Genomic DNA, 144,179 nt, shown 5'->3' on the forward strand with positions numbered 1-144,179 from the left:
ACCAGACATTTAAAGAAGAACTAACTCCAATTCTTCTCAAACTATTCAGAACAATCGAAGAAGAGGGAATCCTCCCAAATTCTTTCTATGAAGCCAGCATCACCTTAATTGCTAAGCCGGAAAAAGATGCAGCACTGAAAGAGAATTACAGACCAATATCCCTGATGAACATAGATGCAAAAATCCTCAATAAAATTCTCGCCAATAGAATGCAACAACACATCAGAAAGATCATCCACCCAGACCAAGTGGGATTTATCCCTGGTATGCAGGGATGGTTTAATGTGCGCAAGACAATCAATGTGATACACCACATTAACAGACTGCAGAAGAAAAACCATATGATTATCTCAATAGACGCCGAGAAAGCATTTGATAAAATACAACACCCGTTCATGATGAAAACTCTAAGCAAACTGGGTTTGGAAGGCACATTCCTCAATACAATCAAAGCAATCTATGAAAAACCCACAGCCAACATCCTATTGAATGGGAAAATTTGGAAGCATTTCCACTGAGATCTGGTACCAGACAGGGATGTCCACTCTCACCACTGCTATTCAATATAGTTCTGGAAGTTCTAGCCAGAGCTATTAGGCAAGAAAAAGAAATTAAAGGGATACAAATTGGGAAGGAAGAACTCAAACTATCCCTCTTTGCAGATGACATGATTCTTTATTTAGGGGACCCAAAGAACTCTACTAAGAGACTATTGGAACTCATAGAAGAGTTTGGCAAAGTAGCAGGGTATAAAATCAATGCACAAAAATCAACAGCCTTTGTATACACAGTAAATGCCACAGCTGAGAAAGAACTTCTAAGATCAATCCCATTCACAATAGCTACAAAAAACAATCAAATACCTTGGAAAAAACTTAACCAAGGACGTTAAAGTTCTCTACGATGAGAATTACAAAATCTTAAAGAAAGAAATAGAAGAGGATACCAAGAAATGGAAAAATCTTCCATGCTCATGGATTGGAAGAATCAACATAATCAAAATGTCCATTCTCCCAAAAGCAATTTATAGATTCAATGCGATACCAATCAAGATACCAAAGACATTCTTCTCAGATCTAGAAAAAATGATGCTGAAATTCATATGGAGACGCAGGAGACCTCGAATAGCTAAAGCAATCTTGTACAGCAAAAACAAAGCCGGAGGTATCACAATACCAGATTTCAGGACATACTACAGGGCAGTGGTAATCAAAGCAGCATGGTACTGGTCCAGAAACAGATGGATAGACCAATGAAACAGAATTGAAACACCAGAAATCAACCCAAACATCTACAGCCAACTTATATTTGATCAAGGATCTAAAACCAATTCCTGGAGCAAGGACAGTCTATTCAATAAATGGTGCTGGGAAAACTGGATTTCCACGTGCAGAAGCATGAAGCAAGACCCCTACCTTACACCTTACACAAAAATCCACTCAATATGGATTGAAGACCTAAATCTACGACCTGACACCATCAAGTTATTAGAGAACATTGGAGAAACCCTGCAAGATATTGGGACCGGCAAAGACTTCCTGGAAAAGACCCTGGAGGCGCAGGCAGTCAAAGCCAAAATTAATTATTGGGATTGCATCAAATTGAGCAGATTCTGTACTGCAAAAGAAACAGTCAGGAGAGTGAAGACGCAACTGACAGAATGGGAAAATATATTTGCAAACTATGCAACTGATAAAGCGTTGATAACAAGAATCTACAAAGAAATCAAGAAACTCCACAAAAACAAAACAAACAACCCACTTAAGAGATGGGCCAAGGACCTCAATAGACATTTTTCAAAAGAGGAAATCCAAATGGCCACCAGGCACATGAAAAAATGTTCAAGATCACTAGCAATCAGAGAAATGCAAATCAAAACAACAATGAGGTTTCACCTCACCCTAGTTAGAATGGCTCACATGCAGAAATCTACCAACAATAGATGCTGGAGAGGATGTGGGGACAAAGGGCACTAACCCACTGTTGGTGGGAATGCAAAGTGGTAAAGCCACTATGAAAGTCAGTCTGGAGATTCCTCAGAAACCTGGATATAACCCCACCATTCAACCCAGCCATCCCACTCCTTGGAATTTACCCAAAGGAAATTAAATTGGCAAACAAAAAAGCGGTCTGCACCTTAATGTTTATTGCTGCTCAATTCACAATACCTAAGACCTGGAACCAACCTGAATGCCCATCAACAGTAGACTGGATAAAGAAATTATGGGATATGTACTCTATAGAATACTATACAGCAGTAAAAAAAAAAACAATGAAATCTGGTCATTTGCAACAAAATGGAGGAATCTGGAAAACATTATGCTGAGTGAAATAAGCCAGTCCCAAAGGGACAAATATCTTATGTTCTCCCTGATCAGTGACAACTAACTGAGCACAGAAAAGGAAACCTGTTAAAGTGAAATAGACACTATGAGAAATGGTGACTTGATAAGCCCTTGCCCTGACTGTTGATGAATAACTTAATACGTTATCCCTCTTAGTATTTTTTTGTCTGTTCTACTTAATACTATTGGTTTAATTCTGTAATTAATACAGTTATTCTTAAGTGTTGAAATTTAACTGAAAAGTGATCCCTGTTAAATATAAGAGTGGGAATAAGAGAGGGAAGAGATGTACAATTTGGGACATACTCAAACTGACTTGTCCTAAACGTTAGTTAGAAACATACCAGGGGATTCCTATTCAATCCCATCAAGGTGGCATATACCAATGCCATCCCACTAGTCCATTTGATCAATTTCTGTTCACAATTGATCATAATGATAGGACTAAGAGTCAAAGGGATCACATAAACAAGACTAGTGTCTGAAAATACTAACCGATAGAACAAAAAAGGGAGAGAATGATCTAACGTGGGAAGGGGGATACACAGCAGACTCATAGAATGGCGGATGTCCTAAACAGCACTCTGGCCCCAGAATCAGCCCTTACAGCATTTGGATCCAGCTGAAAAGCCCATAAGAGTATTTCAGGCATGGAAAGCCAAGACACTCTGGCAAAAAAAAAAAATGACCTAAATGAAAGATCTCTGCGAGTGAGATCCCAGTGTAAAGAACAGATTATCAAAGAAGGAGGTACCTTTCTCTGAAGGGAGGAGAGAACTTTCACTTTGACTATGACCTTGTCTAAATATGATCAGAGTCAGTGAACTCAAAAGGCTTCTATGGCTATGGCAACTCATGACAAGAGCCTAGGGTGATTACTGATGCCATAAACAAGAGTGTCAATTTGTTAAGTCAACAACAGGAGTCACTGTGCACTTACTTCTCATGTAGGATCTTTGTCCTTAATGTGCTGTACATTGTGATTTAATGCTATAACTAGTACTCAAACACTGTTTTTCATTTTGTGTTTCTGTGTGGGTGCAAACTGTTGAAATCTTTACTTAATATATGCTAAACTGATCTTCTGTATATAAAGAGAATTGACAATGAATCTTGATGTGAATGGAAGGGGAGAGGGATCGGGAAAGGGGAGGGTTGCAGGTGGGAGGGAAGTTATGGGTGGGGAAAGCCATTGTAATCCGTAAGCTGTACTTTGGAAATTTATATTCATTAAATAAAAGTTTTTAAAAAAAAGAAAAAAATCAAAAACTGGAGTCACTGTGCACTTACTCCCCATGTAGGATCTCTGTCCTTAATGTGTTGTACTATGTGAATCAACGGTATAAGTAGTACTCAAACAGTACTGTATACTTTGTGTTTCTGTGTGGGTGCAAACTGGTGAAATCTTCACTTAGTAAATACTAAATTGATCTTCTGTGTATAAAGATAATTGAAAATGGATCATGATGAAGAATGGGATGGGAGTGGGAGATAGGATGGTCGTGGGTGGGAGGGTGGTTATGGGTGGGGGGGGGAAGCAGCTATAATCCAAAAGTTGTACTTTGGAAATTTATATTTATTAAATAAAAGTTAAAAAATAAGAAATATGTACCTCCCTTGCACTGAGTCCAGAGATGAGCAAACACTGATGGAAAGGCCAGAGTGTTCACTAACCCAAACTCAGTGATTCCTTTACGAGTTGCACAAAAGCATTCTCAGCCACTCTCGGCTCCCTCTCTATTCTGAGTTCTTTTGGTAATGGCCTCTGATATAACTTTATTAAGCTTTCTTTTCTGTTATTCATGAAGCAAATTAAACAATTATTGCCAATTTAGCAGCTCCCAATTCCCTCTGTTTTCTCAGAGATCTGTAGCTCAGAAGGCCAGTCCCAGCATCCAACACTGCTCTGAGCCTCCTGAGACAGGAGTCAAGGCTATAGGGATGAACCGGCTTCCATGCTCATTCAGGATTTTGGCATGATTCAGTGCTGTGTGGTGTGGAACTGAGGGATCCAATCCTCCGATGGCTGGGGGTGGGGGTTGCTTTAGTTTTTCAAGATCACCTACATCCCCTTATTCGTGGCCCCCTTCTTCCATCTTCAAAGGCAGCAGCGGTGGATGGAGGCCTTCTCGTCCTTTGTCTCTGACCTTCCCTTCTCTGTGTTCCTCTGCCTGCTTCTTCTGCTTCACCTTCCAGGGTGAATCTTCTGCCTCCACATCTGCTTTAATTGTTTTACATTTGTATTAATACAGAGAGAGCAGACTTCATGTATTTCATAGATAAAATTCTAGGAAGATAACCATACTTCGCGCCCTGAGTTCTCCTTTCCTTCCTCCCCCCCGCCTTTAAGATTTAATATGATTGCATTGGGCTTGCCCAGATAATCTAAAATAATCTCTTTATTTTAAGTTCATATATTAGTAACCTTAATTCCATTCATTAAAAATCTCTTTGTAGCAGTCTCTAGATTAATATTAGAGTGAATAGGCAGCAGGTGGGAATCTGGGGACATCCTTTTGTTTTTTTAAAAAATATTGATTCATTTATTTAGGAGAGTTACAGAGAGAGAAGGAGACACACACACACACACACACAGAGAGAGAGAGAGACAGAGACACAGACACAGACACAGACACAGACACAGACACAGACACAGACAGGGACGGAGAGAGATCTTCCATTCACTGGTTCATGCCCCAAACGGCTGCAATGGCCAGGGCAAGGCCAGGCTGAAGTCAGAAGCCAGCAGCTTCATCTTGGTCTCCCACTTGGGTGCAGAGGCCCAAGGACTTGAGCCATCTTTTGCTGATTTTCCAGGTGCATTAGCAGAGAGCTAGATTGGAAGTGGAGCAGCAGGGACAGGAACTGGTGCCCATATGGGATGCTGGCTTCACCGTTTTTTGCTGCTACTGTTCCTGTTCTGGCTATGGTTGTTAATGAACAGCACAAGCCCTGTTTCCTTAAGCTCTAAGTACCTTCTGAAGGCCTGTAGAAGAATGTGAATCATCAGTTTCACTTAGTTCCTAGGAATGGCCATCGGAAGATGCCTTGAAACATTTCCCACCTGTCACATTCAGCCTGGATGTGGCATTAGCTTTGCTGGGCAACAAGCTGGAGATGTCCACAGGTTGCTGGTAGAAAACTTGAAAGTGTGATGATTTCTGAAATTCGCAACAGAGAATTTAGGTGGATTCTAGAGGAAAGACTCTTCCTTTCCCCACCCCTCATTCCTCTGTGACCAGTATGAAAAGGAAGTCCCACCTGCCCATCCATCCCCTCTGGGAAGTACCTGAAAGGGAATTCCTGTGTTTCTTCCACCTTTTAAGGACACATGCTTCTCTAAGGGAGGAGGAGTTAACCTGATGACTAAGAGTCTGTTGTTCTCTGCACTGGGTCCAGCTTCTAGAGGGTAGGGTTTACTGTAAAAGCAGCAACCGACCTCACCCTTTTCCTTCCTGCACTACCCTGACTCCCCTCCTCTTCCTTTCTATAAGAGTTAGCTGGATCAGAACTGTAGCCTGCTTTCTGGAGGCAGGCATGGGGGTGCCTCAGTCTCCTGAGCTTCCTTGGCCTCTCTGTCCTGCTGTTGGCCTGTGGAGCTGTAGTTGGGTAAGCATTCATATCATCTTCTTGGTAGGCCTGACACTCCTAAGCTGTGGACTTAGGAGAGCCTGCATAGGACTCAGGTCCAAGTTGAGTGATTTAACAGGGAGCTCTGAGATTTACTCAATGGTTACAGTCCAGAAGAATAAGAGACGGCATTTAGGCCAATCCTGGTTTCCATTATTATGGATATTCCCATAATCTTACAGTAACAAACAGGCCTTCTTAAAGGCCTAGCACTAAGTTAAAGAGAAGATGGCTGAGTATGACTACATGTCAGCTAGATAGCTAATATTCTTCACATTAAAACTCTCACCCAAATGATTAAAAAACTCAAACAGAAAAATAGGCTAAGGTTGTGTATTGACATTCATTAAAGAAGAAATAAGAGAAGAAAAGTGGCCCCTTTTCACTGTCTCCATGCTCTCCCCACACGATCTCATCAAATTGTGTGGCTGTCAGTGCTGTCTGGAGGCTGGTGATTCCCAAACTTCAATCTCCAGGTCTGACCTTTCTCAGAGCTTCAGGTTCATATTCCCATCTGCTCCTTGACGTGGGTTCAGCAGTGCCAAACAATCACTTTCAACTTACCATGTCAGGCTGGCGCCGCGGCTCACTAGGCTAATCCTCCACCTTGCGGCACTGGCACACCGGGTTCTAGTCCCGGTCGGGGCACCAGATGCTGTCCCGGTTGCCCCTCTTCCAGGCCAGCTCTCTGCTGTGCCCCGGGAGTGCAGTGGAGGATGGCCCAAGTGCTTGGGCCCTGCACCCCATGGGAGACCAGGAGAAGCACCTGGTTCCTGGCTTCGGATCAGCGTGGTGCGCCAACCCCAGCGCAGCGGCCATTGGAGAGTGAACCAACGGCAAAAGGAAGACCTTTCTCTCTGTCTCTCTCTCACTGTCCACTCTGCCTGTCCAAAAAACAACAACAACAAAAAAAAAACTTATCACGTCAAAAATAGAACTGTTGGTTCTCCACCCTCCCCGAAGCCTTCTCTCATTTTGAGAAATGACGTGAGCATTCATCTAGCTACTTAAGCACTGACTGAAGGGTACTCAGAATTCCTCCTTTTTTCTTGACCCCACATATAATCTATCAGTAAGTTTTTAATTGATCCTATATTTCATATTTCTTGACTCTGTCTTCTTTTTCTTTTCCACAACTAGCTTGGTCTCAAACTAAGATTTCTCTGCAACTTCACTTATTTCCTTCAATCCATTTTTCTCAGAATAGTATTCAGGAGACATAAATCCAGTAATTTTTGCTCTTGCTTAGAACCTTTTGGTGGCTTTCTTCTTCATGTAAGAGCAGTGGTTCCATGCCAGGGATAGTTTTACTTCTGGGTGACACTTGTCAATGTCTGGAGACATTTGGTTGTTACGGTGTGAAAAAGCAGGGGGTATGGCATACTACTGGCTTCTATTTGGTGGAGATCACAAACGCCAAACATCCAACAAAGTGCAGGATGTATAATCCCCCGTATTAGAGAATTAGCTAATCCAGATGTCAGTAGTGCTGAGGTTGAGGAACTCTGACATAAAGCCCAAGCTTCCTGTCTTGGAAGCCTTTTGGGATCCAACCCTGCTCACTTCTCAACTTCATTTTCTGTCACCTTTTCCTTTTATTCATATTCCTTCTTTGCAAAGACACCTTTTTTCCCTTAGATATGCTAGGCTGATCCCTGTCTCTGGACATTTTTCGTTATTTCCCTTATATACAGTACTTTTCCTCATTCAGAAATTTCTTTTTCATGTGTTTACACATTATATTAGTTTATTCAGGATGCCATACCCAAGTGCCTTAAATGAGAGGCTTAAACAATACAAATTTATTTGCTACAGGGGCCAGAGTCTAAGACCAAGTTGCTAGCGTGGTTGGCTTCTTCTAAGGCCTTTTTCCTTGGCCTGTAGATGGCTGCTTCCTTTTCTTGGTGCTTTCATGTAATCTCCCCTCTGTACCTGAGTCCCCATGTCCCCTCAGAGAGGTATTAATAACACTGAATTAGGGCTCATCCTAATGACCTCATTTTAATTTATTATTCCTGTAAAGATTCTGTCTCTAAATGTAGCTATATTCTGGAGAAGAGAACTTAAAATATGAATTTGAAGGGAGGCACAATTCAGCCCATAACACATTATATTAAATTGATGTTCCGTTTGTCAATATGTGAGTCCGGTGGCAGAAGAGACCTTATCTATTTTGTTTGGTGCCGCAATCAAAGCACGTAGATTAGTATCTGATACATAGTTAGTACTCAAAAAAATGTTTTCTCAATAAATGAGTGCTTTTTGATAATATCTACAGGATTTAATTTGGATGGTTACAATAGTTACTGATTAGCCATGAAGACAAGGAAGGAAAAGGTGTTAGATGATTCCTAGATTTCTACCTCAGATTATTGAAGGGATTGGTGGTATTGCTCAACACAAGACAAGATATAAGGTTTTGGGTAAAAGCTCTGGGCTTTTTCAGATAGAGGTACTTGAAATATGTTCAAGTGACGAACATTAAAATTTTAGGTACATGAACTGGAATGCAGTGGAGAGATCTTGGTAAGACACATGCGTTTGGGGATTAGCAGAGGACAATGTGGTATTATAGAATCAAATTAGAAGAAAAGAAAACACTGAAAGGAATAGTCACTTGTGTCGAAAGATAAAGAGAAATGTTTCCTGAGGAATAATTTTCCCATGAAACAGTCTTTGGGAAAAAATTAAGTACATGTGAGAAATGCTGAAATCTGCATGTTTTTCCTGCAGAACCACAAAAAAATTTAACATACTAATGTCTCTGAGAAGTCTTGCTTTAAAGAAACTCCTACATTTTAATTTCTAAATTTTCCAAAGGAAATTTGGGCATTAGTCTCTCTTCTTTCCTCCTATATGACTGCTACTAATAATAGTACACATCTGGATTCCAAATAAACAGCCTGTGGGAAAGAATGCTATAGTCTAGTAAGTGAGATAAACATTTAAACAACACCTTGCGTTTGACAATAGGAGTTGCATTGGCTGTGTGCAACTGGTTTCCATACAGAAATAGGGCCTGAAGAGTAAATATGGAGGAAAAAAAAATCAAAATAGGTATAATCTTGACCTCAAAGATGAGGGGAAAGTAGGAAAGTATATTGAGTATATGGTTATTTAAGGTCAAATAATTTTATTTTTGATGGAAAGGGCATGACTAAGTTTACAAACAATAGGAGGCTGAGAAATTGTCTGAAGAGTAGTTGAGGCCGGCGCCACAGCTCAATAGGCTAATCCTCCGCCTGTGGCACCAGCACCCTGGGTTCTAGTCCCGGTCGGAGCGCCGGATTCTGTCCCGGTTACTCCTCTTCCAGTCCAGCTCTCTGCTGTGGCCCGGGAGTGCAGTGGAGGATGGCCCAGGTCCTTGGGCCCTGCACCCCATGGGAGACCAGGAGAAGCACCTGGCTTCAGATCAGCGCGGTGCACCGGCCGCAGTGGCCATTGGAGGGTGAACCAACAGCAAAGGAAGACCTTTCTCTCTGTCTCTCTCTCTCTCTCACTGTCCACTCTGCCTGTCAAAAAAAAAAAAAAAAAAGAGTAGTTGAATGACCAATATTTGATAGAACAAGAACTACAAAGGGATGAGTAAAACAGATCAAAAGGAAGGTTATCTATTTCCAGGGACTAGAAGAAAGGAGAGGAAAGGATACAGCTGCAGCTGCAGAATAAGAGAACTCATTCTCAGACAAGAGTATGTGCTGTAGGTTTGTCTCTGGTGCTGCAACAAGAGGAGGGCCCTTCTAACCTTCCCTTCTCCAAAAAGGCTCATATATGATATTGTTCATATAAAAAACTATGCCAAATGCTATCATTATTTCTGCTACTGTCAGGACATCACCTCTTTGGTCTCCTCTACAAGCATCATTATCCTGCACCTATAGTTACCTAGTTTCCTTCTGGTATTTTATGCATTCCTGTCTCCCCATTCCCTTTCCAAGAGTGGAGCACTATAAACATTGTGGAATGACTAATGAGTCCCAGGCAGCATGGCAGTGCACTCACTCTTGAGAAATCAGTGACCTGAATTGCTGTGGTTTGAAGAATCCTAGGACCAGGGTGTAAAACAATTTAGTTATGTATACTTTCAGTGATAAGTCTTACATCAAGAGTTCTTCTGATCTGGTTTCTCTCCATTTATATTGCATTAAATGTTCCCAACTGAGTTAATTTAATACCAGATTGTTCTCCCTGGTTCTCCTGAAGTATGTTATTTTATAGGTCTGTATCTAACAAATATATCAGAGTGGAAGACACATAACGGACAGTAAACTGTAGTTATTATTATTAACATTACAATAGATGCAACTCTGAATCAAGGAGAGACATACAAATCTTGCTGAGTTTTATATTTCCCAGATAAATACTGTTTGGTTTTGTTGTCCTTTTTCTCCATATTTTCTTTAATAATTTTTTTCCTTATGATCTACAAGAGTGCATCATAGGGCTCATAGAAACATGGAAATGGAAGTAAAAGATGTTTATATTGGTAGAAAATATTTTTTAAATAAATACAGATTTTTTTCTCATAACATGCCTTTTGAAGGTCCCTCCCTTGTGGGTATAATTTCAAAATGTTTTTGCATCAAAATAAACTTATCTTTTAATTCTAATTGCCACAAGCTTTTTTGAAGTACTCTCTTCTTTAGTTCATTTTGTCTAATATACCTTCATGATTTTTTACCACCTTATTTTTATTTATTTAATATACTTATTTAATATGCATACTAATACTTTGAGTTTCCTCCTCCTAATATTTCTTTTATCTTTCATTTTTCTTAATCGTTAAGTACTTCAAAATGTCATTCTCTGGTTCATTTCTTCCCCATTCATTATTACTCATCATTGTTTCTGGGTGCTGTGTGATGTAAATACATATAAGGAGCTATTTTGAGGCATCATGTGTTAAGCTGAAGGACTGAGCAGAGAGTGAAGTGAATGAATACAATGGACATAGTCAGAGCTAAGTTTGAAGCCAGAAGTCACTGCCAAAATCATTAAACCAAGGAGGTATAATGAGAGGATTAGCAGGTCACAGGTATCTCAAGATGTAAGAGGGGAATGGTCAGATATGGGATGAGTAAAAATTGAGGTTCAATTCTTATGGTGAAAGTAAAGACAGTCTGGTTATATGATGCATAAATAATATGGTATTATTAACTGTTATATTAACTGTATGCCTCCTTCGTTGCAACAACTATACAATGAAAAACCCAACATGCCCAACATGGCTATATTGGCCAATTTACAGCTTCTAACCATTAAGATAATTTGAACAATCTGTGAAAGTATATTCATTCTGTCGTCTTATTTCTAAAAACATCAGTGATTGGTCAAGTGATCGCTGGAGTTTCTGAAAACTCTGCGATTCATTTTTTTCCCTCTTTGTTCAGCTCCCAATTATTGCTCCCCACCCCCCGCCCCAAACCCAGGAACCCTACAGGTAAAGTAAATTGTGTTTGTTTTCTAATATCCAATATTGAGGTAGCCACGAACATCTGGGGAATGATCACTCATATCCTTCTGGAAGTCGGTGAATGACCCAAGTTCTCAGGAATAGAGTGTGACTGCATTGTTTGTATTTTGTTTTGTTTTGTTTTTGTTACCAGGCAATAAACATGGAACCTATTGGAATATTCTGTCTCAGCTGGGTTTTGTGCCTCATTCGTTTGGTAGAGAGAAGTATGCGATGGGCACTTTGGGGAGTAAGAGAAGATGAAAAGAAGGCAGATAAACAAAATGATGGTGATGGAGAGAAACAGGGAGACAGAAAGTCAAGGTAGTGCTGAGGACGAACAGAGAGCCTTTTCAGAGTGCTGAGGGCAGAAGACGGCAGAGTGCTGCTCCTGACGTGTGTGGACGTTGAGCTGCAGACACGCCAGATCGTATACAGCAGCCCAGTCCTTCAGAACGGTAGGCTTCCCGGACATTCTCTTCTGATGTGGGTATTGCACGTCTGGCAAATGTGTTCCGTAAACCTTTCTTGGTGGGAAATAGGCAAAAAGTGAGGAAATAGATTTTGAGAGAAATGCATTGCCTTCAAAACAGCTGTATACATTGGGAAGCTAAGATAGGAGAATTTGCTTGAGACATTGAAAATTGCATTGTTTGTTTGCCTTTTAAAATATGTAAGTTATCTTGGATTTTAAATTGTTAAATTGTTTTCTCCTCACTTCTTTACTATCACAATTTAACATGTTAACAAACTGCTCTTTTCATAAGCTGGCTCAAGTACAGAAATCAAAGGTCATCTTAGAATAGGTCTTTTTCCACACACACTGACACCCACACACCAGTACTTTATAGTGACATGTGAGGAGATGATGGTTTTGCTACATTGTATTCCCTTTGTCTCATCCACAGCCCTCTAATAAACTGAATTTTGGGGTGAGGAGGCAGGTTTGACCCTAATTTGCCTTCTTGAAGAACACCTATTTTTAAAAGACGATTCAATTACTAGGGGCCGGCACTGTGGCTTACTTGGTTAATCCTCCGCCTGCGGTCCAGCATCCCATAGGGGCGCCGGATTCTGTCCCAGTTGCTCCTCTTCCAGGCCAGCTCTCTGCTGTGGCCCGGGAGTGCAGTGGAGGATGGCCCAAGTGCTTGGGCTCCTGCACCACATGGGAGACCAGGAGAAGCACCTGGCTCCTGGCTTTGAATCGGCACAGCGCTGGCCATAGTGGCCATTTGGGGAGTGACCCAACAGAAGAAAGACCTTTCTCTCTGTCTCTCTCTCTCTCTCTCACTGCCTATAACTCTACCTGTCAAAGAAAAAAGAAAATTCAATTACTAGCTTTTACATGTAGCAATAAGTAGTTTTCACTGCCACTTTTGTGGATGTCAGGGAGGCTACAGGATTGCTTTAGAGTTCCTTCTCACACTCAGATCCCTATGCCTGAGATTGTTCTGTGATTTCAAAAGGCAGCTTATTTTGGACGTGAAGTGGCTTCATCATCAGGGACAGAGAAATCAGAAAAGATGCAGGTTAGCATAGCAGCCTTCAGAAGATGAGATAATGCAGCAAAGAGAATACAGTGTTACAGCTTAGCTCACGTTGGATCTTTCTGGTGTAGCTTTCCAGTTTTACAATTTTCTATGTGTTCACCATTACATCCAGTAAATTGTTAATATTCAGTGATTGTATCTGTCATTAAAAATAGCCAGCAGGAAACTTTTTTTAAAATGTGGAAATAATTAAAGAAGTGGAAGAGTTTAGAGATCATTAAATGAGAAATCATTCTTATTCATGGTTGGCCACTTGACAGTTATCACAGCAAGTGTCAGACAGTCCCACTGCCACATGTGCCCTTCAGAGTGGAAATGGTTTATTAATTCCAGATAAATTTGGTACAGTTCTATAAACACAATTTAAATTTCATGTTTTATAAATATACTTCATTTAAGAATTGCTGCCATTTACCTTATGATTGGTTTACTAGGTTAGGAATTAAAAGATCTGAAATTTGGATGAATAATCAGATTGATGAATGAATTATCATGAAGATTTTTTCTGTGTGTTTTATTCTTTCAAATTTTTATTCATGTGCAACTTGTACACATTAGTGGGGGTACAGTGCAGTACTGCAATGCATCTTCACATCATAACCCAATCGAGTCAACCAGCCTTTCAGTTTCCTTAGCCTTTCCTTCTGTTTGGAATACACAGGCCCTCTCGTGCAGGTCTTCATATAGCACATGGCATTTGGTTGTGAACTGTCAATGCCCCACTGAAGACCTTGTGACTTTTGTTCTGCTGCATTTTGGTACTTGTTATCCAGCCTCCGTCTCTCCCTCCCCTACCCACCCTTTCTAGTCTGTAATACTCACCAAAGTTCATGTCAACTATTTTTAATGTCCACATATGAGGGAGAACACAAGATATTTGTGTTTCTGTGTCTGGCTTCTTTGACTTAAAACAGTAACCTATGGTTCCCATTCGTTTACTTGTGAATGTCAGTATTTAATTTGTTTTTATGGCTCAACAGTACCCCATTGTGTATATATGCCACATTTTCTTTATTCATTTATCTGATGATAGACATGTTGACCCCATATTTTGACTACTGTTTAATATCTTTAATTCAGTGTAGTAACAATTACTGTTCTCATACTTTAAAAAATCACTTCTATTTTGTCCCCATTTCTACCATTTTCTTCCTTTTCTTGTGCTTGTATTCAAAATCCTTCAGTGAAAACCCAAGAACACCCTGCTTAAATACATTTAGGTACAAAGGGATCATGTCCCATGTATGGGAACCAGACCTTGTACAATTAGCATGGAATTAACTTAAAGTCTTCACTCCCCAGTGGAGTCCAGCTCCGGGTACATGTATTCTTAAATTTATGGAAGGCACTGGACCTTCTGGTAAATGGTTTCCTAAGTTGTTATCTAATGGTTGAAATTGCTTGCTAAGTTTTTATTTGCTATTGCTATTGTCAGTAAGTGATCTGGGATTTGCTCCCTTATTTCCCTATTCTAAGCCTGACTTTTTCTCTCATTTCTCTATTCTCTTCAAGGGAGGAAACTAATTCTATTCTGAAGGACTCTCCAAGATGCAAAATTTAATCTTTAGACCCTATAAAAGAGATGGCTAACATTCTTCTGTAATAGCATAGCCAAAATGAGAGCTTACATTATAATTTCACAGCTAGGTTTACTTTGCCATCAGCACAGTGAACAGGGAAGACCTCCCTTTCAGACCAAACAGGGAGAGAAAGTCTCCAAGCGAGGACATAGCTTTCCTCATGGGCATTGTCCACCTCAGAAAAACCACTACCAGAACATGCCTGTGACTACAGACTTCTAGTTTAGGCCACCAAGATTAGAGATGGGACTTGAGCACCCCCTTGACTTGCATCCTCTAGTCTTTTTTTAAACAAAAACCAGGAGTACAAGAAAGCTAGGCATCAGAAGAAATGTAAAGATAGGTGGCAGGTCATTAAAGGCTGCTCTGTACAGTGATCTACCTTCAAGGAGACCCAACAGGCCAGTTCACTGCAGTGGCTTTCGATCTGGTGAGCCTGGGCTTCAGCAGAAGTCAGCTTGTGAAGAGCCCTGGCAGCTCTGCCAGCCAAGAGTTGGATCACTGGAAATGGACCTGCCCTGGAGTCGGAGGACGCCCAGGTCAGAGCCACAGGTCTTGCTGGCTCTAAGCCAAAAAGCTCTTCACTCAGCCCAGCTTCCAAGCTGACCACTGCTGCTGAGGGAATGGCCAAATAGGATCAGTAACATTGCGGCAGAACTGTAAATTTCCTGTTAGAGATGACACCTGCCTTTACTTGGCCAGACAAACCCTTCTACCTGCAAAAGATGAGTGTCTTTTCTCCCAGTCTTGGCTGGGATCAGCTTTTTTTTTTTTTACTTATTTATTTGACAGGTAGAGTTATAGACAGTGTGAGAGAGAGAGAGACAGAGAGAAAAGTCTTCCTTCCATTGGTTCACTCCCCAAATGGCCGCTACGGCCAGTGCTGCACCAATCCGAAGCCAGGAGCCAGGTGTTTCATCCTCGTCTCCCATGTGGGTGCAGGGGCCCAAGCACTTGGGCCATCCTCCACTGCCCTCCCAGGCCACTATCCTCACAAGGGTTCAGAGATCCCCCTCATTTCTTCCCCTCTGTGAAACCCTCTCATTAGCTGGTTAATGCGACTCTTAGGATCATTGGTTGCTATTCTCACCCTTTTATACAACAGTGTCTGTTTAAGTGTTTACAGCAGGTGATAATGGAATGAACCAAGGCCTTTAGCAACCAGGTGGTCAACCAAATGCTGCTGCAGGAATATACTCAGCTCCCCACCCACGAGACAGCGGCTTGAGACATCGCCCCATGCCAGCAAAGAGTACCTCATCGCCCCATGTCAGCAGGAAGTAGCTCTAAAGACAGATCCTTGTCCCTCTGCCCTTCCTGGACTTCAGGGGCTAATGTAACCCCATACAACTCCTACTTTATAAAAAACAAAAGGAGGGAATGTTAGGAAAATGGTGCAGTCCTATCTAGGGCACAACCTACACCCTGACACCATTCTAGGCTCTAGCCCCCACCACCATTGCTGGAAGCTAGGTGGCCACATGGCCCAACCACCAGTGTCAGCCCCAGCCCCATCCTAATGGGATTTGCTGCTCCTACTTCCCTGCCTGCCCCAGAGCAAAGTTTTCAAAGGACCTGCTCCTGAACACATGGCTCTCCTTGCTCTCTCGTCTCCCCTCACTCTCTCTCGCTCTCTTGCTCTCTCTCCATCTCTCTCTCCATCTCTCTTAGGCTCTCCTCCCTCTTTTCCTTCTTCGCCCCTTCCCTCTGGTCTGCTGGGTTTTCCCCCAAAAAACTCTTTCCCTTAAAAAAAAAAAAAAAAAACTCTGTGAGGGGCCGGCGCTGTGGCACAGTAGGTGAATCCTCCACCTGCAGCATATCATATGGGTGCCAGTTCTAGTCCTGGCTGCTCCTCTTCCAATCCAACTCTCTGCTGTGGCCTGGGAAAGCAGTAGAAGATGACCCAAGTCCTTGGGCCCCTGCACCCTCATGGGAGACTAGGAAGAAGCACCTGGCTCCTGGCTTCGGATCGGCACAGCTGTGGCTGTTGTGGCCATTTGGGGAGTGAAACAACGAATGGAAGACCTTCCTCTCTATCTCTCCCTCTGTCTGTAACTCTACCTCTCAAATGAATAAATAAAATTTACAAAAAATCTATGTGAGATTTTCCAGGTCTGACCGTGGGCATCTACACAGACTTTACCTGGAAGATCTCATGGGAAGGCTGCCCTCCCCACACCACACTTTGTCTCTGAAGGGCTTTGTAGCCAAGGCTTCATGCCCCCTCCCACTCCCTGCATTCATGGTCTTCACGTTCTGGGACATCTGGCACAGGCACTGTAGTTCCTAGGTCTTTTTATCTGAGACTTTGGACGCTGGTCTGTAGGTTCCTCTGCTGAGAGCTCCTCATGGAGGAGAAAGGGAAAATCTTGAAGATGCTTGCCACACTCTGACTTCATACCCTGGAAGCCACTACTTTTAGTCCTCCCCCCCACCCGCCCACCTTTTTCCCTTGGCTCCTTTTGTTCATAAGTGAGGCGACCTCCATGTCTGTGATGACCCCTCTGACCCTCAGCTGATATGCCCCTCCTTGGGAGAAAATGTAGTTAGAGCTCTCTTCAGTTGTAGCTTCCTGTTTATACCATCCCAGTGAGTAGATTAAAGGTTCCCTCTGCATTTTTTGGCTTGTTTTATAGACTAAACTCTGATTTTGACAGTTTAGCTCTTTCTTCCAGTTTAGCTGAGCTGCTGACAGTTCTGGCTTTGCCTCTTGCTCACTGTGTACCCTTAGGTGAGTCAGTTACCTTTTCTGAGATTATTATATAAGCTGTAAAATTAGGACGATAGTACTCCATGAAGTTCTTTTGAGGATTATACAAGGTGCCAGTGAAAAATATCTCACTCAGTACATTGCTACCCAGTTCTTAATTATTAAGATACAGAAACTGAAACAGACACCTGGTCACTTATCTGGGGTGTTCTAGGAAGGACTCACACTCCCATGTTTTATGTAAATGTTTTGGGTTGTATCAGATGGCATAGTTCTCTTATGTGTAGCTCCTATCTGTAGGTGTAATCACTTAAGAGAATCTTGTAACTTCCCTTGTTACCATTTCTGGTTGATGCTGAGAGGGCAATGCTTTCTGTCTTCCTGTCAGTATTTCCTTTTTAAATTTGATCCTCTTTGTCAGGTAACTGTCCCTCTAAGAGCTGGCATTTGTGTTGTGTGGTCATTAATTAGGCTATTAGCATTAATTAGGCTATGAGATATTGCTTTAAGATTAGAACATCGGTCAGCGCCGCAGCTTACTAGGCTAATCCTCTGCCTGCGGCGCCAGCACCCTGGGTTCTAGTCCCGGTCGGGTTCTATCCCGGTTGCTCCTCTTCCAGTCCAGCTCTCTGCTGTGGCCCAGGAGTGCAGTGGAGGATGGCCCAGGTCCTTGGGCCCTGCACCTGCATGGGAGACCAGGAGAAGCACCTGACTCCTGGCTTCGGATCGGTGCAGCGCGCTGGCCACAACACACCAGCCGTAGTGGCCACTTGGGAGGTGAACCAATGGAAAAAGGAAGACCTTTCTCTCTGTCTCTCTCACTGTCTAACTCTGCCTGTCGAAAAAAAAAAAAAATAGAGCACCACAAGCAATTAAATAAATGTCAATCTCCAAATGGGAATTAATTGTAGTGTCCAGGAAAGAAGGATTTGGCATTCTCGGCTTCATTCTAGTTATGCTGTTAGGATATTTAGGTTCTCTAATAGAAGAAGGAGCTTCAGATAATGATCTGTTGGTTGATAAGGGATAGAACTTTACTTGAGAAACATTACCTTGAAAGGTTTTTAAGATTCTGAATTAGCAGCATACTAGACAGGACTAAATTAATTACCCCACATCATCTTTTAAGACTTCAAATGTTAGGGGAAAGTTAATATCAGAAACCCAGATCATGCCCATATTTATCAGGCAGGAGTTCTAGAATGATCTAATCGATATCTAGGAAATTTTGGCTTATTTGGCACAAGTCAAGCTACACTTAAAGTCCAAACATCTTAAAGATGCTTTCTATACATTTCATTGTTAGGTCTATTCTACCATGAATTTATCTTTTAATAGCATTGCACTTGAGTTGGATTTATATAGTTCTTAATAATTCTCTAATCCTGTTTTGGATAGTCTCACCGTTTGAAGACAAACTCTGAGAATTGGAAGATCTCTTCTTGAGAGTTATAAAACAACATTGACTATCTCTATTATTGTAAAAGTCATTTAGGCTTTGAGGAAAGAAGTGGACTTGTTCCAGTTGAGCAAAGTGTTTTTTTTTTATGTCAATCAGCTTATTGTAGAGTTTCTTCCAAGATGAATATGAGCACCACCTGATCTTAGCCTTTTTACTCATCTCTGAGATCAACCATCAAAGCAAATAGATGCTATCCAGAAGACTGTGTGTGCATGTACACATGAATACATGGGGAGAGGAGGGAGTATGATTCTTGAAGCTTGTTTTGTGGGGTTTCTCAGAAGGTCCTAAGGAGGGCTCATCCACAGTTGTTCACACTGACAATCTGCTTAACATATCCTGTCTGAGTGTTTCTCCTTTCCATGGCTCCTTTTCTTCACTTTCTCAGTTGTATTTTTGAGATAATCTCCCCCAAAAAAGTACTGCTATCCAAATGCTGGTTTTAGTGTTTGCTTTTGGATAACTCAAACCAAGACAGAACCATTAAAACAAAAATCCTTGAGAGATTAAAACCCAACACAAAAATGTTTTGATGGCATTTGAAAGCAAAAAGCTACCCACATTTTTCTAAGAAGAAAAATAAATAAGCCAAAATGAACAAACTTGAGATGCTTGTCTAACCTCTCTCTCTCTTGTCTGTCTGTCTGTCTCTGTCTCTGTCTCTTTCTCCACCCACCCCATGCCACTCAGATTGGTCTCAACAAGTAGAAATAACTGGCAAGAATTTATTGAATAAAATAAAATAAAAGCAAGAATTTATTGAAACCTAGTTAGAAATAGAAAACTTTCTCCAAACTATAAGAAAGATAGATAGAGATGATCAGTTAGCAGTTATTGTGAACTACAGTCAGGATAAGATGGAAGAACAAAGATAAGATACATTGAGATCTGCAGAGGTTTAATATAACCAGTATTTAATACAACCAACATGAGCTAGCACCAACTGAGTTTGTTGAACAGTGACACAATGTATATGCTTTGTAAATTGCAAATTAAAATTCATACTTAAAGTATTATTGTCAATAGATTGCCTGTAAAGTTAACCAAGTGGACGACCACAGAGGATAATACTGCATTAGAATTAGCAACCCTCTAGGTTTTTCATCCTAGCTCCCCTGAAATTCTTTGCATTTGGCAGGTCAATTCATTTCTCTAGTTGTATGTTTTGCTGCCCTAGCTATCAAATCAACACAAACTCAAATGAGTGCACCCTAAGGGAGTACAACTCTGAGTGATTTTTCCCTTTTAAAGGATATACACGTTTAGTTTATGCATTTGCTTATACTTCTCATGCAATAAAATGTCTTATTTGAAGAGCCTGATGTCAGATGTCCTTTTCCTGAGGTAAGCCCTAAGCACAAGCATAGATCAACTCATGATGGTTTAGCAAACCAATAGCTTGTACACTTGAAAATCTGAAACAGTTCTGGGTTGTCCAAAGCAAAGGGCTCCAAGAAAACTGTACTCTCATTGGGATCGATTTCTCCTAGATTCTTATAGGAAATGCTTGATTGTGATTCCTGTAAGGTGCCCAGAATTGAGAAATATAAAATGAATGATGCAACAGAATTATGAAGGCATTTTTTCACCCCTGGAGCTCAGGGAGCAAAAGTCCATCTATGAAATTTATAGAAACCAATACAAGTCAGTACTGATTCAGACACCTATGGAGAAACTCCTATAGGCATATTTTATGCATTTTGGAGGAACAGTGCTTTGACCTTGTCTTTGATTACCACATTGTAGTAATTCTATCAATGTCAGAGGCCAGAATTGTTAATATTACTGAGTGGTATCCTTTGAAATTGCTTTAGCAATCTTTGGGTAGAATGGAAAGGTGAATGTCACAATAAGTCCCCTTCTTTTTTTCTTTTTTTCTCTACACCCCAATGAGGAAAAACCCCTTCTCTTTAGAATTCTCTTGAAAACCAGTGAAATAAGCCAGTGATACTGCTAAGATTAGTGAGCCAGCCCCTACTTGACTGGTGTATTTTGAAACCACATGTGTCAAGGTCAGTTATACATATAGGTCAGTGTGTGGTTTCCTATGCTGTGGCTACTCCGGGGGAAGAAAATAGGACTGTTCTATAATAAAGCAAGGAGCTCACTGAAGAAAATATGAGGTAGAGAGAGTGGGCTGAGAAGACACAGGAAGCCTGAAGGTCAGCTCAGTTACCTGGAAATTCTCTTGCTGCCACTGTCCCTCCCAGGCCATGAGTCTTGTTCAGAGTGAGATGTTTCTGTTCTAGATGTTTCTGTTGTAGAACCCAGGCCACAAGGAAGGACAGTGCAGTATGGTGGGATACAAGGGGAGATAGCGGCTGGCCTGTATGGGCTGCAGGCCTGTTTCTTAGCATTTTATACATTAATAGGGTCAAAGGTTGCTGCTAGGAGACCCTTGAGGACAGAGGGAGATGGAAAGAGATCTTCGTGGGATATCTTCATGGCATCGTAGAGGGAGTCTGGAAGGGAGGTTGGGAGATGAGAAGGTGGCGACAGCCATGGGGAGGTTTATTGATTATCAGTTCCTGAGTGATGGGCACTGGGAAATGGCATTGGGGCATTCTCAAATCAGATATTACATGAGTATTCTTTAATCAATTTTAGAAAAGAGCTTCTTTTATTTTTTTCATTTATTTATTTTTTAAAATTTTTTAAACTTTTATTTAATAAAATATAATTTTCGAAAGTACAACTTTTGGATTATAATGGTTTTTCCCCACATAACCACCCTCCCACCTACAACCATCCCATCTCCCACTCCCTCTCCCATCCCATTCTTCATCATGATTCATTTTTAATTAGCTTTATATACAGAAGATCAACTTAGTATATACAAGTAAACTTAGTATATATACGTAAAGATTTCAAAAGACTGCACCCACACAGACACAAAGTATAAAGTACTGTTTGAATACTAGTTTTACCATTAATTCGCACAGTACAACACATTAAGGACAGAGATCCTACATGGGGAGTAGGTACACAATGATTCCCATTGTTGATTTAACAATTGACACTCTTATTTATGACGTCAGTAATCATCCAAGGCTCTTATCATGAGCTGCCAAGGCTATGGAAGCCTCGAGTTTGCCAACTCCGATCTTATTTGGACAAAGCCATAGTCAAAGTGGAAGTTCTCTCCTCCCTTCAGAGAAAGGTACCTCCTTCTTTGATGGCCCATAATTTCCACTGGGATCTCACTCACAGAGATCTTTCATTTAGGTCATTTTTCACCACAGTGTCTTGGCCTTCTAGGCCTGAGAAACTCTCCTGGGCCTTTTAGCCAGATCTGAATGCCTTAAGGGCTGATTGTGAGGCCAGAGTGCTGTTTAGGGCATCTGTCATTCTATGAGTCTGCTGTGTATCCTGCTTCCCATGTTGGATCGTTCTCTCTGAAAAGGGCTTACTTTAAAGAAAGACCCTGATCATTTTCTGTACTTTGTGTTCAGAAGAAATCTCAGGTTACTCTCTCTTTTAAAAAAATTCTCTGACACTGAGGCAGTATAAGAAATGGTTAAAAGTTTGAAATCAAAGTGTCACTTAAAATCCATTTCCAGTGCTTACCAGCTTTGTGATCTTGGAAATGTACTCAGCCTCCCTGGGCTCATCTGGATAATGGAGATAATACAGGTATCTATTTCACAGAATACTGCAAAGATTAAGTGAGTCCAAAGAGAAAAGTGCTGGGCATGTGTCAAGTCAACACTAGATAATTGTTTCCTCTGGTGCCTACTTGTGCACTGAACCCCAGCCTGGGCTGCACTGTCTGGTGATGGACTACATAGATTGTGCACTTAAACACTTAAACTGGATCTGGATCTGCTTGGATGAGCCTCTTGCTTGCTATGCAATCTGAGCAAGTTAGGCAATTTTTCCAACAATCATTTTCTCCATCTGTAAGTTGAGATAATGGTGGCAGTTTGCTTTGAATAGAGATAAGGTGATTAAAGTTGTGGGTGCAGTGCATGGCGCAGAGTTAATGGTACTGCGCGCGCTCTCTTTCTCTCTCTCTCTCTCACACACACACACGGAGGGCAAAGGAAAGTATGAGAAAGAGAGGCAGAGACAGACAGAAAAAGATGGAAAGGAGAGACTCAAGGAATGCCAGGAACTAGGGATGGGGAGTCTTAGGAAGAAGTCAGTGTGGTCATTTTGCTGTCACAAATTTCCTAATCTGCTTTTCAACAATAGTTTTGCAATTACTTATTTATTTATTTCGTTGTATTTGAAAGGCAGAGAAAAGGAGACAGACAGGTAGACAGACAGATGGAGATCTTCCATCTACTGATTTACTCCCCAATGCTTGTAGTAGCCGGGGCTGAGCAACACCAAAACCAGGACCCTAGAATTCAATCTGGGTCTTCCACATTGGTGGCAGGGACCTATATATTAGCAGGAAGATTGAATTATATATAATCCTATATATATTATATATATTGAGTTCTATATATATTATACATATTGAATTATATATATAATTCAATCTTCCTGCTAATATATATAATTATATATATATATGTAGGCAGAGCTTGAATTTGAACCCAGACACTCTGATATGGGATTTGGGTGTCCCAAGTGGGGCCTTAACCACCACACTGAATGCCTGCCCCAGTTTTTCAATAAGTTTTAAAGACATATTTACAATACGATAAAATCAACTGTCTAACACGTACTAGTCAGTGGGTTTTAGTATTTTTACGGAGTTGTCCATCCATCACCGTTGTCTAATTTCAGAACACTTTCATCACTTCCAGAGGAGACCCTGTACCCGTCAGTGGCCATTCCCTATTCCCCCTCCTCCCAGTCTCTGGAAACCACACATATGCTTTCTGTCCCTATGGATTCACTTATTCTGATTATTTCATGTAAACAGAATCATAACAATATTTATACTTCTGTGACTGGCTTCTTAAAGGGGTTGGGAATGTCCAGCCCACAGGCAGTGTAAGGCTGGTTAAATCATTTGGTCTGGCCCTACCAAGGCAACTGCAGGCAGTACTCAAAAATCAATATATCTAATTTTTAACTTGATGATTTTGTATGGTCCATGAATTCTGCTGTAGACATCTAAATGGCCATTGGCAGAAAAAATATTCCGTGCCCATGTGGCATTATGTTTTCAAGGTTCACCTGTATTATAGTATGTGTCAGTACTTCATTCCTTTTTAAGTGTTGAATAATGTTCCATTGTGTGTGTGTGTGTGTGTATAAGTGTATGTGTGCAGATATATCACATTTTGTTTTTTCATTCATCAGGTATTTGGGTTGTTTCCACTTTTTGTTGTAATGAATGATAGTGCTATGAAATTATTATATAATTTTTTATGAGTCATGTGTTTTCATTTCTCTTGAGAACAGATTTGCTGGGGCATATTGTAATTTTATTTTTAATATTTTGAAGTACTGTAAAAAATTTCCAAAATCACTGAACCATTTTACAATCCGTCCAACAATGCATAAAGTTCCAGTTTCTCTTATCTTTGCCAACACGTGTTATTTTCTTTTTGCTTTTAGTTATATTGGTGGGACTAAACTGATATCTAATTATGGTTTTGATTTGAATTTCACTAATGACTAATGTTGCACATAATTTCATGTGCTTTTTTGTCCACTTGTGCCTGATTTTGGAGAAATATTTATCCACATAATTTTAATTGTTTTTCTTTTTATCATTGAATTGTAAGACTTCTGAGTATATTCTGGATACTAATTCCTTATCAGATAATGACTTACAAATATTTCCTGGTGTTTTGTGTTGTCATTTCATTTCTTTGTTGTCTTTTTTAGCATATATGCTTTAAATTTTTCATGAAGCCCAATTTATCTGTTTTTTTTCTTTTTCTTCTCATTCTTTCATTTTTAAAAGATTTATTTATTTATGTGAAAGAGCTATAATGAGTGAGAGATGAAGGGGGCAGGGGATCTTCCATTTGCTGATTCATTCCCCAGATGGCGTTCCTCAGCCAGAGCTGAGGCAGACTGAAGCCAGGACCCAGGAGCTTCATCCTGGTCTCCCACATGGGTGCAGGGACTCAAACACTTGGGCCATCTTCCACTGCTTTTCCCAGACCATTATCAGGAGACCTGATCAGAAGAGGAGCAGCTGGGATGTGAACTGGCACCCATATGGGATGCTGGTGTCGCAGGAGGCAGCTTTACCCACTACGCCAATGAGCTGCATGTTCTTTTAGAGTCAAATCTGGGAATACATGCCAAATCTGAGATCATGAAGGTTTGCTCTTTTTTTTTCTTCTAATAGTTTGTTTTAGCCATTATATTGAGGGCTATGATCCATTTTAAATAAATTTTGTGAGGCAATCATCCAGTGTAATTTTTTTTTTTTTGCTTTTTTTTCTTTTACTTGTGGATAGCTAGTTGCCTCTGTGCCATTTTTTTTTTAATTTTTCTTGAATTGTCATGACACCCTTGTCAAAAATCAGTTGATCGTAATAAAGGTTCATTTTTGAACTCTCAGATCTGTTCCATTAATCTGTATGTCCATCCTATATCATTACCATATTTGTCTTGATTCCCTTAACTTTGTAGTAGGTTTTGAAGCATGAGTCCTCACCTTTGTTCTTCTTTTGGTGATTATTTTGTTTAATTCTCTTTCATCTCCACATTATTTTTGGATCAATTTGTCAATTTCTACCAAAAAATCTGCTTTTTTTTGTTAGGAGTTGTGTTGAATCTATAAATTAATCTGGGGAGCATTCCAATCTTAATTTCCAGTCATCTAATCCATGAACATGGGATATCTTTACACTTATTTGTATTTTTAAATGTCTTTCAAAAATGATTTATAACTTCAATGTACAGTCTTGCACTTCTTAACTTGAATACATTTCCAATATTTTATGATTATTTAATGCTATTATGAATGGAATTTGTTTTCTTGCTTGCTTTTTCAGGTTGTTTTGCTAGTGTACAAAAATGCAATTTGTACATTTGTTTTATATCCTATAAAATTTCTGAACTTATTTATAAATTCTAATAATCTAAGGAATCCCTTGGGATTTTCTACATAAAAGATTATGATATTTAGGGGCTGGTATTCTGATTCAGCAGGTTAAGCTATCACTTGATTTACCAGCATTCTACATCAGAGCCCTGGTTCAAATCTTATCTGTTCTGCTTCTGATCTAGTTCCCTGCTGATGTGTCAGGGAAAGCCACAGATGATGGCCCATGTACTTGAACTCCTGTCACCCTTGAGGGAGACCAGGATGAAGTTCTTGGCTCCTCTATTTGGTCTGGTCCAGCCCTGTATATTGTGGGCATTTGGGGAGTGAACCAGTAGGTGGAAGATCGATCTCTCTCTCTCTCTCTCTCTCTCTCTCTCTCTTCTTTGCCAATCTAGAGTCTTGTTCTTTATTTTTATTTCCTTATTGTCTTGACAGAATCTCTAGTTCAGGATAGAAGTGGTAAAAACAGATATTTTTGTTTTGTTTCTGAGCTTAAGGACCTTCCATGATTATGATGTTACCTGTGGGTTTCTCATAGATGGCCTTTATCAGGTCAACTAATTTCTCCAAATGTTCATGTGTTAAAGGCTTGGTCTCTGATGTTTTATATTAATGATTGATGAACTAAAGGTAAAAACATTATTCAATTGCAATGTCTGAAGGTGTAGCATTGGGAAAGCATTTAGTTTGGATTAGATTTTTTATGGCAATCATGATTACCATGATCAGATTATGGTAGCTTTATAAGAAGAGACCACATACACATAGATGGTTGCCGTGCTTCCATTCTACTTCCTGGCTTGCCATGGGATCATTCCTTTGTACATGCTCTGCTATGGACATGCTCTGTCCTCACGAATGGCCAAACCAATAATAGCAACCAATTTTGGATTGCAAACCTCCAAAACCAAGAGCCAAAATAAAGCTAGTCTCTTCACAAGTAGCTTCTCTTGGGTATTTGTATAGTGATGCAAAGCTGACAAATAGAAAAGACTTGCTCCCACCTTCAGACACTAGTCACAAGTACAGATTGTCACTTGTGCTTCTGACTGTTGACTAAAATTCAGTGTCTTACAACCCCTTCCTTGAGACTGATATTTTGCTAATGTAAGAGTTATAAAAATATTTTATTTGCTATCTGATCAGGTTACTAGAGAAATTTTATATATATATATATATATATATATATATATTAGAGTAACCACATGGAAGAAATGTATGTGGCAAGCTGTGTGGGAAGGGGCATGAGCTTCCATGCCCTCTCCATTCATATCACCTTCCCAATACCTCCACATTTTTGCCAACCCAGAAGTTCTCTTTTCACTTCATCCTTTTGGGTTTCTATAAGGCTTAATTTTAAACACATGATTGTTTAGATCATTGGCTTTTGTTATTAACTCACCTTCCAGTCCATCTCCTTCTGGAAGTCAACGTGTGGAGCTGAAAGGCCCAGCCGTCTAATCCCCCAGTTGCTTCCCTGGCGGCCAGCCCCATGCTAGCCAACCCCACTCATTAATCATATCATTATCATACAAAAAGATACTAGTCACAGTTTGAAGAGCTGTGTGCCAGGAAATGGAGATCAAATTACGATTTATTACAAATCACACAATTTACATTGTCTGCACATTGTACTTATGTTCTTTATTTTTTTGTGTGAATTCAAGTTATCATCTTTTAATTTAGCCTGAAAAATTCTGATTATTATTTTTCAATAGGATAGTTCACCTAGCAATCAATGACCTTTTTTTTTTTTTAAATAAAAGATTTATTTATTTGAAAGGCACAGTTAGAGAGAAGGAGCGTTAGTAGGGAGCTGGATCAGAAGTGAAGCAGCCGGGACTTGAACCAGCACCCATATGAGATGCCAGATCTGAAAGAAGTGACTTAATCTGCTACACCCTTCCCAACCTATTTTAAAAACCTGGGAATGTGTTCATCTGGAAATTCTCCTGTGTTTTTGAAGGAAGGTTTTGCTAGATACATAATTCTTATGTGAGAATCTTTATTTTAGGACTTTGCGCTATCCCATCACTTTTTGTTCTCCACAGTTTCTGATATAAGTCAGATGTTCATCTTACTGCAGATCCTGTTTATGCAATAAGTACTTTTTCTCATTGCTCGTGAATTGTTTATCTTTCGGCAGTTTGACAGATGTGTGTGGGTGTGTGCCTCTGTGAGTTTAACTTACTTGGAATTTGAGGGATTTTTTTTTTTTTTGATGCAAAGATTAGTGTTATATTTGGGACATTTTCTCCAATTATCTCTTCAAAAATCCTTTATGTCTTTCTCTCTTCTGCTGGAGCTCCCATTATGTGTGCATTAATATGTTTGATGGTATCCCATTGGCCCTTAGACTCTATCCATTTCTTTCAGGCTTTTTTCCTCGCTGTTCCTCAGAGTAGGTAATCTCAACCTCAATTTACCACATTAAGTTTTTAGATTCCCTCTTTTGCTAGTTGTAATCCACTGTTGAGTCCTCAATGATGAATTTTTAATATCAGATTTAAGTACTTTCCAAGTCAAGAACCTCTGTGTAGTTCCTCCTCCCTCTCATTCCCAATAATTTCTGTATCCTTATTGCTATTTTCTGTTTAGTTGGAAATCACCATATTTTCCTTGAATAATTCAGTTGTTCTTTTTGTTGATTCTTTGAAGGTATTTATAATAGCTGATTTAAAGTATTTGTATATAAATGCAACATCTGGACTTTTGTAGGTAAATTTCTGTTGAGTGTGTGAGTGTGTGTGTGTGTGTGTGTTGGGGTCACACTTTCCTATCTGTTTATATGTCTTCATTTTTTGGTCGGTACTGAACATTTAAAATAATGCAATATAAAAATTCTGGAAATTAAACTTTTCTATTTTTTAAGATTTATTTATTTGAAAGGCAGAGACACAGAGAGAGAAGGAGAGACAGAAAGAGATCTTTCATCCATTGGTCATCCCCCAAATAGCCACAACGGCTGGGGCTGGGGCAGGCTGATGCCAGGAGCCAGGAGCTTCTTCCTGGTCTCCCACACGGGTGCATTTGGGCCATCTTCCACTGCTTTCCCAGGCCATAAGCAGAGAGCTGACCAGAGAGGGAGTGGCTGGGATGCAAACTGGCACCCATATGGGATGGCAGCACTGCAGAAGGAGGCTTAACCTACTGTACCACAGTGCTGGCCCCAGAAATCAGACTTTTCTATCCCAGTTTTATTGTTGTTATCCTCTTTATTGTTGCTGCTGCTATTTATCCTTTTCCTGGATTAATTCTGTAAAGTGGGTATTATTTATATTAGAAAACCACTGAAATCTGTGTTATTTAGCTTAGTGTTCAGGTAAGGATCACACAGAAATTTCCTTAAGTGTTCTGTATCAGTAAGTCTTCCGTACTTTACTTTTATTTTATTTGTTGGGGCAGGCTGTCCACACTGGAAATTTACAGTTGTACATTAACTGTTTCCTCTCCTTGTGCATGGCTTCCAGTTCACCACGTGCTGCACGTCAGGGCTGTTTTGTATCTTTCGTGGATATGCCCAGATTCCACAAAAGCAGGAATTCTTGTAGATCTCCAGGAACATATTGGAAATTTTGAACACCCTTCTCCTCCAATAGATAGTTTATTCCTTGGATTTCTCTATTAGAATTTCATATCAGCTTCTTGTTTGTCAAAACTGATATCAATGCTACAGGCCACTGCAATGTTAAACAATGAGGAGGTTGTTTTCAACAAATACCCTTCAGATAGGGCTTTTTTTTTTCTGTGTGAGCTGAGTCAGTTCAAATAACAAATCATATGAAAAGGGCTTTTCTAGGGACCTGCCAGATATGTCAAATAATGATGATTCTCCAGGAATGGGACATTTGGGGAAGCTTCAAAACCATTCTTTTCTTCCCCATAGCTGCCAGGCTGCTTTCATGAGTCCAAAGAGTTCAGGGTTATTGTGGAACACAGGCGAGGGAGAAGGGAATAGGGCAGGCTCAGATGCCCTAAGTCCATTGATCTTACTGATATTTAGCAAGTTTTCTTCAATAAATGCCCCTCAGGTCATTGTAAGCTTTTGGTTAATTTTCAGAGTTCTTGAAAAGTTGAATTTCTTAGATTTTCCTAGGATTCTTTTTTTCCACATTTATTTATCTATTTATTGAGTTATCTGAAAGCTAGTGTTACAGAGAGAGGGAGGAGAAACAAAGCGGGGGGTGGGGGGGGGAGAGAGAGAGAGACAGAGAGAGACAGAGAGAGAGAGAGTCTGTCTTCCATTCACTGGTTCACTGCCCAGGTGGCTGCAGCAGCCAGGCCTGAGCCAGGCCTGAGCCAGGACAAAGCCACCAGGAGCCAATAACTTCATCTGGGTCTCCCACATGGTTGGCAGTGGCTGCCTTCTGCTGCTTTCCCAGGCCTTTGGGAGGGAGCTGGCTCAGAAGTGGAACAGCTGGGCCACAACCTGGTGCACATATGAGATGCTAGCTTTGCAGGTGGCAGCTTTACCAGTTGCACCACAATGCTGGCCCCTCCTAGTGTTCTTACTGCCTTTTTGGAGAAAGAGATTTTTGAAGGCGCTATACTGTCATTCTGGAGATATCCTCCTTACCTAATCTTCCAAACAATTTTGTTTGCTGATTATAGAAGAAAAGTTTGAAAGTGTACAAATACAGAGAAATAGGGGAAAAAGTCATCTTTAAGAATAAGTTCATCACCACGTGCACCATTTCTCTTCCTGGATTTTAACCTATGTATTCTGTATTACTTTCTTCTCACTACAGTAGTCATGCAATGTGAGAGATACAAAAGAGGTTTGGAGAGAAGAAGATAACAGGTTTTGTGCCTAAGGATGACATGGAGTTGAGGAAGTAAGCCCAAGTTGGCAAATACAGAATAATGTAAGGACAAAACTTGAAACTGCTCATAATTTCACCCTCTGGAAATAAATATTGTTGATGTTTTGGGATACTTGCTTTTATTTGTTCCTATGAATATATCCATAAAAATACCCACTGTATATATAAACACTCACACATATATATTTATACGGACACACACATATATGTGAGTATATTTTTTAAAAAATTGCTATCATATTCAGTTTACATTTTGTCTTTAACGTTTTTTAAATACTTATTTATTTACATGAAAGAGTTAGAGGAGGAGAGGCAAAAAGAGAGAGAGAGAGAGAAAGAGAAAGAGAGACAGAGACAGAGAGGTCTTCCATCCTCTGGTTCACTCCTCAATTGGCAGCAATGGCCGAAGCAGTACCAATCCGAAGCCAAGAGCCAGGAGCCTCCTCCAGGTCTCCCACGTGGGTGCAGGAGTCCAAGGACTTGGGCCATCTTCTACTGCTTTCCCAGGCCACAGTAGAAAGCTGGATTGGAAGTGGAACAGCGTGGACTTGAACCGGCGCCCATATGGGATGTCAGTGCTGCTGGCAGTGGCTTTACCCACTGAGCCACAGTGCTGTCCTGTCCTTTAACATTTTGTAGTGAACATTTTCTCATGTCTTTAACTGTTACTTGAAAACACCATATTCCATCAAATAGATGTTGTTTTGTTTTGTTTTGTTTTTGTTTTTGTTTTTGTTTTTGTTTTTTTGTTTTTTTTGGACAGGCAGATTTAGACAGTGAGAGAGAGACAGAGAGAAAGGTCTTCCTTCCGTTGTTTCACCCTCCAAATGGCTGCTACGGCCGGCGCTGCGCTGATCCGAAGCCAGGAGCCAGGTGCTTCCTCCTGGTCTCCCATGTGGGTGCAGGGCCCAAGCACTTGAGCCATTCTCCACTGCCTTCCTGGGCCACAGCAGAGAGCTAGACTGGAAGAGGAGCAACCGGGACAGAATCTGGCACCCCAACCAGGACTAGAACCCGGGGTGCCAGCACTGCAGGATTAGCCAAGTGAGCCGCGGCACCAGCCCAAATAGATGTATTCTAAGAAGTGGCACTTCCCTCATATTGGGCAGTTGCGCTGTTTCCTGTTTTTCGATATCCTAAATAATATGGCTGCATATGCCCTGGTACATGTTTGTCTGCAACTATGATTAGTTGATCAGAATAAGTTGCTAAGTGTTTTATTTAATAAATCTAAATTTTTTAACTTTTATTTAATGAATATAAATTTCCAAAGTACAGCTTATGGATTACAATGGCTTTCCCCCCACCCATAACTTCCCTCCCACCCGCAACCCTCCCCTTTCCCGCTCCCTCTCCCCTTCCATTCACATCAAGATTCATTTTCAATTCTCTTTATATACAGAAGATCAGTTTAACATATATTAAGTAAAGATTTCAACAGTTTGCACCCACATAGAAACACAAAGTGAAAAATACTATTTGAGTACTAGTTATAGCATTAAATCACAATGTACAGCACATTAAGGACACAGATCCTACATGAGGAGTAAATGCACAGTGACTCCTGTTGTTGACTTTACAAATTGACACTCCTGTTTATGGCATCAGTAATCTCCCTATGCTCCAATCATGAGTTTCCAAGGCTGTGGAAGCCTTTTGAGTTCACCGACTGATCATATTTAGACAAGGTCATAGTCAAAGTGGAAGTTCTCTCCTCCCTTCAGAGAAAGGTACCTCCTTCTTTGATGACCTGTTCTTTCCACTGGGATCTCACTCACAGAGATCTTTCATTTAGGGTTTTTTTTTTCTTTTTGCCAGAGTGTCTTGGCTTTCCATGCCTGAAATACTCTCATGGCTTTTCAGCCGGATCCGCATGCCTTAAGGGCTGATTCTGAGGCCAGAGTGCTGTAATAATTCTAAATTTTGAAACCTGTAGAATATTTTTGTATTTGACATGGAGATGATTGCTGAGTTAGAAAACAGAAATTTCCAACCATATTTGCTCTATTTTTATTATTTTATGTAAAAAATTTTTATAGCGCCATATCTGAGATACAGAAAAGCACACAAATCACAGGACTGGTGAATTACCACAAAGTGACTATGCCAGTGTAACTGGCACCCAGTGTGTTGACACTGATGATGATAACAGTACGGTACTGTGCCAGGTACATTGTGAGAAACAATGCAGATGGAAGGGATCTGCATTTTGTGGGCATTTCTATAAATTATTAGTTGTCATGGAAGTCTAGACATTGTGAAGTCATGGGATGCTGGGAAGGGAATTTTCAAGTGGGAAACTGTTGTACAAAAGAAGAAAGGGAATAATAAGCCCACATACCAGAGGGTGGCAGGGTAACATGATGGGAATAACAACCAGCGTTGGGGAAATAACAGAACCTGAGATGAGGAGAGACTTTCCGTGTTGGCTTTGCTGCCACAACTTTAAAATCCTTTCTTCATGGCTAAGCTAGACAATATGTATTCTCTGATTACCTACTCTGTGCCTAAAACTGAGGTAGACCCAGGCAGTTGGAAGACTAGCATAGGAGAGTCAGATTAGTCTGGGATTGAGCCTTCATATCCCTTCTTTCTGTCCAGGTGGCCTAAGAAGATATTTACATTTTCTGTAGCTCTAGTTCCTCATTTCTGAGGTGAGCTTAGCAGTACGCACTTCCCAGGATGATTGCCAGTGCAAAATGAGTCAAAACATGTAGTTTATTGCCTGGCACATGGTAAATGTTTAGTATATGTTTGTTCTTTTTTCCTCCCACATGATACAGACACTTTTTCTCAAGAAATTGGTAGTCAAAGTTCATGTGAGGGAACTGGGAATTTAACAATGGAGCCCACGTGTAGTTAAGCATGAAGTGATGTGGCCAGATAAGAGAAACAGTGGCATGGAGAAGGAAATATCATTTATCCTCAACTTCTGTATCTCAGTTTCTTCTGAAAAGAGGTTGTTCACATGGCAACCCACACAGTATATCCAAAATAATTAACCCTAGGTGTTAAGATCCATGAGGCGGCCGGCACCGCGGCTCACTAGGCTAATCCTCCACCTAGCGGCGCCGGCACACGGGGTTTTAGTCCCGGTCAGGGCGCCGGATTCTGTCCCGGTTGCCCCTCTTCCAGGCCAGCTCTCTGCTGTGACCCGGGAGTGCAGGGGAGGATGGCCCAAGTGCTTGGGCCCTGCACCCCATGGGAGACCAGGAGAAGCAGCTGCCTTCGGATCAGCGCGGTGCACCGGCCACAGCACACCAGCCGTGGCGGTCATTGGAGAGTGAACCAATGGCAAAGGAAGACCTTTCTCTCTGTCTCTCTCTCTCTCTCTCTCTCACTGTCCACTCTGCCTGTCAAAAAAAATCCATGAGGCTACATTCACGTTTACACATTAGTGATGTTCAGCTTTGGTTTATGTAAGAGATAGATATTAGGTTCCCCTAGAGCTTTCTCTGGGTACTTGCTCTGGGTACTTTGGCTTCCTGCTCTGTGTATTTCCTAGATTCCCAAGAAAATTTTAATTTCTAAATTAATAGTATAGCTTCCTCTAGAGTCAATATCGTATCAGTGCTCTACTAATTTTCAATACCAGCTACTAAATAATGTTACATAAAAGTAACAATCTCTTTCCCATCTATTTGATCTCCATCTTTTATTCCTCCACTTAAAGCACTAAGATCAATAAACGTAGGAGTGCATGTATAATTTTGTATATGCCTACACACATATATGTGTTTGTTTAATTAACATAATTAGTCATTAAGGAATATAGCCTTTTATAATAGTCACTAAGTATCAGAATAAATATGGGCACAATTTTCTGGAGAGAAGTTATATGGAAGTGGGGAAAAAGAAGAGGAAGAATAAATTGAGTATTCTATAGTTATGTCAACTTTGTCCCTTCTATCCCTTTTAAGGCATAGTTGTATTTCATAGTGAATAAAGTTTTCAGATGAAGGGAAGACTCTTGGAATAGGGAGATCCTGTTTATGTTAGTGTTGACACACAAAAAAACTTTAGAAGAATCTTGAAATGGTCTGGGATAAAAATCCAAGGATATAAGTCATGAGTATTTGAAGATTATTGTGGGGTGGACATTGTGGCACTGCTGGTTAAACCACCTCTTGGGATAATCTGTTCCCATATGCTGTTCCTAGGATTCCTTTATACTTCCGTTCTGGCTTTCTGCTAATGCACCTGGGGGGTTCATATCCCCCATATGGGAGACCTGGTTGGAGTTCCTGACCACTGGGTTCGGCCTGGTCCAGCCCTGCCTGTTGTGGACATTTGGGGAATGAACCAGCAGATAGAAGAAGGTGTTTGTTCTTCTCTCACTGTCACTCTGTCTTTCAAATAAATAGGCAAACACAAAAATAAATCTTGGAAAATTATTGCATTTTCTTTCTGAGGATGTAAAAATCAAGTCATTTACAAATAAAGGATCTCTGAAAACTTCATGAAAAATATATGTTATGAAAAACTACACGGATTTCAGAATTTGAACCAAAATACACTTTTGATTTCGTTTCTACATAAAGATTTTTAAAGTACCCTTGTATAATTCAAGAGGGGAAGAATGCTAAGAGTAATTTAGAGAGAAGAGCAAGGAAGTGGAATTCTAGAAGGGAAAGGGTTTACAAAAAAGGGTAGGAGGAGGGGGAAAGTTGGGAAGAAAGAAAACATATGGGTAATCCCGCAAAGAAAGCAAATACAAAGGTCAAATTGAGTGAGTAAGAGTGAGTGCATTAAATAAAAATGGGATGACCAAGCAGGGAGCTGGGAATACAGAGGGTAGGAGCAAAATATGGGTACTTTACAAAGAAGGGAAAGAAAGGTAGAAAGGGTAATGGTATTGAGCTTTGAAGGAATGGTCAAGGAAGCAATAGAAGAGTGAATGATGCAAATGGGTAGTATTGGGAGAGAAAGTGTTGGTGATGACAAAAAAAAAAAAAGATGAATCTGTGACTTTTACTCCTGGACTTCGATAAGAGAGTAAAGTGACATAAAGAACTATCAAGGGAAGGAGGCTAATGATACCAAATATCAATTCCTATCATAGTTCTTCCAAGATTTTTGTCTTATCCAATGATCTCATTTCTCCCCACTTGGTTCTGTAATGTAGTAGTGTTCTAACACTCATGTACAGCCAGGTATCTGTGGGAGGGAGTCCCCTGTAAGAATAACACACACAACCTGTAGATTCCTGATGCTTAGCACCTGAGGTGTTAAAGCACGCAGAAACAAGGCAGAAATCTCTGGGCCCATTCTGAAGCACATTCATGTGTCCCATCACTTCATCTCACCTAACAACATACATGTGAAAAACCTGCCAAGGGTTCCATGTGATTTGTGATTCCCAGAGGAATCACTCAACACTCACTCAACAACAAGTGCTCAAGAGCAGATATTGGATTTGCTGCTGGCCAGATACATGACTGTAAGCACTTGAGTAATATGAGGACAGGATTCATGTTTTTCCCCTGGGCTCTTGCACACAGTTTGGGGATGAGAAGGGAACTGTGATGCCAGTGGCCATGTAGATGAAAGGATCATAGCCTTGTTAAGCACATATTGGAGGGGCCAGTGCCGTAGCACAGTGGATTAATCCTCCACCTGCGGCTCTGGCATCCCATATGGGCGCCGGTTCTAGTCCTGGCTGCTCCATTTCCAGTCCAACATCTCTGCAATAGCCTGGGAAAGCAGTGGAGGATGGCCCAAGTCCTTGGGCCCCTGCACCCACATGGGAGACTAGGAAGAAGTGCCTGGCTCCTGGCTTCAGATCGGCACAGCTCTGGCCGTTGCAGCCATTTAGGGAGTGAACCAATGGAAGGAAGACCTTTCTCTCTGTTTCTTCCTCTCACTGTCTATAACTCTAACTCTTAAACAATACAAATAAATTTTTTAAAAAATCAAAAAAAGCAAAGAAAGGGTATAGCCTTGTTAAACACATATTGTATTAAAGCCTGAGTTTAAAGATCCCTGGCCTAGCAAGATTTTAAACAGTAGCCACAATTTTTCTGTCCTGAGGGTCCAGTGTTTTGTTGACCCACACAGAGGGTACATATGAGCAAACCTGGCCAGTGACTGGGAGCCGCAGAAGGAAAAATACGGCAGTGCGGATAAGAGCGTTAACTGCTCTTCCATCTTCACCACATAAACACCCTTCTTCAACTGGTTCTGAGGCAGGGGAGGCTTGCTTGAAGGGACCATGCAGACTAAAGTTCCTTTTGACTTATAAAATCATAGATTAGGAACAAGGGGAGGGGAGTGTATGTTCATTCCTGTGTTGATGAGGTCTCCTCCTTTGTCCTCTTTGTTTGCCAATGCTTACTTAATAACGACATTGATCGAAACTGCCTGAGATGCTCACTTAAGTGAGATGCAGTACTTCAAAAGGAAACTTAGAGTGGGACTTGGCCCACAGGGTTGGTCCGTTATGATGCCTGTGTATAAGGCACTAAAAGGACATGGAGGGTGTGAATGCTGTGACTTCTGCATTCTCAGCTGGCTTCTTCCCTCCCAGGCCTCACCTATAAGCAATTTGTTTTCTGTGACGTTGGTTATTTGTTGCTGGCTCACGGTTTCGGTGGGGAGGTGTCAAGCTGAAGTCTGTGGGGGCAGTAGACCACGCAGTTTTCGACACTATTACTCATCTCTCTCGTGGAGAATGTCACCCGGTGTCACTTCCCCCATTTTTCATTGTATTGGAGCTGGCCAAGTCCTTGTCACTCATGTGGCACGTAGCAGACTGCACAGTGGGGGAGGAGCTGTCTGGTGGGTCTCCCCTGTCTTGTAAGTGTTCCCACATCAATGCAAACCCTTCAGGCTGCTGTGTCCCCTCAGGAGTCTGACACTCTTGGTCTCGCTCCCCAAAGGTAAACCTCTTCCTTATTTTAAATAATGTGAGACTGTTGCTGGGTTGGAAGGCTCCGGAAGGTGATCTCATCAACAGAAATGTCTGTTGGTTTCCATTTCTGCCTGTTACCCTGTGAAACCAAGGCCCAGAGTGAAATTTCTCAGTTTTGTTTTCTCATATGGCAAGACCTTCACATCTCCCCACCACCTCCACCCCAGTGTTTGGAGGCACAACACAAGAAGGTGTTCTTTTTCAACTTCTATTTGAGCTTAAGCTTAAACGAAAGATTTTAATTTCTTGGAGAGAGGTTTTGGACGAACTCTTTTGTTTCCACCCCACGTGCAGTGGCAGGCTTCAGCTCCCCAGGCTGGCCTTGCTCCTGGCAGGCAAGGTCAGGTGGCCCAAGTCTTCTGTGGTCAACTGTGTTAGAGGGCTGCTGGATGGAACATGGCTGCTTGGTTTGCTTTGGGAGTCGATCAACACGTGCATCATTGAGTTCTCCAGTGTGGCAGGCCCTGGGCGGCCTTCTGTGGGCAGAAGTAAAGCCTCCAGGAATACTGACGTTTATTGAGTAACATCTCCTGGGCCTGGGACACTGCGGAGTAGGCTTTGGCAAAGGCTGTCTGCTTGAAGACAACCTCATCCATTGCTTCTAAAACCCTAAAAGGTGGAGCCGGTGCTGTGGCACAGTGGTGCTGCCACCTGCAGTGCTAGCATCCCATATGGGTGCTGGTTTAGTCCTGGCTGCTCCACTTCTGATCCAGCTCTCTGCTCATGCACTTAGGAAAGGAGCAGAAGATGGCTCAAGTGCTTGGGGCCATGCACCCACGTGGGAGACCCTGAAAGGAGCTCCTGGCTCCTGCTGTTGTGGCCATTTGGGGAGTGGACCAGCAGATGGGAGATATCTCTGTGTCTCCCCCTCTCTCTTACTGTAAACGCTGCCTTTCAAATAAATAAGTAAATCTTTTAAAAAAAAATAGTTGTTGGCCGGCGCCGCGGCTCAATAGGCTAATCCTCCGCCTGCGGCGCCGGCACACCAGGTTCTAGTCCCGGCCGGGGCGCTGGATTCTGTCCCGGTTGCCCCTCTTCCAGTCCAGCTCTCTGCTGTGGCCTGGGAGTGCAGTGGAGGATGGCCCAAGTGCTTGGGCCCTGCACCCCATGGGAGACCAGGATAAGTACCTGGCTCCTGGCTTCGGATCAGCGCAGTGCGCCGGCCATAGCAGCCACTGGGGGGTGAACCAACAGAAAAGGAAGACCTTTCTCTCTCTCTCTCTCGCTGTCCACTCTGCCTGTCAAAAGAAAAAAAAAGTTGTTTCAATCAATGCATCCTAAATGCCAGTACAGCACTGGGCACAAAATAGAGGCTCAGTAAGTACAAGTTCAGCGAACTGGTGAATGCCATTTATTGAACCAAAAAAAATCACAATAACACTTCAATTAAAATGAAAATAAATTTAAATCCAGAAACATGAATTCTGACAGTACATTAGTTGTCCAAGGCAGTGGCTAATACATTCTGGAGTCTGGGTTTGATTTAATGTGATCCCAAAGCCCACCCCTTGATGATTTTTGCCCCCACTCTTGTCACCTAATTATACTTGGGGTTTTTCCAGGGATGTTTCCTGTGTGTTCGTAAGAATATTCAGCTCTTAACCCAACTAGTGCCCCATGAGCCTTTAGATGGCAGAGCTGGGTGGTTTGAATAATGTGCCCCTTTTTCAGAAGGGACCCGAGGGTGCTGTTAGTGTCGTCCTGGTTCCTAGAGAATTATCTAAGGCATCTGAGGTACAGAGCCAGGCGTGCATAGAGGAGGTGGGACTCAAGCACCTTTACTTTTCTACCTTTGATTTTCTTTCACACCTAAACTAAGTTTCGCAACTGACGTGTGCATTGTTAAACAGAATATTGTGTCACTTTGGGAAGTTGGAGTGATAGCATGGCTGTCACTTGTACAGAGAGTTCAGTACTGTCCCTACTGCATAACTGCTCCAGGCGATGATAAGCCCAACAGCCCCTGGACTGTAACCTGAGAGTTTTTACCATCCTCTAGGTAGGGTACAGTCTGGGAGCAAGATCCTAATGGAGGAATGTGGGAGTCAGCAAAGTTGTCATGTGGCCCAGGCTGTGAGCATCTGACTTCAATGAAGTCAAAGGAGTGGCTGCTTTACATTTTCTGCTTCTTATTTCACCATCACCTGCTGTGGCCCTAAGGCGTGGGGCAAAGCAGATTTTTAGCATGAGAGAAGTATCCTAAGCTGGCCCAGACTGAATGGTATAGAAGAGAAGGCAGGAATTCCAGTCAGTGCCAAGATCAGTTCAAACTAGGGATGGGTAAAAATCTGCAACAGGATAGTCCATACTCAGTTAAAAGGACGGCTCGGCTGAGGCCCTCACCATACCTGTCCCTTGCATTGCATTGATTGAATTGAGATTGGCTGGCTAGATTCCAGCTTCCTTCCTAGAAGGTAAGGCTCTTTCTGCCAGTGCTGTGGCAAGAGTTTAATGCATTCAGCATTCACTGTGTATGGTTCCTCCCTTCCAGTGTTGGGCCAGGTACCAATGCTAGCAGTTGTACCTGCTGTCCCCTCAGATCTAGGGACCACCTCCATTACCCCTTTTAGAGAACAGACCTTCAGGTTTCTGTCAAGGTGGGACAAAGGGCATGTGAAGAAGCGGTGAAATAAGAAGTCCTCCTTATTTCAGACAATCCTTTTACCCCTGCTGCTTCTTAGCTTTAGCCACTGTCAAAATGAGATTCAGCGTTCTCAGACCTGCTTAGTTTGTTATGACTCATCCGCCCATTTCTGGCTTCCAAATTGTGTTGCTGTGGCCTCTTCTCTTGTTCTACCCATTCTGGTGGATATATTTTTTAAAGTTTATTTTAATTTTATTTGAAAGGCAGAGAGACAGAGATATTCCATCTTTTGGTTCACTTCCCAAGTGCCTGTAACAGCCAGGGCTAGAGCAGGCTGAGGCAGGTGAGTAGAACTCTGAGTCTCTGCTCTGGGTGGCAGAGGCCTAAGTACTTGGCATCGTCTGCTGCTTCCAGGATGCACACTAGCAGGAAGCTGGATTGCAGGCAGAGTAGCCTGGACTCACACCAGGTTCTGTAACATGGGATGAGGGTGGCCTCAGTGGTGACTTAACTGCCATGTCAAATCTCTGCCCCGATTTATTTCTTTGAAAGTTTTCTTTACTGTAGTTCTGGTTTTAGGAAGAAGTGAATGTAATAAATCTGCCAACTGAACCCGGAACCTCTGATAAAATGCTGCCTTTCTTTTGTACAGAACTGATTTGGTCTTCTTTAGGAAGACCCATATGTTGGTGCCTAAGGGAGGATTCCGTTCATCCTGGATTCAATTAGTTCAATCAGATAATTCAGTCAGTCCTTTAGAGTGATACTCAGCTTCTGTAGATAAAAACAGCTACATTCTCCAGTTGTGCCCATTTCTTCCTGGATTTCTTGCAGAGAGGTTATCAGATACCTGATAAGGGGCTTTAAGGGGAAGACTTTAAGTCCTGTGTTCTCTGGAATCCAGGTGAGGTTTGTGTTTACCTGGCTGCTGTGTGCTTTGCTGGCATTTGCTGTGAAGTTGGTGGCTGGTTCCTCCATGTACCTCCCTGTTTGCTCAGAACCTATGAGAGCCCCTTTGGCTAGCCTTGCTCACATGTGGCTCTCACTGGCTGCATGCCCTGTGGTCTCCAGCAAGGCCTGCCAAACCCTGGTCCACCGCAGCCTCTGCAGCCACTGGAAACCCGATGGACCCTTGACTCATCTCTGACTCCCATGGGAACCAAGGACTGCTTTGGAAAGTTGACCTTAAGAGACTTCCTCTACATGGCTTCCTGAGTGATACAGTCATACACCACGCTGGTATATGGCAGGTGCCTCCAGAGGGAGCAGGCATTAAACAACCCCCTCACTTTGGTGTTACATGTACATGCCTCCTCTCTAAGGGCCAACACTTGGAAGGCAGGCAACTGGGACACACAGGGTTAACGGTCTTGCTCTCCAGCCTACCCAGCTTGCTGTCTTTCATGAAAAAATGGAGGCATGTGGTCTTCTCTTTTACTTCTAGCCTCATTCTTTCTGTCTCTGAGCAGTGAGGCCCAGAAACCTATCAACTCCACACCACAGGCCTTCTCCAGGAGTTGGGCCTTTGATGTAGTGAATATGAGTTCAGAAATGTCCTGTCTCAAGACAATAGACTGTCTTCTGAATGTTTCTACTTTGTGTATCAGAAACTGAACATTAGCATGTTTTTTCTCACTTCCTAACATATCTTAGTGTTTCCGCAGACAAACATAACCCGATAGGCTGACCACAAAAGGCATAAAAGAGAAGCAGGGTAATTTTACTCCTGCGTTTGTGATGTAATCACATTGACGCAGTTGGAAAAGAATCAGAAAACCAGGGGCTGGCTAGACATTGAGTACCTCAAAAATGTTTTGGACTCTGGGAGTCTTGTTTCTGAAACTGACACAATCCTGGGTCTTAGGGCAACCATCTAGAGTTAGTTGTGCGAAGTCAGGTCATTACTTAATAGCATTTCATTTGTAAGAGAATTAAGTGAAAGGCTTGTAAAACACTGCTGAGAGCTTCCTAAGCGTCAACATTGCCCGTATTGGTATTACTTATATTACCCTGTAACATTTGGAAGAAGCCCTTTGGCATCATTTAAACACTTCAGAGCTCAGGATGTTTTTAAATTTTGCTGTTTTAGGGCATTTCCACTCCAGGTGACCTAGAATTCTGGGGAAACATCTTTGGACTACAGATGTAGAGCTGAAGAGAGAAATCATAAAGCTGAAGAGAGAAATCAAGGCACTAGGAACATTTAGAAATAATTAAGGGCGGCATTGATGAACAAATAATTGGCCTTGCTAAAGATACTGCTTTCAGTGATGGTTGCCCCAACTTTGTCAACTTTACTGTGTTTTAATGGTTTGATAATGGGTTTGCAATCCCAGAGTTGGTGGCTGTTTCTAATTGAGCTTAAAATGAACAGTGATATAACATTTGTAAATGTAAGGAGTCCTTTTTAAGCTTTCATTTAATTTGGTAGGGTTAATAAAATGATAATTTTATATCTTTAGTTTAAAGCACTTAGAAGGGATTGAAAGTGCCAAAATTTTAAGAAAGATTACTTTGGGGTTAGGAGATTGTTGAGTGGTTTTTGTGTCTTCTTTTCTCTTTAAATCTATGCTTTTAAAATATGATGCTATTTTTATTATTAGAAAAAAAAGGTAAAGAAAGAAGAAAAAAGGATAAAAAGATACTATAGAATTAACTTTTAAATCTCAATATAATAAAGATATTCACCTTATTAGCTTAGATTTGAACTTTACTCGGCATGTCTTCTGTTTCACCATTCCACTTGAACTTGCATACATTAAAACAAATTTTTTTTGAAATGGCTCAAATTTAAATACAACATCCTATTAATCCAGTGGCAGGATGCTGGATGCTAAAGATTAGTTTAGGAATAATGATCTCTGCCTAGTGGTGCATTTCATGAGTGTGTTGCACTTAAGACAGAATGTGACAGGGCTGCTACCCTGGGGTTGCAAGGAAAACTGAGAGATTTGGTATGCATTTTTATTACCTGGTTTTTCTACATACAGTCACTCATATGAGCAGAAGATAGCCACAAGGCAGTTGAAATAAAGAGACATTTAAAAAATGGGACAGGTGCACTCTGTTCTCTTCGCCTGTGATATGAGGTACGGAGTCTTCTTCTCTCTGAGTCTCCTTTTCTGTGATTAAACATTGAAGCTGAGAAAAGAAAAAAAAAAAAAAAAAGAAAGAAACACTCTTCTCAGGAGCGGCCACATGGTGGTGCAGTGACTCCTCACAAAAATGGTGCTTGGCTTCCCTGGAAGCAGATTACACCTCGACATTGAGTCACTCAAGGCCTCCAGGAGATGATTGCAAAGGAAGAGGGGCCGTTCCACGTGCTTATGATTTTCAACCAGAACAGAAAGTTCCTAATTTTCCTGTACACAAAACGTATTAGACCTCTACCAAAGGTATGGATGAGACTTAATTTCTGGTCTTTGTCTGAAGGAGATATTTGAGTAGTATATTTTTAAACTGCTATTTCGTTTGTTCTCCTTAAGATCATGAATAAAAAAAGTGTGCTCATTTACTATGTGCCTCAACAGCCTTTGTCCTTCAGCTTAAGATAGCTGTTGGTTGGCACTGCATCCCCTCTGGTTCCCTGATTCTTCTCCTTTCCTTCTCAGCCAAGTCCCCTCACATCTGTAATTAATTCATGCTTCAGCTCCCCACATTTGGAAAGCCACAATCACATCTTAAAGTCACCTGTGAGCTTCATAGTGTTGAAACAAGGATGCTTTCTCAGTACTTCTGCCCCATCTTAAACTCTTTGGTTGACTTTATCTAGACTCCAGTCAGTCCTGGCATTCCTCTTGTTTCTTCAGTCCCTCCTTTCTGGTCTCTATGACCTCTTCTTTTTCTGTGTATCTATTAACTATCCCTTGTTCTATCCCTTGTATATCCCAAGGGGTCGATCCTTTGCCAAGGTCTTCATTTATCTTTATGTACTTTGCTTGGGAAGTCTCATCATTGTCGTTGTTTTATCTGTCATTGGAACATTGATCAATGCCAAACTTCATCTTTAGCTTTGACCTCATATGTGATCTGTGGTCCCATATATCTTACAGAAGTCTCAAACTCAACATTTCTGGAACTGTCTTCATTGTAATTCTCTGCATGCCAGCTCCAGTCCTTACCACTAATCCCCCAAATATATCATGACTCTTTTATTTCTAGCTTAATGCCTGGCGTCACCATGTAAGTTGCCCAAACCAGAGAGACTGAGGAGTCATGTAAGACTTATTTCCCTGAACCTCCCATAATCTAGGCAGTTAGCAAGATCTAATGGTGTGTGCTCTTAAATGTTTTCTCAAGGGGCTGGTGTTGTGGCATAATGGGTAAAACCACCACCTGTGATGCCAACAAGCAATATGGGTGCTGATTCCTGTCTGACTCACTACCTATTAATAGCCTAGGGAAAGCAGCAGAAGATGATCCAAGTGCTTGGGTTCCTGCCACCCACATAGGAGACCTGGATGAAGCTTCTGGCTCCTGGCATTGGCCTGACCCAGTCTTAGCATTGCAGTTATATGGGGGAGTGGGTCAGCAGGTGGAAGATCTCTCTGTTTCTCTCTATCTCTCTCGCTCTCCTTCAGATAAGATAAATAAATAAATATTTTTAATAATCTGTTTAGAAATGTCTCAGATCTGTGTCTTTAGCCCTATCCCTACTATCCATCTTGTTGTATAGGCCCTCATCATCCCTAGCCAAGAATGATGACGTACATGGTTTCCTTTCTCCTCCTGTCTTGCTGCTCTTAAATCTGTCCTCTACAATGTAGACAGAATACTTTCTCCAAAAAACAAAACTTAATCATTTCACCTCCTCAGTTATGCATGTATGGTGGTTCCTGATCATTCAGATAAGATTACAGAGCTCTTAGCAGTAGTTTACACAATCCTGCATGCCTGGCTGACTGATTCCCTCTCTTCTCTTCTTGTCTCATCTCGGTCAGTTCTTGTTCCACAATGTTGTAGTCAAATGTTATTTGGCTGCTTCTAGCCCCTTACCTCTTTCCCACCATTTATGTCTTTGGCTTTATTTGTTTTCTTCCCTGTGTCTCAAACCCCCTTTCAACCTTTCTTTGTCTTGATAGCTCTTGCTCATCTTTTAACATTCCCATCACATGATGCATCCTCTAGGAAGCTTCTTTATATTGCTGGGCCAATCAAACTATTCTCTCACTCTCATAGCACCTGTATTTACCTCTCTCTTAGAAATTCCCATGTTTTGAAATGACATGTTTTTGTATCTGTCCCCTCAGTAGGCAAGAGCTCCTCTAAGGGTAGGAACATTTTTTTTATCCAATTCTTAGCCGAAGGATTAGTGCATAGTGAATGCCTGATACATTCTTGTTGAGTAGAATTTAGCATTTTTAGGTCCAGAGGCCTTGAGGGTGCTCTGTGAAGTCTACTCCAGTTCTGAGAAGACTAAGCTATACTTCTGTCTGCAGCCAGCTTCCTGGGAGGAAAAAGAAAGAGTTGAGTTTACAGGGTTTGGGCTCACAGAGAAGTGAGGGGATATACTTTGGCAGAATTGAATGAGTAAAGGTGAGAAGGTTTGTCTGGGGCACAGCCCAGAAACAGTGCTGAACAAGCACCGTGTTTCACTGGTGGAAGAGCAGGATATGTGTTAGGACAGGCAGAATCCAGCTGATTTGAAACCTCTAATGAGGGGCTCGTGAACTGGGGGCTTGTTTCCACAGGCAGACAGAAGCACTAGAGACCCTTCAACAGAGCAAAGACATTTCAGAGCCACATTGCATGAAGGCTAATCTAGCACAGGGTCCACGACGAATCAGCTGAGAGTGGTGAGGCCAGTCAGAGGTGATAGAATTCAACAGGTGCCAGGTGACAAGGAATCACCAGAACAGAAGCATGGGGAAAACAAAGGAAAGAGTTCATTTCTGAGCCACTGAAGTGGAAAATAATAAAAAAAACTGATTGCATGTGGTGATAACAGAGATAAAAGAGTTATGACTTTTTTAAATAAAGCTGGAGAGAGTTGGGGGTACAATTTTTAAAAAGAGAAACTAGAAAGGGCTGGCTTATGGCATTGCGGGTGATTTTGGCTTGACATCTTTGAGATGCTGAAACTTGAGAGAATTTCAATGTTTAGTAGGTATGCATATGAGGCTCTACATGCATCCCAGTGGGTGAATGAATGAATGAAATCTTAATGGACATCTCTATCAGCCAAACAAGACCCACAGTACCAGGTTGCAGGGTAGTCTGACTTAGAAATAGTGATATTTAGGAATTATTGGCTCAGGGTTGTGAAAATTGTGAATACCTGAACTTCTCAAAGAAGACATTCAAGGAAAAAAAGACAGAGTACCCAGATCTCTTGGGGCTTCTCTTTGAGGCAAACAGAGAATGACAATGAGTGTGTAAGGACAGCTAGGTACAGACTTGATGCGCAGAGCCTAAATAGACCATAACTCAGTTGCTCATCCTCAAATAGACCAGGACTGTTTCAACCAATGAGGAAAAAATAGTCAATCATGAAAAATGCTAGTATTTCAACATATATGACATAAAAATAATAAGAATGCTTAAAATCTTCTGCAGGCCAATTAAGAGAAAAATGAATATTGAAAAAAAAAATTGGGAGACTGTGTAAACAGGAACTTTCAAATACAATTACTGACATCCACAAAATATGCAAAGAGGGGTTCAGTTCTCTTCAAATAAAAGACAAAATAGTATGATACAATTTTTTTGCTTAAAAAATTAGAAAAATTAATCCAAAACAGTACTCATAGTAATCAATACTATGAGAAATATATACTTCTTAAAAAAAAACTTATAAAGCTCCATAGTTGGCGAATTAATAATACTTATATTTGACTTTTTGGTCCAGTAAATTCTTGAAAATTAGCTTAAGAAATTGCTTGGGGCCAATGCTGTGTCACAGCGGGTTAACGCCCTGGCCTGAAGCGCTGGCATCCCATATGGGCGCCAGTTCTAGTCCCAGCTGCTCCACTTCTGATCCAGCTCTCTGCTATGGCCTAGGATATCAGTAGAAGATGGCCCAAGTCCTTGGGCCCCTGCACTCACGTGGGAGACCCAGAAAAAGGTCCTGGCTCCTGGCTTCAGATGGGCACAGCTCCAACCGTTGTGGCCAATTGGGGAGTGAACCATCGGATGGAAGACCTCTCTCTCTCTCTTTGCCTCTCCTCTCTCTGTATAACTCAGACTTTCAAACAAATAAATAAATATTTCAAAAAAAAAAAAAACAATTGCTTGTCATCAACACTTAAATACAAAGGAATTCATTTCAGATTTATTTATTAGTTATACAAGGCATAATATGAAGTATTTCTAGCTGGTTTTAATACTTACTAATGCAATTGTTATACACCTTGAATTGTGTTTAATTTTCATTGTACATCTTGCATTGCAGTTGTCATAATTGTAACTTATTTCTTATCCTCATACACATTAGTTATTTTCTTCTAGTTAATATTTCTATTTTCTGATCTATGACATTTAGCTCTCCTCAATTACAATTGCACTTTCTTTCCTTCAATATTCTTGGCTAACTTTTTTTTTTTAAGATTTATTTTATTATTTATTTGAAAGTCAAAGTTACACAGAGAGAGGCCCCAGATGGCCACACAGCCAGAGCTGTGCCAATCCGAAGCCAGGAGCCAGGACTGTTTTCCCACACAGGTGCAGGGGCCCAAGGACTTGGGCCATCTTCCACTGCTTTCCCAGGCCACAGCAGAGAGGTGGATGCGAAGAGGAGCAGCTGAGACTAGAATCCCATATGGGACGCCAGTGCTTCAGGCCAGGGCATTAACCTGCTGTCCCACAGTGCCAGCCCCTAGCTTTATTGTTGTTGAGTCTCGTTTGGATAAGGTTGAGTATCTGATCTCCCCTCATTAACATGTCCTTTAAAGTTCTTCAGATTATATTGGATTCCCATTGACTACACATGAATCAGTGATTTTTTTATTCCTTTGAAAGAAGATTTATTTGAAAGCCAGAGCTATAAGGGTATGGAGAGACAGAGAGAGCTCCTCCATCCACTGATTCAAAACCCTAAATGACCACAAAGGCAGGAATTGGTCCAGGGGGAAGTCAGGAGCCTGGAACTCCATCCTGGTTTTCTACATGAGCGGTGGGGGCCCAGGTACTTGGGCCATTTTCTGCTGCGTTCACAGGCATATCAGCAGGCAGTTGAATGGCAAGTAGAGCAGCCGAGACTTGAACCAGCATTTACATAGGATGCTGGAATAGCAAATGGTAGCTTAACTTGCTGCACCACAATGCTGGCCCTTCTTTAAACACTTAAACCTTTAAAAATAGTACCTAGTCATTCAAAAATGCATAAATAGCTTTAAATGAATAAACTTTTAGAAAGGCACTCAAGTTTTTCAAGCTCTTATGTTTCATATTAAGTTAAAAATAGGTGACTAATTTAATTTGATGTGTTGTGAAAATTCTAAATCTAGGTTTTTTTTAATTAAGTAAATATAAACTTAGAGGATTACACCTCCTTTAAACAATGAATGAACCATGAACTGTCATGGTCAACACTTATAAGTAAATTAGTATGCATTAGATGCCATCATTGTTGGATGATTATATGCAAGGCACCCTCTTCTGACCATTGGGAAATAGTCCTAAGTGTTTTCTAGAAAAAGATACGTACAAGTGTACTTCAAAAGATCCATGGGAAATGGAATTAAAAGATAAGTTTATTTTGGTGCCACAAAAATGAAATCCATGTATATGTGGGATCTTCAGAATGTTTTTGGAAAATATATATTATGAAAAAACTTGCATGGATTAAAAAGGTCTTATATTAAAATAAACTTAACTTTTTTTCTTTTTTTGGACAGGCAGAGTGGACAGTGAGAGAGAGAGACAGAGAGAAAGGTCTTCCTTTGCCGTTGGTTCACCCTTCAATGGCCACCGCGGCCAGCACGCTGCGGCTGGCGCACCGCACTGATCCGAAGCCAGGAGCCAGGTGCTTCTCCTGGTCTCCCATGGGGTGCAGGGCCCAAGCACCTGGGCCATCCTCCACTGTACTCCCTGGCCACAGCAGAGAGCTGGCTTGGAAGAGGGGCAACTGGGACAGAATCCAGCATCCTGACCGGGACTAGAACCCGGTGTGCCGGCGCCGCAAGGCGGAGGATTAGCCTAGTGAGCCGCGGCGCCGGCCAAAATAAACTTACCTTTTAATTCCATTGTCCAGAAAACATTTTGAAGTACACTCATAGATAGACAATTGGATGATAGAAAGTAGAATTAATGGGGGGCTGTCTAAATAAATTATAAATTATTTTATTTCCCTAATAAACATATAATGAAGCAAATCACTGAAATTATTATTCACTGTTTCATTTTGCTTTGTTTCTCTGATATTGCCATAAACTAGGAAAGAAATAGGAAAAGCTTAATTATCAGATTCAGACACATTTAACTGGTTAAGTGTCAGGTTCAGCCAGCGCCGTGGCTCAATAGGCTAATCCTCTCCCTGCGGTGCCGGCACACTGGGTTCTAGTCCTGGTCGGGATGCCGGATTCTGTCCCAGTTGCTCCTCTTCCAGGCCAGCTCTCTGCTGTGGCCAGGGAGTTCAGTGGAGGATGGCCCAAGTGCTTGGGCCCTGCACCCCATGGGAGACCAGGAGAAGCACCTGGCTCCTGCCTTCGGATCAACGCGGTGTGCCGGCCACGTGGCCTTTGGAGGGTGAACCAACAGCAAAAGGAAGACTTTTCTCTCTGTTTCTCTCTCTCTCACTGTCCACTCTGCCTGTCAAAAAAGAAAAAAGAAAAAAAGAAAAGAAAAAAAAAGTGTCAGGTTCAGTTTAGGTTTATATGAAGTATGACATAGCTTCTCATTTTTACTACATTGGTTTTCTCTCTCTAGGACAATGGCATGTATTGAGCATCTTGCTAAATACATCTTAAAAGCACTGGACAACACACCATCATTTTGTGTTGGCAGGGAGTGGGAACATGTCATCTTTTACAAATCTCTTTGAAGTGATCTTTGGTATAGAGAGGTGCTGTATCCCACAGGTGTGCTGGGGCAGACTAAAGATTGCCAACCTCTGATCTGAGGTCACAAAGACAGTTGATTGGACCATCTTGTTCATTTGCAGTGGAAGGCTACAAAAGATACAGGAAACATCTTAGAGAACTGGTATTCCAGGTCCACCCTGCCTCTCTCATAGGAATAGAGTTGAAGACCTTCATTCTGCATATCTTTTCTATAAAATGGCATGTTATTTCCATTGTATTTGTTCTGTAGATAACTAGTGTTTGACCAGTGATTCAGGCATAAAGATTCTTGAGGTCTGTGTGGCCATGCCACTTTCTGGGATGGTCCCAAGAGAAACACAAGACCAGTTAATGCAAAGTGCATTCTACATATTTTTTTATTTTTTAAATCTTTCATCCAAACTCTGGTAGTTTGAGTTCTTTACTCTTTTCTTAAGCCCCAGATAAAGTAAACTCTGTCCCCTGCCTTTATTCAAACCCCACTCAGTCTTGGCATCCATGTCACTGCATTCTCAGGACAGAAGCTAGTCTGAGGTGCAAGCTAAAGAATGTATTCTTGGACTCCAGCATATCTGTGGTTTAACCTGCAAACTCCAGAGGAGCGTCCTCAGCCACATAGCAGAAAAAGTCACCTACTGAAGCTTGGAGCTTTAATCTCTTGGTAATATCAAAAGTTCCATTTCCTGGGACTTTAGATCTGTTAATGATTTTGAACTCAATCCAAAAATGATGGGTGGGGGAAGCAGAAGGAAGAGGCCAGTATGTCACAGTCATTGAGAGACAAGAAGGCAGCATAGCATATTGTTCAAGTGAGTGGATACAGTTGCCAAGCTGCCTGGGTTAAAATCCTATTTCTGGCCGGCGCCGCGGCTCACTAGGCTAATCCTCCGCCTTGCGGCGCTGGCACACCGGGTTCTAGTCCCGGTCGGGGCGCTGGATTCTGTCCCGGTTGCCCCTCTTCCAGGCCAGCTCTCTGCTGTGGCCCGGGAGTGCAGTGGAGGATGGCCCAAGTGCTTGGGCCCTGCACCCCATGGGAGACCAGGAGAAGCACCTGGCTCCTGCCATCGGATCAGCGCGGTGCGCCAGCCACAGCGCGCCGGCCGCCGCAGCCATTGAAGGGTGAACCAACGGCAAAGGAAGACCTTTCTCTCTGTCTCTCTCTCTCTCTCACTGTCCACTCTGCCTGTCAAAAAAAAAAAAAATCCTATTTCTGGGAAGTGAGTGTTTAGCCTGGTGGGTAAAATGCCTACATCCCACATTAGAGTGCCTGGATCGTGATTCTCAACTCCATCTCATGACTCCAGCTTCCTGCTAATGCAGATCCTGGGACGCAGCAGGTGATGAGTCAAGTAGTTTGGATGAGTTCTCAGCACCCAGTTCTGGCTCTTTCTGGGCCCCAGATGTTGTGAGCGTTTGGGGAATTTTTTTAGCAGATGGGGGCTCTCAGTCTGTGTCAGCCTCTCTTTCTCTCTGCCTTTCTGATTTCTATCACATCAAAACTCAGACAAGTTATTTAAGGGTTTTGTGTCTTACAGAGCAGTACTTATTCAATATTAATGTGAATAGGAAACACTTGTCAGGTTGCAATCTGATTCAGCAGGTCTGGGGTGTGCTGGACATTCCATATTTCTAAGTTCCAGGTCACGTTGACATTGCTGAGCCATGGGTGCATTCAAGTGGCAAGTTGGTTACTCCTATGGTGCCTAATGCCACCCATTGCTTGTATATTTTTTTCTGGTTTTACTCCTGGATAAAAGTAGCATGATCTGTCAATTTCAGGAGTCGCACATGGGAGGTAGGAGTGGAAAGGGAAGTGGGAAGGGAGAGTAATTTCACACAGGCACACAGGCACATGGCTTCCTGGATCATTTCATATAACTTATTAGGAACTTTGTGAGTGCTTTGTATACTGTGAAGTTTTATACAAACTAAGGGGCCTACTATGCATCATTAACCACTTCTTAAGGGAGAGAATGATCCAACATGGGAAGCGGGATACACAGCAGACTCATAGAATGGCAGATGTCCTAAACAGCACTCTGGCCTCAGAATCAGCCCTTAAGCCATTTGGATCTGGCTGAAGAGCCCATGAGAGTATTTTAGGCATGGAAAGCCAAGGCACTCTGGCAAAAAAAAAAAAAAAAAAAAAAAAAAAAAAAAAAAAAAAAAAAAAAAAATTAAATGAAAGATCTCTGCGAGTGAGATCCCAATAGAAAGAACGGGCCATCAAAGAAAGAGGTACCTTTCTCTGAAGGGAGGAGAGAACTTCTACTTTGACTATGACCTTGTCTAAATATGATCAGAGTCGGCAAACTCCAAAGGCTTCCATAGCCTTGGAAACTCATGACTAGAGCCTAGGGAGATTTCTGATGCCATAAACAAGAGTGTCAAATTGTTAAGTCAACAACAGGAGTCACTGTGTACTTACTCCTCATGTGGGATCTCTGCCCTTAATGTGTTGTCCAATGTGAATTAATGCTATAACTAGTACTGAAAAAGTATTTTACACTTTATGTTCTGTGTGGGTGCAAACTGTCGAAATCTTTACTTAATATATACTAAATCAATCTTCTGTATATAAAGATAATTGAAAATGAATCTTGCTGTGAATGGAATGGGAGAGGGAGTGGGAGATGGGAGGGTTGCAGGTGGGAGGGAAGTTATTGGGGGGTAAAGCCATTGTAATCCATAAACTGTACTTTGGAAATTTATATTTACTAAATAAAAGTTTTTTAAAAAAGAGGATTTGTAGTTCTGGCCAACTGTGGTTTAGTAATCATTCACCTTGCAAATGGCAGAGCCAAGCTTGGATCCAGGCATTACAAAACCATCTTATTTGCTTGTGTCACATGACCTCTGTATCGAATATAATAATCCTGGCCATGATAGATAAGGTGGTCTAACTAATAATTCTGTATGTGTTTCTAAATGAGAAGGAATTCTGATTTGTCATTAGTGTTGAGTAGCACAAAGAAACACCAGATGTTTAAGGAAGTGGATATGCTGGTTCCCCTGGTTTGATCATTACACATTGTATACATGCATCAAATTATCACACTGTGCTTCATCATTATGTACAGTTTAAAAATAAACCATTTTAAGCAAAAGTAGTAGAGGTAAATCTGAGGAACCAGCTGAGTTCAGAGTGTGTTCAGACTAAGGTCTAACATCGACAGCCTTGAATACAAAGGAAAACGCCCGACTTTTCAGTTATTGAAGACCAGCAGCTGGGGGACGAAAGCTGTCTGGTAAGTGATGGTTAACAAATGCTTTGAATTTTTCTGGAGGAGAGAGAGGTTTGAGGAGCACCAGATTTTCACTAGCAGCTACTTTTCAGTGAACCAGACTGATGAGAGTCTGGCTCACCAGCCCCAGGTCAGATGACATTTTTGCCTGTGGTCCTTGATAACACAGCCGGGGAATCATCTCCACCATAGCTGATGGTGAGATCAGGGAAGGTACAGCCCGGTACAGTGGTGCAGAAAGTCCCCAGTTTTCACCACCACAAGTTCTAGGAAAGTGTGTCATAAGGCAGCCCATTATGAAGTGGATCATATTTTGCCAAATAAACAGTACTGTACATTGGGTGAGATTGTGCTACTGATCAAGAACTGAATATCAATTAAATCAAACATATAACTGGATGATTTTTGGAAATAAGGTTCAAATTCTACTGTAATTTAAAAATAGTCATGCCACAATCTAGATTTAAGACAATGAATGAAAGTGTGGAGCTCATCCTGAATCCAAAGGGGATTTCAATACAGCAAGAAGTGTGTCTACAGAGCATAAATCGTATCTACGCTACCCTGTAAACGAAGCCCAAAGCATAATCTGCTAGTTATAATTAACAATTTTATTTACAATTTTGGATTTTAAAATTTTGTTGAGATTATTTAGATGTCTCAAGTTGCTAAAGAATCTGAAGTGAAATAAAAAAATACATACATTATAGAAATATCTATCATCTCTGAAGATATTAATATGCATTTTATTATAATATATTCAATATATGATTTTCAGAATCAGTCTATGAATGTATTGAGGAGCGACAGAAATGTCTTAGGAAATTTCACACCTGTCTATAGTAGGGCAAAGTGTCCCTGTCTACAATAAGGACATTTGTCTACAATAAGGGCTCTCTATATAGAAAAGACAAAGATTGACTGTACTTAAAATCTAGTTCTACAAACATGGATAAATTCCTCCCTTACGCTTGGTTGTAATATGTATGAGATAGATCATGTTTGAATTAGTGAGCTTCCTCCCTGTCATACCAGATGTTATGCTGACGAATATCTTTCATCTCAAAACTCCATTTGCTCATAATCCATCAATTTCACACTTAGATATGTAACCCAGAGAAATGAAAACTATGTTGCACTAAAACATTCTTATACTCGCATAAATCATGATAGCTACATGGTGAAAACAACACAATGTCCATCAACTAAATGAATAAACAAAATATGTTATCTACATATAATAAAATACTGGTTGACCATGAAAATGATAAAGTAGTGACACATTATTACAACATGAGAGACTTTGAAAATATTTGACTAAGTGAAAGGAGCAAGACACAAAGGGCTTGATATTGTGTGGTTTCCATTTATAGTAAAAGTCCAGAGGTGTGACAAAAGCTAGGAAGGGCTCTGTGGTGAGATTCGAGAGACCCTGATTGGTTTGAGCAGGGCTATTCCTTGGTTCTGCTATACTGAACTAGTCATTTGTCTATGAACCATGATTTTCTTTTGTGTAAAATGAGAGGGACTAGATTCTCTTAAGTTCCTGCCATCTGTTTCCTAGTTATGTTGTGAAGGATGTTGATATGGGTCATTTTTGGAAGCATTCCGCCGCCAACACACTTTTAAGGAAAGAAAATGAATGCATCTTGCAAGAGAAACTCATTTTACAATTTGTTATACAAAGCGTTGGATTTGCCATGGTGATCTAAACACCAAGGTTTTAGGGTGATGAGTTATTACTCCACTTGTCACTTGCATGTGTGAGTGAATCACACATATAGCCAGTGCTGCTCGGAAAGCAATTTCTTTTTACTTCCCAAAGGTTTTAAGATTGTATTCTTTGGCTACTTGCTACATTTATTTATAATTTAAGAACAAGAAAATTAATAATGAAACTTGAACAATCACCAGCAATTTTACTGGTTTCCATATACCCCACTATTGGAGACTCATTTATTTATCTGTTGCCATCTGCTGGCATTTGATCAAAAACCAAAGGATGCAAAAATGAGTCATGGCTTTGTGAATCTTACTCTCTCTGTGTACCCTTTACCTTCATGGCTGTGAGTGAGAGAGAAGGTGTGTCATACCCAAACCCACCGATAGCCAGTAACAGAGGAAATGAAAGGAGTTCTTCAAAACCCAAAGCAAGAATGTGTGTTTGTTGTGGTGACTACCTTGGAAAATGAAAGTTTGGTATTGCTGTTCTGCGATCATTATTTTGACTCTTTAGTGTTATACTCCCAAGAGAGGAGAAAAAGCAGGAGACAGAGGACATTTTGTATACAACACGTTCCATGAGATGCCGAGCCCATGTATTCCGCATGCTCTGTGAATGCTGACTTCTGGTGCCACAGGGCAAAGGCACCTTGTCTGGTCTATGAATGTATCCATTACAGAGGGGAAATCAAGAAGCTTTTCTTCCTATAAGGGTGGCTGTTCCAACCCAGAACAGCCAGTAAGACTTCTCTGCCAGGACCAGGATAAGGCAGCTTTCTGAGAGAGGGAAGCCATCCCACAGGAAATGTGATAGTAACACCAAAGCAATTTACAATTTTGAAACATAGATACCCAGATATAGGAAGAAACCTGGAGTCATCTAGTGTAACCCCTTGTTTTATAGATGTGACACAACCTGGAAGGAAGAGGGACATTTCTGTATTCCTAGTTTCATTTTCACTTTGTTTTCAGTACATTAAACCCGAGGTGGCCACAGCCACTTTGGTACATGATCCTTCACTTTGGCAAATTGTTTATAAATTTCTACTTGTTTCATAGATGAAGAGACCCTGGAAGGTGAGGGGGTTTCTCCAGGGTCTCACAGCCATTAATAAAGAGATGAAGACGGTGTATGATAGCACTTTTCAGGATCATGATGGTAGATGAAAGATAACCACAGATTCGTTGCCACTTTTCTCATGAAGAGCTGATGTCTGTTTCTCCTCTCATTGAATCCAGGCTGGACCAGGACAGCTTTTACTCCTAGAGTAAAAAGAAAGTGATAGGGTCTTAGCACTGGACCTAGCCTGTAAGGCACCTGGAAGCTTCTTCCTTGGCCTCTAGGAACCCTGAGCCTCTGTACCAAGTGCAGCTCCCTCTGGGGATGCCACACGGAAAGGGAGAGAGGGAAATGATCGTCAGGGCCCAGCCTTGCAGCCATCACTGCTGGGCCACCTGGTCTGGGAATGAGACCATCTTAAACCTTCCAACCAATCAGATGCAGCTGAGAACCACCAGGTCTGTGGCATGCCAAACACAGAAATGGCCCTGCCCTGCCCTGCCCTGCCCTGCCTGGACAACTGACTACATAAGACAAAATGCTGTCTGTTTTAAGTTTCTAAGGCTAGGGATGGTTAACTTAACAGCAATGGATAACCTGAGCAGTTGTTAGGAGGTGTGAATTAGCTTATACATATAAAGCATTCAGAATAAAGCCAGATCAATAAATATTAGCAGCCCTTCCCCTTCTTCTCTCTTTCTCCCCCTTTTATGCTTTTCCATAGCTTGTAACTAAGTCAGTGGCAGAGAAAATCCTAGTGTCCTAGGTCCCCAGCCTTCACTTTGCCTTTTCATCTGAGTACTGTGCAACATCAGCTAAAAGGATCAGTGAAATTGGTATCCTGGGCTTGTACTTTCTCTTGAGTCACATTAAACCCGTGGTGGTTACAAAGCCACTTTGGCACATCAGCCTTCAATTTGGTGTATTATTTATAAGTTTCCACTGTTCTTTCATTTGAGAAATATTTATTATGTAACAAGTAAGCAGATGCTATTTCCAAGTACGTATATAGTAGATGCTGAGAAAACAGGAGTGACTGAGGCAGATCCCGTCCTCAGGGAGCTGATAGCTTAGGGAAGACAATTTATTAATAAAGAAAAAATGAAACTTTTAAAAAGTGCCACAGAAGAAGTAAATGTGATACTGGTCAAGTGAACATCAGGGGGAGGCATTTCAGATAGGGACAGCAGGGAGGGCCTGGCTGGGATGTGGCGGGTCTGCCGAGGCCTGGAGGATGCAATAGAACATGTCATGGGAAGAGGTCATTCCAGGAAGACAGGGGCAGGTGTGCAACTGCAAGAAGGAAATAGCTGAGAGGAGAGGCAACCTGGAGCCCAGAGTAGGCTGGGGGCAGACTGGGCAGAGGCCAGATGTTGCAGGGCTTTGTGCACTTACTCTGGATAGGAAGTTGGGGTTTTACCCAAGCAAGGTGGGAGACCTTGAAGGGGTTTAGGCAAAGAGCACTCAGCATGGTACAAGGAGAGTGGATACCAAAGGGAATACATGGGGAAGACCCTCTGCGGGCCATTGCAGAAGTTCAGGCAGAAGGTGATGGAGGCTTCATCCAGCTGGAGTGACTAGACCTGAAGAGAAGTACAGGGCTGTGATGGATGGTGGCAGAATGCCATAGTGATGGAGACACAGGTTCAGGAATGAGAACCCCTGGTTCATCTAAGCCATAATGCTTACAAGTTGTGGGATCTTAGGCAACTTGTTTAACTCCATGGTGTTTTTTACTATCTGTAAATTAGATGGATGATATCTACCTATGGTGATATTGTAAAGATTGGATCAGTTAATATAGTCCTGTGTTGATAATGATGGGATACATTCTAAGAAATGCATCATTGGGATTTCATCATTGTGGGGAAAATCCTAAAGTGTGCTATGCAACCTGCAATGCTGCGACATCTGTGGTCTATGTGGGCCATCAATAGCGGAACACTGCCAAGCAGCACACAACTCTACTTATAAAACACTTTAAAGAAATCCACAGTGCAAGATAAGTACTCAGTAAGTCTTTGGCCCTGTTAATACAAGGCTTACTGGTGAGTTGAGCTTGTGTGATGAAGGTAAGGGAGGCCCCCAAAAGTGTCTGTCTTACAGCTGATTCCAGAATTTCCAAAAGAAGTTAACTTCTTTCTCTGTGGAGCTTCTTAGGAGCTTCATTTTGTTTTTTTGGATTTTGTGTGTGTGTGTGACATCAACTTAGCTCATACTCAGCCTTGTACTATAGCTTGTGTGTGTGTGTGTGTGTGTGTGTGTGTGTGTGTGTGTGTTTAATGATTTTTTTGTAAACTTGAGAATTGGGCCTATGTCTGATTCACTGGATCTAAGACAGAGATTCTCATCTGGGATAATATGAAGGGATTCTTCCCAGTGACAACCCCAATTGCTTCCCCCATTGTCCACAGTCCCAGAAGATTGTAAAAAAATCATCAATGTGAGCCACTGTTGCTGGTGGGAACGTATCTTATATCTGAGAATTTTGGAGCAGTAAAAGTGTTGAGAACCTCATATTCTAACAGTGAACATTTGTTGAACTTCGAATTGTTGGGTATTTCAAAATCATGAATGTGTAGATATTTAAATGATACTAATATTAACTGTGTCAATAATAAATAATGGGGAACAATATCAAGTAAAAATATTAGGGATCAAAGGATAAAACACAATAGTTTAGTTGGCTTGTGTTTGAAGTTTTATCCAATGTTTTCCTGCCAAATTAATAAAAGCAAATCTCTGTTATCCCTTGCATGTCTGCACAACACAAAACCCTGTTTGCTTGCTGCTATTTGTTTGGAAATACACAGAACCCAAAATCCTCTGGGAAGCCAGTTTTTTCACTTTGTTTTTCTATTTCCTCAGGCTAATTTGATTCCCAAATCCTTTGGGAAACAAAGGGCACCTGGGGACATCTCCCAGAAGTTTTCAGTGCAGGAATCCCAGGCCCAGGTCCTTGACTCTCAGTATGGGAGGACAGGGAGCCGCTGGATAGTACAGGACACTCAACCTTGCCTTTTGACCATTGAATGGCGCCTGGCTTCTCTATTGGATAACATTTCAGTAGCTGGTTCTGTAGGGCTTTTCTATTCCCAGTCTCCATGTAAATCACTGTATTTGAAACTGTCTCTTTTTTTATATTTTATTTTATTTAGTGAACATGAATTTCCAAAGTACAGCTTATGGATTACAATACCTCCCCCCCCCATAACTTCCCTCACACCCACAATACTCCCCCCTCCCACTCCCCCTCTCCTTCCATTCACATCAAGATTAATTTTCAATTATCTTTATATACAGAAGATCAATTTAGCATATATTAAGTAAAGATTTCAACAGTTTGCACCCACACAGAAACACAAAGTGTAAAATACTATTTGAGTACTAGTTATAGCATTAATTAAACACCTAAGAGTAATTGTGTGTTAATTACAGAGTTCAACCAATAGTTTTAAGTAGAACATAAAAAATACTAAAAGGGTAAAGTATTAAGTTCTTTTTTTTCTTTTTCTTTTTTTGTTTGTTATATAGTTATTTTTTTATTTAATAAATGTGAATTTACAAAGTGCAACTTTTGTATTGTTGTGGCTTCCCCCCCCCAAGCCTCCCTCCCTCCTGTGGCCCTCCCCTCTTCCACTCCCTCTCCCATCCCGCCCTTCATCGAGTTTCATTTTCAATTACCTTCATATACTGAAGATCAACTTAGTATATACTAAGCAAGGATTTCAACAGGCTGCACTCACACAACCACACAAGGTATAGGGTATTGTTCGACTAGTAGTGTTGTTTTTAAGTTTCATAGTAGAACACATTAAGGACAGAGATCCTACGTGGGGAGCATGTACCCAGTGACTCCCGTTGTTGATTTAACAATTGGCACTCTTATTTATGAGCTATCACCATTTACCAGACTGGTAAATGTTGGAGGAGACTGGTCATTTAAATGAATCAACCTCTGATAAATTCATTTATAAAAGAACGTGTTTTAGCACATAAATAACCACCTCCTATTTTTATTGACTTTAAAAATGATTCTGTCACTGTGTAACTGGATATTCTTAAGTGGAATACATCCTCCATCTGGGAAATGGATTGGTAACGGTGCAACTGAAGACTGCTTGTTGGCCAAGAGTCTTAGGGAATGTGGAAGAAGCCACAGAAATTACTGATCCTCTAGGCCTCTTGCAGGTTTTGAAACTCACAAGCAATGATATTTCTAATGTTTTCTTATAATATATGATCAAAAGGAGAGGACTGAATCCCAGATTATAGCAGATCACACACTGGCAGATGGATCTCCAGAGTGATTAAGCTCACTCATTATTTTATGTGTAACTATGTTAAATGAATTTAAAAATGAATTCAGTCATATGGCAGTGCCTCATGCTTGTTTTTTAAGTTGTATTTCCTCAACTATGACCGAGGCTGAACCTTTCCTTCATGTCTTGCAGTATGTTTACTAATCTGCAGACGACTTGAATTATTTCCATTCTTGTTAAGCTTAGCTATTTTTATGGAAATTTGTCTAACACAGGAAGTAGAAATGAAAACAAACTGCTGAGCTTCTTACTTGGAAAAAAGAGAACCAAGTCCAGGTTATTGAACCTGATTCAGGCAGTCTTGTACCCTCCCTCAAGTCACTCCCCTCTCCCCTACATCATGCCTACTGCCCCCCTGACTACTTCCCACCATGGCAGCTCCGCGAAGCCAAGGATCACGCCGGCCAGTCGTGCTCACTATGTGCTCGGCATACAGTTGGCATCTAGTAAATGATAATGGGAAAGAAGGAAATGAGGGAGGGAGGCCTTGTACTTCTCAGAAACACTCTTAACAGCAAACACCGTTCCTTAACGTAGTCAGCCCTTCACAACCAAAAATACCCTGTGCTTCCACATCACTGAGGCCACTGCTGGAGGGAGTTGTGCTGCGCTTCTCTGAGATCCCATCTGTGACCTGTGTGGTGCCCCCCTTGCCAAATCTCAGTCGCAGCTGGGCCAGAGATTGTCTTAGATGTGTATCCAGTCCTGTCTCTGTTTCCCAGTTCAACTGTGGGTGCCCCCATCACTCCTCCCGCCCCTTGCACAGATGCAGCTCCCACAGGGTATGATAATTCCGGCTTGAGGCCTTGCTCAGGGTGCTTCCCTCCTAAAATACCCTCTTCTCCCTTCTCTGCTCATCTTCATCCTTCCTGCCCTTCCACAGCTTAAGTCATATGCGAAGCCACAGAATCAGAAAGCCACACCGCCATACTGTCACCTTCTCTCTACACATTTGCTCTCACGAGCTCCTGCAACGTTCCAGGGAACCCCTTCCATCGAACAGGAAAGCCGAAGCTCCAGTGCCTGCCTGCCCCCTAGGGACCTCGTTCCTGCCCCAAACTCACAAACCCGGGACAGGTCCCTGGCTATCCCCGGGCAAGTCCCCTGGACTGGAGCTGCCCTGGTTTTGAACTCCCACACAGAGCTGCTTGCTCTTCTGCCCTACTTCTGGATTTTACTGTAACTTGCTTAGCAGGGGAGGTGCTGAAGTTGCAGAAAGGCCCTGTGGGTTCACTTTTGATAATGTTCAAATTGTTTCCAAAACAGTTCGGCATTTCCTGCCCTTGTTAACAGGTTGCTTGAGCTCATTGTGTGTGTGAGTGAATGAATGTGTGTGTGTACGCTTGCAATTTTCCCTCCTCCCTGGGCTCCCTTCCTTCATTTCTTACTACCCGTTTGTTTTGACTTTCCCCACTCTATTTCTTTGTTTTTGTAACCCAAACAACATTCCTGCTAATTGCTAAAATCTCCCCCGACCTTCTTCCTTAGTTCATCACTGTCTGGCATCCAGTTACTAGAATTGTCATTTACTTCTTATTTAAGTAGCTGCCTCTTAAGGGAAAAAAATTCCCAAGCCATTTAGTGGACCTTAAAAATTTCAGACAAACTTCGCTTCAAATCTGAACTCTGCCATGAGTTGATCTTTGGTGAATTACTGCAACTGTTTTGAATCTCCGCTTCAGCCTTGTTTAAAGAGGCATGATGCATTTCAGCTTTCTCAGACTGTGAGGGTGATTCCTATGAATTTGTCTACGATTTAAAACAAGAATTGGCACAACACTGTATCTGCAGCAAACCTGCTACCTGCAGACCTTTTTCTCCTTTCTTCTTCCTTCCCTCGATCCTTTGTTAACTGCATGTTTGCTTGCTTTATATTAGCAGCCACACATAAGGGAGAATGTACAGTATCCGCCTTTCCCTGTCTGGCATATTTCACTCAATATAATGTCCTCCAACGCCAACCACTTTACTACAGATGACAGAATTTCATTTTTTATAGTTGAATAATATGCCTGTGTGTGTGATCACATTTTCTTTAATGGGTCTGCTGTGTATCTCGCTTCCCATGTTGGATCGTTCTCTCCCTTTTTTATTCTATCAGCTAGTATTCGCAGACACTATTCTTGTTTATGTGATCCCTTTGGTTCTTAGTCCTATCATTATGATCAATTGTGAACAGAAATTGATCACTGGGACTAGTGAGATGGCATTGGTACATGCCACTTTGATGGGATTGAATTGGAATCCCCTGGTATGTTTCTAACTCTACCGTTTGAGGTAAGTCAGCTTGAGCATGTCCCGAATTGCACATCTCTTCCCTCTCTTATTCCCACTCTTATATTTAACAGCGATCACTTTTCAGTTAAGTTTCAACACTTAAGAATAACTGTGTATTGATTACAGTATTCAACCAAAAGTATTAAGTAGAACAAACAAAAAAAAATACTAAGAGGGATAACGTATTAAGTTGTTCATCAACAGTCAGGGCAAGGGCTAATCAAGTCACCGTTTCTCATAGTGTTCATTTCACTTTAACAGGTTTCCTTTTTGGTGCTCAGTTAGTTGTCACTGATCAGGGAGAACATAAGATATTTGTCCCTTTGGGACTGGCTTATTTCACTCAGCATAATGTTTTCCAAATTCCTAACAGGGATCACTTTTCAGTTAAAATTTAAACACCTAAGAATAATTGTGTGTTAATTATAGAGCTCAATAAATAGTACTAGAACAAAAAAATACTAAAAATGGATAAAGTATTAAGTTGTTCATCAACAGTCAGGACAAGAGCTGATCAAGTCACTGTTTCTCATAGTGTCCATTTCACTTCAACAAGTTTCCCCTTTGGTGCTCAGTTAGTTGTCGCTGATCAGGGAGAACATATGATATTTGTCCCTTTGGGACTGGCTTAGTTCACTCAGCATGATGTTTTTGAACTATTGGATCACAAACCACCGTAAAATCTCCATGTCACATGAGAATGTGATAAACACACTACACACTACATACGCCTACACACACACATACCCGCTTCAGAATCTCATGAAACTCCACCAACCACCAACCTTTAGCAAATATGTTATTCTGTGACATTTTCAGTTCTGTGTGTTTTATTTTATTTCACCAAAAATACTGGTCATGTCCTTCTGAATTGACTACATGACCCATAACAGACATTTAAAAAATCCCTGACCTAGGAAATGAGAATAACGAGAGAAGAAAAAAGGTTTGTGGACTGAGTGTAGGTGCCCCACTAAAGAGGAGGAGCCAGCACAGGCTAGTGTACACGCTGTGGCCAGTGAACCAGTTCTCCTGTCCACCGCGTGGTCTGCCTTCTTGCTGCCAACCCTCCACATGTGATCTTCTCTCACCTCCTCTCTCAGGGATGCTCTCTTCCCTCTCTCCCACTTCCTCACGGACACATGGCCCTCACTGCCCAAAGCTATTCTGTTTGATCTATAATGTGTATCTGGGAATGGCATGGCGGGATTGCAGTGCAGTGCAGAAGCAATACGTGACTCAGTGTTACACTTAATCCTAACGAGACACAGCAACTTCTCACTGCAGACCACTCTTCCCTGGACTGGCCACCTCCTCTCTCTTCAGGCCCTGGTGAAGTCCCCTCACCCTCAGGGTCTCCCAGGAGAGAATGCCCACATCCTGCTTGTTTACTAAATAGAGAAATTTATTTCTTCCTGTGAGCCATCCTTCTCTCCCAGACTAAACACAGAGTCTATTTTTATGTAGTAAAAAGGCTTATTAAAATGTGTTCCAAACAAAAAAGAATGTCCTAGATCTAGACTGAGTTCCCAGCTTTGATTTGGCCAGACCCCACCCATTGCAGACCTTTGGGGAATGAACCAGCAAATGCAAACTGTCTCCATCTGCCTGTCTCTGCCGCTTTCCATCTCTACCTCTCAAATTAAATAAATTAAAAATTTTAAAAAGAAAAGAGGTTCTCTTCCCTTAAATAACTCTATATGCCTCTTAAGGAAATTGGTCTTGATAGTTACAGCTTTCAAAATCACCAGTTTATCCACTCCTGGCTTCATGTGGCCATATTGCTATGGTGCATGACAAACTCCTGTGGTCAGTGTGTCCTAAGAATGAAGCTAAGAGAACTCTACAGAAAAAGAGAGAGCAAGAACTACCAGTTGCAGCAGATTAATAGATTGCCAGTCCAGGGAAAGAGTGGTCTGCAGTGAGAAATTGCTATGTGGTGAAAATAATGCTATTTCTCTGATACTTGTTGATTTTTATTTTAAATCACTATTATATAATTTAGTATAGTATCAAAATGAGTGTATAAAATGTACTTATAACCAAGTATTGTAAAAATGCAAACTTAGTTCATAAGCATATTTAAAGTGGGAAATCTGGCAATATTGTGGCAATATTAAGAAAACACACGTTTGTTATCAGAGATATTGCTCCAGTATGATAATAAAGATACTTATAAAAGATGGTTCTGTAAGCCGGCGCCGTGGCTCAATAGGTTAATCCTCCAGCTTGCGGCGCCGGCACACCGGGTTCTAGTCCCGGTTGGGGCGCCGGATTCTGTCCCGGTTGCCCCTCTTCCAGGCCAGCTCTCTGCTATGGCCAGGGAGTGCAGTGGAGGATGGCCCAGGTGCTTGGGCCCTGCACCCCATGGGAGACCAGGAAAAGCACCTGGCTCCTGGCTCCTGCCAGGATCAGCGCGGTGAGCCGGCTGCAGCGGCGGCCATTGGAGGGTGAACCAACGGCAAAGGAAGACCTTTCTCTCTCTGTCTCTCTCTCTCACTGTCCACTCTGCCTGTCAAAAAAAAAAAAAAAAAAAAAAAAAAAGATGGTTCTGTAATCAGAGAAGGTGTGCCAAAGGAAACAACAATTACACATTAGATTATGAAATAAAGTCGTAGATTAGGTCTTTGGTTTGTTTGTCTAAACTGAATTCCACATTGTTTGGATTAGGATTGCATCAGCATAAAAAAAAAAAAAAACCCTGAAAAGTGAAGTGACTGTAGAAAATGCTCTTGTTTAGGATAGAGGTTAGTCTGGCCTGTAGCCTGCTTTATAAGTAAGGTTTACTGGAACACAGCCACGACCGCTTTGTTTAATATTGTTTTTGACTGTTTTCACGCTACAACAGCTGAGCTGAGTAGTTGTGATGGATGTCCACCCACAGCCCATCCAAAACTGGAACATTTACTACCTGCCCTTTCATAGGCAAAGCTTCCTGCCTCCACTTCAGAAGATCAGAAGCTGCTGCTACCGTTTTCTGTCTTCTCTTGATGTTTTCACTTAGTTATAAACATGAAAAATTAGTTCACAATATATTAAGGTATTTTGATTAAAGAATACAATTATTGTAAAACTCTAGAATTTTATATTCTTCAAGTGGATAAATAAGCAATAATATGATGTCTCTCCCTAAAAAAGAATCTCTACGCCCAAACTACCTACCTGTCAATATACTACATCTCCATTCTTTTACCTTTAGCCACACAACTTCTTGAGCCAGTAATTACCACTCACTGTTTCTGTTTACTGAACTCTAAATTCTACTCCACCACTCTGCAAAAATTGCTGTTCTTTCAGTTAGTGATATTCTAATAATTGACTGATCTAACATTCTATTCCCTGGCTTCATACTGTTGACAATAATCTTGAAATTCCCTTTTCCTTTGGCTTCCATGACTCCATTTCTCCCCAGTGTGTTTGTTCTCCCTCCACCTCCCTCCCACCCCTCTGTCTCCTCCATGTCTACCTGTGGCCACTCTTTGAATTTTTATGCACCCCTAGGATTTTCTTCCCAATTGTTCTTCACCCTTTCTCTTTATCCTTCATCTCCTGCAAACTATTCATGGATCCCTTTCCCTTTTTGTCCTTGATCTTTGGAAAAATTCCAGCTTCCATACCCTCAGTCCTTCTGTGCTATCTAATTCCATCTTCTTTCCCACTTGACCTGTACGTCAGGAAGCACCATTTCAGTTACTCTCTTGACAGAAATTCCTTCATCCTCCTTTCTCTGTCCCTCTGCCATGCCTGGCCACTCAGCCTTGGAGCTCTCCAGCTCTGTCATTTCTCCTGATTCTTCTGGGCTGTTGCGTTCCCAACTGTATCATCCGTAAGCTCGTCTGAGCATTACTTAGCCACCTTTTTTTGTGGACTTGATCCCCTCATTCTCATAGTGCTGAGAAGGATTTTATTTTGTTGTCTTTCCTGTTTAAACATCTAAACCCTGATGCATAACTCTTACTCAGAAAAGATAGCCTTTCCTGTAGGAAACTGATAATTTGGTAGTTACTCATGCAATTTTCAGTATCCCTTCACCATAAAACTTCTTAGTAGGAAGGATCCAAGAATTTGCCTAAGGATAGTTTTGCTACCAATACTCCAGAGTCTCTTCATTCTGTCTCCGCTAGGATATTTTCTTTATCCATCATTTCTTTCCAATTGTGTATTTTCAGTTTCTTCTCTATTGAGTAAATCCTGAAGTTCTACAAATGCATGCGAATTGATTCAATATGTAAGCAACAACTGCAGCTACAACCTCATCCGGCTCTCATCGTATTAGAACAATCATTTATATGAATGAGCATGAGTGCCACCCTTCTGGAGGGCAATATGACACTCTGTAAATATCCTTGAAATACTTATTTGATTGAAAATGGAGGGAAGGAAGAAGAGAGAAAGGGAGAGAGAGAGAGAGAAAGTTCCATTTTGTTGAGTTACTGCCCAAATGCTGGTAACAGCCGTGGCTGGGCCAGGCCAAAGGCAGGATCCAGGAACTCCATTGAACTCCATTCAGGTCTCCTATGTGGGCGGCAGTCCCTGTGCTTCCATTTGCTTCCTCTCCAGCACATCAGCTAGGAGCTGGGTGGGAAGCAGGGAGTAGCTGCGAGTTGAATTTGACACTCCAGTATGGGATGCTGACGTCACAGGTAGCACCTTAACCTGCTTTGCCACAACACTCACCCCAAAAACACTCTTTTAGCTTCCAACTTTTCACTCCTTAGAAATATAACTTGGGGGCGGGGGCTGGCCTGTTTGACTCCTGGCTGTTCCACTTCTGATCCAGCTCCCTGCTAATGTGCACCGGAAAGCAGAAGATGGCCCAAGTGCCTGGGGCCCTGTACCCACGTGCAAGACCCAGAATAAGCCTCTGATTCCTGGCTTTGGCCTGGCCCAGCCTTAGCCATTGCCCGCATTTGGGAAGTGAGCCAGCGGATGGAAGATACCTCTTTCTCTCTGTCCATTTCAAATAAATAAAATAAATATTTTTTTAGAAAAAGAGAAATATAACCTAGGAAAAGAATCACACACCTTTATAACTCAATATTCAATAGAATTGCATCTCTTCTCAAAGCCTAAAGGTCAGTGTGTGATTGTTTAATGAATGATGGTAAACCATGTGTAAAGAGCTAGAAAAATAAAGTCAAATTGAAATGGCTTGCCTAAATCCTCCCTGAATCATCGATGTTAGGTATAATTTTATTGTTTGTGGCAGAAAATCCAATTAAAACTTGTTTAAATAGGTAAAATTTGTATTTACTGGTGTAATTGAAAGCATTAAAACTAGGATTAATTCCAGCTGAAGTCTGATACAATGGCTCACATTATTTGACTATAGAATGTTTCTACTTTTCTACCTTTGGTGTCAGCTTTATTCTCAGTCCTCATAGCGGTTCCTCACCTCTCTTTTACATTAACCTCCTGATTCCATTCATATGCTTTCATTTCCTACTATCTGTTCCCTTATTTTGATGTAATAGCTCTTCAGAGACCCCTCTGATATGAAGTTATTGGAGACCCCACATACTTAAAATACCTCTATACTTTCACATCTAACCGATATTTTTACTGGTGTGGCAGAAGTGGCTGATTGTCTCCCAGAAGTTGTGTTTCTTCTTTCAGTGTGAAGAGTTTTGATGAGAAGTTAATGACCACACAGAAATCAGAGTTTTCTGATTCTTTGCATCTAGGAGATGACACATGGCTAGTTTTCACCAGTGTCAAATGAAGAAAACCAAAGTGAGTCGTTCCAGGCCGGCATTGTGGCATAGTGGGTAAAGCCACCCTCTGCAATGCCAGCATCCCATGTGGACGTAAGTTCCTGTCCGGCTGCTGTGCTGCCAATCAAGCTCCCTGCTAATGCACCTGGGAAAGTAGTAGAAGATGGCTGAAGTATTTGGTCCCCGTCCCCTACGTGGGAGACCCAGATGAAGCTCCTGCCCCCTATATTTGTCCTAGTCCAGCCCTGGCCATAGTGGTCATCTGGGGAGTGAACCAGCAGCTGAAGATCTCTGTGTCTCTCCCTCTCGCTCTGTAACTCTGCCTTTCAAATAAATAAATAAATCTTAAAAAAAAAAAAAAAAGGCGGGTCATTCTCAGGTCAATGAGTTTAATTAGTCTCTGTGTCTCATTCTTTCTTCTCATAGCCTTCTTCTCCTAGCCTTCTATTGGAAGGCTGGCTCTTAGAGAAGGACAGAGCATGGTAGGTTGGGTCTCTAGGTCAACAAGTAGAGGGCCACTCACCAACCAGGATTCTTTTATTACACGAGCAGGAAATAAGCTTTTATTGTATTAAGTCCCTGGACTTTGAGGGCCTAGTACTGCTGTAATGAATATTTTTAAAAAGATTTATTTATTTATAAGTGAAAATTAGAGAGAGAGAGAGAGAGAGATCTTCCATCTGCTGGTTCACCCCCCAAATGGCTACAACACCCAGGGCCAGGTCAGGCCTAAGCCAGGAGCATCTTCCAGGTCTCCCACATGAGTGCAGGGACTGAAGGACTTGCACCATCCCCCACTGCTTTCCCAGGCACATTAGCACGGAGCTGGACCAGAACTGGAACAGTTGGGATGCTGGGCCTGCAATAATGAATCTTATAATAAATTTTATTTATACTGGGTATAAAATTTCAGTTTACAAACAATCTTTCCACAAGTTTTTGAAATTATTTCACTTCGTGTCTTAAATCTAGTTCTGGTATGAGAAATGCAGTATTGTTTTAATAAGTCTAATCACTGCTTGTAAGCTGTTTTTCCCCTCTCTTTGGAATATTTGAGAATATTTGAGTATATATTCAGAATTTGAATGTTCATGATGATGATTTTCATTTTCTTTAATATTTTATTTTAATTATTTAAAAGGCAGAGTAACAAAGAGATGGAGAGACAGAGAAAGAAGTCTTCTGGTGGCTCACTCCTCAAATTACTGCCACAGCTAGGGCTGGGCCAGGCTGAAGCTAGGGGCCTGGAACTCCATCCGCACCTCCCACGTGGCTGGCAGGGGCTGCAGTACGTGGACCGTGTTTCAGTGCTTTTCCACATGCATTAACAGGGATCTGGATTGGAAGTAGAGCAGCCAGGACTTGAACCAGTGCTCCAACATGGGACGCTGATGTTGTAGGTGGCAGATTAACCCGCTATGCCACAATGCTGGCCCAAATGATGATTCATAATTTGGATTATTTCCTCCATAATATTTTCTAAGAGCTCTATAGGCCTTGTTCACTTTTCTCATTATTCATTCACTGGAATTCAGTCCACCAAGAATTTGGGCAACTTTTACTGTTCTTATAATTATACATTTTTCTTTCCTATTTTAATTTTTCCCATAAACTTTCTATTTCACTTTTCACTTCTGTTAGCATTTTAAAGGAGCTCTTTCCTCCTAATGTTTCTTTCATTATAGTATAATTTTTATTCCTTATATATAACACTTTATTTAATGTTCAAGGTGATATTAATAGTGGCTTAGGAGGCTGGCCCTGTGGCATAGTTGGTTAAGCCACCGCCTGCAGTGCCAGCATCCCATATGGGCGCCGGTTCAAGTTCCAGCTGCTCCACTTCCAATCCAGTTCTCTGCTATGGCCTGGGAAAGCAGCAGAAGATGGGTCAAGTGCTTAGGCCCCTGCATCCATGTGGGAGACCCAGAAGAAGCTCTTGGCTCCTGGCTTCAGATCAGCTCAGCTCCAACCATTGCGACTATTTGGGGGAGTGAACCAACTGATGGAAGACCTCTCTCTCTCTCTCTTTCTCTCTCTCTCTCTTTTTCTCCCTCCCTCTCCCCCCCCCCAATCTGTAACTGTACCTATCAAATAAATAAATAATATCTTTTAAAAAATAATAATGGTTTGGGCTGGATTTTTTCTAGGTTGCTTGATGTCTTTTTTGGGTTACAGGTTTTCCTCAAATATCTTAAGTTAGATTAGAGTACCATATAACTAATTAGAATCTCTGTGGGTATTTGTGGGCTTGTTAGTGGTTGGGCTTCACTTCTATCATTACTTTCAGGTCTTTTTGTTCCATTGGGTCAATTACTCAGATAAGACTTGTTAACCTCATGCCTAGAGCGTACTAGTCTAGTTGTTAGCATTTGGGGAGTTGTATTAGGAAAGCCGAAAGAGTATCCAGCATTCACAATGGAGATTCCATCCTCTGGGTTAGCACAAAACCCTACCATCATTTGCGCCTGTTATCCATCAGTCTAGGATCCTTCTATTAAACCTTTTCTGGAGAATAAATATCCAGTCTTCCATTGAGGTTAACAAGAGGCAAGTTCTCATATACATGTGGTGTGAGGTAGTATCTGGGACTTTATTACTTCTTTTAACCAGTCTTATTTTCAGTCCCATCTTCATCATTAGTTTTAGGGTCGCTGATGTCACTAGCTCTTGAACAAAATGCCTACTACTAGTATAAATTTAAGTTTCTTGACTACCACATATGAGAACCCATTCATCTGTTGATTTAACCCTTGCTTAACTGTCTAGCCTTATCTCTCACTACTTCCATAACATGTGTGACTCACTTAGTGATAGCAGTGACCATTGTGTATCTTAATGTAGGGTGTTTTTCCTGCCTGGAATGCATATCTTCTTCCCAAGCCAGCCTGCTGCTCACCGATTTGTTCTTTGAGATCAATTGCAATAACTTCTTGACACTGAAAACAGAATTTGTCACCCCCTCTTTTGTGTCACCTATATTCCTTGATCATATCTCTCTTGGAGATTTAACAACTGTTTTGTCTCCCTCCTCACCCGCCTCCTCCTGCCCTGACTAATCTGCAAGTGCTTTAAGTGAAGGATGTTAGGTCCCAAGACCATTAGGACTATGTAAACCCAATCACTTTCATTCAGCAGATACCGAATACATGTTGATTAAAAGAGTTGGTAAGTATAGAAAGAGAAGTTTTAAGAATAAATAAATAAGCAAAGGAAACTTAAACAGATGGAAATGAGCACAAATACTTTTTATTTTCTCAAAGGCAGTGTCTTAATTCTTGTACATGCTTGCTTTACTCTGAGCTCCAACCTGAGAATTTCCTTTTAGCACCTCAGAGAGTGGTGAGCAAGCGATGATCAAAGGATTCAAGTGTGGCTCTGCGTTCTCTGCTTTTCTGCCTGTGGCCATGTTAGTTGTCATTTTCTCCTCTAAGTAGCAAAGACCCACTGCATGTTTTTGAACAGGACAGTGAGATAGTCAAATTTATTTTTAAAAAGATAAATCTGTTGCTGCAAGGAAGAGACTAGAAGGCAGAGCAACTAGTTAGACCCAGATCACAGAATGCACCTTGGAATGAAGTAATCTCCATGGTAGGGGCAGAGACGTATCTGTCAAACAACAGGCAAACCACAACAGACGCCATGGCTTTTTATGTGTTTGTATTCGAACAGCTGTTCAAACAATATTCACCTTGTATGTTTGCTTATTTATCCTCTGCTCAATATCTGAAATTCAGAGCCAGTTTAATACTTCTCAGTCAAAAAGAAGGAAATGCTCTCATTTACCGCAAAATGGAAGGAACTGGAGGATATCATATTAAGTGAAAAAGGCCAATTACAGACAAGTACTGTGTGTTCTCCCTCACATGTCTGAACTGAAAAACAAATAGAAAACGAACTGAAAAAACATTAAAAAATATATGGAATGGTGATTATTAAAGGTGGGAAGGTGTAGGAGTGATAGAGGGAGCTTGGATAAAAAAAAAGAGGAAGCTGCATGTGGTTCATTAATTGTGACAAATAATATACAAATATGAGATGTCTGCAGTTGATCCTAGGTCTTCTGACTTTTGGAAATCTCGCCTCACATTGTGTTCAACATTAAATTGCTCCCCCATCCATCATTAAAGAGGAATACTAATGACGTAAAGATCAAATTGAGCTGGATTTGACTATTGAAAAATGACACATTTTTTGGAGTTGACATCAAATATTCTGGTGGGCAGAATGAAATGAAAAAACATGGGTAGGCCAAAATAGTCATTGCTTCCCTAGTACTAAAGAGTGCGGTACTGTTATAAGATCAACAGATTCCAGATTTCCAGAAAACATGAGTTTCCAGAGTATTTCTAAAGGCTAAGTGGTGCTTTGCATGCTGTACAGCGTCAGGTTTTCTTTTCCTCCTTCCTGCCATCTTAAACTTTCTCAGTGATAACACTGTATGCAGATACATCCTTCTAGGAAAAAAATTAAATAATTTTGGAGAGAATAGAACATTTTAATAACAAAAGAACATTTTGCTGCAAAGCCTCACCTAAGGCACACAGCCCTGCTATTTGCTTTAGTTTTGATTGAGTGCATTTTGAGTCCATACCTGTGCTCTCATATTCTAACGCAACCCTTGACATAGACTCATAGAAAAGGTCTGACTTATGAAACAATTGCTCAAAGCAACTGAAGTTACTTTACTCTTCTTTAACTTCTCTTTTCTATGTTGATTAGATCTCCAACTAAGAAATCCTAAGCTCGAAGGAGATTATCTAGTGTTGTGAGAAAAAAAAAAAAAAAGAGAGAAAGAAACCTGGTAACTCGCATCTGTGCTCTATGAAATCAAGTACATCTGCAAGAAAACCGGGGCTTCCTTTTTTTCAACTGAGAGAAACAAGGTTGCATTTCTTGTGGGATGTTCTTAGAGGTACCTGCACCTTGGAGGCCACTTGCTGAAGTCACAAACAAGATCAAACAACATCCTGCAAAGCACTGCATAGAGCGAAAGAAAAACTCCTATTATCTCTCTGTCAGGGAGTTCCCCAGACAGAAGGAGAAGCTTGGCTGGCTTACTTTACTTTTAAAATGAGAAAGTATGTAACTGATAGAACTTCAGTCTTTCAGCATCATCGTGAACAAAGTCTTCCTTTTTACGGAATTTAACTAAAACATTCTTTTAAACACCATGGTTTCCTTTACTTTTTCCACTATTAATTAAAAGATTTCTTTTTAAAAAGGCTCATACTGTATTGCCTTTGTATTTTAAGCAATACATTGAATAGCATTTAATACTGTTAATGAATGAGTTATGATATCAATTACTAAATTACACTTATCTGAGAGTATTTCTGAAAGATGTAATACTATTTGTCACCACACTAAATGACCTGGGATATCTCTAAATACTGTGACTTTTCTTTGTGGACCTTAATACTATTGCATCTTCAAGAAACATCTCAGAAATTAATGAGAGCCAAATAAGTGAGCAGGTACAATCAAGTTTACATATCAGAAGAGTCAATATTTTTGGACATCAGTTACCCAAAGATTCATATATTGATTCAATGTCTTCTCAGTCAAAATCTTAGAATTGATAAGCAATTCTAAAATTTACATGAAAATGCAGAAGAACTAGAATAACCAAGACAACTTTAAAAAAAAAAATAGTAGTAATAATGGAGAGAGTGGGCATCGTTGTCCGGTCCAGACTGGGCAGGTATTGTGGGGTAGTGGTTTAAGCCCCTGTCTGGGACTCCTGCATCCTATATTGGAGTGCTTGGGATTGAGTCCCACCTGCTTCTTGATAGAACTTCCTGCTAATGTGCCTGGGAGGCAGCAGATGATGGCACATGTACTTGGGTCCCTGTCAACCACATGAGAGACCTGGGGTTCCTGGCTCTTTGCCTGTCCCAGCCCTGGCTGTTGTAGGCATTTGGCGAGTGTATCAGCATTTTGAAGAACTCTCTCCCTCTCTCTCTATCTGTATCTCTACATCTCTCTGTTACTATTCCTTTATATAAATAAATCATTACAGGGGCTAGTGCTTTGGCGTAGTGAGTAAAACTGCCACCTGCAATGCTGGCGTCCTATATGGGCACTGGTTCAAATCCCGGCTGCTCCACTTCCAATCCAGCTCTCTGCTGTGGCCTGGGAAAGCAGTAGAAGATGTCCCAAGTGCTTGGGCCCCTGCACCCACATAGGAGATCCAGAGGAAGCTCCTGGCTCCTGGCTTCGGATCAGCACAGCTCTGGCCATTGTGGCCAATTGGGGAGTGAACCAGTAGATGGAAGACCTCTCTCTTTCTCTCTCTGCCTCTCCTTCTCTGTGTAACTCTGACTTTCAAATAAATAAATAAATCTTTAAAAATAAATAAATTATTACAAAATCCTCACAATGCCAATCATGGATAAAGATGCAGAGCAACAGGATCTCTCATTAAGGTAGAGGGAACGCAAAATTGTGATAACACTTGGAAATGTTTGACACTTTCTTAGAAAGTTAGACATGCAGTTGGCATTTTTAAAATATTTATTTGTTTTCATTTATTTGAAAGGCAGGGAGACAGAGAGAGGGGGAGGGGGAGAGAGATCGATTCCATCCTCTGATTCACTCCCTAAATGCTCCTCAGAGATAGGGCTGGACCAGGCTGAAGGCAGGAGCCTGGAACTTCATCCATTTTTGAAGATTGCTGCTTTGCTATTATATTGAATGTTCTTCAATTTGACTTTATCTCTTGCTCAATTACAATTACTCTTAGGCTGTCCTTTAATGGGTCCACCATACAATTTTTATTTGTCACAGTATTAATGATGTTAACTTATATCAGTAAGGTGATATCATCTAGGTCATCCACTGCAAAATTACCAGTTTTCCCTTTGTAATTGATATGTGTTTTTTGAGAAAATTCTATGGGATTATGTGCATTTCCCATTCCTTATCAAACTTCCTATTTATTTTTGTTTATTTACATCAATATAGTCTCATGGATTCCTATATTATTTAACAGATTATATCGCATTGTTACTATTGTTTATTTTGAATCTTAAAATTGTCTAACTTCTGGCTGATGGGAGTCCTTCAATCTGGTTTCTGTGTCCGTTGATACAACTCCATCATGCTTTGGGCAGGTCTTTGCACATTGGCATAACAAGATGTTCCAACCTCATTTCCCAACCCTAGCTGTGATGTCAGTAATCTCTCCAAGGAGTCTTTGTTCCTTTTAGTAGAGAATGATAACTGGAAAATATGATCTGGAAGCTAAATGTGCTCCTTATTGGAATGTTACTGCTCCCAGGCTTCTCAAATTACAAAGCTAGTGAGGAATACAGGTGTTTGTGTATGTGTGTATGAATATGCATACATGATTTCATCATATTTATTTCTCTATCATATATGTTAAAATCCATATTTTCATGCCAATACCTCCAGTTGCAATCCAACAGTGCCTCATTCATTGTAGTTTTCTTTCTTTTTAAATTTATAATTCTCTTATCCAACAAAGAGAAACCAAGCTCCTATTATCCTTATTTGATCAATCTCCATCTTTGTAACCAGTATCCTGTTGCCACTGCTTTCATCACTGAATGGATCCCTTCTTGATGCCATCTGGGCTTAGGTGTGCATCCTCAATCTGAAGCCTTCTCTTGCCTAATAATTGACCCCATGGCTCCTTTGTTGAGGTTACAAGGTTCGACACTGAGATGTCCCTCTTCATCTTGCCTGGGCACAGACATCATGTGCAGGGTCTCCCACCTATGTGGATGCCACTATCAACCTACTTACACTCTGACCTTCACACCTGGATGTCTCCCCGTGCAGACTGCCTCCTCATCCATCACTTGGCTCCAGTACCCACTACTAATGACCCTTTACTTCAATTCCTTCTGAATCTTTCTTGAACTTTGATATAACATGACCAAAGCAAGTTTAGGCTCCAGGTTCCCCAGAATCTCTTCAGGGCCACCATTAGAGGTAAGAATTCTGAATCATTTGGTTTTAACTGATCTTCGGTACTAACATGCAATATGTTATTTTACAATTGTTTTCCATGTGTAATAATAGATTATGCCACCACTTGTGAAAACTTCGTAACTCCCTATAGGGTCTAACAGAGTGAGTCCACAGAGTGTTCTACAGGCTGCATTTGATGCAAACTACAACTTCAGAGAAAAAAAAAAGTTGCACCGAGTCAAGAAGGGGATTTCCCTTCATACCAACCCTCTCTATCCCCTCTTTACCACCCTGACCTCATCCCTACCCCCAACCTCCGCCTTCCCCTAGATTCACTTGTATTGTTATTGTCTGAGGCATAAGTGAAGCTGAAGCCCTTGACTTACTGAAGGTATTGCATGCTGAGTAATACTTGCAGAGATGCATGGGTTTCTGACACAGTTGCAGGAACCCAGCACGCTCTGCCATCGTCAGAGTCAGCGTCATAGAGAACACTGGAATCTCCCTGTGATTCCAAAGGTGAGGACAGCCTGAAAAGAAAAAAGTGCACTTTTAATGGTAGATATTCACGGCTGTTATAAAATAACCAGAAATTTCAGCCTTACCTTCCCTTTTTAGTACTATATTAGTTCATTGTCTTTGAATGAACGTATCCAAAGGAGATTTGTCTTTTCCTGTCCCATCATCTCTCCTGGCCTCATGACAGGATCATGAAGCTTTTTTTTTTTTTTTTGACAGGCAGAGTGGACAGTGAGAGAGAGACAGAGAGAAAGGTCTTCCTTTGCCGTTGGTTCACTCTCCAATGGCCAGCGCGGCCAGCGCACCGCGCTGATCCAATGGCAGGAGCCAGGAGCCAGGTACTTTTCGTGGTCTCCCATGGGGTGCAGGGCCCAAGCACTTGGGCCATCCTCCACTGCACTCCCTGGCCACAGCAGAGAGCTGGCCTGGAAGAGGGGCAACCGGGACAGAATCCAGCGCCCCGACCGGGACTAGAACCCGGTGTGCCGGCGCCGCTAGGCGAAGGATTAGCCTAGTGAGCCGCGGCGCCGGCCAGGATCATGAAGCTTTTATAGACACACCTTTAAATAGTCCTATGGTATGACTCCTTTTATATCTCAGTTTTTCTAAGATCAATAAAGGAACATTGTACAATGTGAATTAATGCTATAACTAGTACTCAAACAGTATTTTACACTTTGTGTTTCTGTGTGGGTGCAAACTGTTGAAATCTTTACTTAATATATACAAAATTGATCTTCTGTATATAAAGATAATTGAAAATGAATCTTGATGCGACTAGAATGGGAGAGGGAGCTGAAGATGGGAGGGTTGCAGGTGGGAGGGAAGTTATGGGGGGGAAGCCATTGTAATCCATAAGCTGTATTTGGAAATTTATATTTATTAAATAAAAGTTAAAAAAATAAAGGAACAGTACATTGAGGCTGCTGAAACAGATGCTGACTTGGCAAAAAATTTTCTTGTTATTATTCTAATATATTGATTCAAATGTAACATTTTGATTTTGTTTGGTAATCATGGTATTAAGATATTGAAGGGATTTTTATTGAATAAATGGCACTTTTATTTTCTAGAGTGTATTATCTTAACTGTTGAGATGCAATTGATCACATAAAGCTGTACAGATTTAATGTAAACACTTTGATGAGTTTTAATATAAATATTCACTCACAAACCTATCACCTCAATCAATGCCATGAACACAATTGTCACCAAGTTTCCCTTGCCCTCTTTATTTAGTATTACTACTGTTATTTTGGGATAAGAACACTTACCATAATATCTCTCCTTTAGAAAAATTTTACATATACAGTATAATATCATTAACTAAAGCTCTATAGTATATCTGTATGACTCACTTATTTTCCATAATTGAAACTTTCAACAGATATCTCCTTGGGTCTCCCACCTTCTAAATACAACCACCTTCTGATTATTTATGTATAGTCTTTCTCCACTGTTTATCAGAACTTTTTTCTTTTCACTTTTACTACTGTGTTGTACAACTACCTTATATATTTTCTGTATTATCCCTTTATCAGGCAAATGGTTTGCAAATATTTTCCCCATATTTCTTCTTTTTTCTTTTTCTTGAAGTTGCAGAGCCTAGAGTAAGCTATGAGTAGAACATAATATGGAATCTAGGCACAACTTTAGAGGACTTCAAAATTTAACTTTATTTAAGAAAGAAGGTGGCCGGCGCCGCGGCTCACTAGGCTAATCCTCTGCCTGCAGCGCCGGCACACCGGGTTCTAGTCCCGGTCGGGGCGCCGGATTCTGTCCCGGTTGCCCCTCTTCCAGGCCAGCTCTCTGCTGTGGCCAGGGAGTGCAGTGGAGGATGGCCCAAGTGCTTGGGCCCTGCACCCCATGGGAGACCAGGAGAAGTACCTGGCTCCTGCCATCGGATCAGCACGGTGCGCCGGCCGCAGTGCGCCAGCCGCGGTGGCCATTGGAGGGTGAACCAACGGCAAAGGAAGACCTTTCTCTCTCTCTCTCTCTCACTGTCCACTCTGCCTGTCAAAAAATAAATAAATAAAAAGAAAGAAGGTGATGTTTACCAGTTGAATATATTTTATTCAACAAATGTTTATTGATGATCTGCTCTGTGTAAGTAATTATCTTGGGGTTAGGAATAGAAAAAGGTATGTGGAGCAAAATGAGACAAACTCCCTTCCTCTACTAACTTTATAGTTCAATGGAGTAGGGAACAATTAAATATAAAACTAATGAGATATAATCAGTACTAGAGACATGTTGTATTACAAGTAAATAGGAAGGAGAAATTAACTTCCTCAATTAGACTGGTTCATGAGTTCTCCTATGGCAGGTCAAAGTCAGAAAGAATTGGAGTATGAAGAATTCAGGGAAGGCTGAGCAGGAGGATAGGACTATAGCATAGAATCCACAGGGGGATATAGTAGAAATTAATCCTGGCAAGGCACTTTTGGACTAGATCAAATATCTTGGGTCCTCGATTGAGGAGTGTAGACTTTATTCTAATAATAACATGAGATTTAGAAGTGTGATGTGAGCTGAAGTTTGGAGACTGAGTGGTGGAGGGATAGGGATTTGTGTCATAAAGTCAGTTTCATTAGGGTTCATCCAATTATTTATCCCACAAACACTTGTCGAGAACCCTGTAGGATGCTGATGATATTCAGTATAAGATCTGGCTTCTGTCATTGTAAAACATCTGGCTTAACGAGGGAGATAGAGCCATGTAATCAGTACTACAATCAGTACTACAATACTGGTTGCACGAGGGAGATTTAAGTTAGACAGCTGATGCCATAGAAGTGAAGAAGAATAGATTTTTGTGCAGGTAGCAGGGATCAACAGGATCCCTAAATGAGATCCATAAATGAAAGTAAGAGGAAGTAGAAACTGTTATTTAGTTAAGAAGTATATATTCCCAGAACAAATTAATGTCACTGATTTGACATTGTAAGCCTATATGTAAATATAAAGGTACATTTATGCTAACGTGGCTATACAGTTACTAGGTCCATAATAATAGCATCCCTAATTTGAAGCTTTTCTCTCTTCTCTGATCTTGAAATATAATGCAGCCAGATAAAATAGTTGGGAGGGAAGGGCATTTGATCCAAGACAAGGCCCAATTGCAGGAAGGGACTAAACTTGGAGCAGGCAGTGAAAGTACAGATAAAGAAATATTTTGCTGCTGGTAGAATGAAGAACATGAAATAGGCAACCAGGCATAGTTTGAATAGCAAGTTCACTTAAAGGAACAGCAGTACTGAAGAATGGATATATGGAGGGACTCAGCAATGGGAAATATTTGCAGACTTAGACCAAGTAGACCATAAATGTTTAAAAGATTTTGAGATTATGTATTAGTCATGTCTTAGTAAAGTAAAACCAATAAGATGCCACTTACGAAACAAAGACATGGTCTTTATGTAGGAATTCTGGGAAAAGCCCCAAAGATTATCTCTGAAATTGCTCACAGATGTGCAAATATATATATTTATATGTCTGATTTTTACATGTTCACTAAAATATAGGCTTTGGATGCCAGGAGTCTAGGAAAGCTGGATTTCTGTCCTCAATAACTACTGTAATGTTTTTGATAATACAAGATATAGACTTAATTTGGGGAAAAGTACTTATCAAAATTTGTAGAGTAGAAGTTTCCCCAAATCAACCACCCCTTAATCAATATTCACCAGCAAATCAATACAATTTATTGTAGTTTTAATGAAAGTAAAATAATACTATTAAAGCTATTAAAATTTTGTAACTTTGAGTCTTTTTTGTCAGCTCTTGGAGATGGTTTTCAATTTTCATCTTTTTTCTTAACAAATGAACAGATATTGGCATTTCATAGTATACAGATTAATGGCGTTATTTTAACAAATTCCCAGTGATGAATATTTGAAATATTTCTGGCCTTTGCCATCTTAGGCAGGGGGTAACTCACTTGGCTATGTGCGTGTGCACATGTGTATGTGTGTGATAGTCATGAGTATTTCTGTTGGATATATGCCTAAGAGTCAAATCACCTCCATTTCTAAAAATATATACATACATAGAGCAGATACATTGTCAAACTACCCTAGGATGGCTGAAAAGGAGCTAAAAACAGTACCTGGATCAGGGGTTCTCCACCTGGATTGTATTAACTGTAGATCTAATCAGACTGCCTGTGAAATCCATATTAATTTTCTTTGAGCGCTAAACTGAAATATAGTGTTTTCTTCAATTATGAATGACAACAGCAAGCCACCATAAAATTAGCGGTTCTGTGGTTTGGTTGCTAATAGAGATCACAGATATTGTCATTGTTTTTGCAATAATTTGAAATATTGTATAACTTGCCATTGCTTGAAAATTATGTTCATTAAGAGTCTTGCTAGTGTGTAACTTATTACTTAATTTATTAGTACAGAAGATAAATTACGTCATGGACTATATATTTTGATAAATATATTTCTATATAATTTGTTTTTTTGTCATTTTATGTAGTTTATGTTGTATTTTTTTTCCTTTTGACAGGCAGAGTAGAGAGTGAGAGAGAGAGAGAGAAACAGAGAGAAAAGTCTTCCTTTCCACTGGTTCACCCCCCAAATGGCTGCTACGGCCTGCACACTGCGCCAATCCGAAACCAGGAGCCGGGTGCTTCTCCTGGTCTCCCATGGGGTGCAGGGCCCAAGCACCTGGGCCATCCTTCACTGCCTTCCCGGGCCACAGCAGAGAGCTGGACTGGAAGAGGAGCAACCAGGACAGAACCGGCGCCCCAACCAGGACTAGAACCTGGGGTGCCGGCGCCACAGACAGAGGATTAGCCTATTGAGCAGTGGCGCCAGCCACTAGTTGTATTTTTAAAAATATTATTATGATAGATGATCTGTAGCCTTCATAGGATTGTCAGAATTTGTGGCCCAAAAAGATTCACATTCCCATTACTTAGAGATGTAATATAAAAAATGATAATTTTAATTGTAAGGGAAAACACCAAATAGTGCTATAATATGCTGGACAGCAGTATATTAACCATTTAATTCTCCCAACAACTCAATTAGAGAGGTAGCCTGACTATTTTCATTCTATAGGGAAAATAACTTAAGCACAAAGAGGCCTATTATCCAAAGTCACACCGCTTAGTTGTGAAACTAGGCCACAAACTCAACAGTACATGTCATGATTCATGATTCATGTATGTGCTCAGTAACCTAGATGTCTGAGAAATGACTTTGCATATGTGATATGGTGAAGTAAGTTACTTCACCAGGCCTTCCAGACCCTGCAGCCTGACCTGAGCAGCACGGTTTCTTACATGTGCCTTTACCTACTCTTTTTTTAGCAGAGTTGGGGGTAGGATACACAAAGGAACTAATAAAATCATAGACCCTTGATCCTGAACCTGGTTTAAAACTTCCTACTTACAGTGGTGTCATGTACTCAATGCATTTCTCCACACATATTTTTAAATATTTATTTGAGAGATAGAGAGAGAGAGAGATCCCTCCTATCCACTGGTTGACTCCCCAGACGTCCAGAATAGCCAGGGCTGGGTCAGGCCAAAGCCAGGAATTCAGAACTCAGTCTGGTTCTCCCATGCAGATGGCAAGAGCCCAAGTGCTTTAGCCATCATGTGCTGCCTCCCAGGACGTGCATCAGCAGGAAACTGAATTAGAAGCAGGGTAGCTGACATTCAAGCCAGCATTCGTGTATGGACACTGGTGTTGCCAGGAGTGACTTAATCTGCTGCGGCAGAACACCAGCCCTCCACACATCTCAAAATTCCCAGGGTACCAGCCACTCGCTCAGGCCTTGGGAATGCAGAGTGTATCAGAAAGAGGCAGTTCCTGCGTGGCCTGGATCTTGCGTGTAGGCAAGGAAAGTGAGACACGAACTGTACCTAGAGAAAGAAACAAGATCTCTCCATGGAGACTTGCGCTATGAGGGGATCATACAGAGTAAGGGGATGGAGTGACATGAGTGGGCTGGTTGAGCAAAGTTCTAGCGTAGCTGCCCCTGCGGCTGACTCTAGTGATCTGGTGGTTCCCAGCACCAACATCTAAGGGACGGTGAGCACATCACAGCTGGATGTCTGGATTTGTAAACTGACGAGGCAGGGAAAGGTCATGAGAGGGAAGGGGTGGGTAGCAAAGCAGTGTGCTTTGAGTCTTCTTTCCTTACTCTCCAGCAGACATTACTCACCACCGGTCTTGGCCTGTGAATGGCTGGCATCAGGAGTGCTGCAGTGAGCAACAAATCCTACCTCCACGACTGGCTCCCTGCTTTGCAGGTGCACCCTTTCCCACCATGTCATGCAAGTATTGTCCTAAACAGATTTTCACGTTGCTCTTTCCTCACCAAGATCCTGTGGAGGAAATACCTGGAAGGAATAAGGTTACAAAGAGAGGTACTGCACAGCACACTGCTGCTCCCAGCGCCACACTCACCTCCAGAAAAGTGAGTCTGTCCGCAGTTTTGAGTTTCAGTTCTACTATGTTGTCTCACCATTGACTAGTTTTAGGCTGATGGAGAGTGAATTGTCTTTAGTGAGTCCTTCTACTGTAAATCTGAGAGAGGAAAAAGAAGATTCCCGTGCAGAGGGCAGGGGTGGGCTTGAACTCTTTAAAACTGTCAACATAGTTTCAAGTTTGCAGGAGGTCGGCAGGGGAAGAGGAGCTGAGCAGCTTCTCAGGGGAACACATCTTCCTGAGTGGGTTCTCACCTTTCTTGGGAGTGCCCTGAATGAGCTGTCAGTGGAGACGCAGACTCTCTGTGGTTCATAAAAGCCTCGAGACAGCTCAAAAGGGAAAGGAGCTCCTCCCTAAGTCTCAAACTAACTTGAACTAGGCTGACATTAGAACGTTATCTGCCTTTCTAACACACAGACCTCCTCCACTTTCCATGCAAATTTTCAAAGGGTCATCTTCAGTGTCTTTATGATACAATTGTACACAAGCCAAGCTAATTTTATTACTGGAAGTGAAGCCTTCTGGGAAATACCATCCCTGGCCATCTGCTACAGCCCCCAAATTATGCGTGGTACACCTCATGTGTGGGAAATGCTCCTTTGGTTGTCTGTTCCAGCCATTTCAGATCACCTCTCGACGGCTGCTTGGAATTCTTTGAAGATTGGGGTTGGGTGATGGAAACTTGTTCACAATTCCAGGTGTGTAAGTCTCGCTGGAGGGCAAACATGAACTTCAAAAACTGTGGTTTATATAATTTTTTTAAAAAGTGAAGAATAGACTTTGATGGAGTTGGGGAAAGGCCCTACCAAGCAGGAGGAGAAGGGGCAAAGAACCCTCAAGAAGGTAAAGATCCGAACATACCACTGATGCATCAGAATTGCCCCTGTGCCTAAAGCCCCTTCTGGTCGGACAGAAAGATCCTGCTTGGTCTCCTTCCCATTCATTTCCATGTGGTCCAATCACCCACAAAAATGTAGACCAGTCTTGATCTCCTTAGAAATGGTTTTATATGTTTATGATCAAGTCGAAGAGCATGGGGTCAAGTGATTCTGCGTTTTCAGTTCATACCTAAGGATACCTAATAATGCTTATTTATTTTTGAATACCAAGGAAGATATTTGAACACAGGTGCTGAGACAATTAAAATGGTCTCAGCGTTTCCAGTTAAGTGCTCAGCAACAATACCATGCCTGTCTTATTGGTAGTATCATAGCTAAGCCGAAGAGATGTTTTGATTTTATTTTGCACTGCAATAATTCATTTAGGTGACACATTTATCACATCATTGATAAACAAACAAAAGATACCAAACTTTCTGAGCTTTAAAGCGTATTAATGAGCATATATAGCTCAATAGAGTTGAGATGTTAGCAATCAATTCAGACAATAGGTCAGGTGCATTTCTCTTACTGCATCTGCTCTCACCACAGTGTCTTGTCTTGGAGCTTGGTTGAGTTCTCTCTGTATCTTATCTTCTCTGTTGGCTGTGCTGGTCCAACATCCTTGGTTCATATTCTCAGGATGCTAAAGTTTACAAAGCAATCTCTCAGTGTGCTTTGCCCTACATATATATTTTCAAAAACTTCCCACCATGCTAAATTGCTTTCCCCTTTTTTCCTGCTGTGTTTCAGCAAACATCAGGGTAGCAAGGTAGTGGCATTGGATATCTTTGTGTTTACCTAGAGACTAACTACTTTCCCAAGGATAATCAATTATGAATTTTTCAAGCTGTGCTAAAATCCTATGCCTATAAAAAGCATTAACTGGGACATAATCACTTCATAAAGTGTAGGTAGATCTTGCACCAGCAAATAGTCCATAAAGCATTCTTAAAATGACTAATATGCCTGTACCTTTAAGGAATCCTGAAAAAAAATCAAAGTTCAGGTTATCATTAATGAGACTCTAAGTAAAACCAGTAAGGAGAGTTTTAAAAATTCACCAGTACTTCACCAATGAAGCTTCATGTTCATGGGATTTTCTTTGTGAGAATTTTCTTTCAAAATTAGTATTCAGTCTCTTATTCCAGATCCATTCAGATATTTTATCTTTTCATGAGTTAGTTTTGGTAAATTGTGTAATTGATGAATTTGTTATTTCCTTTAATTTCTCTCATTTAATGTTATACAATAGTTCATAATACTCCCTTTTGATTCTTTAGTTTCTGTAAAGCTTAAAATGGTGTCCCCTTCTTGATTACTGATATTAATAATTTAATTTTGCTTTCTGAATTTCTCAGTCACTCAAGCTAATGCTTTGCTAATTTTACAGATATTTTGAATGAATCAACTTTTCATTTTATTGCTTATCCTATTGACATCACTTTCATTTACCCTAATCTTTTTTTTTAAGATTTTATTTATTTTATTTGAGAGGTAGAGTTACAAACAGTGAGAGGGGGAGACAGAGAGAAAGGTCTTCCGTCTGCTGGTTCACTCCCCAAATGGCCACAACAGCTGGAGCTGCACCGATCCGAAGCCAGGAGCCAAGAGCCAAGAGCCAAGAGCCAGGAGCTTCTTCAGGTCTCCCACACGGGTACAGGGGCCCAAGAACTTGAGCCATCTTTTACTGCTTTCCCAGGCCGTAGCAGAGAGCATGATTGGAAGAGGAGCAGCCAGGACTAGAACCAGCACCCATGTGGGATGCAGGCACCGCAGGCGGAGGATTAACCTACTGTGCCACAGTGCCGGCACCAGCCCTAATCTTTATCTACTGCTTCTTTTGAGTATAGTGTGCTTGCCTATTTCTAGTTTATTAAGATGAAAAATTGGGTTATTACTCTGGGATCCTTCTTATTTGATTAAAGTAGGTATTTAGTGCTGTAAGTTTTCCTTTGAGTACTTCTGCATCTCAAAAGATTTTATATGATATATTTTTGTTTTTGTTTATCTAGAAATTTTCTAATTTGCCTTGATACATATTTTCCTTGGTTTTTAATTTCTAATTTAATTTTAGTTTGGTCTGGGAATATTTTTTAGATTTTACCTTTTGAATTCATTGAAGCTTGTTAATGGTCTATAATTCAGTCTATATTGGAGAATGTTTCATGTGCATTGAAGAATATATTTTCCTCTATCATTGAGTTAAAAGTTGCACAGGTGTTTGATGGATTTAGTTGTTTTATACTGTTCATTACTAATTCCGTGTTGCCCTTTTATCTAATTGATTTTCATTATTATTCTCTCAGTTTTGAGTTCATGAAATTTGGCTCTGTTGTTAGAAAAAATAATATACATTGTGTAGTCCTGATGGAATAACCCTTTGATCATTAATATCTCTATTGTCACTAGTAATATTTTGTTTTGTCTTATTTCAAAGGTTATTCAGCCTGACAAGTATAATCACTGAACTTGCCTCTGGTCAGTACTGCATGATATATCTTTTTTATCCTCTCACTTTTAACTTAATTCTATTAATCCAATTTATGTCTCCTGTCATCCATATAGAGTTGGATCTTGTTTTTTCTCATATAATCTGATGTACTCTACCTTTTGATCCTCTTGATTAGATTGTATTAATCCATTTATATTTAATGTCATTGATATGGTGGACTTATTCTGTCATTTTCCTCTTTATTTTCCATATGTTTTGTCCCTCCCCTATTTGTTCCTCTGTTATTTTTGTTATGTTAAGAATTATTTTCTAACACAACATTTTAAACACCTTAATGACTATTAATTGTATTTTTTGAATTAACTTCTGAGTGATTTCTCTAGATGTTGTGATGTGCTCTTAATTTATCAAATGTACTTTATGCTAATTAATAAATTTTATTCTTATAAAGTTCTATTTCCTTTCTTCTCCCATTTTTGTGCTATCATTGTTATGTACATTATGATTCTAAAAGTTACAAACCTGAGAAACCTTATTATAACTATTACTTATATAATCTTATATCTACTAAAGAAGCTTAGAGAAGGGAGAGTAAGTCTGTTTTATAGACTGTCATATTAATCTTATTTTTTACATTCATTTCTGTAGCTTCAGATTACCATCTGATGTCATTTCCTTACTTTTGTCCTGCCCATACCTTTTGTGCTAATTTGTCAAACATTTCCATATGTTATAGGCACCAAATACAATTATATAGTTTTATATAGTTTTAGTTTAGTTTTAGTTTATATAATAACTATTTATTTATTTATTTGAAAGGCAGAGATGGGGCAAAGAGAAAGAAAGGAGAAGTCTTTCACCTGCTGGTTCAGAGAGACAGAGAGAGAGAGAGAAATCTTCCATCTGCTGGTTCACTCCCCAGATGGCTGCCGTGGCCCGAATGGGCCAGACTGAAGCCAGGAGCCGGAAACTCCATCCATGCCTCTCTCGTGGATGCAGGTGCCCAAGCCTTTGAACCATCTTGCACTGCTTTCCCAGATGTGTCAGCAGGGAGCTGGATCAAAGTGGAGTAACCGGGACTCTAACCAGCCCCTACACTTAGTTATTAAAACAATTAAGATTAGAAAGCTCAGTCTTTTATGATTATCTTCATAATTACCATTATCAGAATTTTTATTCTTTTTTAAAGAGATTTATTTATTATTGAAAGGTGAAGTGACAGAGAGAAGTGGGGAGAGAGATTTTCCATTGCTGATTCACTCCCCAAATCACAGCAAAATCCAGGTCTGGGCCATGTTGAAACCAGGAGCCAGAAACTTCATCCAGGTCTCCTATGTGAGTGGCAGAGGCCCAAGTTTTTGGGACATCATCTGCAGCCTCCTGGGGTCTGCATTGGTGGAAACTGAATAGGAAGTAGAGTAGCTGAGACTTGAACCGCCACTCTGATACAGGACGCCAGCTTAGCAAGAGGCAGCTTAACCTGCTGTGCCAAAATGCCAGCCCCAGAACTTTTTATTTTTTCAAGGTGTGTTACCAGAGATCTCCAGAGAAAGGTAATCACTAAGGCACATATAGATATATAGAAAAAGACTTGTAATGAGTGTTTGGCACATGGGAGCATGGCGGCTGAGAAGTCTTTGAATCTGTTGCAAGCTGTAGGCTCAGGAAAGCTAGTGATGTGGTTCCAGTCCAAAGCAGAAAGCCTAAGAAGTAAGCTAAGAAGTAAAAGACCCTCCTGAGTCCAAGGATCCAAGAATAAGGGGCACTGATGTCTGAGGGCAGAAGAGCAATGGTCCAGATCATGCAGAGAGAGAAATTCTTCCCTTTTCCCACCATTTTGGCTTTTTGTACCTAAAGGTACAAAATCCACCTAAAGGTTGATTTCATGATACCCACCGACATCGGTGAGAGTGATCTTTCCTCCTCAGGCTACTAATTTAGATGCTAACTCCTCCTGCAACACCCTCACAAATGTACCCAGACATAATGTTTCACCAGCTATCTGGGTGTCCCTTATCCCAATCATATTGATATTTAAAATTAACAATCACATGTGTGGATTTGAGTTAATACTACCTTGTCGCATTAGATTTCAACCTGTGAACCGGCCTTATGGTATTGCTTGCAAGTTAGGTCTGCTAAAGACAAATTCTCATGCTTTTGAAAATCTGAGACTATATTTAGTGTTCATTTTTGAAATGATCTAAACTTGACCCAAGCTTTTTAGTTGAGAGTTATTGTTATTGTCAGCTTGATTTTACTTGCAGCACTTCGAATATGTCACCCCTCTGCCTTTCTGCCCTCCACTGTTTCATTGGAACAAAGGCCGCAGGTGTTATTGAGGTTCCCTCATACATCAGGAGTTGTTTTTCTCTTACTGCTTTCAGAAGTTTTCTCTTTACCCTGAGATTTCAACATTTGTGTGTGATTTGTAAGGGTGAGAATCTGTGTTCATTCAAGTTGAGTTTGTAGAACTTCTTGTATATGTGTACTGTTTTTCATTAATATGAGCTTTAAACATTTATTTATTTATTTTTATTTTTATTTAAGTTATACAAGTTTCATATATTTCCTATACACAGGTTTAAGAACATAGTGATACTTCCCACCTTACCTCCTGTCCATGTCCAACCTTTCTTCCTCCTCCTTCTCCCATTCCCACTCTTAATTTTTACTAAGATCTACTTTTGGTTTACTTAATGATCATAAAGTTAACCCTACACTACGTAAAGGAGTTAATCAAATAGTATAAAGCAAAAAAAGAGAAAATTGTTCCTTAACATAAGAGACAAGGGCTGTAAACAATCACTGACTCTCAAAATGTCAATTTCACTCTAATACATTACATTTTAGGTACTCTGTTAGTTACCTCGGATCAGGGAAACCATATGGTATTTGTCTTTTTGGGACTGGCTTATTTCACTAAGTATAATGGTTTCTTTTCCAGTGACTGTTTCTTTGAGTCATTATTTCATTTCTGTCACTCTCTTTTTCTCTTCTTCTTCTTCCTCATTAAGCACATTTTAGTGTGCTTAATGCATTGCAAATTTGCCTGAAGTTTCATTTTTCTTCATTCATTTTTTTCTATTACTCATATAATCTCTACAAATCCATCTTAAAGATTATTGATTTTTTTCCTTTGTTGTTTCAAATTTATTGTTGATCCTTTCTAGTAAATTTTTCATTTTAGTTTTTATATTTTTATTACAAAATTTCTATTTCATTCTTTTATATAATCTCTTTTTCTCTTTGCAATGAGTCATTGGCATCCTACCTTCTGTTAATTCTTTACAAATGACTTTGTTAAGTTTTTAATGCATTCAGAATGGCTTGTTTGATGTAATTATCTGCTTAGTTGACCATCTGTGTCTCTTCAAGGAAACTTCCTATCACCTGCTTTTCCCTCCCATATGTGAGTTACCATTTACTATTTATTTCTGTGTCTTACAAATTTTGCTTTAAAGATGGACACTGTGGAAAGAACAGGTCATCAAAGAAGGAGGTACCGTTCTCTGAAGGGAGGAGAGAACTTCCACTCTGACTACGACCTTGTCTAAATAGGATCAGAGTCGGTGAACTCAAAAGGCTTCCATAGCCTTGGCAACTCATGACAAGAGCCTAGGGTGATTACTGATGCCATAAACAAGAGTGTCAAGTTGTTAAGTCAACAACAGGAGTCACTGTGCACTTACTCCTCATGTGGGATCTCTGTCCTTAATGTGCTGTACATTGTGATTTAATGCTATAACTAGTACTCAAACAGTATTTTTCACTTTGTGTTTCTATGTGGGTGCAAACTGTTGAAATCTTTACTTAATATATGCTAAACTGATCTTCTGTATATAAAGAGAAACGAAAATGAATCTTGATGTGAATGGAAGGGGAGAGGGATTGGGAAAGGGGAGGGTTGCGGGTGGGAGGGAAGCCATGGGGGGGAAGCCATTGTAATCAATAAGCTGTACTTTGGAAATTTATATTCATTAAATAAAAGTTTAAAAAAAAGATGGACACTGTAAATAATATAATGTAGTAACTGGATAGTGCTTCACAAACCCAGTCCCAAGGAGTTGTCGTTGCTGTTCTCTTGGTCTTTTGTTTATTTTTTGTACTGATTTGGCTCAACTAACTCTGTGAAGTCTGTTTATCCCCACATTGGGAAACTTCTAATGAGTTCAGATTTTCTATATCTCTTTCAGCCTGGCTACCTATGGCTTGCCAGTAGTTCAACATAAGCCATGGATTAGTCAAAGATGATCAGTATACGTCGTCTTCCAGAGAATTTCCACTCTTTGACCGTTGGTTGTGTGCATGGCTTGGAAGGGCATCTACGTTTTTGCTCCCACATTTAACTTTGGGCAATAGTTTGGGTTTTTCCTGTCTGTTCTTTAAAAGGGGCACAATCTGGACATGCACACAGGAGGTGTGTGATTTTATTTTCGACCCTGATTTCCTGTGAATTGCCTCTCTTCAGTCAGTGTTTGTTTGGCAGTTGTGTTTAGTGGGAGCAGGCATTTGGCACAGTTGTCAAGATGTCACTTGAGATGCCCACATCCTCTATCTGCATTCCTGGGTTTGTGTCCCAGCTCCACTTCCAATTCCAACTCCCTGCTAACGTGCACCTTAGGAGGCAGCAGGTGATGACTGAAGCATTTGGGTCCCTGCTAACCACTAGATTGGATTCCAAGCTCCTGGCTTTGGCCTGGACTAGCCATTGCTGTTTCAGGTATTTGGGGGTGAACCAGCAAGTGGACAGTCTGTCTGTCTGTCTTGTCACTCTGCCTTTTAAATAAAATAAAAGTAAATAAATTTTTTAAAAATAATGAAATTCTGTTTAAGCTCCACTGAAATCAGTCAGACTTCTGCCCTTTGTTGGTTGACCTATGTGCAGCTTCCCTTGAAGTCTGCTCCTTGTCCTGTCTTGTGGTTACTGAGTGGGTGCAGCCCGTCACATGTGCACAGACTTCTTGAACCCCAGAGTTGACTGTGACCTCAGGAGGGTTCTTCTTGACTGTATGTTTCTATGTTCTCTCTGTTAAACTTCTTGTTTCTCTGTCATTTTGCTTTGTTGCTATTAGTGTCATGGAGATAGTGTCCATACAATTGTTCACAAGCAAGATCTCCATTGTTTTTGACAATGAACTTAGAGTGAAGCTACCCATATTGTGTTCCAAGCACTGTCAGTTCCCTCGGTCAGTGTGACTATCCCAGGGCCCAGTGAAGCAGAGGTAGAAATATTACGCCTTCTCTTTGAGTGACATCACTGTACAGTGAGGGGTTCTGGAGAGGGAATGTAGCCCCTGGTCTCATCAGTGTGCCCTTAGGTGTGTAAAACCTCTTCCATCATTGCACATTAGTCAGAGTGAGGATGCCCGTGCTCTTTTCTCTGACCTGCTGTGCCTGGAGTACAGCTCCTACCCCAGGAAGGGAGCTGAGGGGGGCAGACTCAGAGTCCTAGAATAGAGCTTTAGCAACGTGGGATGCAGGGCTTGAGAAACACAGTCCACCCCCCACCCAGCGTGAAATCAGCCCTAGAATGGAAACTGTAGAGAGGGGGAGGGTTCATGCCTTCTTGCCTGCACACTGGCCAGGGTGATACTTCTCTAACACAAGGTGGGACAACAGAGTGGGGATAAACTCAAATGCTGCAGACTCTGGAGGGCTTACAAAGATCTAATGGATTTTTTAAATGAATATTCCTCCATTCATTAGATGCCCTTAGAACAATTTCCAGAGATCTTAAATGATTGTGTGTTTTTCTCTTCTCAAATACTTCTCTTCGGTTCTGTACTTTTTTGTCAGATCTGCCACTATCTTCGCTTCCTCGCTCAAGACACTTGTCATCTTACTTTTTAATTAAATCAATGTGCTTCAACCCTTTGTTATTACTAATGATAGCCACAGGTATGTGACTTCTCTGTGCTTCTTTTGAATGGTGATGTGGTTTACCTGCACAAAATAGTTCGTGTTACTGGGAGAAAGAACAAACTGGTCAAATGTGCAGTGATTGAAAAGTGAGGGAGTAACAAAAACAAAGGCTAAATTTGTTAGCAGCCTGAGTTTTATAAACTTAGACATGCTTTTTATGTATTTATTTATTTTGACAGGCAGAGTGGACAGTGAGAAAGAGAGACAGAGAGAAAGGTCTTCCTTTTCCGTTGGTTCACCCCCCAGTGGCCGCTGCGGCCAGTGCACCGCGCTGATCCGAAGCCAGAAGCCAGGTGCTTCCTCCTGGTCTCCCATGCAGGTGCAGGGCCCAAGGGCTTGGGCCATCCTCCGCTGCACTCCCTGGCCACAGCAGAGAGCTGGCCTGGAAGAGGGGCAACCGGGACAGAATCCGGCGCCCCGACCAGGACTAGAACACGGGGTGCCAGTGCCGCAGGCGGAGGATTAGCCTAGTGAGCTGCAGCGCCAGCCTATCAATGCTTTTTACTGTGGCCCTTGACACATACACATTCTCATAGATACTTCATTCATTCAAGATGACAGAGTCCAGTCAGAGTGATTTATGTTTTAAACCTGGGCTCTGCACTAACTATGAGCATTTTGTCAAGTTACATTTCCTTTTAAGGCCTCAGTTTCCTACATGTAGAATGAGAATAATAACAACAATCTCAATCTATTAATATTAACTAAAATAATTTGTACAAGTGCCAGGTACATTGCTTCCATAGACAAAAGGTGGCAAAATATTATTATTGGAAACCAAGGCTCTACTAAGAGACTGTTGGAGCTAATAACAGAGTTTGGTAAAGATGCAGGACATACAATTGTTAAATCAACAACAGGAGTCATTGTGCACTTACTCCCCATGTAGGATCTCTGTCCTTAATGTGTTGTACTGTGCGAATTAACAGTAAAACTAGTATTCAAACAGTACTTTATACTTTGTGTGTCTGTGTGGGTGCAATCTGTTGAAATCTTTACTTAGTATATACTAAGTTGATCTTCTGTATATAAAGATAATTAAAAATGAATCTTAATGAAGAATGGGATGGGAAGGAGTAGGAGATGGGATGGTTTGTGGGTGGTAGGGAGGTTATGGGGGAGAAAAGCTGATATAATCCAAAAGTTGTACTTTTGAAATTTATAGTTATTAAATAAATGTTTTCTAAAAAAAAAGATGCAGGACATAAAATCAACACATAAAAATCAATAGCCTTTGTATACATAGACAATGCCATGGCTGTGAAAGAACTTGTAAGATCAATACCATTCATAATACCTATAAAAAATTTAAATACCTTGTAATAAATATAACAAGGAGGTGAAAGATCACTACAAAGGAAATTACAAAACATTGAAGAAAGAATAGACTAATACAAACCCAAAAAATGAAAAAATCTCCTATGTTCATGGATTGGAGAATTAATATCATCAAAATGTCCATACTATGAAAAGCAATTTATAAATTCAATATAATCCCAAGTAAAATACCAATGACATTCTTCTCAGATCTAGAAAAAAACAATGCTAAAATTCATATGGAAACATAAGAGATCTCAAATAGCTAAAGCAATCTTAAACAGCAAAAACAAAGTTGGAAGAATCACAATAACATACTTCAAGACATACTACATGGCAGTGATAATCAAAACAGCCTGGTACTGGCATAAAAATAGATGTATAGGCCCACGGAACAGAAAAGAAACTCCAGAAATCAATCCAGACATCTACAATCATTCAGTCTTTGACAGAGGGACTAAATTCAATCATTGGAGAAAGGATTATCTCTTCCACAAATAGTCCTGAGACAATCGGATTTTCACGTGCCAAAGTATGAAACAAGACCTGCACCTTATACCTTAGGCAGAAATAAACTCCCAATGGAGCAAGGACCTAAATCTATGACCTGATACCATTAAATTGTTAGGGGAAAACTCTGTAGGTCATTGGCATAGGCAAATATTTGTTGGAAAAGACCCCAGAAGCACAGACAATCAAAGGAAAATAGGCAAATGGAATTACATAAACCTAAGAAACTTTTGCACTGCAATAGAAACACTGATCAAAGTGAAGAGGCAACTGACAGAATGGGAGAAAATATTTACAGACTATTCAAATGATAAAGATTAATATCCAGAATCTATAAAGAGCTTAAGAAACTCAAAAACAACAGTGAAGATGTGGGTAAAGGATATGAATAGACATTTTTCAAAGGATGAAATACAAATGGCCAACAGACACATGAAAAAATGCTCAAATATATGAATATAGTGGGGTTTCTGTGGGCAAAGGGGGAGAGGAGGGATTTACATAGTCAAGAAATCATATTTCATACTTCTGGGAAGATTAGGGGACACAGAAATGAGTTAGATACTTTATGTTAAGGGAATTATAGTTTATTAATAGTATCATGACTATAATTACCATGATAACTAGTACATTTTCCTGTCAATCTGTTAAAAGCCCTGGGTTTAAAAGAAAATGAGACATCAACCAGCCTTATTGACTCTCATATAAACTCATCTCATTCTGTCCATTTTCAGCAAGACATCCTGCTTAACCAGCACTGATGGCCAAATCAGTCCAACTTGCTGAAAACAGCAAAGGGCAATGTGAAAGTTTCTGATGGGGGGTGTTGATGCCGTTTGCTTATTAGTATTTTCCACATTAATAAGTTGTGTGGGCTTATTCAGAGAAGAGGTCTGAATCCTGGCTCAAATAAACCAGGCAGCATGGTAAGTTTTTAAGCTTTTTATTTAGTGAGAGAAATGCACAGGGGAGTGAGGGCTTTAATGGAGAAAGGGAAGTCTGGAAATTAAGCTGGAATCCACACCAAGCAGAAAGCAGGCCAAAAGCCACGGGCAGCAAGCGTTTGGTTTTGAGCAGCTACCGGCAGCTTACCACAGGCGGCAACGTGAAGGCAGAGAGCTATTTTGGGGCGCTCCTTTTATGTGCTCATCAAAGGGGAGTGGTTACATGATCTGATGGGCAGGTGGGCGCCCAGGTGTGGCCCGGTAGGGACATGAGATCACACAGGGCTGTGGTGAAGGCTTAGTCTTCCAGGTCACAAATCTGATCAGTTTTATCCTCTATGTCTACCTACATCATTGTCACTATTAACTAGGGAAGTTACGTTTATTTTATCTGTAAATAATTCATGTCGTCTATTGACATTATTGATCATTCTGAAGATGCATTTAAGGTTCTCTGTAGGGGCTCAGATCTTTCACATTCCTACCCGCAGAAGGTGGGCATTTGAAAGTTTTGAAGAACAGAGTAAGGTAGATTTACTTCTGTTTTGAACAAACAGATGAGACTGCTTTGCCCAAGCTCATGTCAGGATGGACTGTCAGAATACCCATCGATAGTGCTATTTATCCCCAGATTGCTCTGAGCAATGGCTAGAGGACATTGATGTATGAATTCTTTAGCTGCTCGCTTGACACACAGGAAGATTCCTGGGAGACACACCTCATAGGACACTTCCCAGGGTGTCCTGCCATAATTGATACTCAGTTCCATCTGTGGAAGCACACACTTCCTGGCTGACTCCCTTCCCTTCCCTGTGTTACTGCTCCACTATCTTGTTTACTTTCCAAGTAAACTTTTGGTACAGGAATGTCTGTCTCTGGATCTGCTGTTGAGGGATAGCACACTGAGATGGGATACATCATAAATGATGGGGGGAAAGTCGGGGAGGAATAAGAATGAAAGCACAGATTTGGGGTAGTTCAGGGGAAGCAAAAGGCCAGCTTACAGGGTTAGAACCAACACTCCAGTGATGGCCGTGCTAACTCTCTTACCTGTGTCATCCTGCCCTCGCTAAGGTTTTTTTTTTTTTTTTTTTTTGACATTCCTAGCCTTAGCAACATAGGTCTCAGAAGTCTCATTATAGGCCTATTTGGAAAATCCTTTATGGTAAGGCTGCTGGGCTGGTCTTTGATTCCCAAGGGCGATAAACTCTCGAGCTTCTTGAAAGTAGATGGAGGCAAAGGAAGCTACCAGTGCTAATATGCACTGTGATTCTGGGAACAAGGGTATTCCCAAAGCACAGAGATACCAATAACTGTCATTTTCAGAATTACTGTGGTGGTGCTGGTGATGCAGGCTGCTCAGAACTGTTGCTTGCTTATCTAGAGGACAATGAGGTTTCTGGAACCATCCAGATGGGTTTAGGCCAAGAATAGGCTTTTTCCTGATACGGCATGAGCTTTTCCAACATCATCATAGAACTCATAGCTCAGCCTTACCTTTGCACCAAGAAGACCAAGGCTCCTATCTGACACCTTGCCATTGTCTATTGTTTCATGACTCTATCTCCAAAGTAGAACTTTGTATTACAAAGCAGAATACTAGAGGGGAGGCTGTGTCTTAGGTGGCTGGGGAGTAGGATAGGGGAAAGAATATCTTTAGCAGGCTCCTATGAAAATACTTTCTACAGGACTGGCGAGTAGGAGAATGAAACCAATATACAAAAGGACCTCTTAGCATTCCAAGGAAACAGAGACATCCAGCTTTCAGTGATGGTTAAGGCTGGTTTCTGGTGACATTAGCACCACTATCATCTCACTGGCCAGAGGACAATGAAGCCCTATTCAGTCTCTCAATTAGCAAACATCAGGAAAAATGTAAGAATTAGTTTTCAAGTACTTTGAGATTTGGAATGGTACTTACATGCTTTTGAAATTTAAATGATGGTATAAACGTGGACAAATTGAAGGTAGATGATTTTTTAGAATAAATTAGTTGGAAACAGTTTTTTGTATCCAGGAGAATATTGTAATAATGTCTCTGATTACTGGAAAAATAAATTAATAAGGTGATCTAGAAAGTAATTTTTCCTAAATCATGATGCTCTTTTCAGAAATATGTAATAGGAAGGAAGGAAGGGAGGGAGGGAGGAAAGAAGGGCAAGAAAATAAAATCAGGCATTCACTTGTTCCTTTGGAATTATTTTTAATAAACAGTCATTTATTACAATTTTTAAGCTATGTAAAGTCATGAAAAATATGATAGAAAGTATAGAAATAGCTTTAACATTAAAACATCTCAGTAAGGAGAATGCTAGATGGGGAATGTCAGGAAATAAATTGGTTTCTTTTATTAGGATGGTAAAACTTCTGTGTTTTAATGCATTTGCATTCAGAGTGATCCATAGCCTGGAACCATGCAAGCAGAGCCAGGTACACATTTCCACTGAGACCCAGTGAACTTCGACTTTCCTTCGGAGGAATCATAAGTATAGGAGGCAGGTGCTTGATCGCAGCGAGCTTCTGTCTCCTCATCTAAGCTGTTGGGCCAGGAGGTCTCCAAGCTCCTTTGATTCTATAACACTGTGGCCTAGTTAGAGGCCACTGGTGAGCCGGAGGGGAACTCTGATTGGCTTCCACTGGGAAGAGGTTTAAATTGAGTAACTATGTCACAGTGCCACCAGTTTCTGGGTTCAGACTGGCATGAACCCTCAAATTTAAGGTTCCTTGAGAAATGGTCTCCGAGATTATTATTATGACTGCCTGGCATGCAAATATCCTTTCTATTGGGAGATAATCCCAAATTAGGTGGTCTGCAGAGCCTTTGCACTTGTTGCCGAGGCTCCCTGCAAGCCAGGGCCTGGGCTTGGGCCAGAGCTACAACCCAGAAACACACAGAGTTAGAGCATTCCAGGCGGCCTCGCAGTAGAGGTGGGCGTGCAGCAGCACATCATCCTGCATCCCATAGTGCTGCTGTACCCAGAGGGCCCTAGGACCAGGCTGCATCCTCCCTGTCTCGCTTCCCTGTGTGCCCACCCACTCTCTAACCTGGTTCCCAGCCTTTCCATAGGTTCTCATTAACACTTCCTTTAGTCTGAAAAGAAGGAAATGTGTTTTTACAATTTAAAGTTACTCTAAGGTGCCTAAAAATGAGTATTATGTAAGTAAGGCTAGTTACTTTATATTTTTGTCAATTTATTTTGGGTGATTTAGACAGGGAAACCTTTTAATAATGCCTAAAAATATTACCAATACATTCAAAGCTTTTTAAGATTTTAAAAATTAATAAAATGCTAAAATTTAAAGTAAAGTTTACAAAGAAATGTGCCAGAAATGATACTGAAACCAAATACTTTAAGAAACAACTTAAAAATGAATCATGACATAAAAATGTTAAAGCAATCACGTGATATACTGAAATCATTTATATGAGGGGACTTGAAAAAGTTTATGAAAAATATGCATTCTCTTTCAATGCTATTTTTCCAGGAACTTTTTGAATATGTTAAAAAAAAACAATGATTGGAAAGAATGTTATTTCTGGTCAATCTGTGATCTTAAACAATTAAGTTTTTGTTTTTTTGGTTTTTCTTAGCAATTCACTTGGATAGTGAAATTTTAGTCACAAAATCTATACAGGACAGTCACTCCTTTTCCCAGATGCTGATAGAAGATCGAGTAAATTTCATATGCTTAATTTCCAAAATAACTTGGTAAATCTAGAAATAATGACCCTAGGGTCGATGGTTGATTGGCAGAAGAAGCCTTCACTTGCTTATATGGTGTCGTGTGCCTTTGGATGTCCCTGTGTTTTAGGGCAACAAATATAGTACCAGAGTGTGATTATTTGCCTTGGGCAGAGAGGCCTGGGTCGGGGCACTTGTGAGGTGCAAAGAAGGTTCTCAAAGGCCAGCCCTCCAAGATGATTTCCTACAGAGAGTCCTATCAGGCCGGAATGGACAATGCAGGGGGTGACCCTCCTATACTCTTTGGTACAAAACATTTTGGTTCCATAATCTATGGGTTTTTTTAACCGGAGGAAAGTAGTGAGCTAAGTCATAATAAAGTAGTCTAGTGAAAAATGTCATGCCCACACTAGCACAAAACAGATCTGAGTGTGTCACAAATTCTGTGATATAGTGTGTATTCAAAAATTCCTTTTGTGGAGACAGAGGTGGAAAGAGAGAGAGCAAGAGAGAATGCCTGAGAGTTGAGACGATTTTTTGTACAATTATATTAATTCTCCCAGGCTCAATAACACCAAAACTAGAAAAGAAGATTCGATCAAATTCTTTGCAAATTCTGAGTCATAAAAAACTTGTGACTAGTACTGTGCATCTCATAGAACTAAATTAGAGCACATAGGAGGATAAATATGACTGATTTTGGCAAACAGATCAGAGAATGTCCTTTTGTCAGCCAGTGCTAACTGAAACGGCCGTCAGACTTTTACAGGCAAAGCAAAAGCTGAGGCGTGTACCCAAGTGTGTCTTGAAGGGTTACTTTGACATTTGAAAGTGAAACTCAGCATTAGAAGCCAAGCTGTATCCGGTGAAAAACAATCTGTGAGCTGTGAAACTGCAAAACAATTTTGTGGATCAGTGAGGTCATTTCTTGATCTGTTTTTTTTTTTTTTTTTTTCTCCAACAGCACTATGACATTGATGAAATTGCTGCATTTGGGTGTTCTGATTCTGTTTTATCCATAAAAGAAAACTTTTTGGCGATAGAAATGTCATCATCATAGCTTTCCTATTTATGACACCTTTTCCTTAAAATAACTTAGGAAGATGATGCATGTTTGGTGAAGTAAATCAGATGCGTTCTCTTCCTAGCTGACAGTATTATCAGTTAGCTAAGTGTCTTTCCACATGTTTATATCCATGGGAAATGCATGCATATTAATTTGCAAAAATGGCTAAGTTTTCTTTCCATCCCTGTAGGTACTCCTATTATTTTTGCTCTTTGCATCACAAATCTTGGATCCACAGGGATAAAGTCCTTTGGTTCACTGGGATATGAGAAACATGACAGAGAGGGCAAAAGTCACAGTGGGGCAGCAAGCATGATGAAAACACTTGAGGTTGGTGCTTCTAATCACCACCTGAGTTATTGCACATCTACAATTATGCATACCGCTCCTCTGTCTGATGAAATGAACAGTGCACAAAAGAATTTCTGAAGTCTTTGGTTAAAGGAATAGACCTTTCACCGGGCACTTTGGAACTTTAGGCTTTATATGCAATAAAATCTCTGACATCTTTAGCTATGTATGTATAAATATATGCTTTACTTTTAAGAGGACAACCATTGTGACATGGACCATATGAGAACGCTTAATCCCTTTTTATTAAAGAGCTGTTAGATACAGCTAAATAGACAAAGGTATTATAACTCTCACCACTCACCTTTTTAAACCTACTTTCCATTTCAGGCAAGATTCTGCTTCCACAAATTCCCAAGGATCTCATGTTTGCTTCATCTTTCTAGCGTGTGTGGATCATGTAGGAGAATCACAGGAATTCTTTGATTATGCTTTAACATGGGTATTTGCCTATTTTCAGAGTCATAAAAATTAATTTTATTTTAAATTTTAATATAAAGAAAGCAGATTTCACATATATGATAGGTACTGTTCTATGAAGATAATCATACTTCCCTCCTTCCTCTTTCCCTCCCTCAATCCCCCTTCTTGTTGCCTATGTCTTTTTCTTTAATTTTTGCAAAAAATATAATTTCAGTCCACTCTATAATGCCCCACTAACTGTAATATTTAACAAGTGAAAAATAGAAAGCTCAAAATTCCTCAGGAGTATTAAATAAGGGCTTAAAAAAGAATCAAATCACAAGATGGCTGTTTAGCTCTTAAACCTTTTTTAGGGTATTGGCCTTTTAAAAGGAACCTAGAAGAGATAATTTTAGGCCAGAAATATCTGATTGTTGGAAGTTAACACACAACCTTTTCCTCTCAGCATGACTGCTTCTAACAATTTCCCAGATAAAACATTACTATTCCTTGTCCCAGGAGTGAATTGTATGTAACTGGAAATAGAATATTTTCCCCATCTTATCGCAGGGCTGACCAAAGTGTAGAAAGAATTATAGCAGTATATTTATAATAAGAATGTAAATTGTTAAAGTAATCAAAAGAATTTTGGGGAGATGGAAAAACTAACACTTGATTCAACTAAAATCCAATGCATACATATTTTAGTATATTAGAACCTTACCTTAATTTCCTTAGCATCAACTCATTAGTAATAGCAATCATAAACCAGCTACTTCATTGTAAACCAGCTTTGGTATGGCCAACTACTACATATATATGAATGCTTAGGGACCAGTAGTGTAATAGCTAGGTAACAGCAGAAGACGGGGGGGGGGGGGGGGGGGAGGACAGAAGGGGTGACATTTTATACAGTGGGTCACCACTTGGAATGCCTACATCCTGGACCAGAGTGCCGGTTTAAGTCCCAGCACCTCCACTTCTGAACCAGCTTCCTAGTAATGCATCCTAGGGGGCCTAGGTGGTGACTGAAGTGCTTGAGCCCTTGCTCATGGGAAACCTGGATGGAGTTTGGGCTCCTGATTTGGGCTTGACCCAGCCCTGGCTGTTATGAGCATTTGGGAAGTAAGCCAGTAGATAGAAAATCAATCAATCAATCAATCAATCTCTCTCTCTCTCTCCCCACCCCCCTCTCTCTTCCCCAATTCTGTTTCTTTTAGGATTATTTGCTTCATTTATCTGTTGTCTTCCTGTTATATTTGGGTCATAATTTTATTCTGTGATCCCAGGTTGCTGTCATCCTTGGTGAATTCAAGGTGTACATGAGAATGATCATTTACCACTGGCTTCTCACTGCCTTTATCTCCCCCATCCCAGTCAACCTGACCTATCTTTCCCTTAAGTGATATTCTCCAGTGGCCACACATTGATCTTTAATGTCATCCACTAGACTGTCCCTTGATATTTTAAATTAAAGATTCTATTATATGAGCATAGTCTTTGGTTCTCCAGTTCTATCATTTGGTTACTTTTTTTTTTTTTCATTTGACAGATAGAGTTAGACAGTGAGGGAGAGAGACAGAGAGCAAGGTCTTCCTTCCGTTGGTTCACCCCCCAAATGGCCACTATGGCTGGAGCTACACCAATCCAAAGCCAGGAGCCAGATACTTCTTCCTGGTCTCCCATGCAGGTGCAGGGCCCAAGCACTTGGGTCATCCTCCACTACCTTCCCGGGCCACAGCAGAGAGCTGGACCAGAAGAGGAGCAACCGGGACTAGAACCCGGTGCCCATATGGGGTGCTGGCGCTGCAGGCCGAGGATTAACCAAGTGAGCCACGGCGACGGCCCCTGGTTACTTTTTTTTTATACCCTATTCTCATATATATCAAGACTGCCAGTCTCTTGATCTTTCTAGTCCTTAATTATTCAACCTCTTTACTTATCTCCCCTACCTATCTGGTCTAAATGTCACGATTCATCACTTTAATAGTCTCTTGCTAACTTGATCAACATCTGCCTGTTGACCTTCTACCATGCCAGTCTGATAAGGCTCAGATTACTTATATTACTGTCCAACTATTTTTTTCTTTTATGCTCAAACTGCTAAACACTAATATGGAGTCATGATAAACATGATCTTCAGCCCTGATCAGCCCTCGCTGCTACTCAGCCAACACATATTTCCAGTCCTAGATCCCATTTCCAGTAATGGCTGTTTTGGAGTTCATCCAGTCTCCCTTCCTCGTGTATGAAAACATTCTTCCCAAATTACCTCTCTCACCTTCTCTTTTGCCAAAAGAGTAGAAGTCTTTAGGCAGAAACTCCTCATCTTCATGAAACCCATCTGCAATCTTAATGTGTGTGTATATGTATTGCTGGATTCTGGTGAAAGCAATGTTCCTCTTTGTGCTTTTACCTATGCTTTCCATCCTATTCTACTCCTGATTCTTCATGGAACTCACACCCTTAACTTTCCTTTTGTCTTCAACTTTCCCTTCCCTCTCTACATGCATTTTCTAGTCATATCCCTTTTCTTTATGACCAGTGCTGACCAGTGCTTTAAGCAACCAGATTCATATATGTGCTTTTTTTTTTTTTTTTTTTGACAGGCAGAGTTAGAAAGTGAGAGAGAGAGACAGAGAGAAAGGTCTTCCTTTGCCGTTGGTTCACCCCCCAAATGGCTGCTACGGCTGGCGCGCTGCACCGATCCAAAGCCAGGAGCCAGGTGCTTCCTCCTGGTCTCCCATGCAGGTGCAGGGCCCAAGCACTTGGGCCATCCTCCACTGCCCTCCCAGGCCACAGCAGAGAGCTAGATTGGCAGAGGAGCAACCAGGACAGACTCTGGCGCCCCAACCGGACTAGAACCCAGGGTGCAGGCGCCGTAGGCAGAGGATTAGCCAAGTGAGCCGTGGCGCCGGCCCATGTATGTGCTTTTACCAGTCATGAGTATATACAGAATTTATTTTTTCTCTATGGTGTGAGATAGAGAAGGGGTCAAGTTTCAGATTTTCATATAGATATTTTACTGCTCCAATACTGTTTATTGAAAATAATATACTTTCTTCCACTTACTATAAATCAAATGTCAATACTTGCATCTCTTACCTTCATAATTGATCACAGCCTTATTAGCTTTATGGTACCATCAAGGCGGTGTCCTTTTTTGGGGTAGGGATGGAGTCTAGTTCTGGTTCTCCTCAATGATCTAGAATTTATGTGACTCAAATTTTCTGATTTTTAAGAAATAAGTCCCAGTGTCTGCTGAAATTCTAATTATTTGCCTTTATCTCCTTAAAAATAGAATACAAAAATATCCTAAAGTTATGACTTAATCATTGAATCTGAAACTCTTATTGGTCCATTTCTGTGTATGTTGTTTTCGTTGGTTCTCACCTATATTACCTTTCTCCCCTTGTATATAATCTCTAGTATATGCTAGACTTTGTATTTGTAAAATTGCTAGCAATCAGTGTTTGAGACTTATGACAGTTCCATTATTCTCCAGAGAGGTTTGTTTCTTTCAAGACCCTGAAGATTAATAACCTGGCTCCCCTGAAGTCCAGTTGTAGGCATTGATATGATTTGAATCTGGGCCACCGGCTTTCAAAGGACAGGTCTACTTCTACTTCACACTTACGTCCCCTTCAGAGGACCCTAAGAAAAAAGAAATCTTGAAAAAATTTAAAAATAAATAAAATAGATAAAAGTAACACTGCTCTGGTTGAAATCGAATGACACAATCTTCAACATGGAATTAACACTCCTTTAGCCTTATCCCAGCTCCCATAATGGTTCTTAAAGCCCCTCTAAGGAGCTCAGTTCTTCTAGAATATCTTTTAAAACTCAGGACAGGGGCCGGCGCTGTGGCGCAGCGGGTTAACGCCCTGGCCTGAAGTGCCGGCATCCCATATGAGCGCCAGTTCTAGTCCCAGCTGCTCCTCTTCCGATCCAGCTCTCTGCTGTGAACTGGGAAAGCAGTAGAAGATGGCCCAAGTCTTTGGAAGACCTGGAAGAAGCTCCTGGCTCCTGGCTTTGGATCAGCACAGTTCCAGCCATTGCGGCCCTCTGGGGAGTGAACCATCGGATGGAAGACTTCTCTCTCTCTCTCTCTCTCTAACTTTCAAATAAATAAAATAAATCTTTAAAAAAATAAATAAAACTCAGGACATATAGAAATGACCATTTAGATTTGCTTTAATAAAGCTAACCTGGGTAGAAGAAAGGCTTAAGCCTTGTGTAGAATTCCTTTATATATCGTTAGCTTTATTCATGTTCAAGCCCCTATGAATAAAATTTGAGCTGAGAGTGATAGAACCCAGAGGATGCATTTGGCTCAATATAAAGTGGTGGTATTCAAATGACTCCAGACCTCATTTTCTTTGTAGATGAGTAGAATATTTCAATTATTTATTTACTGAAAAAACACTTTTAGAGCACATATGATGTCCAAGACTTTGAAGATATCTATTTTTAAAAAAGACAGCAGTGTGTTTTTTATGTTGCAGGCCTCTGCTTACATTACATATGAAGGCTGTTTTACCAATATCATTTAATGTTTTGCTCAAGCACCAAGCTTTCAGTAAGTCTATGTTTTTATTCCTTCAGTAACATTTTCAGTTCAATTTCTACACTTTCTACTTTTATCTGGGTTTTAAATGTTCATCTTTTATCAGCGGCATCCTTTCCCTTAGCTCCCTCAGGTGGAAGCACCTGTTCTTTCCTAGCTCCATCTGCTGAGCCTAGGTGGTTGGACCTGTATCCTTTGCCTGTCCACAGATTTGTCCCAAGCATGCTCCTAGCTCAACAGCAGTTCACCTACTGACAGTGATATTTTCTTTTTTTTTTTTTTAAAGATTTATTTATTTGAAAGAGTTACACAGAGAGAAGGAGAGGCAGAGAGAAAGAGAGAGCGAGAGAGAGCTTTTCCATCTTCTGGTTCACTCCCTAATTGGCTGCAACGGCCGGAGCTGTGCCAGTCTGAAGCCAGGAACCTCTTCCAGGTCTCTCACGCAGGTGTAGGGGCCCAAGAACTTGGGACATCTTCTACTGCTTTCCCAGGCCATAGCAGAGAGCTGGATAGGAAGAAGAGCAGCCGGGACTCGAACTGGTGCCCACATGGGACGCCAGCACTGCAAGCGGGGGCTTTACCCACTAGGCCACAACACCAGCTCCTGACAGTGATGGTTTCTAATCCACCCACCGGTCTTTTCTCATCAGCTCCCTGCCAAAGCAGATTAGCACACTATGAGATGTAAATAATATATGATTAGTGACAACAAAATATTCCCCATTTTCTTACCTTTGTTGCCAAAGTTTACCCCCAGAGTGGACACTTAGCTTTGTGGTTAAGATGCCGACATCTTCCCTAACAATACCTGGGCTCAGTACCTGGCTCTGGCTCCCAACTACAGTTTCCTGCAAATGCGATCCTGAGAGGCATCAGTGATGGCTCAAGTAATGGGTTCCTGCCTCTCAAATGGGAAACCTGGATTGAGTTCCCAGCTCCTGGCTTTAACACCAGCCTAGCCTTGGCCATTGTGTGCATTTGGGGAGTGAAGTAGAGGATGGGAGCCTTCTGTGTTTCTCTCTGTCTCCTTTTTCTGTCTCTGCCTCTCAAATAAAGTAAAATAAAATTTTAAAAGATTACTTTCCAGAACCAAAACAGTATCTAACAGCTGTTTCACAGCTGGGCCTCAGCATTCCACCCTGTTCTTTGTCCTGATGATTTATCTAATGCTGTCACAGTTACTTTACCTTTCATCCTTCTTGTCCACTTCAGCAGAATTATTTATGTGCCGTGTCTTGGGCTTGGTCAGTATCAGGAAGCATGAGGTTTGAAATTAAACTCTGAGGTTTTTCTTTTGCTCAGCCTTTTATTGTTCTATATTTTTCAATCCTTCAAACCCACTAAACTTCATTGTGGAATCATTTTTAAATCTAGCTCCCTGACCTAGTTTATTTTTCCAGGTTCCTTATTGCTTTCACTTTCCTTTACTTCCAAATACAGCATCTTCATAACTCACAGTTTTCTCACTTCCTCTTTACTCTGACAAATGATAACATTTAATTTGTGATTTAATATTCTGGATATTCTACACATGACTTAGGTCTTTTCCAACTTCCTGGAGAAAAGGTGCATGATGCTGCTGATGAATTTGATTTAACATGTGGGCAGGTGTCTGGCACAGCAAAGTTGCTGCTCATGTCCATAGTGGAGTACCTGGATGGAGTTCTGGCTGCTCTACTTCCGGCTAATGCACACCCAAGCAGGTCCCTGCCACCCACATGGGAGACATAGATGGAGTTGTGGGCTCCTGGTTTTGGTGTGGTTCAGCCTTGGCTGTTGAAAGCATGTGGAGAGTGAACAGGCAGATAGATCTTTCTCTGTTGCTCTACTTTTCAAATGAAAATGAATGGAAATAAATAAGTAAAAATGTTTAAAAATGCATTATCTCTAATTTCAGTCAACTTTTATTAACCTTCCTTTAAATTTCCCCAACAATATCTGCTTCTATTCTCCACCAAGAATATATCAACCTTCTCTACTAAGTTTGGCAGATAATCCATTACCTATTTCACAGAGAAAGGAAACATTACCACGTAGAAATGTTTTTATATCTTATCTCCACTCATTTTTTCCCACCACTGAAATTGAAGAAATATTTTTCCTGAATTGGTTGGTTAATTCTTCCACCTATGTTTTTGATACCATTTCCTCCTGATTTTACTCAGGTAAGCAGCTTCATTATTTATTTCTCCATTTCTTTTTCTTTCTCTACATGAGTTCAAAATACTCAGCCACAGATATATTTATTATTTACCCTTTTTGAAAAACTCTGTTCCACCCAACTTTGTTCTTTCCCTTCAGCACTGATTGGTCTTTCCCACTCAATTGATTAAAATAATAATAAGCCTGAATTTCCGCCTCTACGTCTTTATTTTTCATACATTACTACCTTTCACTTATGCCCCTTTTGTTCTAACTTTTTCTAATATCACCGGTGAAAAAGTATCTGTTTCACTTATTCAATGGCTTCTTTGCTGTCTTTATTCTTCGATCCTGGCTATGGTTTTTAACAATACTGATCACTTCATCTTTCTTGAAACTCTTCCTTCAACTTCAGGATAGTTTCGGTTCTTAGTCTTCCTGCAACTTTTACCCACTTTTTTCTCTTTCTTCTTTATCTTACTGTTAATTGGTATTTATCAAAATTCCAACTTCAGATCAATTCTTGCTCTGTACCCTGGCTGTGAGTGTTTAACTGTCTTTTCAGTTACCATCATTATGATCTTATCCTGGCCTTCCTTTGAGCATCAGGCCCACAGTGCTGTTTACTGGATACTTCTCCTGGTCGCCCTCCTGCTGATGCACCATAGTTCTGATTTAGACTTTCCTTCCATGCTTCTCCTGACAACTCAGCCCCCAGTGAATCCTCTTGCATTTTCTCTGTTACTAATCCCCCACTTCCTCCATCATCCCAGGTAGACACTCTGGATCACACTGATAGCTCCTCCTTCGCCCCCGTGAATCGGTGGTCATGTCCTCTCAGCCCCATCTGCAGAGACTTTTCACTTGCTGCGACTTTCTGCTTGCCTCTGACCCTTCTGATCAAGGCATACCCCTCCTATACGCGTCCTCAGCCTTGGAGGTGACCTGCGTGGGTCCTGTCTCTCTGTTCTCGAGCTCCGGCTCTGCTGTTCTCAAGTAGTGTTTCTACAATTGTTCCAGATGATGTTCCATTACTGTGGAAAAGAAAATTTAACCGAAGAGAGAGTGAGTTATTCCCGTATGTTAGTCAATATTCTAATGTGCAAGCGACATTTGATTTTATTGGTATTCTTATCTTTTTAAACATTGTTTTTAGACTTCTGGAATTAATGGTCGGTCTGTTAAGAACACATTCATGTCTATAAAGTATGAAATAAGGATGATATAATATGAGTAAACAAAACTCAAATAATCTTCATTTTCATTTTTAACTTGAGAAAGAGAGAGCTCTCACCTGCTAGGCCATCCCTCAAGTGCTTGAGGCAGCTGGGGCTTGCCTAGGAGCTGGAAGTGCAATCCAGGCTTCTCTCATGAGTGGCAGTATCCTGACTCCTTGAGCTATTACTGCTGGGTCCCAGGGTCCCAGGGTCCTGCACAGGAAGCTGGAGAAAGGAGCCCGAAGTGGGTATCAAACACAAGAATTCCATATGGGATGTAGTCCCCTTCAATTTTTTAAAATTGCAATATTACTTTTTAATTATTTACTTATTTATTTGAAAGGCAGAGTGACAGAGAGAGGAGATAGGTAGACAGCGAGAGATCTTCTATGTGCCAACTCTCACTGCAAATACCTGAGGCAGCCTGCGCTGGACCAGGCTGAATCCAGAAGCCAGAACTCCATCCAGGTCCCTCATATGAATGGAAGGGATCCAAGTCCTTCGGTCGTTATCCACTGTCTTCCAGGAGCATTAGCAGGAAACTTGATTGGAAACACGGAGTAGCTGGGACTTGAACTGGTTTATTTATTTATATGAGAGCCAGAGTTACAGACAGAGAGAGGGAGAGACAGAGAGGTCTTCCAACCTCTGGGTTCACTCCCCAAATGGCCGCAATAGCTGGAGTTGAGTCAGTCAGAAGCCAGGAGCCAGGAGCTTCTTCCAAGTCTCCCACTTGCGATCAGGGACCCAAGCACTTGAGCCATCTTCCACTGCTTTCCCACGCGCATTAGCAGAGAGCTCGATCAGAAGAGGAGCAGCCAGACTCAAACTGGTGCCCATATGGGATGCTAGTGCCGCGGGTGGAGGCTTAATCTTTTATGCCACAACATCAGCCCCATTGAACTGGCATTTTGATATAGGGTGTGGGGATCCTAATCTATGGCTTACTTGCAGTACCATAATATTTGCACCTCATTATTTTTAATAACAAAATTCAAAGCAACTAAAATGTAAAATGGAGAAATATTTAAATTTGTTTAAAATTATTGTAACAGACATAAACAAATTACAATATTTACACTGACCTTTTAACAGATATCTTAACCACTGAATCCAATGCCTGCCCTGTAAAATCATCTTAAATTCTGATTGTGATTATTTACCAGTCCTCCATTCCATCAGAATTTTCTCAGTCACTGGAAAAAGGAAGGAAAGGTAAGAAAACCCTACCATTCACAAACTAGATGACCAAGAGCTGATTCTTCTGAGTGCTCTCTCTCTCTCTCTCTCTCTCTCTGAAAGCTTTTAGAAAGCCCAGCCGCTGCCTTCTTTGTTCTTCTGTTCCTGATCTGGACACTTCGATATTGTGTACTTGGTCACAGAAAACTTAGAGTGAAGAATAACACGAATTAAAAGATTAAAACTTTGTCAGTGCTATTACTTATTAAACTTCTACTTAAAACAATGTTGATCAGATGCTAAGTAAACAAAAGGACTTAGGATTCCAAGCATATGCTAATTAGATAAGAATCATTAAAAGAAGATCTGTATCAATGACTAAGGCTTGACAGCTGTAAATCTAGTTTTTTGTCTTTGGTGTATAGTTTGAATTGATAAAGGAAAGCACAGAGCTGCGATGGTGGTGGGTTTTTCTAAAAGCTTATCTCAGGGGCCTGCACTGTGGTGTAGTGGGTGAAACCTGCTGCACTGGCATCCCACATGGGCACTGGTTCAAGTCCTGGGTGCTCTACTTCTGATCCAGCTCCCTGCTATTGCTTGAGAAAGCAGTAGGAGATGGCTCAAGTTCTTGGGCCTCTGTATCCATGTGGGAGGCTCCGAAGAAGCTCCTGGCTTCTGGCTTCAGATTGGCACAGCTCTGGCTGTTTCAGCCAACTGGGGAGTGAACCAGCAGATGGAAGACCTCTCCCCGCCCCCCTCCTTTTCTCTGTGTAATTCTGACTTTCAAATAAATAAATAAATAAATCTTTTTAAAAAAAACTGTGCATATCTCAGATGTCAAAAGAAGCCTGTTTAACAATGCATGAATTAATTATGGAGTCAGAATGAAATTCGGTGTTTTCAGCTCTGAGTTCTCCACACCGTTGAATAGCTTTAGATCGCAGTAAGATTATAGCAAAGCATTTAATGAAAGAATTTTGTTTTGAATGAGGAAATTTAACATCTAAAGCTGAAACTGATTATGTCCTCTTGATTATGTTCATTAATTATGTGTATGCATGTGTGTATTATAAGATATGTATGGCTCAAATGGGTTCAAATGAAGTGTTAAAATTGATTTTAAAATACAAACCAGTGTCTTCACACTGCTTTCAGTTTTTAACTGATCTTGTAGAGTTACAATGTAGGTGGAAAATGTCTTTTCTAAAGTATGTATTTAGCATTGTCTTATTTAGAGATAAAGTAATTTTTGGACATTTTCTAAACTGCCAACAGTATGTTGAGCTCAAAATCATGGCATTTGGTTTCTTCTCTCTTAAATGTCATGGTGCAAAGTTGACCTTACATAAGACTTGAAAATGCTGTCTGTGTGGTAAACTTAAACCTCTATTGTTTCGGATGGGTTTCAGAATGTATGTTAGCCAGTTTAAGATCCAGTGACTAACACTGTTATTAATATATGTCTACAGTGGCATTGTTAGTCACCAATTCTTTGGATGTGTAATGAGGTGAGACAGAGCAACTGCAGTATATTTTTGAAACCAAGTGTGGTGATCTAGTCCGAGTGTGTAGCACAAACCTTTCCTACCACTTAACACTTTGTACGATTTTTCCAAATTATTCAGCAGAGTGAACATTCCTAAGAAGCAAGAGTGAGGATAGGTAGAAGTATATAACCTGTCTTGTTAGTGAGGGAATGCAGTCCCTCAGAGCCAAAGGGATTCCCCCATGTAGAATCTTGTAAGTGCATTTTTGTGGTTTTTGTAAAAACTATTGAGGATCAGTATCTTCCTTCCACGATCTTTAAATTTGATATCTCCAGTTAGGGCAAATGTATTTACTAAAATTGAAATGAGGAGTAAGAAATCTAATCAGAACAAATGAGTCTTTGAGTAGAGAAAAATCTGGAGGGAAATTTACCGTTACTTCTCAGCAAGTCCAGTCGTAACTCTGGTTACCTTTGGGAATTCCATCGTCACTCTTTGGAGTTTCCAGGCAGTAAAGGCTTTCACACAGTCCAGGCACATGTCTGTAGTCAAAGCTGGTAGTCTGGGTTTTCTTCTTCCTAAAGGTCACTCCAGTTTTAATCTTCGTAAATGAACCACTGGCTTTGTATCCAATGTGTTACCTTAGAGCACATTTATTCCTTTTCTGTCTGAAATGTTGATTATGCAGTTACATGGGACAGTGAAATGTCATTCACACTTACTGAACTGGAGAAAGTTTCTCTTTGCTCATGTCCTCACTGTGAACTACACTCAAAGTTTTCCTGCCTGTAGGGTATCAGAGCTTTTAGGTCAACCTGAAATTGAGGGTACCCAAGACCGCTTTTCTCAGGAAAGCAAGTCGGGGCTGGGGAGGTTTGAGTGGAGTCACTAATTACAGAGTGTCTAAGTAATGCAAATTGTTGAAGTTCAAATTAAATGATATCTGTTCACGGCTGTTTTCTAAATGGTTGAACTGCACATGCCTGATGCTTGAAGTACTCAAGATACAAAAGTGAATGTCTGTTGTGTCTTTTAGGTAATTTTTAAAATTATTTATTTGATGGGGCAACATTGTGGTGTAGCAGGTAAAGCCGCTGCCTGCAATGCCTACATTGTGGGTGTTAGTTCATATCCTGACTGCTCTGCTTCTGATCCAGCTCCCAGTCAATGGCCTGGGAAAGCAGCATTTCATGGCCCAAGTACTTGCCACCCACGTGGGAGAACCCACAAGAAGCTCCTGGGTCCTGGCTTCAGCCTTGCCCAGCACTGGCCACCATGGTGATCCGCAGAATGAATCAGCAGATGGAAGATCTCTGTCTGTCTCTCTCTCTCTCTCTGTGTAACTCTTTCAAAATAAATAAATAAATCTTCTATAATATTATTTAAATAAGGGAGAGAGCTCTCATCGACTGGTTTACTTCCCACATGCCTGCAACAGCTGAAGCTGGACTGGGGCTGAAGCCGGAAGCCCTGAACACAGTCCAGGTCTCCTGCTGGGTGCTGGAGCATCATTACTTGAGTCACCACTGCTGCCTCCCATGCTCAGTATCAGCAGACAGCTGGAATCAAGCCTAATAAGCACTCCAGTGTGGGATGCAGATGTCTTAACGGCTCAGCTCTGTTTAGAGAAATTTTGAATCAAAGAATTTGGAATCTTTTTTATTTTTTTTAACTTTTATTTAATAAATATAAATTTCCAAAGTACAGCTTATGGATTACAGTGGCTTCCCTCCCCCATAACTTCCCCCCCACCTGCAAACTTCCCATCTCCCGCTCCCTCTCCCATTCCATTCACATCAAGATTCATTTTCAATTATCTTTATATACAGAAGATCAGTTTAGTATACATTAAGTAAAGATTTCAACAGTTTGCACCCACACAGAAACACAAAGTGTAAAGTACTGTTTGAACACTAGTCATAGTGTTAATTCACATTGTACAACACATTAAAGACAGAGATCCTACATGAGGAGTAAGTGTACACCAAAAGTTGAGTTTGGGGGAGATTTTCCTGGTGGTTGGTAAAAATCAATCATATTTCTTAAATTAGAGTATGTTTTTCTTCAGTTTGGGAGCTGGCTTGCATATACTGTTAGTGTGTTATATAATGCTATCTTTCACTTCCATTGCCTGATTAATTCCTCTTACGCTTCAGAGTCAACTTAAACACTTCTTCCTGGGAGATGCCAGCCCTTAAACACTCAGCCTGAGTCTGGCTTCTTGTTATATGCTCTCTTAGGCCTTTGCACACATTAATCACAGGCTATCTCAAGTACTAATGCAAACATTATTCATGTGCTCACCACAAACAATTCTTATCTATTTTTATAATGCAATTAGATTTTTTAAAAAAGGATGTATTGTATTCATTTGGAAGGCAGTTAACTTTTTAATACATCTCCTCCACTAAATTGTGTCTGATTTACTAACTACAAATAGTTTCATGTGCCTAGCACAGTGCTTTTTGTACTTAACAGATAATCAATGTGTATATGTGACTAAAATAAATGAACAGTGTAGAGGAGGAATACCTTATCTCAGAAAATAATCTATACTTTCTTAATTGTACACTGTGCATTTCTTCTAATGGTTAATTTTCTCCTGATCTCTTTATATTTGAGCATAGATTTGTCCTAACCCATGAAGATCAATCACTGTTGCTGGTGATCCACCCTGCAAGTCCCATCTAATTTCTGTGCAGTTTCATCCCTTTTAATCCCAGCACAGCTTTGTGCACAGTAAACTATAAGCAACATCATTTTTAATGTTGGCTCAATAGATAAATAACACAATAGAACATAAGTTTCTGTTCTCGTCTTCTTATGTTGACCCTCAGAGCAACTTACTCTGGTTCTTCTTGCTTCCTTTACTGACCCCCTCCCTCTGTTTCTGCTACAAATTAATCCAAATCTAATTTACTTCCATGCTTACACTGCCTGTTACTTTATGGTGGGTTTTGTTTGCTCATGTATCTAATTTCACTGGATTTTTAAAAATCCTAATTTTTTATTGCAGTCAGAATTTCTAGTCTTCTTCTTAAGGCTTCTGGATTTTCTTTAGGGAGGACTATCTTTATGGAAAAATTAATTTTTATTTTCTTCTACGTTGGATTTATTTTGATATAGGGAGTGAGGTAGCAATCCACTTAATTCGTTTTTTTATTTCTCTAAATGACTGATTATCCCAATGTCAGTTATTGCATAAGGCATTTTTTATCTCCACCAAAACCAAATAGTTTTTATGGTTATAGCTTAATTTCATTCTTTTATGCCTTTTCCCAACATATTTATGTGTTGTTGGCATTCTTCTGTGTTTTGGTAATATTCATATGGTAGTGATCATAATACAGTTTGCTAACTAGTAGTACTTCTTACATCTTTTGTTATTTCTGGTACACCTGAATTCTTATTGATCAAAATTTTTTTGCCTGTTTTCTTATAAACTTTAGAATCAATTTATACTGTTGCAGATAATTGTTGGGGTGGTTTTACTTTAATTTAGGAAGAATTGATGTCATTTAAATATTCTACAGTTCTTCCAAAGAATTATCTTCCATTGATTCAAGACTTCTTATACAATACATTCCTGTGTAGAATTTAAAGCTGTCTTTAGGCAAAGGCAGTCCCTGAGTCGCTGAGTTCTTGTGTTGGGGCCAGCAGTGTGTCGATGGTGTGCCGTGGGGCCTGCAGAGATCCCATCAAGTCCACTGGCTAGTCCAGGGGTCCAGGCACTGTTCCACGGCAGCTCCACCAGACTCGTGAACTGGCCCACAGTCTGAGCCCCAAGTGTATGGCATCTTGAGGCACCTGCAGTATTTTGCTTGGGCCAAGTGTTGTGGGGCTTGGGTTGCAGCTCCAAACAACTTGGGCATCCCCAAAGCTAACTTCCCTGAACAAGTTGAGAACAGCCTTCCAGCCGAAGTCTCTGGCATATTATTATGGATGGGCCCTTGTTGGAAGTGGAGATGTGCATAAGATGGTGGTGAGCGTAGTGTGGAACCCATACTCCAGGAATGTGAAGAAGTCCATGGAAACTCACATCACACATACCTTCAAAGAAGACTTTCATGGGGAAATCCTCAATGTGGACATTGCTAGCTACCTTAGACCAGAAAACAACTTCGATTCTTGAGAATCACTTATTTCAGCAGTCCAAGGTGACACTGAAGAAGCTAAGAAACCATTTGATTAACCAGAACATTTGAAAGTCAAAGAGGATAATTTCTTCCAGGTGCCTAAAAACAAAATATGGCCACTGATGAAATATAACCTTATTTATTCCTTTACTGTTTTCTAGTATTTTACTGTTCATAACTATGCAATGTCATCTTGGTTATAGTTCAGAAATCAAACACTTTCCTACAGCTGTGAATTAGTTTAAACAGTACAGTGTAGTCACATATGTGTCAGCTGTTTAAACCCATTATGTTATAGCACTGGAAAGATTAACTTAAAAATCAAGATCGTTTCTTATGTAATACTTTGATTAAGATGTACCACTAGAAAGATACTAAGTGTCTCATAACAGAAATGAAATATATGTGAGTAGGGGTAAAAAAGCAAGTCACTCATTTAAATTGATAGCTGGAATTCTCATGGTAAGATACCAGCATATGTGATTGTATAGCATATGCTACTAAACAGAAGCCTTTGGAAAATGAATGCACTAAATAAAAGTTTGATAGTTTACTATAAACCTAAAAGGGAAAACCCAGACTTTGTATTTTTGATATTTTTGTGCATTAATATATTATTACAGAAATGAAGGCTTTTGTGAGGTGTCATTTGACTGATTCCCTTTATGACATCAGATCATCATACTGTTTCCATTCTTGTGTAGTATTGCTTCAATTCTAAGTGGTTGAGACTCTCTGCCTATCACTCTGTTTCATAAGACAGCAAATTGAGTGTTTCAAATCCATAGGCCTCATATTTATGTTGAATAGTGCTTCTTTCCTCTTTCTTTTAAAGTCTTCTAAGATTTATTTATAGAAAAGACAGCCCTGCAATGGCTCAGACAAGAACATGGTTGAAGCAGACACCGAGAATTCAGTCCAGGCCTCCCACACTGGTGGCAGGAACCCAGCTCTGACTCATCACTGCTGATCCCCAGGGTCTGCATTAGCAGGAAGCCAGATCCGGGCGTCAAAGCTGAGACTTGACCCCGCACACTACAATGAGGCACATTGGTGTCTTAACCAGCATCCCAGCTGCTAGACCAAACAGCAGCCTATCCTTTAAAAGGTGCATATTCAGGCTAATCCTGAATATTAGCAATAGGCTAATCCTCCGCCTGCGGCGCCGGCACACAGGGTTCTAGTCCCCATTGGGGAGCTGGATTCTGTCCTGGTTGCCCCTCTTCCAGGCCAGCTCTCTGCTGTGGCCAGGGAGTGCAGTGGAGGATGGCCCAGGTGCTTGGGCCCTGCACCCCATGGGAGACCAGGAGAAGCACCTGGCTCCTGCCTTCGGATCAGCACGGTGGGTCGGCTGCAGCGCGCCAGCCGTGGCGGTCATTGGAGGATGAACCAACGGCAAAAGGAAGACCTTTCTCTCTCTGTCTCTCTCTCTCTCACTGTCTACTCTGCCTGTCAAAAAATAAAAATAAAAAATAAAAAAGTGCATATTCTTGTTCTTGAGCATTTTCCTTGACTTTGTTACTTTTTTCCTTTAAACCATTGACAGTGTCACAGTTGATTACATTTGAAATATCCCACAACCCTGCACTTAAGATATTGCATCTGTTTGTACCTTTCCATCATTTTATGAACAGTGATTAAGTGCATATTTGAATTGCATTTTCAGAAAGGTCAACAACAAACTTCATCATTAGACTTCCTCAATATTTAAATGAACACATAACTGCTCCTTGATATGTGCTTGTTCTTAAAGACACAAAGTGCTTGCTTTCTCCTTAGGGAAACTATTTAAGGTCCAATTAAACTATGAAATACTTAGAAAGTTATTTAGTTTTAATGCAATCATATGTTCCTGAGCAAATCTAAACTGTTATAGTTGCATATGTGCAATGTAATTTAATACTAAAGCGTGCTTGTAGTTTGAAGAAATGTATAAATAAAAGCTTTAGCTCAGTGATCTTCATACTGTGCATTTTTCCTCCTACTCTGATTTTTGGCCGCTTGAGTCTTTTGTTTATGTGGGCAGATGTTGAAAGCACTGGATGCTTGGGAAGTCAAGATTACAGACTGCTCTGACCCCCCGTAACAGCACATTGCATCACTGATCACGTTAGTGAGGCATTTGCTTGTGGCATGAATGGTTCAGGATAGGGACAGAATTATATGGAAGGGAATTTTAATTATGAGTTGTTACAAATAATTCTATAAGCTGCATACCTGAGAGAATTAATTTTAATAAAAATAATTATAAAGTATATAGAAAAATATCCTACAGCTTTTGTTGGAGAAGAGCGAAGTATGGATAATTTAATCAGATTATGTTTTACTTTGTGGTGGTATGAATTTATGCCAAACAACACAGTTTGGCTTTTTCATTGCTTTATGAAAATATTTAGAAGATACAGTTTCTTTCTTTTTTTTTTTTTTTTTTTTTTTTTTTTTTTTTTTTTTTGACAGGCAGAGTTAGAGAGTAAGAGGGAGAGATAAAGAGAAAGGTCTTCCTTCTGTTGGTTCACCCCCTAAATGGCCACTAAATGGCCAGCACACCGCGCTGATCCAAAGCCAGGAGCCAGGTGCTTCTCCTGGTCTCCCATGCGGGCGCAGGGCCCAAGCACCTGGGCCATCCTCCACTGCACTCCCTGGCCACAGCAGAGAGCTGGACTGGAAGAGGAGCAACCGGGACAGAATCTGGCACCCCAATGGGGACTAGAACCCTGTGTGCCGGCGCCGCAGGCGGAGGATTAGCCTAGTGAGCCATGGCGCCAGCCAGAAGATACAGTTTCTAATGTTAGAAATTCTATACTTGAAAGAAGCTTCAATTATCAGTGGTTTTATGAAGCAAAGTTAAAAACAATTATGGAGAGTATAAAAACAGATTGACCTCCACCTTGTGGCGCCGGCACACTGGGTTCTCGTCCCGGTCGGGGCACCGGATTGTCCCTCTTCCAGGCCAGCTCTCTGCTGTGGCCAGGGAGTGCAGTGGAGCATGGCCCAAGTGCTTGGGCCCTGCACCCCATGGGAGACCAGGAGAAGCACCTGGCTCCTGCCATCGGATCAGTGCGGTGCGCCGGCTGCAGCGTGCCGGCCGCGGCGGCCATTGGAGGGTGAACCAATGGCAAAAGGAAGACCTTTCTCTCTGTCTCTCTCTCTCACTGTCCACTCTGTCTGTCAAAAAAAAAAAAAAAAAAAACAGATTGATGTTTGTTTTGTATAAAGTATATGCTTTTTTTCTCTCTCTCTGTTTAGGAAAAAAAAAAAAAGCTTTCTTTAGACAAGCCCTGGTCTGGGCTATTTGTTTGCTTGTTTGTTTGTTTCTCCATAATTTTATGTTTTTTAATCACAGATGATATCTTTTTGCCATATACTTTGTCATTTATTTTTGTATTGCAGACTACTGATTGTTGGAAATTACTTAACAAGTCACTATAATGATTCCTTTTGTCATTAGTAATAGTCTTCTAATCAATGCTAAGGTTTTCCTGATATACACATTTTTCTGTTGTTTGCAAATAGTTGTAATTGTAACTTTTCCTTTATGATTCTTGTATACTTTATCTTTTTCTTGCATAGTCACATGAGATAGTAATTCTAGAATAATCTTAAGTAATGATGTTGAAAATAGTTACTTTTATCTGATTACTAATTATAATTGTAATTCTTGCCCCACCATGATGTTCAGTCAAGATATGAGCTATAAAACTCAAAGAACTAATTCATCAACTTCTATTTTGAAATTTCTGATCATTAAACTAATTTAATGATTATAGATATGTGTGGATTATGTGAATATTTCTAGGTATTGGGTATAAACCATCTTGCACTTCTCGTAAAAAATCCTACTTGCCATGGTGTGTTATTTCGTATGCTGTTGAATTTTATTGTATATATGTTAATTTGAGTTAGTGGGTAGCATGGCCGTTTCACTGAGTTTGACTCCTACTGGCCCACTTTAGAGAAGCCATTTCTCTCTCTGGAATTTAGTTTCTAAGGAAAATACCTTTTGAAACAAATACCAGCAGTCTTCAAAAATGTTTATAGAAATGCATGTCATAAAGAAATTAAGTGGATTTCAAATATTTTGTCACAAAAATAAACATCTTTTAATTCTATTTGTAACAAAGCCATGGAATCCTTTTTTAGCTCACTCTGGCTTCTCTATGAGTGACTTTATTAGAGGAAAGGTTTTCCATTTTGCCATGCTGCAGTTGCCAGCAAAAAGAATGATAAAAAGCAGAACGAAAGTGTAAGTATGCAGAGATGAAACAGGGGACCCCTGAGCACAAACATGGCTTTTTTCCCAGTTATTCCACAGATAGGAAGCATTAATTTTTTAACTGCATTAAGGAAGTGAGAATCAGACTTTACTCTAAATACTGCTGTTTTTATATTAACTGAGTTTGAAAATAGAATCATAGGAATTGAAAGTACTTCCAGAGTTTTTTGGACATTCCCTGTTTCCTGGCTGGCCCTTTCCAAACCCTGCCCAAAGCGTGTCCTGCTTGCTAAGACCCTGAGACGGAGACACTGACAATCTATTTCGTGATGTGGGGTTGTGAGGAAATGCGTCACAGCCAACCCACGTGCAGTCTGTCCACTTCTGTGGTTTTCCTATCTCAGAGGTAAGATATGTTAAATTAATCTTTAATTATGAAATATTAGTATGAGACAAGACCTGCAAATGTCATCAAGGCTAGTTATTGCCAACCAGAAGTATACTCAAGATTGATAAACTAATGGGTTTCTACCTTGACCACAAGCATGTGGAGAAGAAAGATGTTAAAAAGAATTACTCAGGTATCAGAAAATAGACTTCCTTTCAACAGTGGCTTATACATCCCAGGTTGGGCCCTGGTGCCTGGTCAGCTGTACACCAGATTATATGAGCAGTTTGTTAAAAGTCCAGATTGTGAGGTGCCCCTGCTCCAGTAGGACTGTGTCACTCAAGTGCTCCCCTAACTTCAGAATCCATGTCAAAACAACACTCCCACACCAGCCCCTGGAGAAAGAATTCCTGCACATCTGCCTGGCCTCTGCTGGTGGTGAGGGTGGAGCGCAAGGGCGGTTTCCATTACCTAAGAAAGCAATTGTTCTTCTTCAAGAGATTTTAGTTACCATAAAATTCTTCCATATACTGAATTAAAATATACTTCTCCTTGATCTTATTCATTGGTTCAGTACTAAGCTGTAGAAAACAAATAGCAAACGTGTTAAGTCTCTAAATCTCTAACTTGACCATCAGACTTGCTTCTTTTCTGAAAAATAAAGTAAACCCAAAGAAACAGAAACACCCATGATTCTCAGAAATCCAGGGAAGGGCAAGACCATTCAACCAAGATGCAGAAGCCCCACGCATTGACCCTTGCCCCTTTTAAGTAGCCAACTCATGGTTCATTTTGATTTAAAACACCCTTGCCCAGAATGATATTAAAAATGTCTCTCTTCTCCCACTCTTATGCCTAATAAAAATGAGCTAAAATATCTCAGATCGTGCATTTCATCCTGTTTTATGCCGTTGTTTGCTGCTTGTCAAAGCTTTTTTGTAAAATCAAGAGGGAACATTCCTTGAGAAGTTTTGTTCCCGTTACTGCTGCAAAATCAACACTTCCCCTGTTTAGTCAATGTGAGAAACTCAGGCAGAATTTCAGAAAAGATAAAGGCACCTCCTAGAGTGGGAGTGGGAGGAGGGTGGGGCCCCAGTTACATGATTACAAAGACTTAATAATTTCATGGCTCCAAAATCTGGAGTGTTCTCACTGTAATCCCCATAATCACAAATATTTAATTGATGGTCAGAGAGTACTCTCAGAGATAAGACCTCACTGAGTCAGAACATTAACAAATTTTAAAAACATTAAAGACTTGCCTAAAATTACAAGCATCTAATTGAATGATGTTACTTTAAAGATGCGGTCTTTGGAGGGCCAACGTTCTGACGCGGCAGGTAAAGCCTTCGCCTGCAGGGCCAGCATCTCATTTGGACTCTGGTTCTAGTCCAGCTTCCAATCCAGCTCCCTGCTAATGGCCTGGGAAAAGCAGTGGAAGATGGCTCAAGTACTTGGGGCCCTGCACCCATGTAGGAGACCTGGAAGAAGCTCCTGTCTTCGGCCTGGCCCAGCCCTGGCCGTAGTGGCCATCTGAGGAATGAACCAGCACATAGATCTTTCTTTCTGTCTCTCCCTCTCTCTCTATCTGTAAATCTGACTTTCATAATTAAATAAATCTTGCGGCAAAAAAGAAGTTACCTTTGGAGGCTAGCAACTTAATTTTAAAAGATCTCACTTTTCTGAAAGCGTATTAAGTGCATTATATGCTTATGGGTTTTTTTTTTTTTTTTTTTTTGGTGTTTTGCTTTTAGATGGCCTTCAGAGACAGTTTATAAGAGAATGTTTATCTGTCATTTCATAACTTAAAAGATGTGTTTTGGACTCTCTTGAACTGATTTGCTACCTTGTTTATCAGTTTGGGCTCCAAATAGCTTTTCAGCTACTTTGAACAATCACCTTCACAGACCAAAGATGTGCAGCTTTGGAGGATACTCAAAATACTGTTTCACCCATGTGCACCAGCTGACCAGGCCTAGCTTGATCCTCCCCCACCCAACTCTGCCTCATCGTGCCCAGCTCTCCCTTGCACTCTGTACTGCATCTCTCTCTCTCTCTCTCTCTCTCTCTCTCTCTCTGATTTCACATGTGGTCTTTGCTCTACATGGAATTTTTATCTCCATTTTCTTACTTAACTTTACTAACATCCAAGGTTCTGGCCCAAGTTCCACTTTCCGTATGTTTTACCGGGGAATTATGCCCTCATTGGTTATCAGTATTCCTCCTTCTCCTCTCACTTTGCCCAGCCCCTTTCTGCCTCCGCAGATACCACTTATGTCCTGCACCAGGGGGAGTTCCCACCTCATCATGTATCCCCAGACTGCGGTACCAACTGTGCCTCAACAGCCACCAGGCAGCAGGGAAATTGTCTCTGACTATTTGGTGACTTGTCACATTGTAACTTAGCTTCTTGAGGTAGAAACTGTGTTTTGTGGACCTATAAACCCAGACAGAGACCTAGTATCTACTCAGCTAATGATTGTTAAATAAAATAAATGGACAGGTTGATGGATGGATGGGTGGATGTGTTCAAAGAGAAGCTTGAAGGATTCTGAATGAACTCTTTTATTGTTTCTTAGCTTTTTCTCAAAAACAGTTACATTATGGGTCCCTAGTCTTGTTCTAAAGTACTGTTAATTGCTTTGGGGAGTATTTTTGTAACTTTTTTTGCTTTTATTGAAGAGATCAGATTGCATGTATTTATCATGAACAACGTGATGTTTTAGAGTACACATATGCTGTATAATGGTTAAATCACTTTGTGATGAGAACACTTTAGATCCTTGAATTTTTCAAGAACGTAATATCTTGTGACTGATTATAGTTGCTATTCTATGCCCGGACTCTCTTGAAGTTGTTCTTCCTGTAGTCTTCCTATCTAACTCTAATTATGTGTGATTTATCCAAATTGGTTTTATTGTATTCTGTCCAGACTGGAAGACTTCCAGGGAATACTGATGTAATGTCCCCAGGTTGAGCTGGAATTGGGATTGATACATTTAGTTTCTTACCCTTGAGACAGAAAGTTGTGCCCTTGGGAAATTTTTAAAGCTCATCCAAGTCTCACTGTTGGTGATTATCGCCTTCAAGAACTGTTGCAACAGCTCCTATCTCTTGGGCAGGCAAGTTGCTGGAGGCAGCTTCACACTTTCATGATGAAGATAGGGACAACATTCCTTTCATACCTGCATTGCCTTTTCCAAAACTGCTTGGAGAAAGTCTGGTATTTGCTTACTGGCAAGCACTTTCCTGTCAGCTGGGCTCTTCCCTGGGGTTTGCATTTTTCTCCTAGGAATTCAGCATTCTTTCTGCCAGGTTCTGCCAGTGAGTCACAGGAACCCAAAGCAGTTTAGGGGCGAGGCACAGGACTGATGCGGAGCATGTTGTTCTAAATACCTGGATTGCCTGTTATATTGTTACTAAATAGGCTCAGGGCACATTCCAGCAGAAGGCATTTCTGCCTTTTATTATGGGCAGCTCTCCACCACCTCCACCCAGCAAAGTAACAGGGAGCTTGGGCTTTCCCCATTTATTCATACCTGATTTTTCTCTCCCAAAGGGATTTCCACACAAGATTTTTCTCATATCTAAATGATGATGTGCAGTTAATTATTAGTTAACATTATTTCAAAAGAAGGACTGCATCCAAGCAGGAAAAGGCTATGCCCGTGGAGATTATAGTGATGAAATAATGGTAATTTCTTGGGTGGCTTTTGGGGATCAAATTTTATTACTTCACAATTTCTCCCAAATCATCCTCATTAGATAATTCAGAAAATAATCAAACCTTAGCATACGTCCCCAGGTTTACTTCTTATCCTTTAGGGCGGCTGAGCAATCTGATATACTCTGTAGAAGTATGAAATACCACAAAGAACCCAGTTGTATGATTTTTTTTTTGACAGGCAGTTAGAGAGTAAGAGAGAGAGATAAAGAGAAAGGTCTTCCTTCTGTTGGTTCACCCCCTAAATGGCCACTAAATGGCCAGCGCGCTGCGCTGATCCGAAGCCAGGAGCCAGGTGTTTCTCCTGGTCTCCCATGCTGGTACAGGGCCCAAGGACCTGGGCCATCCTCCACTGCCTTCCTGGGCCACAGCAGAGAGCTGGCCTGGAAGAGGAGCAACCAGGACGGAACCCGGTGCCCCAACAGGGACTAGAACCTGGGGTGCCGGCGCTGCAGGCGGAGGATTAGCCTAGTGAGCCGCGGCGCCTGCCCAGTTGTATGATCTTATTGCACCTTGTTCTTTGTCTTTGGCACCATTAGCTTTTGTGTAATTAGGGTTTGTTCACTTTAAATCTCCGTCTGCCACAAAACTGCCAAGTACAAGTGAATAGAGGCCACGTTTGTTTACTCAGAATCCAGACTTTGCCATGTAGTCTCTCCATAAATGATTGATAAATGAATAAATGAATGATCAGTCTGCCTAACTGAGAAGCCCCTAGAGCTTCTTGTGAAATCCAGAGTTGTCTCATGCAGGAGAGAGTGGAGGCCCACAGCAGGCTGCTGGTGAAACCCGTGCTGACCCCTGAACTTGTGCCAGCTTCTCCTCTTTATCCCACCACTGCCAACAATCACCCGTCTACACCCACGGGTCTTTTTGGCTTGCCCTCAGTGACCTCACCCCTCTTCTCACAGAGCTGTGTGTCTCCCACTTGCCTCCATCTCAGCTCTTTCCAACCAGCTCCCCAAACCCTTCTCACAGAGACGCCTGCCACGAGTATATGAGAGCACTTTAAGAAGTTTGTGGGAAAATGGAATTAAAAGACAAGCCACATTTCCCATGAATTTCTGAAGACTCCGCAAATGTACAAACTCTTTTCCCATGACTCTCTTCATTGGTTTGTCCTCACAGAAATCCAGGTGTTCTTTAAAGGCTGCCTCTCAAGTGGAGGTGCTTTATTTTTTCTCTCATAACCGCTGACTGGAGGTGAGGGATGTGCCCATGATTCTCATTGCTTCTCCCAGGGATTGTTAATTCTCCTTTTGAAGAATTCTATGAAAACTTCTGCCTTTAGATTATTTTTCCTTTTCCTTAAATTGACATAAAATCATGTGTGTACCACATACTGATATACATCGTGAAATGATTATACTCATTACCCACGTAGTTCACATAGCTTTCCCTCTCTTTGCAATAAAAATTCTGGCCTCCAGCTAACCATGTTTTTTCCCCAGTCATTATTCTTGTCAGACTTTTTGATGATCTCAGAATCCACTGGGATGATTTCTGTTTCTTGACCTCATTCCCAGTGCTTTTATTCACCCCTCCTCACCTAAATCATCTACTTCCCCATTATATTCTAGACTATATAATTTGAAATCTTCTTCAAAACACTCTGAACACCACTCATGCATTCCCCATCTAGTTACCCTGTTAAACCTCTGCCATTCCCCGTGGAGGCTCCTTTCATTCACTTCTTCCTCTTCACTGCCAGTTACCTCCTCACAGCCTCTCTGCCCTCTTTACCCATTGAGTTTGTCGGTTGGTTCATCCTCATAACCACTCCCTGAAGTACACCTTCACTCCCTTTTCTGTCAGACATTCATTGCATTCACCTTGTTAAGTACAAACCTTTACCAATTTTTGTACTTGAGCAGTTGAATAAAGCTAGAGAAGAACACACAGCAAAGTAGACCATGCATCTGAAACTCTTAAGTTTCAGATTAATTTCAAATGACATTAATCAGATGTCATTTACAAGCAAGTCCCTCTTCCTGTTAATGATGGCCTTAGTTCACAACTTTTCCTCTCTCTTCAAACCTCCAACAAACCCTACCATTCTGAAGAAATTAGGACAATCAGAGAAGAATCTCCTCATTCTTCCCTACCAAACCCCAGATGTACTTCCACCTTTATACAGGCTCCATTTCTTCCTATTGAAATAAATGAATTTTCTATGCCCCTCTGTGGTATTGATCTCTGGATTACTTTACCCTGGATTCCGTTTGTTTCATTCACAGTGCATCAAACTGAGTAATGCTTTTATATCTTTAGAAGGAATCATTTTCATTATGAGACCAAGACATCAAGCACTACAGATTTTAGTGGATAAGAATTTTAGGAGAGGGGCCAGTGCTGTGCTGCAGTGGGTTAATGCCCTGGCCTGAAGCACCGGCATCCTATACAGGCGCCAGTTTGAGTTCCAGCTGCTCCACTTCCAATCCAGCTCTCTGCTATGGCCTGGGAAAGCAGTAGAAGATGGCCCAGGTCCTTGGGCCCCTGCACCCACATAGGAGATCCAGAGGAAGCTCCTGGCTCCTGGCTTCGGATCAGCACAGCTCCAGCCATTGTGGCCAACTGAGGAGTGAACCATTGGATGGAAGACCTCTCTCTCTCTCTCTCTCTCTCTCTCTCTCTGCCTCTCCTCTCTCTGTGTAACTCTGTCTTTCAAATAAATAAATAAATCTTTAAAGAAATTTAGGAGGAAAGCTTCCACAGAGTTAGTGTCAATCATTTCAGTCCAGCTGACTCTGACAGTGCAAGTTTCATATTTCTCTTGAGATTGTATTATGTTTATTCTTTTTTCAAGGATTTATTTATTTAAAGGTCAAAATTAGAGCTAGAGGGAGAGACAGAGAGAGAGAGAGAGAGATCTTTCATCAGCTAGTTCACTTCCCAAATGGTCACATTGGCCAAAGTCAATGGTGGGCCAAGCCAAAGCCAGGAGCCAGGAGCTTCATCAGGGTCTCCCACGTGAGTGCTGGGCCCCAAGTATTTGGGCCACCTTCCATGGCCTTCCCAGGCACATTAGAAAGGAGCTGGATTGGAAATGGAGCGTTTGGGACTCAAACCAGCTCCTGAATGGGATTCTGGCACTGTAGACAGTGGCTTAACCAGCTGCACCATAGCACCAGCCCTGTTACATTTATTCTTATATCCATTACCTTATCCTGTACTCAAAGGTACACTGCTTTTTTTAAAAAAAAATTATTTAAGGTATACAAATTTCATGTTTTTCATATACAAAAATTTAGGAAGCTAGTGATACTTCCCACCCTACTCTCTCTCCCACTATTCTCCCACCCTTCATTCTCCTCCCTCTCCTATTCCCATTCTTATTTTTTACTAAGATAGATTTCCAATGAATTTTATACACATAAGGTTAACCTTACACTAAGTAAAGAGCTCAAAAAATAGTATGAAGAAAAAAACACTGTTCCTTAACAGTATAGACAAGGGCTATAAACAATCATCAGCTCTCAAAATGTCAATTTTACTCCAATACATTACATTTTAGGTACTGTATTAGTTACCACAGATCAGCAAAAACATATGGTATCTGTCTTTTTGGGACTGGCTTATTTCATTAAGTATAATGGTTCTTAGTTGCATCAATTTTGTTGTAAAAGACAGGATTTCATTTTTCTTTTTATCAGAGTAGCATTCCATAGGGTATACTGCTCTTCTAAGATCCTGATCCTAATACTCCAACCAAAATCAAGTTTGTTCTTTTCTTCGACATAACTAAGACAGGCTATGATTTTTCAAAGGAATTTTTGCCAGAAATTAGAGAAAAACACTTTGATATGCGAGGCCTAACTTGTGTATAGAGAAGATGCCTAACTTGTGTATAGAGAAGTAATACGTATTATGCTCACTACTGGAGTTAAAGACAGTGGTTGTGAAGCATAATCTATGTGATTGCATAACTGAGAATCTACGGTAGAAGACAAAAAAAGAAATAATCACATAGAATGCAGCAGTCGAAAAATTAGGTGCTGTGGTGAGACAGATGTGGAAGTGGTTTTCTCTGCCTGCAGAGCTTGGGAAGGTGCATCGAGGAGAGAGGAGTTGAGTTTGGGGATGTCTAGATCAGGGCAGCTGGGGTTACAGACGTGAGTGAGGGCCAAGGCAGACAGGGAAAAGACTAGGAGAGCAGACAGGGACTAGTCCTGGAGGATGTGAAGTGTTGTACTGCAGGATCCAGACTTCATTTTGCTTACAGAAAGGAGATTTTACAAAATTCAAGTTTATGTTTTAGACCATTCTCTCTGTCAGGAAAGTCAAGGAAAAAAAGGTGTTTTTGGAATAGAAATGGGAATCTCTTTTAAGTAGATGCTAGGGAGGATGAGTCAGTACAAGATGTTGCCAGCTGGATGGAGTGAGGGGATGAAGTCAGGAGTGACTTAATGTGTATAATCTCACTGTGACTAGGTGGGTGGGGTAAGAAATAGCATTGAAAGGAATGAATAATTTCCAGTGTAAAGTGTTTTGATGACATTTTTTTGAGGTTAACATTAGAAGTTATGTTTTACCAGCAAAATATTCCTTTGTAATTTTTTTCTCTAACTGGACTGGTGATTGATATGAACTAAGGTTCATTACTGTGCTATTACTTATTTATTTATTTGGGTTTTTAAGAGAGTTATTTTATTTATTTGAGAGGTAGAGTTACAGACAGTGAGAGGGAGAGACAGAGAGAAAGGTCTTCCTTCCTTTTGTTTCACTCCCCAAGTGGCCACAATGGCCAGAGTTGCACCGATCGGAAGCCAGGAGCCAGGTGCTTCTTCCAGGTCTCCCACACGGGTGCAGAGGCACAAGGACTTGGGTCATCTTCTGCTTTCCCAGCCACAGCAGAGAGCTGGATTGGAAGAGGGGCAGCCAGGACTAGAACCAGCGCCCATATGGGATGCAGGCGCCGCAGGTGGAGGATTAACCTGTGCCACAATGCTAGAACCAGAAATGGCCTTTTGAGCCCTCAGTTTTCTTGTCTATAAAATGAGGGCTAAGGGTAATGTGTACATCACAGTTCTGTTTTACGAGGTGAGATGACATGAAACTTTGGTATGTAAAGCTAGAAATCAGTGCTATCCCCTGTTAAGTCATTTTTTAAAGGAACATCTGCATTTGTGCAAGGGAGGCTGGGATAGAATGATATGGAAATATCCCCCAGTGAGTCATACTCCTGTGTTCGATGCCAACACTCACATCGAGGATTGAGTAACGAGGCTTATGTAATGATCTGTCAACTGACAGAATGATTATGTTCTTTAACATTTTTCAAAACCGAAGAGCTGGAAACTGCCTGACTTGCAATGAATCTCCAATTTTAGAGTCATTTGCCTTCCCAATATCACATGAGTATTCTGAAATGTTCCCTTCATGCGTTTCCCATTGGGTTCTTACACTCTGGAACAACTTCATGAGAGTGAAGGGGGCCCTTTCCTTGGTGGGAGAAACGGTAACCTGTGCTTTATCTTGCTGTGCCCAGATCGTTAGATCCCCGCAGAGACCCCCAGAGAGTCGATCACACCGAACTGCCAAAGCAAGGTTTATGCGGGAGTACAAGCAGCAACAGGGACCCCATCCAACCAACCGGCACAGCGGAGGAAGAGTGAGGCCCTGGTCTTTGTTTGGGAGAGTTTTTAAAGGAAAAAAGGGCTACATCAGCAGGAAAAAAGAGTTACATACAGCACGGAAGCTCTGGGTACAGGGAGTTACAGCAGGGGCTTACTGCACAGGAGCTCTGGGCACCGGGAGTTACTCTGTTCAGCAATCTCTACTGTGCTGTCCTTGGCCTACCGAGCTAGCTGTCCCTGGTAAGCTTTGATACCTCCGGAATGCCTGAATGCCTGCTTTTACAAGGACTCGGGTCTGCTATGGGAAACGGAGGCTGCTTTTTTATTGTTTTAAAATGGAGTCACTTTGGCTCTTCAATCTGATGCATACTTTCTGACACTGTGGAAGCTGAAGATCTGCCAACTTAGGGTTTGTTTGTTTTTTGGTTTTTTGTTTTTTTTTTTTTTTTGTTTTGTTTTTTTGTTGTTTTTTTTTTTTTTTTTTTTTGACAGGCAGAATGGACAGTGAGAGAGAGAGACAGAGAGAAAGGTTTTCCTTTGCCGTTGGTTCACCCTCCAATGGCCGCCACAGCCGGCGCACTGGGTGCACCGTGCTGATCCGATGGCAGGAGCCAGGTGCTTACCCTGGTCTCCTATGGGGTGCAGGGCCCAAGCACTTGGGCCATCCTCCACTGCACTCCCTGGCCACAGCAGAGGGCTGGCCTGGAAGAAGGGCAACCGGGACAGAATCCGGTGCCCCGACCGGGACTAGAACCCGGTGTGCCGGCGCCACAAGGCGGAGGATTAGCCTAGTGAGCTGCGGTGCCGGCCAACTTAGGGTCTTCAAACCATCTGTGTCTGAGCTCTCTCAGAAAGCCTTCCCAGCATGGGGATGTACACAGCACTTCCACACCAATGGTTTAGTGCCCTGTGCATGCATGGTAATTATACCATTTGGTGATATTCCAGAAGCCTTTATTCCTAAGTGATACCTAAGTGCCTAATTAATGTAGCCTGAAGGATCCCAAGAGACTTTTCTGGATTATGAATTCTCCCCAAAGCAGTAGTTTTGATATTCGTCTGAATTGAGGGCTTTAAAGTTGGCACTACTGAGTGGGAAGAATAATACCTAATATTTACTGAGCATGTATTATGTGCCAGAGACGTTACAAAATTTATTTTGCTTATTTGAAAGGGGGAGAGAAGTGGGGAAGAGGGAGGGGGGTAGGGAGGAAGGGAGAGAGAGAGAGAGATTTCCCATCCACCGATTCACTCTCCAAATGTCTGCAATAGCCAGGGCTGGTCCAGTACAAAACCAAGAACTAGGAACTCAGTCTGGGTCTTCTATGTGGGTGGCAGAGACTCATCCACTTGAGCCATTACCTGCTGCCTCCCAGGATACGCAGTAGCAGGAAACTGGAAATTGGGGTGGGGTGGGGTTTAGGACACAACTCCAGGCACTCTCCTATGGGATGTGCGCATCACAAGAGTAGGCCAAATGCCTGCCCTTGTGCCAGGAATTTTTTAAACTATTTTAAGTGAATTATGAAGTATAGATTGTTAGTTCTATTTTGCTGAGGCCCTTAAAATTTTAAATAACTTGGTGAATGGTTTCTCTAGCTAGTGGTAGACCCAGGTTAGAACCCTGGAAGTTTGACTCCAAACACTGATACTCTTAACCTCTGGGTTAATGAGCTATCACTATTGTTCTTACCGTATTATGACTGGATTTCAGACATGTTTTGAGGCCCTGGGAGTAGGGATAATAAGAGAGATGGGGTTTTTCTGAGGGAATAATAGGTAAGAATATGGCATGCAAGTCTGAGTGGAATCCCATAGCAACTGCGCGGAAAGCAGAAAAGATGGCTGAAGGCTTTACAGTCCTTTGGAATGGAAGATGGGTAGGGAGGAAAACTGAAGCTCAGAAACAGGGAAGCAGGTTGTGAAGAGAAGGAGCTGACCTCATCACAGTGGATCTCTGCCTGGCCCCTTCAGGAATTTTCTGGGCAAGGCAATTAGTGCATTAACTCTGGGATAGACGCCAAGTAGCCTGTGCTTCTCAGTGTGGATGTAAGACCCAGAGGTCTGAGCCAGGGGCTTCACCGAATAGACACATATTTATTGATTGCATCCTGTATGGGTGGACAGACAGTACCTTGCTAAAGACTAACCAGGGTCAGCAGTGCCTTACATAGGAAGGCGTGACAGTCATGGTATGTCACTAAGACAGGAAAGTATCAACTTTAGTTTCATATTATTTTTCATTTTACTTGCCAGTGGCAAATTTAAAATAAAGCTGGAAAGACTTATATTGATTAGATTATCTAATACTTGTGGGTGAGCCTTGATAAATACAAGCTGTGGTGTATGCCTCCAAGGTCAGAAATTCAGTGTTTGTTATAACAAGAGAAGAAGGGAGTTCCCAAGGTCTTGGCAGGAAGTACATTTGGCTATCTGCAGCCATAATTCTAGGATCTGCAGCGTTATGTTTCGTCATGTATCAGAGCATGGATGTTGTTTTAAATAAAAGTTAAGTGAAATAATCAATACCTAACCCTGGGAGATTGTGAGCTGTCATCTGGAATTGTATCAGGGGTAAAATAAGCTGAGAAGGTATTTCTAGGTTCACTGTTGTTTACTCCTGAACACCTCTCTCAGCACTAGAGCATTGTAAGAGAGTCTGCTGATAAAGAACTGTCAGAGTCAGAGGCCTGGAATAAGGCTGGAATTTGAAAGTAAATCCTTCAGCCCATCTAGAAAGTGCATGAAGTAAGGAGTTCTTGGGTCTATTGGTAACTTACTGAAAACATCAAACCACACGGAATCCTTAACTGAATGATACTAATTCTCCCCTTGTCGGTGAGCGTCATGTAATGTATGGCAGAGGATTCGGGGCATCAGTGACATAAGAAGATCTAAATATGAGTCAACTGTGATAAAGCTGTCAGAACACTCAGTGAACCTTAGGCACTGGACCAAAATAAAAAGACTATTAGCCAGAGCATATGTGAACACTCAAACCACATATTTGCTGCTCTGTTTACCTTTGCAATCTACATTTTAAGACAGTCACTAATGAATTGAAGTGTGTGCAGAGAAAAATAACCAGAATGATCCTGGTCTTAGAAACAAATTGTAAAAGAAACAGCTGAAGACAGTGAGAAAGCTTGGCTTCAGAAGAGAAAAAGGAAGAAATGATGACGTGACTCTGTTTGAAGGAATGTTGTATGGGAAAGGGAGCAGATCCATTTTGTGTTGGTCTATAGGGCAGATGAACAGTGTAAACTTTAGGGAGGCATATTTTAACTCATTGTTGGGTGTAGTTATCTAATCATCGAGAAATTTCAAATGTGCTTAGTACCTACTAAGCCCGAATGAGCCAGGAGAACCCATTATGGATATTAGAGGGATGAGGTTTCTGCAGTGGGTGGGTGTTCGGGCCAGGTGACTTTTACAGTGCTTCTCTCCTTCAAATTGTGGACCCTCTTCCCTTAACCACTTAACTTTGGTGCAGATTTTTAAAATGAAAATTACCTTGGAAATTCTTTTTGTTTTCTCCATTTGAAAGATGTGTCTGCCTTGTGAGCCAAGTTGATCTACCTGTTTTCTGAATTAAGTTTGTTGGAAAATATGATGGCAGTTTGCAAACTGACATTCTATCATGGAATTTTAGGAGGAACAGTTTGAATGTGAATTGTTGAACTACATTATAAGTCCCAAATATTTAACTTTTAACAAAAAGAAAACATACTGGTTCTAATCAAAGAGGAAAAGATCATTTAACTGGTAAAGACTGGAGAACATTCCTGCTGGGAGAAAAGGTTGTCAAAATGTGGTGGAATGAGAAAGCCATTGTCGCTCCCCCTCTTCATGGAGGAATGACACTAAGCCCTGCCTAGGCTTCATATCCGAGTCACGGCACCATTATGTCGCTCCCCATCTTCGTGGAGGAACGACACAGGACCCTGCGCTGTTCTTTTGTCTGCTCGGCCCTCCCCGGGTTTGCTGCTGGTTCTTCCCGGGTTGGCTACCATCCCTTCTACCTCCGTGGAAGGGCGGTTCCCCCTGCCACTTTCCCCACTTCCGCGGGGGAGCGGCACACCGCAGGCCGGCTCTCTCGGGGGCTGCACAGGTGTTCCTTCTGATAGATGTTCCCTGGTGCATGTTGTCTCTCTCCTCCTTTATAGTCCTCTTCCACCAATACCAACTCTGCTACCCACACGCCGAGTACGCTGCTCTCCTCCAATCAGGAGCAGGTCCTACAGTTTATTGGTTGAACTGGAGGCAGCTGTGTAGAAGCTGTTTCCTCCTCTCCCAGCGCCATATTGTGGGAGAGCAGATGCATAGAATAAGTCTTAATTCCAGTAACTTAGTCTAGTCCGAGTTGCTCCCAGTTGCTCCCCACAGCCATGCCAAGGTGGCCACTGGCAAGTGAGCGTCAGTTACTCAGGAATGGCTTTGAAACCCACCTGGCAACAGAGCCTGCCTGGCAACAGGCTGTGATTGGATGGCCTTGGAAACTGCCTGGCAAAAGCCTGTGATTGGTTGGGGCATAGACTGCTCCTTGACCGGATTGGCTGGTCTTGGCTATATAAGATGTGGTCAACTGAAATAAACGAGTCTGCAGGCTGCTCCTCTCAAGCCTGCTTTCACTCGACTCCTGGGGTCTGTGTGGTGACTCCGCGCCTCTTTCCCCCACCATGCTGCTCCTCTCAGAAACGAATCCACTGCAACATCAACTGACATTTTTTGTTTTATTTTAATGATATTTTTATTTCACTTATTTGAAAGGCATAGTTGGAGAGGGAGGGAAGGAGGGAGGGAGGGAGGGAGGGAGAGCAAGAGAGAGAGACAGAGAGGGGATGGAAGGGAGAGAGGAAGGGAGAGGGAGGAGAGAGAGAGACTTCCATCCACTGGTTCATTCCCCAAATAGCCACAACAGCCAGAGCTGAGCAGATCCAAATACAGGAGCCAGGAGCTTCTTCCAGGTTTCCCACACAGGTGCAGGGGCCCAAGGACTTGGGCCATCTTCCAGTGCTTTCCCAGGCCATTAGTAGAGAGTTGGATCAGAAGTGGAGCAGCTGGGGACTCGAACCGGCACTCATATGGAATGTCAGCACTGCAGATGGTGGTTTAACCCACTATACCACAGTGCCATCCCTTGAACTGACAAATTTTTATTTTTTTATTTTGTTTAAGGAATATATGTATTTAATATATGCATATTTGGGAACATGATGCTTCTTCCCACCACCTCCCTCCCACCTATACTACCTCCTTTCTTCCTCCCCCTTCTTCCCCTCCCATTCTTATTTTTTACAGAGATCAATTTTCAGTTAATTTTTATACTGATAAGATTAAAATTACACCAAGTAGAGAGTTCAACAATTAGTATAAAGAAAAAAAAAAGAAGTAAAGAACATAACAAACAAGAAAAGCATTGTTCCCCGACAGTCAAGGCAAGAGCTATTCAAAATCGTTGCTATTCAAAATTCAAATTCATTCCTATAGATTACATTTTAAGTACTCTATTAGTTACCACAGATCAGAGAGACCATATGGTATTTGACCTTTTGTGAATGGGTTATTTTGCTAAGTATAATGGTTTCCAGTTGCATCCATTTTGTTGCAAATGACAGGATTTCATTTTTTTCTACCGCTGTGTAGTATTCCATTGTGTATGTATACCATGATTTCTTTAGCCAATCTTCAGTTGATGGACATCTGGATTGATTCCATATCTTAGCAATTGTAAATTGAGCTGAAATGAACATGGGAGTACAGATCACTCTTTCATATGCTGATTTCATTTCCTCTGGATAAATTCCCAGGAGTGGGATGGCTGAGTCACATGGTAGGTCTATATTCAGATTTCTGAGGTATCTCCATACTGTCTTCCACAATTGCTGCACTAGTTTACATTCTCACCAACCACAGATTAAGGTACCCTTTTCCCAACATCCTCACCAGCATTTGTTTTTTGTTGATTTCTGTATGTTAACCGTTATAACTGGGGTGAAATGAAACCTCATTGTGGTTTTGACTTGCATTTCCCTGATGGCTAGCGATCCTGAACATTTTCTCATGTGTCTATTGGCCATTTGGATTTCCTCTCTAGAGAAATGTCTGTTCAGTTCCTTTGCCAATTTCTTAATTGGATCATTTGTTTTCTTATTGTTGAGTTTCTTGAGTTCTTTATAGATTTTGGAAGTTAGTCCTTTGTCAGTTTCATAGCTTGCAAATATTTTCTCCATTCTGTCAATTGCCTTTTCACTTTTCTGAGTATTTTCTTTGCAGTGCAGAAGCTTCTCAGTTTGATGTAACCCCACTTGTTAATTCTGGCTTTGATTGCCTGTGCTTCTGGGGTCTTTTCCAACCAGTCTTTCCCTATGACAATGTCTTGTAGGGTTTCCCCAATGTTCTCTAAAAATTTGATGGTATCACGTCATAGATTTAGGTCTCTGATGTATTTTGAGTGGGTTTTTGTATAAGGTGTGAGGTAGGGATCTTGTTTCATCTTCCTGCATCTGGAGCTGCAGTTTTCTCAGCATCATTTGTTGAAAAGACTGTCTTGGCTCCAGGAGTTGATTTTTTGCTCCTTTTTCAAAGATTAGTTGGTTGTAGATGTGTACATTTATTTCTGGGGTTTCTATTCTGCTCCATTGGTCTAAAAGTCTCTTGTGGCACTACCAGGCTGTTTTGATTATAAATTCCCTGTAATATGTCTTGAGGTTTAGTATTATGATGCCTCCAGCTTTGTTTTTCTTGTTCAAGATTGGGTTCTCTTGCGTTTCCATATGAATTTTAGCTTCATTTTTTTCTAGATCTGAAAAGAACATTGTTGGTATTTCAATTGGCATTATATTGAATCTATAAATTGCTTTCAATAGTGTGGACATTTTGAAGATGTTGGTTTTCCATGTTTATCATGGAAAATTTTTCATTTTTTATGTTATTTCTTCTATTTCTTTCTTTAATGTTTTATAATTTTCATCATAGAGTTCTTTGATACCCTTGGTTAAATTTACTCCAAGGTATTTAAATTTTTTTGCAGCTATTGTGAATGGGATTGATCTTAGAAGCTCTTTCTCAGGTATGGCATTGTCTGTGTAAAAGAAGGCTACTGATTTTTGTGTGTTGATTTTATATCCTGATTCTTTATCAAACTCTTTTATGACTTTCAATAGTCTCTTCATGGAGTCTTATGGGTTCCCCATGTATAGCATCATGTCATCAGCAAATAAGGATCGTTTGCCTTCTTCCTTCCCTATTTGTATCCCTTTAATTTCTTTTTCTTGGCCTGATGGCTCTAGCTAAAACTTCTAGGACTATATTAAATAGCAGTGGTGAGAATGGGCATTCTTTTTTGGTTCCAGATCTTAATGGGATTGCCTCCAATTTTTCCCCATTCAGTAGGATGTTGGCTGTAGGTTTGTTATAAATTGCTTTGATTATGTTGAGGAATGTTCTTTCTATACCAAATTTTCAGCAAACCTTAAGCAGGTTTTCTTCATAAAAGGGTGTTAGATTTGTCAAATGCTTTCTCTGCATCTATTGAGATTATCATATGGTTTTTGGTCTTCAGTTTGTTAATGTGGTTAATCCCATTCATTGATTTTCAGATATTAAATCATTCTGCATGCCCGGTATAAATTCTGCTTGGTCCAGGTGAATGATCTTTCTGATGTCTGGTTTGATTTGATTAGCTAATATTTCGTTGAGGATTTTTATGTCTAGGTTCATCAGGGATATTGGTCTATAGTTCTTTCTCTGTCGTGTCTTTTTCTGGCTTAGGAATTGAAGAGATGCAGGCATCATAGAATGAGTTCAGAAGGATTCCTTCCCTTTCAATTCTTTTGAATAGCTCTAGAATTGCAGTTAGTTCTTCTTTAAATGTCTGGTAGAATTCAGCAATGAAGCTGTCAGGACCCGGACTTTTCTTTGTTGGAAGTTTCTTTATCACTGATTCAACCTCTGTTTTGGTTATTGGTATGTTTAGGTGTTCTGTGTCTTCATGATTCAGTTGAGGTAGGTTGTATGAGGAACTGACAAACGTTTAATACTGCTTTGGGCTCAAAAATTTTATACTTTAACAAAACTGAACATCAAGCCTACTTTCCCATAAGCATATTCTGATTTTGCAACATGATACCATATAATTGATTCAGGGTAACTCTAGAGTCTTAAAATGATTAATTTTTAAAAACTTATAAATTTTATTATTTATTTTAATTTTTATTTTACAGGCAAAGAGACAGACAGTATCTTCATCCATTGGTTCACTCCCCAAATGCCTGCAATAGCCAGCACTAGGCCAGATTGAAGCCAGGAGGACAGAACTTCATCTAAGTCTCCCAAATATGTGGCAGGGACTCAACTATTTGGGTGATCACCTATTCCCTCCCAGGATGCACATTAACAGGAAGCTGGATGAGAAGCAGAGGAGCCACAACTCAAATAAAGGCTCCCTAATACAGGATTTAGGCATCCCAAGCAGTAACTTTATTGCACTAAATGCCTGCCCCTGCCCCTTATTCAGTTTTTTAAAGAACTTTTTTTTTTTTCTTACAGGCAGAGTGGACAGTGAGAGAGAGAGAGAGAAACAGAGAGAAAGGTCTTCCTTTGCCGTTGGTTCACCCTCCAATGACCGCCACAGCCGGCACACCGCACTGATCCGAAGGCAGGAGCCAGGTGCTTATCCTGGTCTCCCATGTGGGTGCAGGACCAAGGACTTGGGCCATCCTCCACTGCACTCCCTGGCCACAGCAGAGGGCTGGCCTGGAAGAGGGGCAACCGGGACAGAATCCGGCACCCTGACTAGGACTAGAACCCGGTGTGCCGGCGCCACTAGGCGGAGGATTAGCCTATTGAGCCGTGGCACCGGCTTTAAAGAACTTTATATGTGAATATTCTTCAGAATGTTCTGTACTGCCCATGAATTCATTTATTTATTTATTCAAGAAATATTTATTATTCTATTCTATCTGGGAATTCAAGAGTGAATGAAACAAAACAGGTACCTATTTTCACATAAGTTAGGCTCTAAACTAGAGCAAAAATGCACTGAACAAGCAACACATAGAAAAGTTAATGAATAGCTAAGTTCATTTAGATATTTGCAAATGTCATATAGAAGGAAGTGTGAGTGACCAGGTAGAGACTGGCTAATGTAGAATAGGTGCTCCTGTTTGTTAAAGAAGATAATATTTGACTGGAGCCGTGAACGACTGAAAGGAAGATCAGGCATGTGAAACGTGAAGTTGAAGTCATTGGGGGGTTTGAGGGAAGGGAGTGATGGAAATTAATTTCCATTTTTGAACATTTATTTTGGCTTCCATGTAGCAAGCAGTTTGGAAGGAAGGAAGGGAATGAGGGGAGATGGCTCAGTGGACTCTGGCTGCATACAGACTTGTAAAAAGAAAAAAAAAATTAGAATCAGGACCCTACTGAACGCATGAGACCAGGTGTTAGCAAGATGTACAATAATATTAAACTCATAAAACAAGTAAGTATTTGGACCGAAGCCAAGCACCTTATTCTTTCTATGAACTAGGCTCTACTTATTTGGTTCCTGGGTAATGCAGTTACAAACACTGTATACAAATTCTTATTTTGGAGGATGAGAGAGAGAGAGAAAGGGAGAGAGAGACTGAGAGAGAGGCACTGTCTGGGAAAGAGTGGAATTCAAATAAGGGCAAGCATATCTCCAGAAAATGCCTTCATCTGAAAGAAAATTCAGTAACACAGAGAAGACAGAAGAGGTTTGTTGGAAACACAACAGAAAGACACTGAGGGTTACGGCCAATTAAGCACCCAGCTACATATGCTGCTTAGACTGCTGAAGTAATTTCACCTAATGGTGGGTTCTGGGTTTTGCCCCACCATCAGCTCCAGATCCTCTGCCTACCTTCTAAGAGCTTCTTACTGCCTGGCTGGCTTTGAACATCACAATAGAAGGCATAAACTGCTGTCTCATGGATACTTTGCATAATGGCTTTCAAGCTTTAGCGTGTATAGAATCATCTAAAGAACTTGTTAAGACACAGAGTGCTAGACCCCATCCCAGTTTCTTACTCCTCAGGTGAGTTCAAGACTCTGCTTCCTACGTATTTTCAGATGACGGTGTTGCCATAGGTCTGAGAATCATGTATTGAGAATTACTTACATATGGAGTAGAGTGATAGGTGAGGAGTGGGAGAAGAGGTGGCAATGGTCAAAGTGTACCTCTGCTTGTTACACTTCTGCAATAGTTTTATAAAGAAGAAAACAAGTTAATTTGAACTTCAAATGGGAAAAAGTAAAAAGGAGGAATTACAGCTAAAGAAATGAAATAAAGGGAAGGGAAACTCCACCTCTGCTTGAAACTTGTGGCAGGACGAGGAACGTGGAGTGTGTAGAATCAAATCTCATGTGACTTTGATTTCCGAGTGTTAGAAGCGCCTTAATCATTCCACTGGTTCAGTAGTTCTCAACCTTGGCTGTTTGTTGGAACTACCTGTCGAGTTTTAAGACTTTTCTCATCCAGGTCTCTGATTTTGTGTCCCATGTCCAGAGATTCTGGTGTTATCAGTTCAGGTGTGACCTGGGCATCAGGATATTTAAAGGCTTCCCCAGCCGTTGTGCAGACAGTGCTCTGGCGTCATTTTGGTTGCAATCATCAGCTTTCTTTCCCCGGAGACCAATCCTTCAGTTCTGAATGTGAGTCACAATGGCCTGCATGGAAGGGACAGCAGTGGACTTCTCAGAGCTGCTGTTGATTTTCATCTGCTAAGAACCAGAAAAATAGCCAACTCGAGTTGGTTGAGAAACTCCAGTGAAACTGGTCAGCTACAATAGAAGTGGTGGGGCTGGCACTGTTGCATCATAGGTTAAGCCTCTGCCTGTGGCATTGGCATCCTTTATAGGTGCCAGTTCAGGTCCTGGCTGTTCCACTTCCCATCCAGCTTCCTGCCAATGGCCTAGGAAAGCAGTAGAAGATGGCCCAAGTGCTTGGGTCCCTGCACTCATGTGGGAGACCTGGAAGAAGCTCCCGGCTCCTGGCTTCTGATCAGCCCAGCTCTGGCCATTGCAGCCATCTGGGGAGTGAAGCAGCAGATAGTAGATCTCTCTCTGTCTCTCCCTCTCTCTGTCTATAACTCTGCCTCTCAAATAAATAAATACATATTTTTTAAAAATGAAGTGGATGCCCAATAGTGGCTCTAGAATGTAAGTTATTTTTATGTCTTTAGGAGATTCATATATTCTGAAAAATTGGATTTCAAAAAGTCACTTAATTACGTTTGGTCATGATGTAAGTTGCCAAAAAAAAAAAAACACCTGCAGCTGCATTCATAGGGTTGGTTTCACATTGGTTCTCACCTCCTGGAATAGTGACAAAAAAACTTGGTTTCTGCATTTGATTCTTGCTTTCCCTCTGCCATCACTTTTTCCAGCCACCCATTTGAACATTTACATTGTGTTAGCCTGTCCTTGCCAGATCTGAGGCTGCCTATGAGATGAAAGATAGGGACCAAAAGGGAATTGTAAATACCTGGCAACCCTACGGTCTAAGGCTATGGGTACATGCTAGAAATACATGAGGGAATGGAGGGTGAGTCACAGCCATGCTAAGACATGTTGGCCCACTAACTGTCAGAAGCGTTTCCTGTTTGTCTCTGAGGGACCCAAATGAGAATTTTTTTTCCTCTTATTTGACCCATTTGTTTTACAAACAATTTTATGAATAGCATAACCTTTGCCCTCTTTTCAAAACGTTCTTCCACACACAGAAGGAAAGATGGGTCACAGGGTCCTTGAGTGAGTTTCTCTCTTAATGGGTGAGTTTTTCACAAGAACCTTTGCCCCTAAAGTGGGTAGAGTTTCCAGGCCTCCCATGTGGCACCCGAGATGGAGGAGACTGCTCTGAGAACTTCCCCTGGCACCAGGGCAGCCAGCTGGGCAGTTAGCTGGGAAGAGGAAAGACAATGGCAAACTTAGGGGTACAGAAAATGTTACGCAGAACCAGGATCATCATCAGAGAGTAAAAAAGCAAAATACTTGCCAAGTCTTGTTCAGTCTCTACAAGGAGGACTCCCAAATGTGGATGTGCCTAGGAGTTTCCCAGGAAGCTTGTTACCAAAACAAATTCCTTCTTGAATGCACAGTCCTTGAATCTGCATTTTTTAAAAGACTCCTCCCCTCATTGACTTTGAATCCCATTCTCTTCTGGGCATAGTCATTGAATATGTTAAAAATCATAATGTCCTATATAGGAAATACCTTAAATAAAATTTTACAAAAAGAAAAAAAATCACGTTGACAAAATGGAAACTACAGTGCTAAAATTTGCACTAGGAATTACTTGTGTTTATGGGATGTCCTCTTTTTTTGTAATTCTGCCTTTCAAGTTAATACATGAATAAATAAATAAACCTTTAAAAATAGAAAAATAGAGGAGGGAACACACACTGGATCAAAACTTGAGCTTTAAGGTACTTGGAGTATGTGAGCCTTCTGAGAGCTGCAGGTTACCATGCTGCAGAATGAGCTTCAAGCTGTATGTATGTCTCTGGCCAACATACGCATCCATCATATGTATTACTTTATCATGGAAAAAGTAGATGATTTTTTCTGCTTTTGATCGTTTTGACTGAGATTCACAAACCATAAAACTTATCATTTAAAACTGTACAGTTCGATAGATTAGAATATATTCACCATGTTGTAAAATTTCACCACTAATTCCAGAATACTTTCATCAGCCTGAAAAAGAAACCCAGTGAAGGTTAGCAATCATTCTCCTTCTCTCCTCCCACCAGTCTCTGGCAACCACTCATCTTCTTGCTGTTTGCCTATTGTTGAAGTGTCATTTAGATGAGATCGTACAATCTGTAGCCATTTGTGACTGGTTTCTCCCACTTAGCATACATTTTCAAGGATCATCCATGTTGTAGTATGTATTAGTGCCTTATTCCTCTTTTTATAATTAAGAGATATTCCATTGTACATGCGTATGTGTATGGGGTGGTATGTATTTTCCTCACATTTTATTTATCTATTCACCAGTTGATGGATATTTGGGTTGTTTCTCCTTCTGGATGTATGAATAACAGTACTGTGAACATTCGTGTACACATTCTTACATGGATGTTTGTTTTTGCTTCTCTTGGTTATATACTAGGAGAAAATTGCTGGAGCAAATGATACCTTCTTTTTTTTTTTTTTTTTGTCAGCTGTGATTTTGATGTATCTAAAATCTGTATAACGCAAAATCATGAAGATTTACTCCTATTTTTCTTCTAAGATCTTTATCATTTTAGGAGCCGGCACCATGGCTCACTTTGTTAATCCTCCGCCTGCAGTGCCAGCATCCCATATGGACACTGGTTCTAGTCTTGGCTGCTCCTCTTCCAGTCCAGCTCTCTGCTGTGGCATGGGAGACCAGGAAGAGGCTCCTGGCTTCGGATCGGCACAGCACTGGCTGTGGCAGCCATTTGGGGAGTGAACCAACGGAAGGAAGACCTTTATCTCTGTCTCTCTCTCTCTCTCATTGTCTATAACTCTACCTGTCTAATAAAAAAAAAAAAGATTTTTATCATTTTAGCACTTACATGTAAGTCTAATTCATTTTGATTTCATTTTTAAGTATAATGTGTGTTAGGGGTCTAACTTGGTTCTTTTGCACATAAACATTCAGTTGTTCCAACACTATTTGTGGAAAAAAATATTCTTTTCCCCCCACTTAATTGTCACAGCACACTTGCTTGAAAACAATCAACCATCAACCACAAATTTATAGTCCTGTGTCTGAGTCCTTTGATTTATTTCCTATATAAATTTTAGGATCAGTTTCTCAAGTTCTGCAGAAAGAAAGAGAGAGGGAGACAGCAAGAGACACAGAAGGAGAGAGAAAGAGAAAGCAAGCAAACATGCAGGACACTGAGATCCTGATAGGGATTGTGTTCAATCCATGTATCAATTTGGGGAGTTCTAGGATTTGAATGTTTGTGTCCCCTGCAAAATTCAACGTGATGATAGTAAGAGGTGGGGTTTTTAAGAGACAATTAAATAATGAAGGCAAAGCCCTCACTGACAGCATTAGGACACTCATAAAAGGACTCGAGGCTGAAGGATGAGTTGTCTCTCTTGCCCTTCTGGCTTTCCGAGAAAGAATAGAATATTTCTACCCCCCTCCCCCCGCAACAAGAGGTAGTAGGACGATCTGTACTGAATACCAGCACCTTAATCTTCCTCCCAGCCTCGAGGAAGGTGAGAAGTAAATTTCTAATCATTATAAACAACCCAGTCTTAGAGGTTCTGTAATAGCAACACAAAATGGACTAACACAGGGAGTTACGTTAGCAATACGGAGCCTTCTGATCTGTGATCAGAGGACGTCTTGCCATTTATCTAGATCTTCTGAAAGTTCTTTCGCTGATATTTTGCAGTTTTCAGTACACAAGCATAACACTTTTTGTTAAATTTATTCCTAAATATTTATTCTCTTTGATGCTATTATATATGTATTTGTGTTATTAATCTCATTTTCAAATTGAATGCAATTAATTTATATATACAGATCTAGAATTTTGCAATATTACTGAACCCATTTATTCTAATGGAGCTTTTATTATGGATTCCTTAGAATTTTCTACATGCAAGATCATGTCATCTGTAAATAGAAACCATTTTATTTTTTCCTTTCCAATATTTATACCTTTAATTTATTGCTTAATTTCTTTGGCTAGAACTTCTATTACAATTCAGAGTAGAAGTGGTGAGAGCAGAAACCCTTATCTTGTTCCTGA

The 144,179-nt window shown here is 41.0% G+C and overlaps 1 long non-coding RNA gene across 2 annotated transcripts; it reads left to right on the forward strand.

The window, feature by feature from the left end:
• Positions 1-11,618: 11,618 nt before the first annotated feature.
• On the forward strand, positions 11,619-90,469 carry LOC138850461 (uncharacterized). 2 transcript variants are annotated; one of them, XR_011390232.1, is made up of 5 exons: positions 11,619-11,885; positions 82,978-83,243; positions 83,871-83,952; positions 86,573-86,613; positions 90,052-90,469. It is a non-coding gene; the product is annotated as an uncharacterized lncRNA (long non-coding RNA). The 2 variants fall into 2 exon arrangements; XR_011390231.1 differs by having other exon boundaries at positions 82,978-83,952.
• Positions 90,470-144,179: the final 53,710 nt, after the last annotated feature.

Source organism: Oryctolagus cuniculus, chromosome 7, assembly GCF_964237555.1.
Source record: "Oryctolagus cuniculus chromosome 7, mOryCun1.1, whole genome shotgun sequence".
In the NCBI taxonomy this organism is placed as follows: Eukaryota; Metazoa; Chordata; class Mammalia; order Lagomorpha; family Leporidae; genus Oryctolagus; species Oryctolagus cuniculus.